The sequence below is a fragment of the Aricia agestis genome, chromosome 9 (genome assembly GCF_905147365.1).
Source record: "Aricia agestis chromosome 9, ilAriAges1.1, whole genome shotgun sequence".
In the NCBI taxonomy this organism is placed as follows: domain Eukaryota; kingdom Metazoa; phylum Arthropoda; class Insecta; order Lepidoptera; family Lycaenidae; genus Aricia; species Aricia agestis.
Window position 1 is genome coordinate 11866728 of NC_056414.1, and position 124582 is coordinate 11991309.

Sequence of the window (124582 nt, forward strand, 5' to 3'; positions counted from 1 at the left end):
CAAATTTTATTTGTACAATTATGTGCACAATTGTACAAATCACTTGTGACAGCTACGATATTCAAATGCAATGAATGAATAATGACAGTCACGACCGGTGTTAACGTGTTATCTCGTGTGCCAAAATATTCTACTCTCCTTAGAAATTCGCTGAGGTCAGTAGTGGCGACCCTTGACATTGTACATCCGCATGATGGCTAGAGCGAGACAGATATACCTACTCAAAAGAGAGTCAGATATAATGGAACTCTATTACTAAGACTTTGTTGTATGTCCGTCTGTCTGTCTGTCTCCAGGCTGTGACCCAGAACCGCTATAGCTAAACTCCTGAATTTTTCACCGATTGTGTGTGTTGCCGCGACAATAACGACAAATACTAAAAACAGAATAAAATTAAGTAATAATTTTTTGGCCTTTTTAATGAATAATGGCAACAGCTAGACATTTGAAATTTTCACACAATTCTCAATTATATGTGAACTTTTACAATTAATAAATAAAATAAATATTTGAGGGGTGCTCCCATACAAAACTTACAATTGTCCTATTTTTGCTCAATAATACCGTTATTGTAACCTTTCGTGCGCAAGTCCGACTCGCACTTGGCCGATTTAAATTTTCTTTTCTTATTTTTTGAAATGTTCGACGAATTTAAGCGTCTATGATAAAGTAAACAATAATAGAGTGAATTAAGAGGTACTCATATAGAACATCAACTTACTTCAAAGCAGGCTAAACGTACAATAGTAAAAATTACATTAATAATTTTCAGCACTCGTAAAATCTTACTGATGATTAGAAAATTCAATACATTATCCTTATCAGAGCAATATAGTCGGGAATGTGCAGATAAGCTTGAAATGTTATCGTTGCAACGGTCAGCTACAAACACACAATGCCTGAAAACATACATACCTATGAAATAACATGGTCCCAACACGTGCAAAAATGTTATGTATAATGTAGATTTAATTTGCAATAGGTAATATTCAAAAATATTATAAATTATTATTTTATTTGCTTTTAGATCGTCAAAACAAAAAGTGCGGGAAATCACATTAATATGATATTGCAAAAAGATTTAGGATTTGTATACGTGCAAGATCACACATTAAATTAATTAAAACTAAAAAAAAATTAAACTACACTGCATGTGCCTGATAAGCAAAAAATAAAATTATAAATGAATTTGACTTACATAGAAGTAGCTTTGTATCAATTGTATCAATCTACATAGACATCACGTAGATTGTTGGAAAATATACTTTTCACCTTGAATCATTTTTATATAGATGTTGACTATCCAACATAGTTTTATCCATACTAATAATATTATAAATGCGTAAGTGTGCCTGCCTGTCTGTCAGTCTGTCTGTCTGTCTGTTACCTCTTCACGCGCGAACCACTGAACCGATTTTGCTGAAATTTGGCATGGAGATACTTTGAGTCCCGAGAAAGGACATATTAGGATAGTTTTTATCCCGGAAAAATGTACGGTTCTTGCGCGATAAACGAATTTTGGCGCAACGGAGTTGCGGGTGTCATCTAGTATAATATACTTTTCTTCGACCTTGAATCATTTTTATATAGGTAGATGTTGACCATCCAACATAGTTTTATCCATACTAATATTATAAATGCGTAAGTGTGTCTGACTGTCTATCAGTCTGTCTGTCTGTTTGTTACTTCTTCACGCCCAAACCACTGAACCGATTTTGCTGAAATTTGGTATGGAGATACTTTGAGTCCCGGAAAAGGAAGGATACTTATTATCACGAAAAAATGTAATATACGAATTTTGACGTCATCTAGTATTTTATAATCGAACTTAATATCTTAATGGAGTCGTGAAAGGTTAACATAAATAAAGATGTTTTCACGGAGATTAAATGAAATTACATGTTTTGACATTCTAAATGATTCTGTGACGGCTGGGGGCTATAGGCCTCTTGGATATCTCTAGTGGCGCGGCGAGTGGCAGATTCAGGCAACACGTGGGTGTCAGAGTGCGATCAGCTGTGAAATACGGTTTACTAATTAAAAATGAAAACACGTAAACGAAAACGAAAATGAAAACGTTAAAAAGTGCTCTGAATAAGGAAAATATGGGCGGTACGAGGTACGAGGTACTGTTGTGTTGTAGGGTGCAAAAATTCCCAATCTCGGATTCGTGAATTAACGTTTTATTCGTTTCTGAGACGGAATTGGGAAACGTATCGAAATCAACATGCCGATTATTAATCATGCTTAAATCTAAATCTCGCATGAATATTAATAAAATATCACGTGCAAGTTATTTTTAATATCATTGTTTTGATGTATAATAATATATTGTAATTGAAAAAACGATATAAATAAAATTATTGTCGGTTCAATATTTATTACTAATTCCTTCAATATTCACCTTCGCATTTATAATATTATCATACTAATATACTAATTACTGATATTACTAATTTACTAATAATATTATAAGTGCGAAAGTGTATCTGTCTGTTACCTCTTAACGCCTAAACTGCTGAAGAGATTTTGCTGAAATTTGGCATGGATAACTCCATAATATATTCTTAAGAGTCCCGAAAAAGGATATAGACAGTGGCGTAACTATAAGATCCGGGGCCCGTGGCAAATTGATGGGGCTCTATCAGTAAAAATCGTCACGTTTATAATAAACAATATTATGTACTTAAAAATTTTTGCCCATTTGGGTCGGGGGCCCGTGGCATTTCGCCAGCCCTATATTTACGCCACTGGACATAGGATAGTTTTTGTCTCGGGAAAATGTACGGTTCCCGAATCCCGCGCGGTTACTCCGCTGTGCAAGAGTTATGGCACAACGGAGTTGCGGGCGTCATCTAGTAAATTTATTATATTACATATTAATCATAAAAATCAAAGAATAATTTCTTTGATAATGAAATACATCTGCATTTTCCATTTTTATTTTGCATGTATGGTTGAAAAGTTGCTGAAAATATATTTATTTAGATTATTCAATACATAGCTCCACTTTCACGTCGTACAGTCGATTACCTACTCTGGTCTGTGGTATTACTTTTACACGGATGATTCGTTCTCCATCATCATGGATTTCGAAGACTTCATGAACATGATTGCTTTGGAATTAGTTTGTGCTCTATAATTTTTAATTAGGTAAACAACCTGTTTTTAGTAATAAGTAATAACTAAGAAGATGATCTTACAAATAAATAAATACAAAGTAAAAAATCATATTCAATGAATTTGAAAGAATATTTCATGATCGTGTATATTTAAGTAAATATTATGAAGTCCACAATCAATAATCATTTGGCTCATAACTTTTTATTGTGCTAAAAATATAAACAATTACCAAAAAAGCGCAGTGACTTGTATGAGAATCATATGAGAAAAGCGCCCGTGAGTTTCCGCCGTCAACCGACCCGCGGCGTTGCAGTAGCTTAGCAACGATATCCAAGAACTGAACTGAACACATTAAGAGTCGATAATTAATGATCGAAAATTAATTTTAAAGATCTTTCTTATCGGTTTAGTCTATATTATGTACTAGAAGTTCCGCGCGGCTTCGCCCGCGTAATTTAGAAATGTCACGGAAACCGTACATTTTTCCGCAAAAAAAGAAACCTATGTCCTTTCACGTGGTCTATTCTTCATGTCCACACCTTACTCTATTTCTTCGCTCCGATTAGACTTAGCGTAATAAAGCCTTCCTCGATAAATGGGCTATCTAACACTGAAAGATTTTTTCAAATCGGACCAGTAGCGCGTTCAAACAAACAAACAAACTCTTCCGCTTTATAATATTATATAGAATAGATTATAATATTAGTATAGGGATGTATTATTATAAAACTATGAACCTTTTATAACATACTTGTCTTGTACAAAAATATTTTGTCTAACATAATATTTAATTAGTTTTCTTTATTGTTTATGCACACAACAATATTTTAGGTTTTATATATATTAAATTAAGATTCTTTACATCTATTATCAAAATTTATTTATAAATTCCGAAAAATTACACCACCCTTTTAACAATGCGCATGAATCTGACAAACCATCTGCGCGGCGGATGTCCTACATAAGCGCGGGCGCAACCCAAAACACGTCACAAGGAATTCGGATTATGAAATTAGTGACGTCACAGTTACAAAATCCAAATCCGAATCCGGGATTCGCAGGTGCGACTTTCCCGCGTATATAACGCGCGCGGCGCCGCCGACGCGACCAGTCCGTAGACATCCGCCGCCGAAACCGAGAGTGCTTGACATGAACAGTGTGTGTGAGTGTGTGTCCTGAAACTCCCGAAACTGTAACGCTGATCCCGACAAGGTACTGGATTGCTAGTGTTGTGCCTGTGAATGCGGTATGATTTTAGATAAAAATGTGACAGACATCTTTTGTGATTTCGGAGCTTTTAAGATGAACTGCAGAGTTTAATTGATTTTTTTTATAAAAAAAAAAAACAAATCATGTTCACAAAACGTTATCATGTTATAATCACAAATTGTAAATAAAAAATAATAAAAAAAAAGAATTGAGTCAGTGTTCTGAACTAACAGTTCCACACTTCACGTTTCACTTAAGCTCTGTTGTTTACAAAATTGTAACTTAAACTTACAATTTTATTAAAGCTTTCATAATAACAAAGCATTTAATAACAACACTAAATCAGATGAATATATTATGAATTGAATATAAAAAATATGAATAATATTTAATCTCATTTGTTCTAGAAAGTTGCGTAATTTCACTTTCACTTACTCCGTCCGAAATTACCGTCGCTCGTATCCGTACCGTTTGAAAACCGTATTTGCATGTTTTAACGCTTTTTGCCGGCGTGTTTTCAATTAGCATTCCGGTTACGGGAAAATGCACCTTGCGGTAAAGCAATAAGAGTTACGTGATGCTGAAGATTCTCGTAGATATGTGGAAGCCCCATGTGTGGAAAGTGGGTCAGGCGTCACACACGCCGCATTTTATAGGTGTCTGTGGGTTTCTTATTTACTCCGATATTAAATCACTATGTATTATATTTTATTAATAATTTATCGATTATTTTAGAATTTATATTTTTTTTTTAGATTTAGATTTTATATTTTTAGTATATTTCGTTTTAAGTTTGTGTTTGTGTACGATTTTCGTCATAATATTTATCTAAGTATTTAACATGTCGTGAAGATCTTTAAAATAAATAATATTGTGACTTATTGAAATCAAGTCTTAGATGTATAATTATTATGTTAGTATATTTAGATAAATTGATTTTAAGGACTTTTCTAACTTCTAATCGATATATTGACGCGGGAACATCCCATTATGAAAGTAGCTCATGGTGTTGCAATGCATACATATAATAGCTATTTATAATATAAGACGTAAAAACTAAAAATCTATGAAATAAATAGATGGGATACTGATATTTCAATTTAGTAATCCTAAACTTTGACACGTATCTTACCGCCGTACTCAGACACATTTAATTATGATTAACCTTCGATTTAATGAAGAGTTTGACGGATAATGTATGGGGCTTATGTCAAAATTTTGAATTAATTGCATTTAAGTAATTATTGTTCCACTCTGAGTGCGACTGTGCCCGTTTTCACCAACAACACCTAAAATTTAGGTGTCCCTTAAGCCAATATAAGGGGCACCTAACGTAAGTTTTGTTTTAATAATTTAGGGGATGAATTGACAACCCCGTAACTCTTAGGTGACATATATCACTACATAGAATAACACGAAGTCGCTTTTTCTGTCCACATGTCCCTTTGTTCCCTTTAATTGCGGTTTTATTTAAAAGATAGAGTGATTAAAGAGGAAGGCTTGTGATAAATATGAAGATATTTATGGGAGTTCGCTATTTTACAAGTAAAATATCAGACGGCTATTCGATAACAGATTCATTGTCAAGGCAACCGTCATCTAACGTCGTCGTCGTCGCCACATACGTCACCTAAGTGTTACGGGGTCGTCAATTCATCCCCTAAATTATAAGGGTCACCTAATGGTTTGACGGTTTTAATCAAAATATACGTCACCTAAGTTTTACGGGGTTGTCAATTCATCCCCTTAATTATAATGGTTTAGGTGTCACTTAAACGTCGGTGAAAACAAAACTTGCGTTAGGTGCCCCTTATATTCGCATAAGGGACACCTAAATTTTAGGTATCGTTGGTGAAAACGGCATAAGACAACCAGATGTATGTTTACAGAAATATATCTTCATTTCTAAATTTTGTACAAAAAATTACTATCTGGATTGCAATCATCTGATTACTTTATGTAATGTCCAGTTTTATTGTCCCCAACGAGTGTGACGTGTCGCAAGTAAATTAGTGCCGAAACAATAGAATGACGAGGGTTTCGCAACAGTTAAGTGCTTTTGCCCATCTGCTTCTGTTTCGCAACTCATATCCGTTTTACAAGACACTTTTACGTTTATTTAACCAAGTGTATATTTAAAGAGAACAAAAGAAAAGAAAATTTACTACGTTTTTAATAAAATTTTAAAATGATCGATAAATATTATCAAAAATAAAAGAATATTTATTCAGTTTCTGTTAACGATAGGAAGCTCTCATTATTTTTAAGAAAATAAAACAAAATCCAAATAGTAATACTGCTTAGTTTTTGTTAAAAAAACTCTACATCTAAAGTAGATTTTGCTATCTCTATATTTGAAATGGTGAATTTGGAAATCATTTGGCAAAATGTACGTTTCCTACGCTGTTAAATACTATTTATAAACAAATTATAAGTTAGCACTAATGTTACTTTAAAACTAGCTTTAAAAGCCGTTAAAACTTAGATAGTTCTGTATTTTAACTGCTTTTAAATAGGTATTAACTTCGTATTTATTTTAAATGATAATTAAATATTCAGTGCGCGTTTTATGTGAGACATAAATTTTACTTTGTGCTAAAGATATAAAGTAGGTTAAAAGATTAGGAGTCAGTTGAGTGCATTTTAAGTAAAATAACCATTTTTTTTATTTCGTAATATACTTAAACATAGGTATGTAAGACTGGCGTAAGCTTAATAAATTTTTATTATAACCGTTACTCCTCTTAAAATTTTTGAAAAAATGTTATCAATGCTAAAGCCTTGGATCGACTACACAAGTAATACATTGCAAGTTTTCTTTCAAAAGCTTTCTTCTTGGTATTTTTTACGTAATTCAACAAGTTTTTTGCAACAGTTTTTTATGGTATTTTTAAAATGCATTTTTTTGACTTGTAATATACCAAAATTAGTAAATTAATTTTGATATAGCAAGTAAAAGGGTCGTCTTCACAGCGGTTCACCCTTCGGAAGTGCTGACCTAAAAAACTTCGGGGTCCGAATTCACATAGAACTTATGTATGCGTACAGTTCCGGGAAATATATCGGAGGGAGACTTTTTACTGCGTGCATAAAATAAGTTAGGTTTTGCTTTAATTTTAAATCTATATATATAAAACTCAAAGGTGACTGACTGACATGGTGATCTATCAACGCACAGCCCAAACCACTGGACGGATCGGGCTGAAATTTGGCATGCAGGTAGATGTTATAACGTACGCATTCGCTAAGAAAGGATTTTGATAAATTCCAACCCCAAAGTTAAAATAGGGGATGAAAGTTTGTATATAATAATACTTCTTAACGCGAGCGAAGCTGCGGGCAAAAGCTTGTAAGTATATTATTTGTTAGTGTATCCAGAGCTTTATATTGAAAATAGCGATAAAAGATTATAAATGTGATAATTATCTCAAAAACACATACGAGCCATTGCAACGGTAACGCGGTTTTGTGAAGTTACTTGTTAATGTTTTGCATATTATGATGTAAATTTATTGTATCCATTATTTATTACAGTAACTTTAAAGGAAAGCGTAACAAAATGAACCAAAAGTCATCCCAATTTTCTAACCCTCAAGCTCATACAAAAGACTTCAACGAGTGACACGGTCGACTTCAACCGACTTCCAAAAAGGAGTAGGTTTCTCAATTCAACCGTATACAGGTTGTAACAAAACAAAGTGATAATACTTTAAGGTGTGTTATAAAGAGTTACCTGTTAAAAGAGCAAGTTTTTTGTGGTTTATTAGGGCAAACGCCCCAGTTCTGCGGCATAAAAATTTGCCCATACAAAAGTTACAAAAATGTTACTCTTTCAGCGCTGCTACTTTCACAGTGACCTCTATAAAGGGGACTCATACACACCCTAAAGTATTATCACTACCTTAAGGTATACCTGTAGGTGTAGGGTGTAGGTATATCTACTGTCGATTAGGTAACCTTTTTGGAAGTCGGTCAAAATGTTGGAATCACCTTGTGTTGTTATAATATCTTTTTTTTTATGAAATAAGGGGGCAAACGAGCAAACGGGTCACCTGATGGAAAGCAACTTCCGTCGCCCATGGACACTCGCAGCATCAGAAGAGCTGCAGGTGCGTTGCCGGCCATTTAAGAGGGAATAGGGTAATAGGGGAGGGTAGGGAAGGGAATAGGGTAGGGGATTGGGCCTCCGGTAAACTCACTCACCCGCATGCAAGCGCTGTTTCACGCCGGTTTTCTGTGAGAACGTGGTATTTCTCCGTTCGAGCCGGCCCATTCGTGCCGAAGCATGGCTCTCCCCCGTATAAATGTATAAATCTTATGTATTTTTGACAGCTTTTAATCTCAATATCTCGTAACACTTAGCCATTAGCTGTTCTCGTTAGTCAAGCGTGCCGTGTGGACTGTGGAAAGCGAGCCAGTGTGTCAGCCGTCAGGTGCCGCACCTCCCGCGTCTGACGGAATTAAACGCGACCTGTCAATCGCGGGATGTAAAACGTTGATGTGACAGTTCATATTTGGGGAACTCATTTGAGCTTGATTTTACATAGGTACCATAATTCGGCTGCCCCATTCCGAAACCTAGTCAGAGGCTAAAATCGAGGAGAGCGCATAAACGTAATATAATATAACGAGCTTTTGCCCGCGGCTTCGCTCGCGTTATATACAAACTTTCATCCCCTATTTTAACCCCTTGGGGTCGGAATTTATCAAAATCCTTTCTTAGCGGATGCCTTCGTCATAACATCTACCTGCATGCAAAATTTCAGCCCGATCGGTCCAGTGGTTTGGGCTGTGCGTTGATAGTTCACCATGTCAGTCAGTCACCTTTGAGTTATAGAGATATATATCTCATTTGATGGTTTCAAGGATAACGGTACTTATACTAACATCTTGTTTAAGAAGTTAGATAAGTTATACATTCTATGTAATATTAATTCATAGGAAGATGGTGGATCTACGTAATTTGATCGGATTCAAGTTCCTAGATAATTAACATTGACTTTTCACAATTTTCACAAGCCAACTTGCTCTGCCATCAGCCAATGAATAAATCTTTCATGATACATTACTCTATGTTATTTTAAAGAATTTTCTTTGGCATATTAATACAATAATAATTATATTATATTAGTACTAAAGGTAGCTCGTTATAAACAGAACAGCTATTGCTCTATTTTCCCCTTGTCTCGGATAACTTTAATCGAGAAAGTTTAATTACATCAAACCGAGAGAAAACTTGTTGTGACAAGTAAATGCACAGGTATTAGAAGGTGATAGGAAACTCTAGCTCTGTCTAAGCTAGTAGGATATACTCCCAATTTCACTGTTAGTGCTAATCATTCGTCAAAACATCAGGCTGTCTGTAATACTAGAAAAACGAGACACAACGTGGTTATAATAATTATAATAAAATTTAACAGCCTTTGGTGAAACTGGCACTAAATACCCTACAAAACTATTATTTATACTAATCATAGACATAGGTAGTTCAAATCATATTTTAGTATGTTAATAAAAGTTTATTATGATAGTGTAGTAAAACAGTTATTCTAGAGAATTAGATAAAATACTAATCAATAAAATATCATTACCGTATGGAAACGTTGTGATTAAAAGTTACTAATATCCATAAACCATTATTAACACATACGTGTAGCATCAGAGGAATAGGCTACTTGACCTATATTCAATTTCATTGAACAAATGCATATTTCTAGTAGAACTTGGCCTAGGAAATCGTATTTCACTCTTATCATCAAATTAAAGCTTATGATTGATAAACAAAGTCGATTTGAAAATATGATTTTATGAAAATAGGATTTGTACTGACGGAAACGCATTTGCGGTATTTCAGATTTGGATGTGACGTCATCATACTCGTCATTTAATATCTTTTATTTATCGCGCTCGTTATATGTAAGTTTATTTGTACATAAATAATAAGAATAAGTCTAGAAAGATTTGTAAAATATATTTTCTTGGATAATTCAAATAGAACATCAGCTTTATATATTATCTCCATTTATTGTAGACGGGAAATGAAATGGCCAACACTTTTCTCCAAAAGTTTTCGACATTAGAAATTATTTCAATTTTGTTATTTAATTCTTTTATAATTCTTATTTAATTCTTTTATTTGGGCACTTTTAGACTCGTACATTTAGCACATAAAAAAATTTAATCAATAAAGAGAGTCTAAAATACAAAACGTATGATACGTGAAATACACACTATGGCGGACAGTGTTTTCGGCGCCATTTTTAGGGCATATTTTTCAATCAACATTTTTATGGGTTTCTACTGTGTAAAATATAGAAATATTAGTTTTTTTGTGAAAATGAATGATTAAGAAGCGATTACCATGTAGAAAAAAATTAGGTCAAGTAGCCTATTGTTTCATAAACAAATGAAGGACCTACTTTTTCAGGGTGCCGTACCCAAAGGTTATAAACGGGACGGGTATAATATCTCAAGAACGGAGAGACTGAGAGAGACTTAAAATTTTCACAAATTATGTATTTCTGTTGCCGCTATAACAACAAATACTAAAATCTAAATTAAGTATTTTGATTTTAGTATTTAAATGGATAATAAAATATTTAAATGGATCAAAATTTTTTGCTCTCTAAGTATCAATAATATTTTATAATTATATAATATTATTATTATTATTATATTATTACTTATTTTATAATTATATATATTAATATTATTATTTATTGTATGTTGTTGTTGTAGAACTCGGTTTACATAATACATGTATTTATAACTTATTTATTTTGTCATTAATCATTATCCTTATTTTATTATTTTATTTTGGTGCAATATAAAATTCATGTTTGTGCACTTCCTATCTGCTATCCTAATCCAATCTCTCCGTAGGGCTGCTGGAAGAGATTCTTATTAGAATGTGTAAATGGGGTGGCGATTCGGCTTGGACAGGCGATTCGACTGGTGACTTACCGCGCGACTAAAATCGACCCGTTAGTCACCCGTGTAAATCGAGCATTACTGTTGTTATTTTGTGAACATTTCTTGTGTACAATAAATGATTAAATAAAAATAATGGAATTATGTAGGCACACGAAATATTTACGAAATATTTCATTGTTATTAAATATTGAATACACAAAAAACACAATTTTTGCCTATTTTTGCTTTATAAGGGCCTTTCCACACGACGTATTTTTGCGCACTGACGACGCGCGTTTCTGATGCACTCGTCTTCTGCGCGTTTTCATCGCGTTTTGGCAGATATAAAGTTTAAAACGTGTCGGCTTCCTTCCGTTTGCTGAGCGTTCAACTTGCTTTTGTATCGGTACGAACGAGCGTAAAAAAATGTCATGTAGAATGTTACGAAATCCTTCGTGCGTTAGTCCGACTCGCACTTGGACGAAGGAAACGTAACTCCCGTCTCCCATACTTCAACCGTTTTGAATTTGGTTCCTTTTCGAACACTATTTAATATAGCAAATAGCAACGAAACACTAACACTCAAATTTACGAATAAAAGCCGTTGATATAATTGTCACTTTTTTATTTACACAAAAATGTGTACTGATGCATGTATTCGGGTCACATTTGTAGACTCGTGGTCATTTTTTTTGACACAGTTCCTCTTCCTTAGTTTTATTATTCGTAGCCGACCAAATAATGTGGGTATATCATCTGTCTACGAATCAATGTGTCTGATTGTACCTATTATAATTTTCGCATTCATTTCATCAACAATCTAAGTGTTGAATGTGTATTTAGATCAACACTTTTCATCGTTTCTATTCATTCGCGAGTATCAATGACAATCGAGACAAAAGCATTTAATTTTTATTAAACAAAAGGTGTACAAGCGATGTTGATATCATCTTAATTGCGTCGATATAAATTACTGTGTGTGTGTGCTGTGCAGCTTTCCTTAACGTCACTAAAGAAGAGTGTACACTGACTCACTGCAACGATTTAACGGCTTATAAATATTAGTATAAAGTATTGGGTGCACATGTATAATTTCGGATTAAAAATAAGTTATAATATGTGTAAAAAATACAGGTACATAATATTATTATTCTTTTTTTTTTCAAAATAAAAGTCCAGATAATCTGTTGTCCCAAGTTTGATACTTACAAAAGTGCTAAGACGTGCGTATGAAAAAGCTGATTTATGTTTTAATTTTTTTAACTTTTTAAATACTTTTTAAGAATCTGAAGAATAAAGTATGCAACTAGGGAAGAAATCTTCTGCTGCTGCATATTATTTTATGTCTATATCGACATTTTTTGTTTAGAATAACAATATTTTAATATGTATCTATAAGATTTTTTCGTTTTATAAGTAAAAAAAAGTTAATATTGTTTTTTTTCTTTATAACAATAATATTTTCTTTTATAATTATTCATCTACACTTTTCGCATTTCGCCTGTAAAGAATCGCAACGTATCGCGGTAGACGTGGGTAGTGTGCACTCAACTTTAGATCGAAAAAAGTGGGATTGGTGTGCGTTAATATTAAGGTGCGATCTAATCAATGGGTGTAAGGCATTGTTCACAAGTGGGGCTGACGATGAGAAGTGCCGCGACCTCCGACCGTGAACCAGGCCCATTGTATCATGTATGTATTAGTTAATATAACATTTCTCCGGTCGAGCCATCCCATTCGTGCCGAAGAATGGCTCTCCCACATAAACAAGATGAATTTAGTGATAAAAAAATATCCGTACTGAGTCCCTAGCCAGCAAGTTTTCATTATCGCTTCTTTATAGAATCGCCGATCAAAGTGTATGACGTATGTAATGTCATGTCTATTGTCTTATGTCAATTCCATACATTTTTTATAAGCGGTTCTATAAAGAAACGATAAAGAAAATGTCTTGGCTAGAGGTTCTTATTTACATTCAAGTTACACTGTAAACGTTGTGTAAATATTTTTATTAGTAAGGTGGAAAATCGGTCTAGTTTAGGTTGCTATTTTACGCAATCAAACTTTTTCTTTTTATTATATTTTATACAATAGTGCAGATAATAGTACCATACAATAAAACAATAATAGACATTCGTGATAACTGATAGAGTGATAAGGCACCACTTTAGTTTTAGTGAGGTAAATTAGTTTTATATGTTTACGTAAGTGATAAGCTTAGTGCTAATGAATGTATGGATTGTGGATAAAAATTAATATTATGATTCTTAGAGGTTTTATGAAGTTTTTATATTATTCGCTGTGCTGATAAGTATCAGACATCGATCTTAATCGTAACCAATCTTCTCTATTAAATAAGTAAAATTCTCGAAAAACACCTCAGAAACTAGTCATAATCTGAACAGATTGTGTTATAATATCCACGCGGCATTGGAATGTAATTACTAATTACATAGTTAAACACACATAAAGGTTAATCTTAAGTTAGTGTTACGAAACGATATTTCAATTTCTTTCACCTCGGCACAGAATACGTTAATAACAACGTAGTTGCTAGATGAGTTACCGCCGTTAAACGGAGGAAAACGTATGATTAATACGTTAACTACGTGCTATGCCGTAAAACGCCCGTATAAAATATCACTACTAATAAGATAATAGGACCCGTATAAACGTTTGTATGGAGATTCGGTGGTGATTTCACTTTTAACTTTGTTGATGTTAGATAGTAGAAAGTTATGTTATGGATCTTTAACGATTTGCATTGATGTACATAAATTTAAAATGCGCAAGCATATAATTTCATGAATTAAATTGCTGATGGCAGTCAAAAGAGATCCAAAGTAATAAACATGATAATATGATAAAATCCATAAAGACCTAGATGAGGATCACCGGTCTTTCATTTTTTATCTTGAAATATTATAGGAGAACCTAGGATACTGCACTGATACGGTACTGATAGTATCAAAACTGCTGAATCGATTTTAATCATTTTTTCAGTTTTATACCCGATGCGAAGCCGGAGCGGGTCGCTAGTTATAAATAAAATGCAGATGGGGTGGATAATTTAAATCAATTCATATGTCTCCCTAACTCCTAAATCATGCTATATACATTATACAGATCTAAGCTTGGTGTTATTTACATTGATATAGTGTGGACCACCAGTGGATTTTGGCTGTTTGATTCAAGTCTAGCATAATATAAAATAAATGTTACAGTGCTTCAGCGTCAGAACCAATGATGCTGGCAACTGTATGAATGTCAAACAGCAAGTCTATCGTTCCAGTACGAGTACCTATAGGTACCAGCTCTATGTTAATAAGCACTAGGTCTGTCGCGATTGCACCTAGTGATCAAGAGAAACAACCAGTCGGGACCGAGCTCTTTATTAGTAGCTGTCGAAACTAGTCGGTCTAGATAGACTTGTACAAGCACTAGGGCTTGGAACTAGTGCATTATTTATGGCGGCGATTTCTCGCGAGCCGTTTAGGATTTCACTACTTTCTTTATATTTTATGTCTCCGTATGTGATTTTTTATTGAGTATTCTCACTTCTCAGCAAATATGTAATCGTTCATTCATTACTTGTACTGTCTAGGTATGCATCTACCTTATATTTTCACCACACTTATTCCCACAGTACTATCAGAGAAGTTGATTCCTAGGCAGAGTGCTTACCGAAGTAATTTGGTCGCGTTAAGTCATCAGACAGATCAAAATTCACAGGTAAATTGAATTGTCATAAGCCGACCAAATGACGTAGGTCAACAACTGCCTTGGAATCAATTTCCTCGATGGTACATATCAAGAGAAGTAGCTATCACGCAAGTCTTTATCTTTAGGAAACAATATACACGTAACTTCCACACGCTTTTGGCAATTTCTGTCATACAATACACTAGTAACAATGGTGGCTGATATTAGGAATGCTTTCACTTTCATTTCCGCGGCTTATCTCTCATTGTTTCCACTGTTGCAAGGACAAAGCCTGCTCGTTATAGATACAGCCCGATAACAAACATTCCGACTTTTAAATGTGAAATAGCTTTGCCCACGGTAACAGAACCTTTTTACGTAACGAAAAGTAACCCTAGTAATAATGTTGTGGCAAAATAAGATAAATAAAAAAAAGTTGGTTTTTAATTTATTTTTTAAACTAGCTTTTTTTATGAGATAAGGGGGCAAACGAGCAAACGGGTCACCTGATGGAAAGCAACTTCCGTCGCCCATGGACACTCGCAGCATCAGAAGAGCTACAGGTGCGTTGCCGGCCTTTTAAGAGGGAATAGGGTAATAGGGGAGGGTAGGGATGGAAAGGGAATAGGGGAGGGTAGGGAAGGGAATAGGGTAGGGGATTGGGCCTCCGGTAAACTCACTCACTCGGCGAAACACAGCGCAAGCGCTGTTTCACGCCGGTTTTCTGTGAGAACGTGGTATTTCTCCGGTCGAGCCGGCCCATTCGTGCCGAAGCATGGCTCTCCCATCAGCTTAAAGAGATATTAAAGAAAATTGTATTTCGTTTCAGATCCTCTAAACAACATTCGGCCAAAATTTATGACACCAAAAACTTCCATTGTAAGTACCTCATTTTTCAATAATTATTTACCTTTTTTAAGCTTCATTAAAATGACTGCAAAATAATTTAAATATTGTATGATTTTATAACGACGTCTACAATTATGTAATTTAGTAAAATATTCAAATGATATCGATATTTTACATAGAATGAGGAGTGGCCGCGAAATGTTTATACGTTGTAAACAAATTGCCGTCAAGTTTCTCTGCTCGTAATTGTATCGGGTTACGTAACCTGCCGATTTAATCCGAAATTAATGCAATAGTGAAAGTATTTGGGAGGCTCCGCTAAACGACATACATTTAATATGATCTAAAGCGTAGATTTAGCACTTGATGCTTGTAAAATATTTGGGAGATATTGTGATTTACATAACTTAAAAAAAATGGGGAAGCCATGCTTTGCGGCATGCATTCAATATATCACGGCCTCCCAGAAAACTAGCGTTAAAAATGTTTATGTAGTGTTTTGCTGAATTAGTGAATTATCAGAAAGTACTTGCAGAAGAAGGGTTAAGATTCTTAGGACGTAAAAAACAACTAGCAATACTAGTGTAAACTCCTTTGGTGTTGTAAATGTCCATGGGAAGCGAATGTCACCTAACATCAGATCCATCGACTCGTTTTCTGGCTTATCATTGTCTTTAAAAAGGATACCTGTATCCAATAATGGTGACAATGGCACAAAAGTGTAACGCACATGATGTGCATAAATTACTATTAAAAACCCGTATACTGTAAAACCATACAAAAAATGTTAAGGTTTGCCGAACGAAACTAGAGTTCGAACAGAGTAACCCAATTTTAAATTTAGAACTGTAAAAGTCTGAAAATGAAATAAACATGACTAATTTCAATTAGTAAAAAACGAAAGCACACACGCAATTATATTAATGTAGCAGCCATTATATAATTCGTCTATCCGACGTGAGAACACTCACTGGAGGGAGAGCGTCAAATTTTAGGCGTGTCGAAGACGTAGTCGAGTCATCGTTCTTAAATAGTATCTAGCTTTTTCCCGCGGCAGCCTGTTTAAAATAGTTTTTTTGGTAAACTATAATTCCGTATTTAACCTAGCTTTGATATATAATTTTTAAAATCTTTTCTTAGTGGAGCCTAAATCCTAGGAGGACCATGGACTACGTGTGCGATATTTCAAGTTTTATAGTGCCTAAAACAGTAATGTGCACATTCTCTTTTCCTTAGTAGAACAGATAATCCGACACGACTAACGACGACATCTGATGCAGCTTTTTTACACGTCCATAACGCATGCATCATTTTTTATGTCAAAAAAATATATCCACAGCCGAACATATAACCTCTTCGTTTTTTGGAAGTCAGTTAACAAAATCAAATCATCTGGGTTGTCAGTTACAAACTTGGAAACAACATCTTTGTTGACTGGTGGTTTCGGACCCACGACCCAGTCGACATCTGCCCTAAGCCATGGCGTCCTTAAATAGGTCGATTTCGACACAAGGGTCCATTCTCTCACGAGGTTACGCAACCGGCCGCAACCGCAGCCGTCCTTGAAGACTTTCTCCCGAGTCTTGACCATCAGCCCATTAGTCATGACCAAATTATATCCGCCTCACGGCTTTGTCATTTATCATCCCGGCGATCGTTACTATTGGAGCCAGAATCAAATTACGGCTTTCAAATAGAGTATGTTTGATTAGAGTGAACATAAATTCAAATATCGCCTTCAGCATTTTTCAAAAGACACCGAGGTAGGCCCATTGATATAATTTTCTTCGGCGCCATATAATTGAAAGCTATATTTTCTTAGGTCTCAGTTGGCCCGCTGTTATCATTACGGGTTTTTCCTATGTTCTTATCTTTTTGGGCTGGCACCTAAGTGGTAAAACATAATTATGTAAATACAAAGTAAAAAGTATTGTAACTGTTTCGGCTCTAATGTTTTGTATTATTTCGCAATGTAAAGCCTTCTCGTAGCGTACTGCGTAGCTGCATGTCACACGAGCCTAAAACCTTACGTTCGAATCGCAATAAGTACCCGGAAAGGTTTTGCGAGATTAAACAAAAATACTATTTGTTCAGTCCCTTGCAATCTAAATAACATATTATGTATTTTTGACAGGAGTATAGCTATTCAACAGTGTAGTTGATTATTTAGTTAATGTTTTATGGCAAGCCAAAAAAGCGTTAGGAAATAGATGTCCAAAAAAAACATCAGAAACAGGGTAAGGGACGTCCGTTCGAGGCTTTAAATAATCAAGTCTACCATCGCTGGCTTCTGAGAGTTTTTGACAGAAATATATCTATTGTTGATTTGTTAATGTTATAAGGTTAGCCCATCAAGAGCACTAGTAAATAAGCTGTCAAAAACCATACTGTGCAATTATATCTCGTCCGGTCGGGGCTTTATAATCAAGACTGATCGCTCGTCTGTTCAGAGCCTTACAATCGAGACTGATACCCGATAGCCGGGTGTCGAGTGTGCCAGCGCAAGTTTCTCCGCCGAGTTCCGAACGGACGGGAATGGAAATTGGGAGGAAACTGTTTCTATTTCACCTACATTTCTAATTTTAAATCCCGATTTATGGTGTACACCACTAATTGAAGGTATTTATGTTGTTGTTTCAAATGTTGTGATAGTTTAGGATTGACGATGTTCATTTGCAGTATTCATAGCTATTGACTTCGAAAGTAACAGTTAAGTAGAACATTTGAAATAATAGGTTTGTGTTCGGCATAGAAACCTAAAAAATGTAACTATAAAAAAGTGATTTTGCGCTAAAGTTCTCTAACCGGTAGTAGGAATCATATAGGCACTTAGAAAATATTTAGGATGAAATTCATTCTGAAAAATTTTGCTCTTTGCATAATGTATTAAAATAGACTTAATCTGACCTCCTTACATCACTCACTATAGTCCCAAAAATACTTAAGATGATATATTTATAAAGATTGTATAAAGCGTGTTATTTATTAAACTTTCCCAAAACAATTAAGTTTGACAGGTCGGCACGTCGATGGTGTGGGCCATAAGATAGATAGAAAATGTTTTCATGTTATGACGTTTTGTATACAATTAAAAAACTTGTATGCCCTCAGGCCTTTTCGTGCTTCAGTAAGTAATGTGAGTAGCATATTATTTTGTGATCGTAACGTTTAGAAAATATTTTGTGTAAAATTCTTTCTACATAAAAATATTATATAAGTAATTTCATTTTATTTGATACTAGCTGTTACCCGCGACTTCGTCCGCGTTAAAAAAATGTGGTAAGTTGATAACAAAGAATGAACATTATGAACATGGTATCCAATTTGGACCATATCTTATGCAACAACAAAAGGATTTTGAAAATCGGTCCACAAACGGCGGAGTAAAATACATAGGTAAAACATAAAAAAGTAAAAAATAACCTACTACTTTTTGGAAGTCGGTTAAAAAGTAGCCTAAGTTACTCCTTATTACATCAGCTATCTGCCAATAAAAGTCCCGTCAAAATCGGTCCAGCCATTTCGAAGATTAGCCGGAACAAACAGGCAGACATACAGACAGACAAAATTTCTAAAAATTGTTATTTTGGTGTATGTGCCGTCTAAATATTCATATGCATGTAGTAAAAAACGGTTATTTCAATATTACAAACAGACACTCTAATTTTATTTATATGTATAGATCATAATATTATATGATTGCATTAAAACAATTACTGTCACTATCTTTAAATATTAATTACTAAGCTTTCTCAACCACTAAATTGGGATTAATTTTTGTGACGTTGGAACATTTACGGTTTTTTATCTTTAATCACTATCATCAGCTAAAAATAATATATAAAAATTGAGAAAGTAATTATAAAAAATAGAAATGACAAAAAAGCAACAATACAAAAAACAAAAGGTGGAATTTCAACACCAACTTGGAATTTTGGAATTGAACTTGGCATTGATGACGGACATCGCACCGTGTCGTAAGTCGTAACAGCTTGGTCCATGACCAAGGTCTTGGTCTAACTACGGGTCATGTATTCGACATAATAAAATATATAGTTTGAGAACTTAAGAATTTCATAAAATTTTAGTTATAGATATTTTATAATATATTATAGTCATAAGTTTCGTTTTTTCTTAACTTTAAAAATATTTAAGTAACGTATAACATATTATTATAAACTAAATGACCCGGTGATCTTCGTATCACCCTCCACGAATATTTCAAGACTAAGATTAGCCAAATCGGTTCAGTCGTTCTCAAGACGTTATAAGCAAGACTAACGAAATTTAAAATTAATTTTATATAGACTTAGTAACATGCATTTAGAATCATATCAGGTGAAAATAGAAGCTCTAGTATCCGTATTCCATAAATTAAACAATCCTATATATAGCCGGCCGGTGCAAATTCCTCTGCTGGCAGTTCCTAGATAAAGCTCTCTACTCTTGTATCTACAGTCTACACTGACACACATAACTTAATGCTGATTCTCATTAATCTACTCAGGATCTACGACTTATTAGAGAACTCATCAACCTTAGTCTTTGGTATACAGTTTGAAATTCATGAGAAAGTAGCGATTGATATGGTCTAAAATATAAATAAGTAATAATAGCTGGTAATAATATTTTGATGAAAATACAAGTAGACATAAAAAATTAACTAACCTTTCAATGAGTAAATAAAGTTTTGTATGAAAAGGTTTGGGTGAAAAGTTAGGCAAAATCTGATACTATTGGAAATGGTGAAAACTGTTAAAAAGAGCTCAAGATTTAATAAAAAACCAAAACTTTCTTTTGACTGGTTGTAATATAATATTATATAACTATAAATAATAACCAGTTAAAGAAACATGACATGAAAAACTGCGATACTATTTCAGTTATTCGTGGTGACATAAACATATTATAACTATTAGGTAAACAGCTGAATACAAATTAAGTAATTCGGTTACGAGTTCGATATTAAGTGAAAGCACTAATTTAAAATTCAGCCTTATCTTAATGACAAATAAAGTGACGTAACGAAAGATCGTAATTTGACGATGGGGGCGCTGGCGTCACACGCGGTAACCCGCAGAATCCACTCTGTCATACCAACGAAAGTTACCGGACCCGGTGCACTTAATACCAGGTGCGGCGAAGAAAGCGAGCCCCGCAGCCTCGCAGCCGAAGCGGCAGCGCCACATGCAGTCATCTCGTTCTCCCATATACGGAGCGGCCGCGCGGGAGAAAGACGTCGTGCGCTTAAAAGAGAAAGTGGGCCACGTTATGTTTCTCGGTGCCATTATCGCGAGCATTGTACGTAAATTTACGGATGCAAACTTCGATCGCCGATATCGTTGTAATACGTACTCAGCACGCGTGTAATTAGAGTCGAGAATGCCGCGGCCCGTGCGGACGGATTTTGGTCGAAAATTTGGAGAGCAACGAACTGCGAGCGGAGAAAGTGTTGCGGAGTAACCTTGAGCGCCATTCATACCCCGCGCCCGCGCATGTGCGCTAACTAAACGTAATTTCGCACAGGTTGCCGCTATAAAAATAAACCAGCTCTGTTATTTTGAGGCTTTGAATTCGTAATGATGTATTCGAATCGTCTCTTTCTTTTCAAAATCGCCTCTTCAATTCAAAACATGGCACGGATTATTTAATACGAGCTTTTGCCCGCGGCTTCGCTCGCGTTAAGAAGTATTATTATATACAAACTTTCATCCCCTATTTGAACCCCTTGGGGTTGGAATTCATCAAAATCCTTTCTTAGAGGATGCCTACGTCATAACATCTACCTGCATGCCAAATTTCAGCCCGATCCGTCCAGTGGTTTGGGCTGTGCGTTGATAGATCACTATGTCAATCAGTCAGTCAGTCACCTTTGAGTTTTATATATACAGTATGTAACAAAAATAAGTGATAATACTTAAGGGTGTGTACGTGTTCCTTGTAGAGAGTTCACTGTGAAGTTCAGTGTGAGTAGCAGCGCTGAAAGACGAAAATTTTTTTTCACTTTTGTATGGGCAAGGTTTCCCCATACAAAAGTGAAATTTCATCCTAAAACACATCCTAAAGTATTATAACTTATTTTTGTTACACCCTGTATAGATTCATCAGTTGTCTACATAATTAATTACTGATACTTTCCGCTAAAACATGTCAATTAACTCCGAGATAATCGGTAGACGTAATCGATAGAGAGCAATAAATTTTAATGGGGAATCAAAAAACAAAACAATAGTAAGATTAAGCTCGTTATGTGAAACGAATACAGCAATTAGTCGATGACAATGAAAGTGACATTATGGTCGTTTTTCTAGAATCGAAAGCCGGCAAAACAAATTCAATGGCTCCATATCTGATGATGAGATTAATGAGATTCTGCGCTGAAACACGTCAGCTAAATTCTCTTAAACGCATCAATGGAGATCGACTATTTCTTTGTCTGACGACGAGTGAAATCTGCAGAAATCCGCGTGTATTGCGGTTGGTGTGAAGTTGTTTTCGTCAATCAGCAATCTACGTAATGGAAATGCATCGGTTACAGTTTCTACGACATCAGTATAATTCTGGAGCGATTTAACCATAATCATTTGCGGTGAACAACGACTCGTAATAGACATGCAAAGTACAGTTCTTGTATACTTTCGAAATTAAATTGCACCAATAGAAACATAGACGTATTCATGGGCGCCGGCAGGGGGTGCCAGATGATGCACTTGCACCCCTTGGGAATCTCGAGCCCAACAGGAATTATTGAAATAAAAAGCCGTCTGTAACTTTATTGCCATGCCGTATAGAAATAGTTGTAATGTTTCGGCACTAAATGTATTCTGTTGACGTAAATAGACAGCCACTGTTGTTCGTAAATAGTAATAAGAAAAGAAAGAAAACTAAAATCTACACCCCTTGGAAAGTATTTCTGCCGGCGCCCATGGACGTATTCGAAATTTAAACGTTTTAACTTGTAAGTTAGGATTATTACATTATTTTTTAATGTTTTATTTGTTTACTAAATCTATCCTCCATTTCATTTTATTCCACTTCTTTTTCATTTCATTGTTGTTTCAACACTTTGTAAAGTCTTTCAAACAGATCGTGACTAAAATAAGTTTAAAGATATTTTTCTAGTTTCTACGTTTTGGAACGTAGCAGAGCCATGCTTCGGCACGAATGGGCTGGCTAGACCGGAGAAATACCACGGGCTCACAGATAACCGGCGTGAAATAGCGCTTGCGCTGTGTTTCGCCGAGTGAGTGAGTTTACCGGAGGCCCAATTCTCTACCCTTCCCTTACCTATTCTCTACCTTACCTCCCCTACCTTGTAATCCTATTCTCTCTTAAAAGACCGGCAACGCACCTGTAGCTCTTCTGATGTTGCGTGTGTCGAAAGTAACAGTTTAGTAGAACATTTGAAATAATAGGTTTGTGTTCGGCATAGAAACCTAATAAATGTAACTATAAAAAAGTGATTTTGCGCTGAAGTTCTCTAACCGGTAGTAGCTTGCAGCTCTTCTGATGCTGCGAGTGTCCATGGGCGACGGAAGTTGCTTTCCATCAGGTGATCCGTTTGCTCGTTTGCCCCCTTATTTCATAAAAAAACAGGTTAGGTTAGGTTAGTTTTGCTTATTTTTTCTGGTTTGCATTAATTTCTATACGCTAGTGATCACGACTGTACAATTAAACCAGATGACGTCACAACTTACAACACATCGGTTTTCGAAAACTCACTTTCTAAGTCGGAACTGTCAATTAGAATAAAAATTTGGAGAATTGTTGTTCGCTAATTAAGAAAAACTTTCAGCTCGTTACAATGTAATTACAAGTCGCGGCTCGCAGCGGTAATCAGAGCCGAAAGTGACTCGCCAATCATTTACCATTACCTGCGCCCACGCATACGAACCTAAACGTATGCCCTTTTCCTCTTCAGAAAAAAAACAGCTAAAAAGCTGGAAATCTATGGTTGCTATGCAAAAGGGCATACTTTTGTCCTTAAAGATTAAAGGCTAGGATAGGTTTAATAAATCATAATATTACTTTTTCAGTTCTATTATTATTTTATAGGCATATCATAGGATATTAAGACGTGAGTAAGTGTCTAAACACATTATGTCTCGAACGCCGCTGAATTGGCGCCGAAAAAAAAAACATTACCGCCGAATCGCTGCCGAACTTACGCTCGACCGAAGTTCGGCTGTACGCTATAACACGACGGCATAATATAATTTCGGCATGGTGTGTCATCGGTAATTTAAAATACATTGCAGGTGTAATCTTGCCGAACTTCAGCGGCGTATCTTCGGCATGGCGTGTTTAGATACTAACTGCCGCACTCAGATTGGAACATTAATTACTTAAATGTAATTAATTCAAATTTTTGACATAAGCTCCATACATTATCTGTCAAACTCTTCATTAAATTGAAGGTTAATCATAACTTAATGTCTTTGAGTAGGTGCGGCGGTTAGACTACATAGAAATATACGCTGCAATTATGGTGTTACTTCTTTTGAATCGTTCTATAATATGAATGGAATATCGATTAGGAATTAAAACTAAAAAGTTTTGTTCAAAGCTTGGGAGTAACCTTGTGATAGTTTTGTATTTTTGTTTTGGGAAGCGACTATCCAAGGTAGGTAATATAAAGACTTTAAAACTTTGCACAGCCTTATCCATTGTATAAATATTTTAATTTGTAAGGGGCTTACAACGTCGACTTGTTTCACTAACGCTGCATTGGTCAGCACATTGCCGCTTATGCCGCAGTTATCATAAAAGAAACCATTCTCGTTTCTCCATGACTTAACATAATATTCGGATGTTGCACACGATACACTTTCAAAATAAATTAAGCACAATCGAATCGGAAACTTGTGAATAGCTTACCCTGTATAGTTAGTTAAGAGTTAAGAGGATACACCAGGGGCTAGAGAAATGAAAAAAAAGTACGTGTAATATCTATAGCTGTCTCCCTTACCTCAAGCCTGTAACGCAGAACGCGATAGAGACAACTGCAGAAAATAAACGATCCGTTGTCCCCTGATTCCTTCTCCAAAACTTAACCGATTTTAGTACTTTTTTCATTAAAGATTAAAGAAAGGCTTGAGCTGTTTTCCTATGTTTTATTTATTATAAAACATAGGAACACAGCTCAAGCTTACAGGTCTTTTTTGTATAATCTAGCCAAATCTGTTTTCTGGATGTTTGAACACAGCGGAAAATCTGGCCATTTTTTTTTTTGGGTTTTTGAACGTTCATATCTTATTTAATAATTAAATTATGAAAAAAAATTAAAACATAGGGACATTGTATTAGTGGCCGTAGATATTTAGGGAAAAAATTATAACTCTACTAGTATTATCCAGGGAGGAAACAGGGGACAACGTTTTTATGGAAAAAAGAGCGGTGTGGACTCCTCTTAAGACCTGTGACCCTAGTTAGAGCATACCCTTTAGAGATGAATTACATAATGTAATATTGATTGAAATTTAAATTACTTAAAAAATTTAAAAGCTATTTATACGGATGAGATTTGTATTCCTAAAATTTAATTTTCTTTTTGTCAATAAACTCAGTATTGATAGTAAGGTTTTAAATAAATAATAAATAAATAAATAAATAAATAAAATATCTTTTTATTCAAAATGGGTATCATGATACACTTTTTGAAAGTCGAACGAAGAAACTACGTTGCCTACCACCGGTTCGGGAACTACCCCGCCGAGAAGAACCGGCGTAAGAAACTCGCACGGGGCCATCTTTTGCAAAAAAAAATGGAAAATTACAATGTTATGGCTTACAGCTATGTAACAAAATTAAAAGAAAAGTAACCTGCATGGAGCCACCCTATTCCCAAGGTGTGCTGTCCTCGAAGAAATCATTGACTTTATAATACGCTTTAGCACACAAACGTTCTTTAACTGCTTTTTTAAATTTGTTTAAAGGTAGATTTTGAACATTTTCTGGGATTTTATTGTATAGGCGTATACATTACACGTATACATTTAAATTTCTAATATCCACTCTATATTATTTTTGTATTAGCTGACCCGATAGGCGTTGTCCTGTCTTAACGATGATTATTTAATTCGAATTGGTATAATTAAGAAAAATAGATTAGAATTAATCATCAGCCAAATTTCATCAAAATAGATTAAATAGTTTAGTCGAAAATCATAAAAGTTTATTGTGCCGGAACCGTACATTGTCCGGGACAAAAAATATTCCTTGTCTTTTCCCGAGACTCAAAGTATCTCCATACCAAACATTAAATAGATTAAATAGTTTAGGCGAAAATCATAAAAGTTTATTGTGCGGGAACCGTACATTTTCCGAGACAAAAAGTATCCCTTGTCCTTTCCCGAGACTCAAAGTATCTCCATACCAAAATTCATCAAAATCGATTGAATAGTTTACGCGTAAATCAAAAAAGTATATTGTGCAGTAACCGTACATTTTTCCGGGATAAAATGTATCCTATGTCCTTCCCCGGGACTCAAAGTATCTCGATACCAAATTTCAGCAAAATCGGTCCAGCCGTTTACGCGTGATGCCGTGAGCAAGGGATATTTGGATTCATTTTTATTTATATAGAATATAGATAGATTGCAATGCACTTGACAAACGCTTTACTTCAATTCGTCATCATATCTCTTTATAATTACTATTCTTTGTCTTTACATTTAATGAAAATATATAAGACAGTAATGAGCGAACGAATTTCCTCATAATTTACTTTTATTTTACATTTAATGAGATTAACTTTCCAATTACACAACATATGTACTTTCTATCGGTGCTAATATTTCGTTGCTTCTATAATAATTATGGTATAATATCTGTTTCATGCCATCTAGAATTTGTAAGTGATGATTCATTGGAATGTTTGAATGCGATAGTACACACAAAATAAGTTTTTCAGAGATCAAATTAATATTTTACAAAAAGTTTATGCATACGAATAGCGCTAAGGGCCTTAAAATATAATTACAGTACGACGATCTTTGAACTTAGTTTCTCCCACTTAAAACTGTCTTAATTAGGTCTAAATAAAAATATTAAAGCAAATTGTAACAGTTATTGCAGTGTCAATAAAATGTAAAACCGATCTACAAAATGAGTAGACGCAAAACTGCTTTCACTGATTGCCGGTTAATACGGGCTGTTAAATAATACGACTGGCCCACTTGCCGGCCACTAATCAGTATTTTGACAGAACAATAATAGACGTTTATTCAGAGAGACAGTCGAGCTTCGGGCTACAACCGGTTTGGTCAAAAACGACAGGCCGTTTCGGTCACCGGGACGTCACCGACATAATTCAAATAAGATGCCACTTTATGACCTAGGCTCTACGATTAATAAAAACTAAGGGTCTTATCACACTGGTGATTAGCGAGCGATTTGAAAGCGACGCGACTGCGCAGCGCCTTCGGCGTTTTGAACACTCAGCAGCAAAATGGATTCTGACGTCACTCCCTAGACCCGTGTAGACCAGTGTACAAAATGATGTCCACGTCACGCAATCACGGCGTGTGCGCTGCGCAGTCGCATCGCTTTCAAATCGCTCGCTAATCGCCAGTGTGATAAAACACTAAGGAAGAGTAACTGTGTCAAAAATTCGTTCCGCGAGTCTACAAAATGAGACCCGAATACAGTATACTTTATGCATGTATGTCACTTCTATAAATAAGTACACAAAATTGTGTTAATCGATGCACAATTTTGTGTATTTATAGAAGTGACAATTATTGTCAACGGCTTTATTTCGTAAAGAGTATTAGTGTTTCGTAGCTATTGTCTTATTGTAGTGTGCGAAAAGGAACCAAATTCAAAACGGTTGAGTATAGGAGTTAAGTTTTCTTAGTTTTGTTTATACGTAGGCTAAGCTATAGGTTTCATTTCGCCCTTCGCCACTACAAAGAAGCGGTATCATGGGTCGCTAGACCAATGTCGGTAGAAAATGAAACCTATATAAACCTAGGACATAAAGTGGCATTTTAATATTTGTCGGTGACGTCCAGTTGACGGCGGCGCGGCGGTGGACAAACGGCCCGAAACATCATTTAAACTAGAGCTTTTGTTTGCCAAATAAACGGCTTTTAAACGCTCGCCAACTTAGTTCGCAAAAAACTAACAATCGCCATTGAATTTAATAGAGACGTCCGAGAGGTGTACAATTCGCAATAGTTAGGTACAGTTTGCCAAATAGCCAATTATGTTTTTGTGTGTTGGCATGCGTTATTCTAATGACTACTTCTATATTTTAAAGTTTATAGAGCAGCAGGAAAGAGTGTAATCTGTGATGAGACATATTTGGAGTATGAGGTTAAGTTTTTGTGCAGGTTAAATTTAATGTTTCGGTAAAATCGTTTTCGTAGAGGCTTGCTACGCCGTAGCAGATAATTATACCTTTTCGTAAATATATCAATAACTAGCTTTTGCCCGCAGCTTCGCTCGCGTTAAGAAGTATTATTGTTAATTAGGTATCAAAGTCCGATCGGTTTAAAATTGACATAGTTTCATACAAACTTTCATCCCCTATTTTACCCCCTTGGGGGTAGAATTCATCAAAATTATTTCTTAGCGGATGCCTACGTCATAACATCTATCTGCATGACAAATTTCAGCCCGATCCGTCCAGTGGTATTTCCAGTGGTCTTTGGCATTATCCATTTTTTTTAAAAACGATAAAACTAAATCCGGAACAATTAATAAGACTGAACTCTGCTACTGTCAAGCTTAAAGGTAAAGTTACGTAAAGTTCGTTTTGCAGAGACGCATCCTTTTCGAATCCTTTTGCAAAATGTTCACAACCGATCAAATTTTCTTAAGTGTAATCACATCAAATTATTTATAATAAAAAACTTTCATAATCACTAACAAGCCCTATCCAGAGGAAACGAAGCGTGAACGAGTAAGCGGAAACCGCAACAGACCTGTAGTGAGAGCTGATCTATTTGAGATGGAAAATGTGTTCGGTTACATTTATCTGTAGGGCCCAATCATATTAGGACAAACAGTGAAAGCTGAACTTGCATCCATTGCAAGTTAAAACGTGTACGAAATTAGTACGATTTAAATTACAGTGACGTGCTTCAGCAGTAATTAAAGTTATATTTATGTGGGCAATGGGATGTTAAAATATGTAATTAACTGTTTTATAGGTATGTACACAATACTCAGCAGTTTGCATTATAAGCCTATTTAACATCGGCAATCATAAATTCAAATCATTTATTTCGGGCATCAGAGGCCCATATAACAAATACCTTAAAACTAATATACAAATTTTATATATATTCTTAAAAACTAAAATAAAATCCTTTGTGGTGAGAGTCCCGATGCATCATCTAGCGACCTTCGAGAAGGAGGAGTTCTGGCCGATTGGAATCGTCTACAGGAGGTTCCGAGGACGACTTCCGAACACGTCGCGCCCCACGTCGCAGACAATACGTGCTTAGTGTTAGTGTTAGATTTAGTATAATTGTATGTATGTTAGCCTATAAGGTATTTATAATATGGGCCAAGATGCCTGAGTTAAATAAAAAAATAAAATAAATATTTTTTTGATTGTCAATGACGTGGCATTGACAATCAAAAAAATATTTTTTTTATTTTTTTTTGACCGACATACATAGGATATAATAAATTCAATTTCAAATGCCAGCGTTTAAAGACCAAATAATTAGTTTAAGCTATTTTAGAATTTCTAAAATTAACTAAAATTATCCAATTTGTAATTTCTTGCTCCTAAAAATAAATTACTTTCTTCACTAATTATTATTGATAATGCCTAAAACCTAACATGATACCACCCAATCAAGTTTACTTATTTGGAATTTCGGAAAAGTATTTTGGGCGTGTTATAAATTAAGACAATTTTATAAAATTAGCCAAAATTATAAAAATAATACTTCGAGGAATGAGAGAAACTTGCTATTAGTTTTCACCGCGGAAAATTATAAACTAGTGAGTTGATGGCCGGAACTCCTATCCTATAAAAAGTATCCTGTCCTTAAAGTATCTCCATACAAAATTTTATCAAAATCGGTTCAGAGGTTTCAGACAGACGAACACGCATTCAGATATAATATTAGTATGGATATCAATATCGATTAGTACAATTTTATGGGAGTTACCTACTTGACGTAGCCGGAGGGCTCGTCAGATTGATGTAGAAATTAAAATATCGACGTGTAGCGATATCTAGCGACCGACGAGATGTGACTTTCTACCGCCTCTCGTCTGGGGTGAAATCTGCCATGCCACGAACATCGCGCGCGGGAATGTACGTGAAAAACTCCATATTCAAATGTAAACACTTCATTTGGAATTATCGAGATGAAGGTGCGAAATTGCTTATATTTTTTTTCTTTTTAAATCACATAATTATTATGACAAAGATAAATTATCTAAGAGTCGTTATACGTTACTTTATCTCGGTACTAGTAAAAAAAGTCGATCGTACGTAAAATGAAGTCGAGAATATATTCATATTATTTATCAATTCTCAATATTCATTTACTAAAACAAAACTACATATAAAGCTTTATTTCCCGATATTTTCTTAAGTACTACATGGACATAATGAAAATAAAGTGCCTCCACAATTTACTGTTCGCGTTTAAAGATTTATGTTTCGACGTAAACACTGAACAAATGGTCAATCCATTCACCCGTCGCGAGTTTAGAAATTTCACACTTTCTACGCTACCTTCTCGGTTACTCCTCTAATATACGATTACGAAGGACACTAGATATATAAATAAGAGCTAACGCGACCTTGCGAAGGCCGAGTTTCCTCTCGGCGCAACGGGAGCGCGTCAGCGGGAGCCGGTGCAGTTCCGGCGGGTGTCGGTCAGTGGGCCACGCGGAGAGGGGGGGCTGGCCCACGTGGGGGCAGCGAGTGGGGAGTGGGGACCGCCGCAGCCCCAGTGTGAGCGTGTCCCCGCAGCGATGCGTGCTGCGCTGACCGTGTAGCGCCGCGAGCGCTCGTACCCAGTGACTGACATGTGTCGCGTTGTTCGCAGGCCTGCTGACTGGACCGGTACTATGAGGAGGACCAGGCTGCTGCTGCTGCTCGTCACGCTCCTGATAAAGGTGAGGACCCTTCGATGGGCATATTTATAAATACATTACTTACATACATTGGTCATTTCGGTAACTTTCTCGGTTATAGATTATTTTAGTGAAAATAAAAATTTAAGTGATTTACATCGAATAGACAGTATTAGACACAACATCTATAGCAATTTAGCTATGGAACCGTAAATTTTAATAGACTTCATATTTAATAATTTAAATTTTCAAATATTTAAATTTAAAATTCTAACCCTAAAATTGTGTTCTTTTTTAATTACCTAAATAATATACTGTCAAAAGTCATAACTTAAAACTTAAATTGGTAGATAAAGCGAATACGAATAATTTTAATTAAACTTTAAATTTGTTGACTTACACTTGGAGCTTTTAAATTACATTCAATAAAATACGTGCGGATCTGAAACTATATCTCACTAACCACGGGACTACTAATTCCAATCAATAACCATTACCGGCCGCGGTCTCTCGGACTATCATATGGTATAGTATAGTATACCGTTGTGTACAGCTATGAGCTAGCCAGATAACCGTCAGTCTCCTTACCACACATCATTGTAGGATGAGAGCACACTGGACCACGAATCTCAGTAAATAATTATATTGTATTATCTATGACCACGAAAATTAAAAAAAATGTGTGTGAAGACAAGTGAAGAGTGATAAGACAAGTTTTATTACTCAGTTTTGGACGGAGAAAGCAATTTTATAAACAAGGAAAATCTTTTTTTAATTGAAAGATTTGCTTTTTAATTAAATTTGTATGGCGATATTTTTTTTATTTTTCTTAAGTTAAAATGTTACCTCACTTTGGTGATAAGACTTTGTCTTTTAACACATAATAAAATACTCTATTATCAGATACTAATAAAATAAAATACCCGTTTATAACACTTACACATATTTTAACGGTAAATTAATAAATATAATTAAAATAAAAGGAAAGCTTTCACAGATGTGATCTAGTGTGCACCAGCTTAACATTCATGCAGTTAATAATATCGGTTATTGGAGTGTGAACTGTTACGAGTATCTTATTAACAATACTGCGAAAAACATTACTACGAAAGATCGTAACGGAAAGCCCTAACAATAATAAAATATAATAATAAGGCTGTTATTGTTATGTATTATTATATTTTATTTAATTTTTATGATGATTTAACTTAAAAAGTTTATTAGTTACTTCAAGAAAACTTCTTGGACTTCGTTGAATATACTTTTTTTCGTTGCACGGTTCGTAGACGCCTACGTAATCGTAAAGATGTATTAGGCATTATTAAACATTTTTGAGAACTTTTTTTAGTAGTCTAAGCTATGTTCACACATTGTAGAGACATATTGAGGTAGGCTCCTTTAGGAGGAGGAATGATAATATTCGGTGTTAAATCTAAAGATTTAACACCCACCGAATATTATCATTTATAGTCCATATCATTTTAAAAGTTTTAGCTTAAGTTTTAATAGTGTAGTTAAAAATCTTAATAGCGATATCAATATGTTAAATTAACAAAAGAAGTCTGAATGAAAAAACCTATGAACTCTATGAAACTAATCACTTATTTAGTTATTACTAACAAATAAAATGATTAGTTTAACTTATTTATTAGTTTATTTATAGTTAAGGATATGCGCAAACTTTGAACATTATCAATACGTTTACCTGTATGTTATGTGGGCTAACGATGCGTTAACTATGCCGTTAGCGCGGCCTAACACTCTACATCACATCATCAAAGAATTGAAATTTAGCTCAATAAATTAATTGCTACTCCATAGATTTTCTATTTCGTGCAAATGTACAAAGATATTTATGGTATAAAATAAAATTTTGTAGTAGTTGTCAAGATTGTCAATATGTTTATTACATTTGTTTGTTTGTATATTGAAAATATCAACAAAGTCTGAAAAGACAGTTTCGTAAACTAAACAAGAAAACTTCAAAGTCGAAGTTATCGAGAGAAAATTATCAAAATATATTTAATCGACGGTTTACTGTAACCCAAAATGGTGCAAGTGGGCATAAACTTTACATAATATTTGAAATACATATATTTTGAAAATGAAAATGTTGAAATAGTTATTATAACAAAATAATAAATATATTCGTTTTAAACGTAAAACTTAGAAACAGCTGCTCACAATTATAAAGTAACACATACTTAACTTTAAGGTTAATACAACAACTATTAAATTAATACTTAATAGTGATTTTTAAGTTCCTCGAGATACCTAATATGACAAATTAAACTAAATAAAAATGCGTTTTAATGAATGACTAGACAACTTTCTTAATTAAGTACAAAATACGTAGCGTTTTCACTCGCATTTCAAACCGAATAGAAATCCAAAAATGCATGTCACATTTGCATAACGCTTGTAAAAGAAAATTACAGTTGTTACGTAAAGTCATTGAACTTACCCTAGCACTTTCACTGATACAATTCGCGTGCTGACGCAACTATTTGGTCGTTTCAGTTTCATTTGCGACCTTTCCGCCAGTCGTGACGCACAATGTTACGTTTGTGATTTCAATTGAATCATGAGAATTATATTTTTATAAAGTTGTAATATAATTTGTGAAATGTGCGAATTCGGATTTTAAGACTTTGAATAAAAAAGCTTTAAATTTTTGTAAAGTTAAATAAGTTATATTACAAACGTTTAAATGTGTCTTTGTAACCTTGTGAGTTGTGCATGAAGAATAAATAAAGTAGTAGCTATTTGACCGAGCTTTGCTAGGTACGAATACCTAGCAAAGCTCGGTCAAATGTCGTTTTATTCGTGTTTTATCGAAATAAAACACGAATAAAATGACATTTTCTAAAAATGATTCCTAGCTAGATCGATTTATCGCCCCCGAAAACCCCTATTTACTAAATTTCATGAAAATCGTTGGAGCCCATTCCGAGATTCCAATTATATATATACAAGAATTGCTCGTTTAAAGATATAAGATTACGCTTGCTCAAAGATTTATTTTTAAAATTCGGTCGTCTGAATTCTTGTTTAAAGGAAAGCTTTGAGTTTGACCATACATTAATATATTTATGACGAAAGTTTTATTACTACTTCAATGTTTTTTGGGTAGTTTCTTATAATTATATTTCTAAAATATATATTTTTTATGAGAATTAAGTACATTACTAACAGAATAACAAAGATAAAACACTTTTCTGTCTCCAAATAGCACGTGAAGTTATATTTATATGAACTATTCCTTATGCATTTCAAATGAAAAAAACAAAATGGCTGAAAAATCGAACATCATCGAAATACCCTGTAGTATATAACTTTCACTCTCAGGGAAAGTGCCGCGGCCCTTCGTGCGCGAAGTTCAAGTTCATGAGCCCGACGGCGATAACCTCCGTACGGAAAACGCGGGAAATACATGAATGAACGATCGGTTTGTTCATTCAAATGGCATTTGTGGCAATTATAGTTTAGAATTTGTTTATAGAAATTTATATTTTAAAGATATGAATATAGATTAGACATTCCGACATCCAAGGTAAAAGCATTTGTCGAGAAAATGGGGCCGGGATAGTTTGGGACTACTTTGAGGTTTCAAATCTATCTTCTATATATATATAAAACTCAAAGGTGACTGACTGACATGGTGATCTATCAACTTACCATTGGACCGATTGGGCTGAAATTTGGCATGCAGGTAGACGATAATATGACGTAGGCATCCGCTAAGAAAGGATTTTGATCAATCCTACCTCCAAGGGGTTAAAATAGGGTATGAAAGTTTCTATATAATAATACTTTTTAACGCGAGCGAAGCCGCGAGCAAAAGCTCGTATTATGATATAATTATTAAATACGTCGCTTTTTCTGGTACGCAGATTTTTTTCGCTTAAGGATTTTGATTTCATCAGTCAGATTATTTATAATTACGTCAGTGAAATTCTAAATAGGTACTCGCCAATCCTTGTTTTTCAATCATCTGTAATTTCCATAAAAAATCAGGCGACAAAATCACAGTAATTACTTAGATAGGTTACGTGATAGGGCCAAAAATAGGAGTTGCTGGAATTACACTTAACACTCATATCTTTTAGATACCTGTAGCACCTCCATCGTGGGTACCTATCGCAGACAATAGATTTTCAATTGTTATGCAGCAGCCGGCAGCCGGCTGCCGCTTGGGGATTGATGGGTTAAGTTAAGGCTGCCTTCCCAATTCACATTAAGTTGCGAGTGCTGCCGCGCGGCTCGCGACTTAATGTGAAGGCAGCCACAGGTCTAATTTCACCAACGACTGTTAAAGTTAACGCTCGAATCAGTATCATGTTACCTCTTTCGTTTTTCGTATGAATGAAAGAGAAGACATGACATTTTAACAAGCTGTTGACACTAGCAGACGTTGGTGAAAATTTTATTAATATACACTGTCAAAAACTTAGTGTATATTAATAAAATTATAAAATAAACATAAAATTCAGATTAACACGTATTATTAAAAATTGCATAATAGCTACATAAAACAGACATTTAAAGTTTTATAGTTAATCAATTATTCAAATGAAAGTGACGCATTTCATTTACAAAAGATAGTATTACATGCAATCTATTATGTAGATATAACTGTTCATTTAAGTTTTTATTTGCTTTTATAGAGTTACGTAAAACACAGTAAAACATGTAATAAAAGGAAATATGGCAATATTTATGCAAAAACTTTCTTCTCGGAATTTATTGCATATTTTTATGTTCTTTACGACTCATAAGGTCATTTCCTTAATTGATTAATATTAGTTGTATCGAGTAGCGCATATTATGGATGTTATAATATGATGTCGTATTATATACGGATTATGTATGCAGCTGTACAAGGCGAAATAGCTTTTACTGAAATATATAACTGCTTGTTAAATAATATCAATATGAGAACACCTTAGGCACACTAATTGCACTATTAATACAGTAAAGTTAATAGTGGAACAGTGCTATCTCTACAGGGTGTAACAAAAATAAGTGATAATACTTTAGGGTGTGTACGTGTTTCTTGTAGAGAGTTCACTGTGAAAGTGGCAGCGCTGAAAGACAAAAAAATTTTTCATATTTGTATGGGGAAACTCGTGACGCTCGGGCTGCTCCTACACACTGTTTATTCTCAACAAAAACCTTTATACAGAATAGTTTTTGTCTTCAATTTTAACAGTATTCATATTTCGTTTCCTAACAGCAATGCAATAGCATTTTTTATAAATTTGTGCAATTATAACACAATTTAAAAATCAGCCACGTGCGAGTCTGATTTGCGCACGATGGGTTCCGTACCATCATAGAGCCCCCCCTTAAATATTAATTTTATTTTGTTTTTAGTATTTGTTGCTATAGCGGCAACAGAAATACACAATCTGTGAAAATTTCAGAATTCTAGCTATAGCGCTTCTTGAGTTACAGCCTGGAGACAGACGGACAGACATCGAAGTCTCAGTAATAGGGTCCCGTTTTTACCCTTTAGGTACGGAACCCTAAAAACGATGCACGCCTTTGCACGCCGCCATCGCACCGCTGTGCTGGTTGGATTTTCTTAATTCGGTCACCGCGCTTAAAGCTCACGATAAAAGCTATGCAATAACTTAATTATAATATTAATCTTATGTCTCAGCTTTTTATAAATTTGTTACGTTTACTTAATAATAATCTTGTAAAGATAAATGTAAAATAAAGTAAATTATTGTACTGACTATGTTTACCTATATTGAATTGTGTTAATAATGTTGTGCATATCTGTAATTGACAAAAGCGCATAACCCTAGTCTGAATATTGTAACTGATTGTACTGATTGTGTTTATGTTGTTGATGTGCCTCTGAAATAAATAAATAAATAAATAATAAGGGTGGGTTACACCAAAGGCGTGGTTAAAGTTAAAGTTAAGGTTAAAGTTATGGTTATTGTTAAAGCTAAATTTAGCTTTAACTTTTACTTTAACCCTAACTTTGACCGGAGAAATTGACAGATGACCTCTGGTCCAACAAGGTTTTATATTAACGTGGGCGGGGGCGCTGCTGGTAAAGGAGAACTGTCAAAAATGGCGTTTTTGTATCATCTCAGCGTTAGTTCCATTTTTCGCCACGTGCATTTAAAACCTTGTTGAGCTCTATGGTTATGGTTAAATATGGCGCCTTGATGGCGTCCATTTTTAACTTTAACCAAAGATTTGACATTTTGCATTGTAGTTAGAGTTATAGTTAAAGTTACAGTTATAGTTAAAGTTAGTTGGTGCAACCCAACCTAAGTGATTCCCAAATAATTCATAAAATTTTTGTTTATTTCATAATCCAGTCTGGTGCAAAGGCGACCTTCACTTTAAATACCTTAGTTAGTTGGTGCAACCCAACCTAAGTGATTCCCAAATAATTCATAAAATTTTTGTTTATTTCATAATCCAGTCTGGTGCAAAGGCGACTTTAAATACCTTAGTTTTTTCTGTTATTATTAGCTTTAACCTTTTCTTTACAACATAACGTACATACTCACTAAATTTCAAATCACATTAGGTATCTACTTGAGATTAGCTTCACAAATACTCAAGCCTTTAAATGTTGTTAGCAAATTGCAATGTGCGTTAAGTTAAACAAATTGGATCATATTAAGGGAAACGGATGCGGGCACGCTTTCCCCGCTCACCGCCCGCCGCGCCCCCCTCGCCCCGCCGCACCTGTCACAACTTGTGTGCAATTAAATATTATTTACACATTACTCAGCCAACAGAGCCGCAGACGGCAGAGAACAAGATGGGAGGCCGCTACTGTATTTACTTTTGTATGTGTAGTCGTGACATAACATACAACAATTTAAATACATAACTTTTTCTAATTTCAAGCAGTAAACAGTAGTTGATTTATAGGCTGAGTTTTATGTAAGTCAGGTGGGGTTCAGTCACATTTTGGCATTCAGCTATCAAAATTATGCATTTTTTCGATATTAATTGAAACAAATCTTCGCTTATGAAATATACTTACATTTTTTTTGACACAGAACTAGATTGTACGTATAACGGCACAATTTAGCAACAAAGCTAGGTCATAAAAAAGTTCCTCTTTCCCGAGATTTGGGAGAGAAACACTCGATAATTTTAAGTAATTACTCATGTTTTTAAGTGTTTATATAGCATGTATTAATCATTTTCTTTGAGTTAAGGGAATGAAACCTTCCCTAGTTTAAAATAAGACCTTATTTAGGCTGAACGCATACAAAAACAACATTTGGGGTAACAGGAACATATAGGTAATGTAAGAGGTGCTAAACTTTTTCTGGTATTAAATCAATGTTTTAAAAAATAGCTTTTCGCCCGTGACTTCGTCCGCCTTTTGGTTATATCGCGCTTGGCACAATTTTTCAAAACATGAACCCCCTTTAGTGTCCCGGTTAGATCGGTTAAAACGGAGCCTATGTCCCTAGCCCGGGTATCAAGCTATCTTCCAAATTTCTTAAGATTGGTTCAGTGGTTTAGGCGTCAAAACGCAACGCAACGACAGACAGACAAAAAGACAGAATTTCGCATTTCTACTTAATATTAGTTGGTATAAACCTGTAGGATAAAACTTAACCTTTTGTATAGGACCAACTTTCGGACTCGAAAGAAAAAATCTACTATTTCATACATTTTGGTAACAGCTGATCGGTACTTTTGTATGGAACAGCTGACTTTTTATTTCGGGTACGAATGTTGGTCCCATAGAAAAGGTTGTTCATACACATAGGTAGGTTCATCTTACAAACCAGTACTTAAAAGTCAGCCGATATTTTAGCGGATTTAAAAAATGTTTGTTACCCCTTGAAACGAGGAAAGAGGAACATATGTTTCTCTTAACCTGATATAGCCGTTCCTCTTTTCCAGCTTGCCATTTTAAAGTTTATGTTTTTATTGACCTCGAAAAAGCACTAAAAACACACACTACAAACAATGCAATACGTAGAAAATAAAGATTAAACGTAATAATTACACTTTCCTTAGCAATCAACCGCAAAACTGATGTTTTTAATATTTTAATAACACAAACAAGGAACACCTATCTGACTTGACTTTTTTAGTTTGAAAACAGTTTTTTTTTCTCTCTCTTTTACTCGCTTAGTTGCCGTGTTGTAGCTTCATCTATCTAAGAATATATGAACTACGCCTAATACTGTTTTATTGACGTAGTCACCATGTAGCTCGGCGTTATAGTTTTTTTGTTATTAGTTACAGTCTCTCTTCCCCCGCGTCCCTCTTACCCCACCTGACTTAAGAAATCTTCAAACACATCCACTTTTAAACAAAATACGTATGCAAGTTTCATTATAGCTTGCACACGGATTTTGTTCCACGTTTTGGCTTTATTGTCACAGAAAAGCAGTATTCAGGATATACATTTTCAATTTTCATTTTAGTGGTAGTTTCATTACTTGCATCATTGGTATCGACTGAAATGCCATAAATAAAAACTCGATACACCTTAAGAACATGCAAGGACTTTTCTGGATTATCAAAGTAATGTAAAATGAAAAAGAAAGGCATAACTAAATAAGTAATAGAATCTCATAAATCAAAGAATTTAGGACAAATCAATTCACACATAAAACAACCTTTTTTTTTTGTTTAAACGTCATAACGCCATAGAGCTACCGAGAAATCGCTAATACTTCCAAATTACGATATAATTAGCCAGCTCAAGAAAGCTGTGTTTGAACAAGCTGTACATATATGTACACGTTTTCTTCGCGATCTCGAGCACTGTGTAATAATTTCTAACCGGTTTAGAAAATACGATCTTGCGCACTTGCCGCGTACTTGTCTGTGTGTTGTCACTGCGAATATAGGCCTTTCAAAGTTAATTTGTTAAATGTTTTGTCAACTATGTTCCCACGAGCTAAATTAATGTGCCTGCATGTTAAATAATACTAGCTATTTGACCGAGCTTTGCTCGGTATTCGATAAAACAAGAATAAAATGACATTTACAATGCTTAACGTGGGGGAGCCATGCTTCGGCACGAATGGGCCGGCACGACCGGAGAAATACCACGTTCTCACAGAAAACCGGCGTGAAACAGCGCTTGCGCTGTGTTTCGCCGAGTGAGTGAGTTTACCGGAGGCCCAATCCCCTACCCTATTTCCTTCCCTACCCTCCCCTATTCCCTCCCCTTCCCATCCCTACCCTCCCCTATTACCCTATTCCCTCTTAAAAGGGCGGCAACGCACCCGCAGCTCTTCTGATGCTGCGAGTGTTCATGGTCGACGGAAGTTGCTTTCCATCAGGTGACCCGTTTGCTCGTGTGCCCCCTTATTTCATAAAAAAAAATATCTAAAAATGATTCCTAGCTAGATCGATTTATCGCCCCGAAACCCCCTATATACAAAATTTGATGAAAATTGTTGGAGCCGATTCCGAGATATAATTATATATATACAAGAATTGCTCGTTTAAATATATAAGATAAGATATTGGATTTTTGTATTTAATGGAATCCTTATAATTTTTCATGTCCGTCCTCCTCTCTAAACACTAACTGGCTCGTAAAAATTGGAAGTGTGTGATTTAAATAAATTCTAAGAAAAAATATAACGGCTTAGATACTTAAATTAAAATTAATATAAAATAATACTAACATTAAAATATATTATATAAGTTTAGAAGTAATAAAGGCATTTGGTACGGCAACTCGTAAAATTCGCTTATTTAGAAATATCGACGCCGTTATATATTATGAGAACGGAACCCTATTCTATTATATGTTATGGCCCGGCACGCGGTTAGCCGGCCCCTAGACGAACAAAATAAAGGTTCAAGTTGGAAGCCGTCTACATGAAGCGGCAGCAGACGACGTGTCGTCGCGACACTACTGGTTTCTATGTATTTCTATGAAAAGTGTCGCTAGCTTCGTGTCACTAGCTGTGGAGGGCCGAGGGTATTTCATAGAAATACATGGAAACTAATAGTGTTGCGACGACAGGTCGTCTGCGGTTGCTTTATGTCGCCCGCTGCCAACCGGCACCTTTATTGTTAATATCACGCTTTAATTTTATTACACAGTTTATTTGACAATTAGATTGAAGGCGCGCGATGTTCAATATCAACCCTAGACGGTCAATAATATTACGCAATACGTGATATTGACCATAAAATTGTTCGTCTAGGGGCCGGCTTAGTCTTCTTTTAGTTCTTAAACAGCGGTAAATAGTAAAAATGTGTCTGGTTATATCATTATCTTTTATTCGTTGAAAAGTCCTTTGTAGAAATAGTTCGTCGTAGACACGCTACGCGCGACGTAGCCGCGTAGCCTGAAGGACACGTGACATATTTTACTCTACGATCTCGTAGACATAATATCGTAGACTTACCAATAAGATACTATTTTACCTGTTGATTGGTATTTTTAAATTACTGAATACATTATTCATAGTGGTAATGATTATTATTATACTTGTTGACGAATGGAAGTTAACTAGAGTGATAAAACACTTGTCCTCACAATGAAAAGTGAAATTTCCAAAAGTTACATTGCAATTATATTTCGTAAAACACCGAGAAAGCCGTCGGAAGCCATCTCTGTGTGCTGATTAATATTATAATTGATCTCGCGATCGAGTGTAGAAAGTCGGAAAGAATGGCTGAGACGCGTGCTGCGAAGTAGACTGCGACGCGCCCGCTCGACCGCCGCGCGCCGGAATGCGCCCGCGCAGACTCATACCATGTGTCGTACGAACTTTGTGGAAAATTATGAAAGAGCCCTTAAAATTTGACCATGACATGGGCATGGCCACAAAAAAAACTAAATATAAAATTTAAAAATTGTCAAATTGCAACACAAAAAGTAATAATTGGTTTAAAAGATAAACTCTTTAAAATAAAATATTATTATTTTTGTTATATTGTCAACGACTAATTTATTGTATTTCGTTAATTTCAGGACGCGACATGCGAGCCGCCTATAGACTCGGCGTCGCTGCCGCTAGAGCACCGCGGCGGCGGCTACGGCCCCCCGCTCCCTGCCGCCAACACCGACGACCCCTGGCCCCTCTCCTCCCCCGACAGCCCCAAGATCAAGCACCTCCAGGTCCAGTGTGAGAAGACCCACATGAGGGTCAACATCGAGTTCGACCGCCCCTTCTACGGCATGATCTTCTCCAAAGGCTTCTACAGCGACCCCCACTGCATGCACCTCAAGCCGGGCACCGGCCACCTCAGCGCCACCTTCGAGATCTTCCTCAACAGCTGCGGCATGTCGAGCTCCGCCAACCACAACGTGGCCGCGTACGGCAGCCCCACCCCCAGCGGCTCCTACGTCGAGAACACCATCATCGTCCAGTACGACCCCTACGTCCAGGAGGTCTGGGATCAGGCGAGGAAGCTGAGATGCACCTGGTACGACTTCTACGAGAAGGCGGTCACGTTCCGGCCGTTCCAGGTCGACATGCTGCACGCCGTCACGGCCAACTTTCTCGGCGACAACCTGCAGTGCTGGATGCAGATTCAAGTAGGGAAGGGCCCGTGGGCCTCCGAGGTCTCGGGAATCGTCAAAATCGGTCAGACGATGACGATGGTCCTCGCCATTAAGGACGACGAGAACAAATTCGACATGCTGGTGAGAAACTGCGTCGCGCACGACGGCAAGCGGGCCCCCATCCAGCTGGTCGATCAGTACGGTTGCGTCGTGCGACCCAAGATCATGAGCAAGTTCCAGAAGATAAAGAACTTCGGCCCCTCAGCGTCCGTCGTGTCCTTCGCGTACTTCCAGGCGTTCAAGTTCCCCGACTCCATGAACGTGCACTTCCAGTGCGTGATTCAAGTCTGCAGGTACAACTGTCCCGAGCCGAAGTGTGCCGGAGGACTGGGCGCCGAGTACGGCGTTCCACTTCTAGGTAACTCGTTAGGAGCGGAGTACGGTCTCGCCAACTCGCCACACGGCGAGTACGGCCCGCCCCCGCCCGCGCCGCACTCCGAATACGGCGTTCCTCCGGCGTTCCCCGACCCCCGACACCCAGCGGACTCCGCAGGAGCGTACTCGGAGAAGCGGGACGACGCCGTTCCGCCGCCCCAGGCTCAGGTGTCGTCGACACCCAACGCCCCCAGCCAGTCGTCGCCGGCGCCGACCCGCGAGGAGGACGACGTGAACCTGCCCCCTCCTCCCCCGCCGGGACGACGAGGAATCTACAACACGGTGAAGAGAAAAGACGAGGGCCACGGAAATCTCGCGACGTTAGGCGGCAGACCTAGGTCGGTCGAAGATTTGCCGGAGAACCTGGTCGGCATCAGGAGGCGACGGGAGACTTCCACCCCCGCCCGCATCTACAAGAGGGACGCGCAGGAGATGACCGACGTGAACACGAGTCGAACGATCCAGGTGGTTGCGCCGGGCGACGTCAACTTCGCCCTCAACAACGCCGCGCAGAACGAGACGGTCGTCATCCAGTCGCCGGCGACGGACCCCGAGACGATATGTATGTCGGTGCCGTCGTTCGTGGCGGGCCTGGTGATGCTACTGCTGGTGCTGGTAGTGGCGTCCCTGGTGGCAGCCTTCCTATTCGTGCGCGTCCGCGCGCTGGACCGGAAGGGCGCGCACGGCGCCGCCGCCTACTACGAGACGGACTACGTGAAGCATACGAATTAAGTATTAGGAACGGTGACGCGTGGACGTTCTAACTCTTCTCAGATCCAAAGAGCCGGCGAGGAGCGGTCGCGACCGTGCCGCCGCCGCCGCGCTGCGTCGCGCCCGCGCCGCGCCGCGCTGCGCTGCGCCGTCGGTCGCGACCGAGCCTCAGTGACGTGTGACTTATTTATTTAGTTATTTAATGAGTGTGATTTGTGCGACTGCTTTTTTGTAAATTATTTTATTCGTGTGGAAACACTCGCTGTACTGCCTTATATAGTCGATACGTCTGTTGTAATTTTGTAAAGAGTCGTTTTATAAGAGTAGCGTGTAAGTTGTATACCAATTAAATGTGTCGTGTGCGAGTTAGTATGTTTTTTAATTGTTGATTATTAAAACCCCTAATTAGTGTTTCTTCATAAAAATGGGCACTTCAGACTTAAAGTTTCTTACCGTAAACATCTTGAAATATATTAATAAGAACCCATATTGTATATAGTCTTTTTTTTTATGAAATAAGGGGGCAAACGAGCAAACGGGTCACCTGATGGAAAGCAACTTCCGTCGCCCATGGACACTCGCAGCATCAGAAGAGCTGCAAGTGCGTTGCTGGCCTTTTAAGAGGGAATAGGGTAATAGGGGAGGGTAGGGAAGGGAAGGGAAGGGAATAGTTGAGGGTAGGGAAGGGAATAGGGTAGGGGTTAGGGGATTGGGCCTCCGGTAAACTCACTCACTCGGCGAAACACAGCGCAAGCGCTGTTTCACGCCGGTTTTCTGTGAGAACGTGGTATTTATCCGGTCGAGCCGGCCCATTCGTGCCGAAGCATGGCTCTCCCACGTATAAATATGGGTAGTAGAAGTCCCTAAAAAAAGCAGCTAAGTCAGAAACCATGATGTTGTACATGTCCTAAAAAGACTCACGGATTAGAAAATGCTGTAAGTACATTATAATTTATCCACTAATTATAATTGTTCACATTTGTATCGAGAAAGTAATTCTACTGTGTGTTTAACAAAGAAATTACAAATGAGTTCCCACGTTTTAGTTAACAAATAGAGTACTCGGATGGGTAAGTAGACAACTATACAGGGCCATTGTGAAAATATAAGATAATACACAGTCAAGAATAAACCTTACGACCTAGGAATAAAAGCCATGTAAATAAAGTTAGTAATCAGTATATTTTATTCAAAATAAAAATATATCACAAAATAAAATAATGAGCTTCCCGTTTGATATCAAAAAGGATTCTACCAGTTGGTTATAATCTTGTCTACTTGTCAGTATTTCAAGCTGCATCTTGAAGACGACGCTATGTCTTGGAGTCTGCAATATGGACAAATTGCTATATTCACTCTCTTTTCGGAATCACAATATTGTTTTTGCAAATATGTGAAAACTCACACTAAGTTAGAAAGGAGATAATTAAGTTAGTACTACGAAATTGCTAGATACTTCTGAGCCTTGGGTTAAGTAAGTAGACCGTTCTAACGCAGACGGTAGAAACGTATTTATTGAATCCCTATTCTGAAACCTCTTTCGGTTTGCAAACTTTCTGTTTTAGTTGCTAAACTAAAACAGAAAGTTTGAAAATAACGCGACGTAATTTCGGCATGGTGTGTCATCGGACATTGCAGGCGTAAATCATGCGGAACTTCGGCCGCATTTTTTCGGCCTAGTGTGTTTAGACACTTCCTATCATTAATTTAAAGGCAATTTTAGTAAGATGCCAATTTTCTACCAATGCTGTATTGATCTCTTAAGTCATAATGGATATGACCAGAAATCGAAAACCTTTTTCACGTCCATTGCGAAATTGTCTGCATGACAACTTTAGAATTCACACCTTCCATCTAACGCAGTGTTTTTCAACCTTTTCTATGATGTGACATGATATGAATAAATATTTCGCGACCCCCTCGCGTCGCCCGTCCCTCTGCTAATTGCTATAGGTACTTATGTTTATGAATAAATACCTAGATACCTTAGATATTATTTATTCGATCGCGAAATCATCATTTTTTTAATCTTTATCGTTTTTTTTACTAAAATATTTCTCTCGAACTCTGGCTTCGACACAGATTCGCAACCCACAGGTTGAAAAACACTGATCTAGGGACATAATATTAAATAAAGTTAGCTTACTTGGAGATTACGCGGCAAAGTGGTGCGGCGAGTGATTGCTCGTCGCTTGACGCACGGCGCTGTCTATATTGTTGGCGGCACCGAGCAGCAGTGCGCACAGGCTGCATGATGATGCCGAGGATGCTGCAAAACCATCATCAATCATCACCATTATCATCATCAATTAAACCACTATCAACGACATCTTGGTAGGACTTAGTAAGACCGATGCCGCGGATGCTGCAAAATCATCATCATCATCATAAATTACCTAAGCCACTATCAACGCCGAAATCATAGTAGTCTTGATTTGGTAAGACTTGGTTCAATGAGTCAATAAAGCCTTCTGTTCCAGCCCACTTTTAAGGACTTAGGACGTAAATAAATGTTAGGTAGGTACTAGATTGAGAACTTTAACACCTCCATCGTGGGTTTCGCCGACACAATAGATTTTTCAATTATTGTTATGCGGCAGCCGGCTGGCGCTTGGGGATTGATGGGTTAACAACGGATTAATCAGCGACGTACCTTTGGGTAGGTAATTATGGTATCCCGTAGAGGTAGATACCAATAGACAGATACTCATCAAAAACAGATCATAGATGGCATAGGACAAGTAGGTACTGGTAAGTAGTTAGTTAGATATTAGGACGGAGTCTCAAATATAATGTTAGCTATTGCGTTGTAGCTTGCAATTAAGTAAAGGACAGAACTACCGTAATATAAAACTTTTTAGTACAGTTACCTGGATCGCAGTGCGAACATTCGACTGGGCGTGGTGTTTGCTTCTCGTGTTCTCTCGTCACATGCACCTTGACATTGTTCCGGACTAGGTATGGCTTCATTTCATCAAACCAGACATCGCATAGCTGAAATCATAAAAATTGTACTACCATAATATTAATAAGTTATAACCAACGCCAGTCGTAATTACGAAGTACCAAAATAAAAAGATACCAAAGTAATATAGTCGTAAGATCAAAAATAATATGAGTTTGTAGACACCTACCTAATTGATAAGACAGAGTCGAGAAAATCAAATCAGCTTGCATAATTTCAAGGTTTAAGAGTCACGCTAAGGATTATTAATATAGGGGCCGAATACCTAACAGACATGGACGTAGGAATAAACTAGGTCCATGGCTATTGCCATGGACCCAGTGCCGTAATTAGGGCGGTGCCACCGGTGCCCAGGCACAGGGCGTAGACTCTTGGGGCCGCAATAATGGCCTATACGTAGCATTGCTCGGGTACCTATAATATCTAAAAAAGAAACAGGGGCGCAGTTATAGAATCTCGCACACGGCACAGGGCGCAAAAAAGCCTATTTACGGCACTGCATGGACCTACTTTATTCCTACTACTTATTGATGCTAAGGAGTTGAAAGTCCTACTTACCGTAACTAATGCTTTGTCCAAGTCGTTTTGAACGTCTTTTGGTATGCTACTCATTTTGTGGCTGTTATTATTCTTAACTTTTCCATTTATACCATTGTAGGACGAGTTACTATGATGGCCATTGGTCTGTCCATTGCATGCTTTACTCCTTTTCGACGATTGAGGCATTTTGTGTACTTAAAATGTGCCAAAATAATCTAAAAGCTAGTGAATCTCAATTCTCGAATAAAAATATTTCAAACGCGTAACTCAAGTAGGTAAATACGTCAAATTTATTTTTTGTAAAATTTAATAGATAGCAAAAGTAAATATAGCTGCAGGATCAGTGAATTTATACTTGCAAATAATTTTTAATTTCAAGAGCATCTAATTTTTATACCCAGTGAAAATACAAACGCAGAGGCGACGTAAGGCCCCTTTTTGGAATTTACGAGTTCTGATACGGTACTCAATATGAGTAACAAAACTTTTGGTACTCATATTTTTATCCATCGATCGTGGAATAACGAGACACAATAGCTTATCTATTGTTATCGCGGCCGGATGCGGCCGCTTAGGGCTTCATGAATTAAGTAACTATTTCTCTCATTAAAATCCGTCGCCTTGTGTTATCAATCCTTCTGTTATCCTCGCATCAAATCCTTGTGTTATCCTCGCAAAACATAATATATCTTCCAGACATCAAATTTTGGTCTTGCCCCGCCACTGATTAAACATAAAGAAACACAGCAAAATGTTGGTAAGTGACTATATATAAGTAAAACTTCTAGGCAAACGTCGATGTTTAGGTACAATTTTTCAAAGTAGGTAGTTTTGAAAAACAAATCAAAAGCGCGATCCGTGAAGCAAAGACATGCAAAGAGGGCTACCGGTAGAAAAATAACGAAGCATTATCAATTTTAAATTAGGAACTGCAAAGAAAAGTACACAAGAAGCAATGATATTATCAAAGTGGAAAGATTTAGTGAACGAATGCGCTACACTTCTGAGTAAGATAACTTCCAATATCAGCGTCATGTTCGGCCAGTCGGGAGGCGTTAACGAGGTGCTGCTGTATGGAGCCGGAGACGAGGAACAAAGAAGGCAAGCGGGCTTGAACAACCTTCTGTGCATCTACTACACTATGATCCTCGCCAACAAATCCATAGATGTCTGCTTACCGATACTACGAAGCGAAACTATATTCAGGTGTCTCATAAATGCTCGCCAAAAAAGCGACGTAAAAATACGACTGATATTGTACGACGATTGCAAGAAGAAATATACGGATGTGCTGAAGAAACATGGAGTCGAAATTAAAGTTGTAAAGTCCACGGTGAAATTGGAACATCAGTTCATACTCATCGACGTCACAGACCGCGAAGCCGTAGCGATTATAGGATCTTTGGATTACGACGTCAACCACGTTAATCTCAACACAGACAATACGCTGCTAATCTCGGATACTAACGCAGTCGCTCCTCTAAAACGCGAATTCGAGAGAATCTGGAACAAATCTGACCTGGTAAACGTTAAAAATATATAAATGTGAATGTTCAAATAAAAGTATTGGTTTCTAATAAAAATAGTGTTTTATTCCGTTCCTCTTTTAAGACATAATAAAGCGAATTATACATATACAAAGATTTAAGGTACCCTACACGAGGTATTTTGTACTCCAGTGCCACCGAATCTTACAAATTCAAATCAGTGATATACTATCACAGATCCACTTATTGACAACAATTTAAAAATGATTTCACTCGTTAATACATATTTTACTAATTGGTGTACAGCTTGCTAATGCAAACGAAATAATCGGAAGTTTCAAATATTTAAATTATCTTTGGGAAATTCTAAATGACTGGAATACTAAAAAAAAAGATTTACATTCTAATTACAAATATTTACAAAAGGGCACAATGGCATATTTACAATTGGTTTACTTACAACTACCTAAATGGTTTTGTATGATTCGAGTACTGTTATTATGACAATAATAACAACATAATAATGTTATTGATAGTTGGAGACATATTATTACAACATATTTGGCTTGGCGAAGATTAGAAAATATGCTCTTTTTCTGTATACTTCATTTTTTTTTTAAAGCATTCAATGAACATTTAACACAAAACTCAGTAAAAAAGAAAAATGTGTAGTGGGAAGTCAATTAATAAAGTAATACATTTGCGATTTTCTCGCAATTATTAGAAAAATTTAAATTTATATTCAATGCATATTCCCTTACTTCAATCAATCTATTAATTTTACATAATTACAAACATTATATTTTGATCAAAATTCATAATTATTATAAATGAAATAGCTACTCACTGTAACTTTCAGACATAATATAATAAAATTATTATTGTCACAAAACTATTTACTATCAAATCCTGAAAGTATAGGTCCATGATTTCTTAATGCTATTCAAAAATACATAATTATAAGCATTGTTGAAATTGATAAAGAGTGATACTGAATTCATAGATCTAAGAATAGGTAAAACGTGCGATGTTTATATTTCACTTAATAAATTAAAGTAAAGGTACGCGCACACAACAAAATCGTCCCTATCGTCCAAATCAATGACGATTATTATTATCGTCCTAAGTGCTTGTAAATTTTGTGAAGCTGAATGCTAACGATGCAAGGATTAGACGGCAGAGACGATTTTGTCGCCCATACTCGCTGGCTCCAAGACTTTGACACATTAAAAAGGCTAGCAGTAAAGTTTGGCCTTAAACTTAGCATTATCATTGATTTCTTAGGGTGGGTTGCACCAACTTACTTTAACTATAACTGTAACTTTAACTATAACTTTAACTACAATGCAAAATGTCAAATCTTTGGTTATAGTCAAAAATGGACGCCATATTTAACCATAACCACAGAGCTCGACAAGGCTTTAAATGCACGTGGCGAAAAAAGGAACTAACGCTGTCATCATATAAAAACGCCATTTTTGACAGTTCTCCTTTACCAGCAGCGCCCCCGCCCACGTTCCTTGTCGAACCGGCAACGTCTTCTGTCAAATTCTGTGGTCAAAGTTAAAGTAACCATAACTTTAACCACACCTCTGGTGCAAGTTGCAACTTGCAACCCACCCTTAAATGACATTAATGATAAAACAGACATTAGCGAATTCAAATAATCATTTGACATGATTATGCATCTGAATTCTGAACATACTGTGACAATATTATGAAACATAGCTTACACTGAGCAAATCCTGTACATTATAATGATAGTAAAAAACTATTGATCAATTTATTTTTTATATTAGCTAAATTTATTTATCACTATGTATCACTTTATATTGTGGTATTTAAACATTTTATATGGAAATAATTGTGGCAAGTGTAGAACTAAAAGTGTTTTCACATTTTGTGATACAATATTGCTTATCAGGACTAGTAAAATTAATTTTACGTCATCAGCTTATTAATTGTTCTGCTATTTATTCTGCTACTGATATTGTGCAGATTATTATCAAAAGAGATATATTATATTACCATTGACATGCTTGTCATTTTTTATTCTTTTTTATCATATCACATAATGTGAAATCACACAATTCCAAAATATTGCATATCGTTCAGTCCAAGTCGGAGCACTAATCACTTCCGAGTGACAGTTGTTGTCATACATCTAACTCAATATCACTATTTACATCCTGTGTGCCACCCGATTGAGGAGATTCCAGGTCTGGATCCAGGTAATCTCTTGGAGAGCATGTGTAATCATCTTGAGGAGAACTGAGATCTTCATCCGGCGATACACCTAAATCCTCATCCATCATGATAGTTGCAGGTAGAGATGGTGATACATCTTGTAATTGACTTGTGTACACTGAAAAATACAAGTAAAATAATTATTACCAAAATTACTGTCACCATCCAAAATGATAAAAGCCAAACCATCTGATTATGACAAAGTCGATAGCAGATTTTAAGAAGAAAAAAAACTGTCAGTATCCCGAAGTCTTAAAGGAAAGCTGTGGAACAGAAATTTAACGCACCAGTAAGATTGACAAACCCCTTTACTTATAAAGATACCTACACAGCATATATAACTATTCGAGGTCCGCTGTTTCTGTCTGTCATGTGAGTTCTGCTCATATGCTCATAATATGCTCATAAAAGGCAGACCCTAAATTGCCACATAATAAAAGACAGACCCACTACAGTTTTTACAGTGTACATGTTTTCATATGTAATGGGGATAGAGTTTTATATATTAGCTTATCATTGAAAAATATTATACAAGACAAAAAGTTTAACATTACAACTAGCAACCAATTAATATTGTTTTTATTTTACCTTTTATATTCGATTTCAGATCAGATGAGAAACTAAGAGATTCTTCCATTGCTTCCATTGTGAGAGTGTCTGTATCCAGACTGTCCAACGACCCAGAGCATGAGGGAGACGTCTCCGGATTGGTATTTAACGTTAACTGTATTGAATCCAGCTGAGGTATGTGAGGTCTCACCTAAAATAAATAAATAAATTGAAAATATTCATTTTTTTTTTTATGAAATAAGGAGGCAAACGAGCAAACGGGTCACCTGATGGAAAGCAACTTCCGTCGCCCATGGACACTCACAGCATCAGAAGAGCTGCAGGTGCGTTGCCGGCCTTTTAAAAGGGAATAGGGTAAAGGGTAGGGATGGGATGGGAAGGGAAGGGAATAGGGGAGGGTAGGGTATAGGGTAGGATAGGATATTGGGCCTCCAGTTAACTCACTTACTCGGCGAAACACAGCGCAAGCGCTGTTTCACGCCGGTTTTCTGTGAGAACGTGGTATTTCTCCGGTCTAGCCGGCCCATTCGTGCCGAAGCATGGCTCTCCCATGTATGTTTTTCTACATTTAGCACTATTATTTCGTCATTTCATCTAAATAGTTTATTAAATTAACACAATAAAGTATCATTTATAAACATTCTCCCAAAAAATTATTCCAAAATTGATACCAATAATACATAGTGAGAATACTACTAATATGTTTATTGTAAATGTTTTATGAACTTGCAGTTCAAAACAATATTGAATACCAGGAAAATGAAGTCATAGTAATAATTAAATTTGATTAACACACATTTTTTTACTGTTAACAAAAAATATAAATTGAAGTTTTTCCGCTAGTAAAGAATATATTTAAACCCTACCTTCAAACCATCAGCTCTATGAGGATTCCTGCAGCCTTTACATTTACATTCCGTACAGGGTTTACTGTCGACATAGCATGGGCACCTCTGTCCACAACATGTCAGTTTCCCAGGAGTGGCTGTAGCGTTGCCACAGCGACAACCTTTTCTCTTACTGCTGGTCGAATTTCTTGAACGATTTGATGGCTTCTTAAACCCTAATTGATTACTCTAAAACCAGAATTTATGTTATAAAACAGTAAAAAAATAATAAGTTGACTAATGGAAACAAAACATACTTTTGCTTTGCTCTCTTTAGGTGTCTCTGTGTGTGATGAGTCAGTCTCATCCAAAGCTTTCCTTTTGATAGTTATTTTATTTCCAGATCCAGCATACATCACTGAATATAAAGGACAACCATTTGATACAGATCTCGAGTTTGGTGAATCTTTATTGGACTGTCTTGGTTCTGAACTTGTTGAGTTTGTTGCGACTTGGGTCTGCGTAGATGTTGTATTTGTATATACACAAGGTAAAATACTATAGGCGGACTTTGAGAGCCCAGCATTGCTCTTGTAGTCGTCACTGAATCCAGCTCCCTCTTGTATTAGATCTATTAGTCCTGAACTTGCCACTGTGCCACCATTTAAACCTGCTGCTATTTCGTCCTCCTCTAGAAGAGATTTGTATATGTCTGTTCCCATGAAGTATTCACAAAGCTTCTTGTAGCACTGTAGAAGTATTCGCAGCTGAAGATTCTCGTTATAGTTGTCATAATCCTTGCACCAGCTGCAAGATGGTTTTAATTTTTTTCGACCGCCTTTGCAATTTTTACACACGTGATGTTGGCATCCGGAGTTAGTAGGAGTATACGGCTCCTTCAATAAATTACCACACACAGTGCAAGACAAAGATTGTCGTAAATATGGAACTAAACGAAACAAATCAGTCCATGAACTTTTGTCAGTTGGATCAGCGAGCACGATTAGTCGACACGTAGACACATACAAACTCGTTGCATTCATTTTCATTTATAAAACGATTTTATCAACATTAATGTTATCAAAATATTTTACAACAAAAATATTACAAATACACAAAAAGCCGCAAACGCTCCGCACATTTGTCAAGCTGTCAATTCACAAAATGTCAAAAACGTCAGACTGACTTTGACACATTATTCTTTTAAATTTTGCTCCATTTATTTGGGCTAATGTACCTGAGTTTTGGACTCAGGTACATTTATGAAAGTCCAGAAAATTCGTATTTTTTGAAATCTGAACTGCACCGGGGCAGAGTAGACAGAATGATAGAGTATACCGACTTAGAACTGGTGTTGAAATTTTTAAATTTGACGTATTATGACGAAAATCGTCGCTAGGGTTGTTAACTTGTCACTATACGAATTTAAAACAATAACAATTCGCTGGACGTGTTCCTCTTTGGTCGTATTGCAAAGAGAATATAATCACTACGTTTGTCGTATTGTTGTTTTTGTTTTGGCACATGCGATTAAAATTGTCAGAATCCAATTTTGAAGTCTTTATTTTAAATATTTAAAAATAAATATTAAAATAAAGATTTCAAAATTAGATTTTGTCAATTTTAATCGCATGTGCCAAAACATAAACTACAATACGACCAAAGAGGAACACGTCCAGCGAATATGTCATAGTTTTGAATTCGTAGGTGACAAGTTAACAACCCTAGCAACGATTTTCGTCATAATACGTCAAATTTAAAAATTTCAACATCAGTTCTAAGTCGGCATACTCTATCATTCTGTCTACTCTGCTAGTACTATGCAATACGTAGTTTATGTTCTTAATTTAAACTTCAGCTGTTTCCGTATCCTGTCGGCCCACCCTGCCCCGGGGAAGTTCAGAATTCAGATGCCTAAAACTTAAGAGCATTTGCTGCGTTAAAGGCCTGATAGACGTACTCGGAACTTAAAGCACGCGGGTTTTAAGTTCGCAAACTTACTCGGCTCGCTTCGGTGCGGTGACACACGAGAATCGCTCACACTGGATTACCATGCCCCCAGACTCGTACTCGCGGCCCGCGGCTCGCGGCTCTTTGCTGACACACATGACACAGGCGATTACGATCGTCGAGCCATAAGTCCGCGTACTTACTCGCACGTCTGTCACCCTTTATTTAAACGGCCACCCGCGAGGAGTGCTTGTTTCATGTCATTCCATAGAGCAGCGCTACGTTGAGGCGGGTAAGCCGTCGTCGGCCGTCGCACGATTCTATCATGGCGAGCGCACAGTGCGACCGCGCGCGACGGGCAGCCGCGACGGACACATGCTCAACGCAGCGAACGACCTTTTAAACGCTTTAACTTTGATAGCGTTAAGCCCGGCCGCACATTGTCCGAATTCTGATCAGAAAGGCTGCGTCCCCATGGCGCCGCCACCGTGTTACGGCACGACGCCGCCACCGTGATACAGTACGGCGCCGCACCGTGACACGGTGCCGTGTACGGTGCACCGCGCGCTATTCTGGTGAAACTTCCGAACAAAATTTGTGTCCAAACTTAAACGAGGCATAATATGAAAATACATATCAAAGTCGCGTAATGCAAATATTGTCATGTATACCGCGGGGAATTTTATCTATAATAATTAATAGATAAAGTTTCTTTTTAACCGACTTCAAAAAATATTTAATGATTCTTTTTCAATCTTCGTCTTAGTAACAACAAGAGAATATTTTTTTTGCGATCCATATCCATTATCCAGACAAGCACTCTCGTTCGAGCGCAAATATCGACTGAATAGGGACGCACCGTACGCGGCACCGTGCCGTAACACGGTGCCGGCGCCGCGCCGTGTCTGATGGGGACAGAGCAGAGCCAAACAGTTGAATTTCGCCGGACCGCCACCCCGCACACTATCCCAAATATCCTTCCGGCGAGTTCGAGCTCACTCGGCTCAGTACAAAATGTAAGAGACAGCGCGGACGTTCATCCATGGGCGTATATAAGGGGGGGGGGGGGGTCCTGGGGGTCCGGACCCCCCCCCCCCCCCCATTACTACATCTTACTTGTCCAATCGACAATATACAGGGTGCATTTAAACCTTCCTGAAAAATTTTGATATATTGATCCTTGTTAAAAATAAAAATACACGTATTTTTTCTTGTATAATCTCTCAGTACTAAAATGTTGAGAAATACAGCCGCGGGTGACCGTTCTGCAACGATTTTAAATGGGATAAAATATTGTCATAAAAAAATAACACCAAATTTTTTTGATTAAATGGACTCTCCTAAAGATACCTAAGCTCTGGAAAAAATTTGGCAGGAAGGTTTAATTGCTCCCTGTATTATGTACCCACCGATTTTCATCAGCGAGGTACGTTTTTTTTTTCTATTTACAATATAATAATAATTATTATACTGTGGAGCGTGCCCATAGGCAGAGTAGGTATTTAGGCTGCTGCAGAACCCTTCATGAGCGAGACCAACTCGCACTTGGCCGCTTTTTTACGTTCGCGCGTTGGGGACTCCACTTTAAAACTTAATATTTCACAAATGGATCCCTAAATCGGAAAATGATCTATGAAATATGAATAGGTACTCATAATATAAAAAAAAAAACAGTCCAACGACAACCCACACTATGGGGTGGGCGCGAAAAAAACTTCATCCCCGCTTGATGTGTACTGTGTAGGGGAGGTACCATAAAAAAATTAAGATTTTATGTACCATTTTGTCGGCATCATAGGGAAGAAACTGTAAGGGATCCTTGTTTACTACGGAACCCCAAAAAAATTTTGGTTTTCCAAGAAAGGATAATCATGAAAATCCAGTAGGATAGATGAAAATCATCGATATTAGGTTTTCATACCAGTAGGCTCTATTACAATACCTATAACAACTATTATAATTTACATTCACTCCTATTCCTTATGTTTGAAACTAAAGCATGGAAATTGGTCAAGCAATATTATATTAGGTGGTCCACAAATTACGTGAGGTGTATTTTTGAATTTTTTTGACCTCCCCCTTCCCCCCTGCTGAGAATTCGTGAGATTTTATTCAACCCCCCCTCCCCCCGCCAAATCTCAGGTGAGATTTATCAAAATGTGGGTTTCTTACGTAAACGTTTGGTTTGACAGTCACTAGATTTTCTTTCGAACGAATTTGTGAACGATCTTATTCGTATCACGATATCTTAAGCATAGGTACGTACAATCTGGATGAAATGGACCAAAATAGTATTATTTTGTTGAGAAAAAAATTACGTCTCGGCAAATCTCACGTAATTTTTTTCTCTAACGTGAGATAAGATGAGATTTTACTGGACCCCCTCCCCTCCCCTAAACACCTCCTCACCAGTTGTGGACACCTCCTAACTCCTTAGTATTGGAGAGTAAATGTTCAAGAAATATTATAGCAAAGTATTACAAACTTCTTAGAAAATAACATCAAATGATTGTGTCTACTAATTATTTTTTAGATTGATTACTATCCCTTAATTAGTTACTGTTTACTGTATGTTAAAAATATTGTTTCAATGAGAAAATCCTGCGCTCTTTCCATTTATGTACTACCTATACGCTTACAAATAATAAAAAAAAAACATTAGTAAAAGTTTAATAGCTATTCAAATATCATCGGTCATTAGCAAATAGGCATTTTATTGTGTTTCCAAATCACTTTGTAATTTAGAATTGTAAAAACAAAGGCGTTTATCAAGAATAAATAATCGCACGGCCAATCGGAGTAAATAGATATGGAGTCAATTACAAAAGATATTCGGTATTGTTCATACGTCCGCGGGGGCTAGATGTGATAAAAGATACGACAGTGACTCCTCATCCTTCCACCGAACATCTCGTAGTGTAGTACATCTCCTAATTGAATCAATCTAGTTGTGCCAGTATGTGGTGCGTACGATGATACGAGTGATACCAGTGAACTCGTGTGTTTCATAGTGTTTTGTTACAAGATGTACAGGTAATTCTATTTTATGTAATTCTGCGTATTTGGTAGGGTAATAGATAATTGTCTTTTTGATTGTACTATGGCCCGAATCACGCGGCAGGTCACAAAGCTTCATAAATTTGTACGAACTTTTGCAATTTTTCTCGTGGTTCATACCTAACCCTACCATAAAATATTAAGTACGTCTACTCTCTTTTGTATAAACAATGCTTATTAAATAGTCACATAACTTTTGAATAACGGAAACAAACATTCAATTCCTTATTAAGTACCTAAGTAATTTTACGAACCTTGTAATTGTCACATCTACTTATTTACCGACCTTAATAGTATTACTTAACATCTCCATATAGTTGTTTAATATAATAAATATTTAATTCAATGCAAACTTAACACTTCCATGTAGAGTTTAAGGTAAACACCATGTAGAGTTGTCTGAAAACTCGACGAAAAGAAAAAAAATATACTCGCCACGAATTATAAGCCATGTCTTGAAACCGTAAGGGAATCCAAACTAACATTATAACCACGAAATCGTGTCTGTACATCTATCACCTCTATCGCTCAAATCGCTAAACCACAGGAACTTTAGAGACCCTGGATTCTAGAAGAAAATAGCAATTTTTATTGGCAATATCTAGTCACATTACACATGATATTAATATAAAGAAAGCTGACAAAAATCTTGTGCAACTTTACCTCATGATCGCCATTTATTTTCTTTAACGAAATAGATTTTCCTGCTCCTTGGCAAAGGCCATCATAACGTGTCTATTTTTTCTATATCCCCTCAGTCTTAGTTCTGAATTAAAAAATAAGAAACCAAACAAGTGCCTATTATGTAGAAGTATCATAAACCAATAGACCCTTTCCTTCGCTAGAATTTCTTTTGTAAGAGGCACCGCATGAACGAAATTTTCCTTGAATTTTTCGGTAAAGGAAAATAATACGCTTATTCACCCATCACATAACTATAGTAACATGCTACGCAAATGCTACGTAATTCTTAGACACTCCAAAATGAATCAACTTTATATCTGCGTACTGATAAGTTTTTTGATGATTAGGACTAAGCCGACAAAACGTTCATGGTTCACAGAATAACAAAATGTTAACAGGTGTGTTATGATCAAACTAAATAGAATAAAATCGGCCAAGTGCAAGTCGGACTCGCGCAAGAAGTTTTCCGTACAGAGCTAAAATAGGCTTATTTTACGGAAGCCCCTTTAAATATTTACTGTACTTTAATTTTATTATTCATTATTATGAAAGTACAAATAAAATTAAGGATTTTGCGAATATTTCAAGAGTCTACCTGTTGCGATAATTGATATCGGGCAAAAAATACCAAAAAAACCACGTTTGTTGTATGAGATACTAATTTTATTATATTTTTAGGGTTCCGGATGGCGAAAAACGGAACCCTTATAGATTCGTCATGTCTGTCTGTCTGTCTGTCCGTCTGTATTAGTATTTGTTGTTACATCGGCAACAAAAATACATACATAATTAATCCGTGAAAATTTCCGAAGTCTAGCTATAGTGGTTCTTCAGATACAGCCTGGAGACAGACAAGTGACAACGAAGTCATAGTAACTAGGGTCCCGTTTTTACCCTTTGGGTTCCGTAACCCTAAAAAATATGCTTCTATAACACCTATTTTCACCAACCGTGCTAACATACGCAAAGTGTCGCTGTCTTAATAAGGACTTTTTTCTTCTTATAGGACCAACACTTTTTTATTAAGAAGCAAATATTTTTTATTCCTCTACTTACTTTGTATATTTACTTGGCTTTGTATATTTAATTTGATAAACATCAACGAATATTTTGGATCCAATGCATCTTGGCTGCGATTATTTAAATACTTACTACGAATAACAGTGAAGTACTAACTGTTGATCTCTACAATCAATAATAAAAAATTTAAGTGGGTATTTAAAGAGGTAGATTTTTTAAATAATGAGTTGCATTTAATACAAATTAATATTATGATTAAGGGCCTGTTTCACGGTTTCACCACTTCCTGATAAGTGCCGGATAGGCTATCCACCACTTAACTTGTCAAATAGAGTGGAAAATCTGTGAAAAAAGTTGTGGATAGCCTATCCGGCACAGGCCCTTATAGTTACGTGCTTGCGTACTTTCTGCTTTGGACCTTACAAAATTTCAAGGCAATTTCAGCACAGCGATACTTACGAATCGATTCTTTGGTCGTTGGCATGGGCGGGGTCGTCATAAAGATCAATCAGACAATTGGGGCCGCCACGCACCGTGCGCAGGAGTGGCCCTCACAATGTCCCGCTTCCGCTCAATTGGACACTACCAGTCTAATGCACATAATAATAATATGAAAAACATTAATTTTGCTTTATCGTGGTCGGCCAAAACAAATTCTCATAGCCTTATTAGGTTAGTTCTAGTCTGCTTAATTTTTTTCTTCTTTATGTGAATTAATGGTCGTTTGTTTGTTCCTTTTTAACTCTCATTTGTTTTTTTATACGCAGGGGTTCCCAAGTATGGACAATACCTCCTTCGCTTCCGCTCAAATAGACACAAGTCCACTCGTGAAGTATTGAAAAAGCCCAATGATATCTATCGTGATCTGGCAATTATTCGACGTAGGCATTTATTTTCTTCAGAAGACGTACATTTTCTTCTGGTGTTATTTTTGTTTTTACCTTCTTAAGCCTTATCTATTTTTTATATCGAGAGATATGAGCCGCAGACGGCAGAAGTGCGCAAAAATGTTCCTCACAGACCACAGTCCAATTATTGGACACTACAATCCTTAAGTAGGTACTCATAAGTACCTATGAAAAAAGGTTTGATGTATCGTAAATCCTAATCTAGTAACATACCGTAGGTACCCGGCGTCTTCTACAAGTCTTGGAGGCAGTTCTTCTTTCCGTGTTAACCCTTCTAGGTATGTGTTTTACTAAACTGGTACCCAATTTTAGGACTTGCGAAGCGTTCGTATTTTTCTGACTTTCTGAGTCATTTTGTTCCGCGAAATTGTCCAAGTCGCAACTCGCAGGGAGTCCAAGACCAATTATTAAGAAATTAATTTGACCTCTATCAATTAAGATGTTGACTTTGCTGGAGTCTCGCTGCAGTATGATAACAGTTTCTAGACCATGTGATTCAGATACCTACTTTGGTGTTTATTTAAAGTAAAAAACACGTTATATTGTGTTGTTTAGTGCTTGACAAAGGGAACAAGAATACACTTTTAAATATATAAGCACAAATTACTTTCTGAGCGTATAAATAAAATCCAAATTACTTTTTCAAGACAATATCGATTTTAGCCTTTAAAAAAGCGCTGGCAACCGATACTTGTGGTTTTTGTGTGAAAAACATAGTAACAAAGACGACATATTATTTAGAAATCTACAAACATTCGAAGCACTTTTTCAATTCACTGTAACGTTTATATATATTTTGTTGTTACTTTTTAGATAATACTGTTCTTAACCTTGTAGAGTTATCGTTTAGCACGCTAAACTTCACTATAGATAGGGGGCAGTGTATCAACCATATTTGGGGCATGGTCAATTACCACAAAGATTATGAAACAGCACTATCATCATAGTCACAACATAGACCATAGAATGTAGGTGATAAGTGAACAACTTCTATAAATAGATATGATAAACCTTTACCAGAAATCTTAAATTCGTCTTGAAGAAGAGAATGATCCTAAGGATCTTTGGAGTTTTTGGTAAAATAAGTTTAAGTATACGATTGTATCCTATAAAAAAAGATGCTTCTTGTGAAAAGGAAAGCCTCTAATGGACTTATGCATAAATTAAAGTGACTAATTCTAAGTAGGATGCCAAATATGATTAAGCTGCGAAAAGTAGAGACTAGAGACATGGGAAAAGTTAGCATACACCGGGACTCGCGAGTAATCACTTTTCATTGAAATTACTGTAGTCACAAAGATACTGAATGACAAGTTCCTGTTAAGTACAGATTCAGAGTTACTGTGCCTCCAACACTGACCTTTATACCGACTACAAAAGGATCATAATAGAAACTCAGAAGCACAATATCTGTTAGGACTATAGGTATTGTAGTTTCCAGTGACAAAGACGGCCATCACATGATCCTCATTACGCTGCGCTGGATCTTCTAATTTGCCATTAATTTTACCACAATTATTCCCATTATAAACGCTGACAGTAACAAAGTTATATTACAATGTCGACAAATTATAGGTGCGGCGAATGTTTCAGGAAGCGTTTTCACGTGCTGTCATACGTTTTGTTATCTGAATAAACATATAATTTTAACCAATGTCGTATGTACAATTTGGATTGAACGACTGGGCGAGTAATTGTAGTGTTTAGGCGGCTGGATAGTTGAACTCTGACTGGCGGTCTGTTATCAGTATCTGGCTCTTGGAGCGTGAAGGAGTTTTATCTCGGCTAACAACACTTCTTTTGAAGTTTGCACCTGCGCATCAAAACCTCGAGACGAGCCACAAAACCCCATAATTTCTGTAAAGAGTTGTAGGTCCTCGCGGTGTTAAGGATCGCAGGATATTGCTTAAACTCAAATCTCAAAAAACGATGTAATTACATATTTAATTTCTACATAGTTATTGCACCCATAAAGATTTGTTAAACTCAAATAGTTATATAATATCTCATTAGCCATAACCTTCTGACTCTACACGTCCTAACTCTACAAGCCTAATTTTTCAAACTCTGGCCTTATTCAGAATTTAACTTGATCTTCATTTCACTACGTTAACATGAAAGTGGAGTTACGTGGCTTTCTGTTACAGAAATGATCTAGTGGCAAACAAATATTTTAGTGGTAAGCCACACAAGGAATAAATTTTGACAATGTTTTTGATGTTGCACGGTTAGTTTCTAGAATGCATGCGAGCTAAATAGGTATTACAAAACGCGTCTACTGAATCTCATCATAAACCTCATAATAAGGACAAATACATGAACTCATAAACCGATTCATGTAATCATATACCTACATGGATATACTCGTAATATTATGCTACATGACTCTATATTGTAGCTTTATGAGTGAGAGACAGTTGATAAGACTGTAGTGAGCTAAATTATACGCCTATTTGAATAATGATAACTTGAACAGAATGAAGAACTCCACATTCAAGAGGTTTTGAGGGTAAACTAACCGCGTTTTGGCCGTACTCAGACACATTAGGGTGAGTTCACATTGCAACGAGACGATGCGATAGGCATCCATTACACGCTCATGCAAGCGACAGTCAATTCCGTCAATCATGAATTATGTTTGACTGATGGTGACTGATGGACTGACGAATGGTATTAGAGGGTCACTCAATTCTCTTCAGTTTTATGTCAGTCCAAGTCAAAATTTTCAAAGGTATACGTTTCTAATTTTTTTCCTATTTGTGTCAGATGTGACAACACTCACTCAAAATTCGTGGCTGATGGTTGCATGAAGCAAAAATCAAGATATCCAGATTTTCGTCAATCAACTTCATGCAACCGTCTGTCACTCTCTTACACGGTAGGTTATCCATCAGTTACAACTTACAACTTACAGCCATGACTGTAGTAAAACTGACAGCAAAACCTACTGTGTAATGGATGCCAAACGATGCATTTTTAAATGAGCCAAACATAATTTTAACGGCAAGTTCTCAATTCTTGTGCAGTAAATAAAAGTTGAGTTTTAAAATTCACCGTTTCACGTCATGTTTCAATGTAAACTGACCCTTAATTAGTGATTATTTTCAGTTTATCTAGGATCTACTTAGTAAACGTTTAAACTTTGGTTTTAACATAAAGTCGTTTGTCTATTACCTCAATTATTCTCTAGCAATATATTTTGCTGCCACCTAATATTAAAATTGCTTACTGTGACTACTCGCCTAGCTCAAGACCCTCAATCTTCGTTATCTCGACGTCTAGTTTTCGAAATAGATTTCACATCTCACGAAAATCCGGTCATCTTAGTAATAATTATTTTCACCTGAACTCAGTACAGTTTACTTAATTCACACATACATTTCACGTGTAGATTGCAGTATACTTACCAAATATATTTTGCACTCTTTCGTAGACTAGAGGTTGCTCGCTTTTTCGTGCAGAAATTCGAAGCCGTAAAACCTTAAGTTTTTCGCGATAAATATACTTTCTTGGGACGTAAAGTATATCTATGCCAAACGTTTTAATGGAGATTGAATAGTCAGAAAGACACACTTTTGACACAGACGCAAAATCTAATAATCAGTCAACAGAAAAGATAAAAGTCAAAAGAAAAGAATGAACAAATCTCAACTTTATAGGCCAATCCAGAGTTCAAAAGTAAAGCTAGAATATAGCCAGTCATCATAATAATTTAAATAAGAAAGATAATAAACAGAATTCAGAAAGCTAAACACTTTAATCACCACAGTTTTAACTCCTGTTTTGTAAATTTAGGCCTTTACATACTGATAATATACTATGTAAATACTTTATATCATACTTTAATGGAGATGGTAAGAGATAGTCAGAATGACACACTTTTGATACAGACACGGTTGGGTTGCAACTTGCACCAGAGGCGTGGTTAAAGTTAAAGTTATGGTCAAAGTTATGGTTATAGTTAAGGCTAATTTAACTGTAACCTTAACTTTGACCACAGAATTTGACAGAACCAAAGATTTGACATTTTGCATTGTAGTTAAAGTTACAGTTATAGTTATAGTAAGTTGGTGCAACCCACCCTAAATCTTATAATCAGTCAATGAACGCAAATCTCAACTTTGTAGGCAACAAAGTACCCTATACAGCTTCAAAAGTACAGCCAGAATATACCCAGTCATCATATTAATTTAAAGAAGAAAGATAATAAACATATAGCTAAATACTTTAATCACCACAGTTTTAACGCCAGTTTTGTAAAAGGAATCATTTTTAGAAAATGATTCCTAGCTCGATCGATTTATCGCCCCCGAAACCCCCTATATAGGTACTAAATTTCATGAAAGTCGTTGGAGCCGATTCCGAGATTCCAATTATATATTTGTATACAAGAATTGCTCGTTTAAGGATAAGTATAAGATTTTAAAAGATTAAAAGTAGAATCAACCTACTCATAAAATGAAAGTCCCGCATTGTCACAGACAGGCAAACAAATTAGGTAGGAACCTGATATGAAACCTAAATATGCGTAGGTAGGCATATTATTTAGTTTTAATATTTGGTACCTATGGGCTATGGTGTATACCATAGACATAATATATACTGTCGTAGTGTATACCGTATATCGAATGGCGTAAACTAGGCAGTAGGCACCAAAGTATGGTTTACTAAAGAATTCCATTGAAATTGCAAGAGCCTTGGGCTTTGGCAGTTGACATCCTGCAACAAACAAATGGACTACTGACTACCGCGGCCGGTGCAATGGCCACTGCCATTTTCATACAACTAGAGATCGCCCAGTGGTCGAAATTCGACCTTACTTGACATTAAGACTACTACCTATATTTTGTAAAAAATATTGACTTCATCATAGTTTTTTTCAATTCTTGTCTCTGGGACTCAGCTGATCTCAGACTGACCGTTTAAGCATTGTCTAATTATTATCTAAAATGAAATTAAAAAAAACAATAATCCATTATCAATTTGTCAACTTGTTGTCAACAGACTTCAACCATAAATAAAAGAGTATAATTCGTATGCATAGGCTTGTCACTCAAAAATCTGTCATTTTTCCTAGTAGTAGTGTCGTAGTGTGTGTAACGTTTTATTTGTTAACCCTTTAACCGCCGAGCTTAAAATCAATTGTCGTGCCTCTAGCGCCGGCACCATAAATCGAAAAATGTATACCTACAACAAATAGTGATGTGCAATACTTATCTTTTTCGATGTCGATAATTTATTTCTTAATTTATAATTTAAATAAAGTATAAACTGATATCTAGTATTTGAATCCATAATGTTGTTAGTATATATACAACGCTGGCAAAAACATTAGATAAAAACAGCTTGAATAGTGAAGTGACATAATTCCCGATATTAGTTATTACCTACGAATAATAAAAACTAAGGAAAAGTAACTCCGTCAAAAAAATATGCTCCACAATACTTGTCAAAAAAGTGTACCTTAGGTACACATTTCAATACATTTGCAATATTTAGGTGACCTTGAGCGGTACTAGGCTGACGTTACATGACAGATCAAAAGGAACCAAATTTAAAACGGTAATAGTATGGAAGTTACGATTCCTTAGTTTTTATTATTCGTAGATTATTACATTTCAAATAATATTAATTTCATAGTTTCCACGGATTAAATAATTGAGTTGTTTAAATATGTAACCTACTACAAATATAGATTTTCAATAGTAGATCAATATCCCATCCCCTTAACACGCATACAATTCCATCTAAATGTCGTAGCAGACAGAGATAGGAAAGCGTTACTTTGTAATTTATTGTAAATTTATTTCTAATTTAAGTATCCACTACAATCACATTTATCGATAGCATCATCATAAGCACAACACTAGTGGAAAATTCTAGAAGGCGGCACTCGCTTATAACGTCAGAAGCGGTCGTCTTTTTCCGACCGTGGCGCAGGGTGTGCTGACAACATTAGTTTCTAAACATGCAGGCTAGGGATTGAATCGTCAATTCAATCACTGAAATTGTTATACTATATTTATTATAAATTAAGTAAAACAAACACGTTTATTTGTTCAGTAACCTTTGCTTTATTTGTTTTATAATAAATTAGTTAGTAAAAACATAAATGTTTTAATTTATGTGGATTTTTGTATCAGTAAATCATTGCCCGTCCCGTCCCTACTGTCGGATTTTTCCGACTCGGGCGTTGGACGTCAATACACTTTTCTAAGAATATTTTCGGTAATTTATTTAACTTTGGACATTATTTTTAGGTCTTCTAATTAATAAACTAAAGTGTAATCAATTGTAAATTATTACTTCGTTAACTATTTACCAAGTATAAACATTATTTTAATATAATACAGTGGTATCAAACAAACAAGGCAGATTAACCGAGTAGTGGTACTGGTCGTAAATATCCGACCTTGGCGGCTAAAGGGTTAAAAATATATATGATAAAAGCATAATTTTAAAATAATATTAGCTCGATGCACTCCTTCACCATATAAACTATAACCGTGCGAAATTTCATGCACCTACGTTTCCCCATTTTTCGTAAAAAGGGTTACAAAGTTTTTCTCTCACGTATTAATATATAGATATGTTGGTAAGTCCTCTTGTTACGACTTAACACCTTCGCTGCGGGACTAAAAGAGACAGTTTTTTATATGGTGCGTTAACGTGCCGATTAGCCTTATACTTAAACTCTCCACCGCTGCGGTATAAGGTTTATTGGCCTGTTACCTTAACAGGCCAATAAACCTTATACCGCAGCGGTCGACCAATATAAATGACTGTATCTATGCGAAAACTTAAAAATTTGGAAATCCACCAATCAATATCGATCGTAGAAGAGTTAGTGTTCATGGTGCTGGCTTCGCCCTGGATTCCTCGTATTTACTTGAGAGATACATGCAAAAATATATGTAAGGTCTTATAACCCGATACCACACTGAATTATAGGTTTATTTAAAGGAGATTTAGTGATGGGAAATATTGTTATCGACATATTATTTTTAATATCATTTATTGAAGAAACGATAAGATATATTTTATTTAAAAAAAATAACAGGATAGATTTGGCTGTGACTTAAATACTCATTATACAGCCTCCGCACCAGGGGACGTTCGCCGTTTCTCGCCTCCGCACAGAGCGCGAGTACATGCATCGGGCGTTTAAGCCTTATAACGCAGCGAACGTGTTAAAAGCGTACGGGGCCTAAGTAAGACTAAGTTAGTGACTTACGGCCGTTCCCAATATTTGATCTATCTCTGGTTTTGCCCTACTAGAGATAGGAATAGCTCACAATTGACATTAGAGACATATATTTTATGTCAATTGTGAGCTATTCCTATCTCTAGTAGGGCAAAACCAGAGATAGATCAAATATTGGGAACGGCCGTTAGACTTTTGGTTCGGACTCGAGACAGGTGCGATCCCAGGTAGAGACGAATATCAATGAGGCTTTATCAGATGTCAAGTATCCTTGAGGAAACCCACACATCGTTAGTCCCAGAGGTATTGATTTGTTTAATTCTCTGGACTAAACTACCACGTATGTGCTTGGGCTTTGAAGAATTAAGAGTGGTCTTACTTAGGTCGGAAAATATCTACTGTTAAAGGCCTAGCACAGCCCACAGTTTTTTTTTAATGAAATAAGGGGGCAAACGAGCAAACGGGTCACCTGATGGAAAGCAACTTCCGTCGCCCATGGACACTCGCAGCATCAGAAGAGTTGCAGGTGCGTTGCCGGCCTTTTAAGAGGGAATAGGGGAGGGTAGGGAAGACCGAAGGGAATAGGGTAGGGGATTGGGCCTCCGGTAAACTCACTCACTCGGCGAAACAAACAAACACAGCGCTTGCGCTAAGCTCTGTTTTACGCCGGTTTTCTGTGAGAACGTGGTATTTCTCCGGTCGAGCCGGCCCATTCGTGTCGAAGCATGGCTCTCCCACGTCAGGTGACATGTGTCTGGCCGTGGCTACTTTAAAATTAATAAATAGGTAGTGTAGACTATAGACTGTAGACTAGTGTAGACACTGTTGATATTTTTCGTCGCAATGGACCGTTATATAGTTTCAAGCTTATAAGCTGTAAGTGATGCTAACATACTGTTGTAAAAAATTAAAAGAAATGAACCTGTGAAACAACAAAATATGAACAAACGTTTGAAATGCAGTACATGCGATAGGTACTTACAAAAACCTGTTCAATAATAAAGTATGTTATTTTTAAGTAAAAACTCTTTTTGAATACCTAGTCCTACTTACTTACTTCTTAATACTTTGACGAGTCAGGATGAGTATGATAGGCTTTCTTGAATTTTTTATTAAACAAGAAAAGATAATTAATTAATTAGTATTTGTACTTGGAATTTCCGAAGAAATGCATAAACAGATGCATTATAGGAACAGTATTCATGATAACTGATAAGTTATATCTTGCCGACTGCGTTTAAAGTCAAAGGGCATAAGATAAGTCTCGAAGAGAATATGCCCGTTGTATTCTATAAGGACTGATAAGTCCTCGATATGTCCGTCTCTGAGATGCTTGTTACCGCAGAGTAGAGATAGAATGTAGTACACGCTTTAAAAGGGTAGAAAAACTTATTATTATTATGTTAGAAGTTTAAATTCTTAGATTTACTTATATTTTTTATGAGTATAGGCCAGTTTACCACTTTTCTTTCTTTCACCACTTTTATAGCAAATAAACGATTTGAAATTATTGATTTGATTTGATTTAATTTTGCCCCCCCTATGAAGAATGTACGAACTCTGCCGCAATCCCAAGACGCTGCCGCCCATAGGCCATGGCCTTTACTGCCTATCCTACATGCTATCGCAAAAAGCTCTACCAAAAAATATCCAATAATCCACTAGTCATCATCAGAGAAGAAACAGCCCAATCCCCTACCCTATCCCCTTCCCTACCCTCCCCTATTCCCTTCCCTTCCCTTCCTTACCCTCCCCTTTTAACCTATTCCCTCTTAAAAGGCCGGCAACGTACTTGCAGCTCTTCTGATGCTGCGAGTGTCCATGGGCGACGGAAGTTGCTTTCCATCAGGTGACCCGTTTGCTCGTTTGCCCCCTTATTTCATAAAAATAAAAAAACAGGGGTCTAAATTCTTTATACTAAGTATATGCGCAAGCTCCAAAGACTTAAGAGCTAAGGAGGTGGCTAAAAATATATTTCACCAATCACCACTCCTATTATTTTGAGAATTTATGATCAGAATACCTTAGTAATTTTATTATTAAGAAGTATTTTAAAATGCTTGCTATGTTTTTTCCAGAAGCCGGTGTTCTGTAACACTCACCCTGCTGCTCGCGCTATGGGTTCGAGCTAAGGACCTGACGGACATAGAGGCCCTGGCGTCCACCCCTACAAGATGTCATTACATGTACGCCTACGACATGTACGGGGCGCACTGCGCCGGGCTACGCCTCAGCAAGATCCCCTCATTGAGGGGAGGAATAGAGGTAAACATCCAAGGAAGCAAAATTAGTTAAACATACTTACCTATAATTGTGAAGTGAAAATCGACCAAAAGCCACTTTTTGAATGTGAAAAGTTTCTAAAGACGCTTATTTTTCCTGTGCCTGATCATTAAGTCACTGAATAGGGAGCAATTAAAAAAAAGTCGGACATAGAGACAAGTAGTTGTCTCTATCACTCGCACACAAAGCATTGCGCGATTTTGAGGTCCTGTAGAAACGAGATAGCGTTTTATTCGCACGCGAGAAGCATTCGGTATTTTTTTCTAGTTTTTCTCTTTCTTCCCCAGGTTGCTATAGCAGTAAGCACTAAGCTTTTATAAATTATATTTTGTACAGGAGGAAAGTTTAGCGGGCCATTAATATCATTTAAAAATAATTACCAAGCTATACCATCAATAGGATCAACATAATTAGCCTAAATAGTTACCCACAGAAATAAAGCCAACGACCAAAAAACTGCCCATGCAATGAAATATGCATTTACCACTCATATTATTATTTGTATCATTGTTGGTAATTATCTTATCAGCTCTTATCTAAGATTAATTGGCAGTTACGTTTACCAGCAGAAAGCTACAACAATTAAATGATAAACATTTTTTTAAATATTTGTACAACTTAGTAAAATTAAATATTAGCGATCCCTGACCTACTCCACATTAATTATACTACATTGAGACTTATGAGAGATATACATATGTATCTAAAGGCAGTAGGTAGGTATAGTAAAGGCAGTATAGGCCATGGGCCATGGCCTATGGGCGGCAGCGTCCTACGGCAGCCTAGGGGGCGGTAGCGTCCTAGGATGGCGGCAGTGTTCGTACATAATGGCGGCAAAATTAAAGTGGCATATACTAATATAAAATATAAATCCGGCCCTGGACAGTGGTACAAGCATTCTAAACCATATCCATTCTATTCTCAGATCCTGGACTTCAGCGACAATAGGCTACAGGAAATCCAAAGCGACACTCTCTCATCCTACACGAGCATAAAATTACTATACTTATCAGAGAACCAAATATATTCAATAGATAAAGACGCATTTGCGTATCTCACTAATCTCGAGACTTTAGATCTGTCCAAGAACGTTATTCTGGAACTCCCAGAGTCGATATTTCAAATGAGATCACTGAGGATACTTTACCTGGGTGGTAATCCTCTGCTGCATCTTAAACTAGACAACCTAGATATAAAGAAGCCCATCAAAGCGCCGTTGGAAATTCTAGATCTGTCCGATTGTAAGTTAAAATCGTTGCCAGATTTCGGAATACTTCCTCAGATGTCTTTCTACAATATCTCCTACAATCCGCTGACTTCCTTAGACGCGAGGACATTCAGCTCTATGTGCAAGTTGTCGAATGTGGACCTGACGGAATCCATAGACAAAATCAGCCTCTGCGACCTGAAAATGACGATATCATGGTTCCGAGAGCAACCAGTTCACTTCCAACTGAAGGACTACAGCAGACTAAATTCTAGAGGTAAGATCTATAGATACTATTTATTATTAATAGTCTTAAAAACTGATCGGCATCAAAAATCATTACGCCAGTCATCTCCAAAAAACCAATTAATTTACTGCTTCAAAAACTATTTTACATTAGACGTGGGAGAGCCATGCTTCGGCACGACTGGGCCGGCTCGACCGTAGAAATACCACGTTCTCACAGAAAACCGGCGTGAAACAGCGCTTGCGCTGTGTTTCGCCGAGTGAGTGAGTTTACCGGAGGCCCAATCCCCTACCCTATTCCCTTCCCTACCCTCCCCTATTAGCCTATTCCCTCTTAAAACGCCGGCAACGCACCTGCAGCTCTTCTGATGCTGCGAGTGTCCATGGGCAAAGGAAGTTGCTTTCCATCAGGTGACCCGTTTGCTCGTTTGGCCTCTTATTTCATAAAAAAATGAACATAGGTAATTTCATTTTCTTTCTAAATAACTTCAGCAATGACAGCAAATAAGCTTTGTAGTAAAAGTATTATTGCTAAGTATATCTTTTTTTGTTTTCAGAATTCGAAGCCTGTCCAGAGCCCGAAATACCACAATCCCTGAATATATCTTATCATCAGTGCCGTTCAGCTTACACTGAGGTTAGTAAATTTCAAGCGTTCCGTACCCAAGCTTATGGGTATCCTATCCTAAAAAGTCTGATGAAAAGAACATGCATGTATAAAAACATAGCAGAGTAAAGAGTAGACTTACATTATAAGCACATATTGTGTAATATTATAACTAATGAGTTACGTTAGTCTGTCTGTCTTATGAAATAAGTATACAGAGAGTACGGTATCCATTTTACCGAATTTTCATTGCCGCTAAAACAAATTAAAAAAAAAAACTTTTTTTTCAGATCCAGAAGGTGAAAACCTACAGACGCACCTGGTTCACGATAGCTGGAGGTCTGGCTGGGTTTCTCATCGGCTTCGTCCTACTGCTGTACATCATGCATCGACATAACGTCGCTCAGACTAAGAAACTCAAGAAAACCCCTCCAAAATCAACGTCTGGGGACACGAACGCGACCGCCATACTACTCAACGACTTATCCTAGCATTTCCTTAAGAGAGATGGATGTGAAGTGATGAGGTAGATATGCGAAGTCAGGGTGTGATAAAGCATTCTCCTACGCAAATATTGTAAAAAACAGGGATTGATAACAAGGCTCTGATTCGCAATATAAATAATTAAGTAGGTGTTATAATAGACTAAACTTTAACATAGGTAATAGGAATCGCACATTACCGTGTTAACCTGAACATTGAGCATAACACGCCAAATTTAACTAGGCACGTCGTTTAAACGAACTCTATGAAAGAAGGCGCCAAGTTTATTTCTACGTGTTGTAGATATACTAGAAACTATAAGTAGTGATAACGGATAAGATAGGTACGAGGTTCTAGATTCGAATAAAATGTAAATTATTATTATTTATGATCGATATGAGACACTATCGCTAAACTGTTTTCCTGTTACTGAGCGTTGACCAATGACATCGCGGTAAATTTCCAAATCCGAACCGAACGGAACTAAGTGTATTATAAAAATCTAAAATCAAAATTATTTCGATTCGATAAATAGTTAACAGATTTTACCACGCGTTTGGCTGAAGGTCAAATGGCCAAAATATATCAAAATAAGTATACAGGCTGTAACAAAAATAAGTGATAATACTTTAGGATGTGTACGTGTTCCTTGTAGAGAGTTCACTGTGAAAGTAGCAGCGCTGAAAGACCAAAATTTTTTTTCACTTTTGTATGGGGAAACTCGCACGGGCCCTTGCCCATACAAAAGTGAAAAAAAAAAACGTCTTTCAGCGCTGCTACTTTCACAGTGAACTCTCTACAAGGAACACGTACACACCCTAAAGTATTATCACTTATTTTTGTTACACACTGTATATATTTTGGCCATTTGACCTAAGGCTACCTAGGCAAGTATTTTTTGACGTTCTTTCAAGTACACGATTAACTATGGCAATATAGTCAAAAACTTATATTTAAAGTTTAATTTAAAACGTTTGACAGCTCGAGATGGTTGCTCTATCCCACTAGGTATATTAACTTTATGGTTAAGATACGAATTCATGTGGAAAGCACATGACTGGGCTATAGCTATAGTTGTAATGTTCTGAATGTCACAAGGCTGACTAGATTACATTTAAGTTTAAGATTTTTTACAAAAAATCGCATGATTAAGGTATTTTTTAAAGTTGCAGTCCAACCTCTTCAATAAAATGCATTAAGTAATTATTTTTGTAACATAATATTATGTAATTAAGTTAAGATTTGTATGCCAAATCTATTGCCAAAGAAGATATTATTATTATGTTTTTACGAGAACATATTTTATTATTGTATTTTGAATTTGTTGTGTTAAAGCTTACTAATTTGCACATAATATTCTTATGTAATTGGCTATTTTTCTGTGATATATAATAAATTTCATTTGTAAATCGTTGTTTTATTTAAACTAGATACGCTATTCTAAATTTATTTGCGATTAGGACGCATACTTACTCTTACGATTGGGCCTAAACTAAACTCGATAATATATTTTAAAAGCCGTTTACTGACTGAAAATATAGAATAATTTCCCAAGACACCGAATAAAACGACGTAATATAATAAATGAATTATATTCCATTGTAATAAAACAAAACTGTAAGTCGGTCACAAATTAAATATTATATGCCGCATTAATTATAAAAAACCAAACGTCAAGGCATTCACGTAAAAATAATGTTCAGTCGAGCGCGTCCCAGTGGCATCTCCCTTTACCGGCTAAGTTTGAATGCCATCTCTGGATGTCAGTTGAATGTCCAATACGCTGTGTCCGTCTCAAGTGTCTTTTTTCTCGCCATCGTTCACTTTTGTACCGGGTTCCTTCTCTTTTGCCAGACGTTGTTTACTGAACTTACCCATGCCCGGCTGATATATCGGCAGGCTGGGGCGATCCTGAAATATAACGCCGTTTAGGTAAAAAATATTTATATAAAAGGGCCGTTAAGAAATGTAAGATACTGGCTCGATATTTGAATCCAGTGTAGGTTCTGTGATAAAAATTGGTAAATCCGGGAGTTGACAGTATGTTAAAAATTTTAAAATAATTATTAAATTTTATAGATTTATTGATAAAAACTCTAAAACAATACAAATAACGAAAAAATAATTATTGATTTATTTTATTTTACATTGAAAAAAATTGGATTTATTAACTGTAAGTCACGTGATTGGAAACGCCAATCTGAAGCAGTGACATATGGTGACATCATCGTTCAGTGTCAAACAAAATTGACAGTTGTTAGGTTAAACACTTACAGCCATTCCCAATATTTAATCTATCTCTGGTTTTGCTCTACTAGAGATAGGAATAGCTCACAATTGACATAAAATATATGTCCCTAATGTCTAATGTGAGCTATTCCTATCTCTAGTAGGGCAAAACCAGAGATAGATCAAATATTGGGAACGGCCGTTACTCACTTTTGCTCTGTCTACGCTTGTTTTGTTTCATGAACGATGACGTCACACGTAATCACGTGACCATAATGCCGCGTTTTTGTGACATATATTGAATTCAGTATTTAAAATAATTTTTAACTCATTCTAGGGCATAATAATGAATAAAATATAAATTTACAGGTATTATTGTAAACAACTAAAGCTCTTAAAACTATTTTTAAAAAGTTGTCAACTCCCCTATTAATCTAATTGGAGCGTAAAAATAAGCAAGATTCGTATTTCGCACTTGTTTCTTCGAACTCCAAAATCATATGAGTTGCGATAGGTAGGTAGATTTCGATGGATCGAAAACGTCAGTAAAAATAGATGGCTGCCCCAAAGTTAGAAATAATTTAAGTACTTACTTTATTTCTTGTTCTCCTGAGGGAGCGACGATCTCCGCTTTCGCTTTTTTCTTTGTCATCATCCTCCCTGTCTGTAGATTTACTCCTGTCTTCGAGTGAAGCTTGCTTTTTGAATAGGGATGTATCTTTAACAGAAAATTCTCCAAAGTCTAAACTGTTTCTCCTCATTTTAGGGCCATTAGGTAAATCGTCACTATGATTTTCTTCATCATCATCATCATCATCCTCTTTCCCTTTGTCTTGTACTTCCTGCACCTTGGGCTTTCTATCTTTTGTGTCTAAGAATTTAGACAGGTTGTCTGTTTTAACTTGTGGTAGTTGTGTAAAAGGTTTTATATCATCATGATTCAATTTCGGTTTTACATCTGTAGATACTATTTTACTGACTGGTTTATTAGGCTCGATTTTTTGGAATCTTTCCTTTCTGGTGTCACTATACTTCTTACTTTTCGCCTCGCGGGGAATTTCTTTAGCTTTGTCTCTATCTCTTCTATCCTTCTTATCTTCGATCACTTCTTCATCTCTCTTTTTCTTATCGCCGATATAACCGAGATTATTTTTACGCTCTTTGTATGTTTTAGATTCAAAAATTAGTCCATCCTTACTGTCAGTGATTATTTCACTATCTTCATCAATTTTATCTTTTTCCCAGTCCCGAGGTTTGATTTTCTTGAAGTCAGTGTCTCCAAACTCTTCCTCCTGTAAGTTTTATTATTTCTCAAATAATTATAAAAATACTTGAATCTACTCAATCAGAAGATATTTTACACTGTTACTTGTTGACAAACAACAACTTTTTCAAGATTAAATACAAGGAAAAATAAACTTAAGTTTGATATTGACATTGTATTCATATCTACAACTAATTAGCTAGCTGTCACTAATTATTATTACATAAATTAACCAATTTCATATAATTTAACCTTCGCATCACCGCCACTGTTTTGATTCAACTCCATTAAATTATCATTACAGATTTGACTAAACATTAGTGTGAAAGTACTATGAGGTTTAGTACATAGAGCAGGAAAATTTGCTTCCCAGTCCAAAAGAGAACATTTGAAATCATGTATTCCTTTCGTATTTAATTTATTTTTTGGTTTAATTTTACATTTTCGATACTTTTCTTCTTTTAAATACCAGATAAGTGATTTGTTTTCTGTACAACAATTTTCACACATATCGTCCTCTGACAATTCACCTGACTTCTGCATTTAAAATTATACTTGTTAATATATTATTTAGGAATATAGTAGTGTCGTAAGATATGTACATACTATTAAAATGGTTTTAATAGTATGTACATTGTATATCTTATGAGATTTAACTTTTGGGTCGGTGGCTAGATACTATAGCATTTCAACTAGAAACAGTGACTGTCTTCCTAAATAGGCTTGTACTTGTACGAAAAGCTCCATTAACATTTAAGTAGACATGATTAAAAATGAAAAAAAAAATACCAAATGTTAAGTGTACCTTGATGTCCTTAGTTTTCCTCTCAATCCTCATCTTTCTTTTGTCATTTTCTCGTCTCCTACGCTCGTCCCGACCGCGTTTGTCAAGTTTACGAGAGGCGAGATATTCCAATAAAGGTGTTGTTTGAATTTTTTTGTCACTCGCTGGAAATATGAAATAAAAACATGTTCTTTAAATTGATAGTATAAAATATAATAGTGATATCTTAACACTAAGTGAACAAAATAAAAACCAAACAAACTTGGAAACATGTGGTAATACCTCGATCGTGGTAATCACAGACACAATAGATTTTCAATTGTTATGCGGCAGTGTGGGTGCTGCTTGGGGATTGATGAGTTAAATAGCTTGAAGACTATTTGCACTAAAGGTGTACTGCATCATTAATACAAAAGCGCAATAAATAAAAAAATATCAATATGGCCTATGCACTATTACATGATTTTGATGTCATATCAAATCAAAATTACCATGAACTCAACATTTGTTTAAATATTAGGGTTACAGCAGGTAGTTGTCTATAATTATATTATAATTTTTGATTTGAACTTACTATCATTAACAGGATATGAATACTCAAGTTTTGGCTGATTCTCAGGTTCTTGTTCTTTGTTTAAGTTCTCTATGAACTCTTGATATACTGGATCACTTTCAATAGTACCACATTTTGGGTCTTTCTTCTTCTTTTTCTTGATTATTCTTTGAAATGGAGCATATTCTACTATGCCCACATACTCAACACCTGAAATTATCAAAGAATAATGATGTATTAGCTACTCTTATTTTATCTTTTCATGATACATACATCTGTATTTTATGAGAAAGATATTTAATCCCTCCATCGCAGATTCTTGGAAATCTGTTGTTTACAGTTGAATTCAACAGCTTGGGAGTTGAAGCAACTACTAAAGACTTTAGACTAAAGATGTTTGGGTGGTAAAAACTATGTTATTATCATGAAAAAATGGATAAGCTTGCATTTGGCATAAACTCATTGGTTTAAAAAGATATTTTTATAATAATATAACCAAAAGCTTTTAAATAAAAAAAAAAACATAAATATTTCATGAGTGAACATAAGTAGTTCACTAACGGCCGTTCCCAATATTTGATCTATCTCTGGTTTTGCCCTACTAGAGTTAAGAATAGCTCACAATTGACATAAAATATATGTATCTAATGTCTAATGTGAGTTATTGCTATCTCTAGTAGGGCAAAACCAGAGATAGATCAAATATTAGGCCGTAAGAGTATAAAAAGAAATGTCCCTGGCAAAAAAGCTTTATATTGTGTACTTACCTTTTTCGTCCACGAAAACATATCCATCAAACTTGTCTCTGAATAGGTAAATATCATCAACGTTCACGAAGTTTATGTAAGCTCGAGCGTAAACATTATTGCCAAGGGATAGATCTGGTTTAGCAAAGTAAAAATGATCATGTTCAGGAATTGGCGACACTTGCTCAAGAAACGCCTCCTCTGTCATAGTAGGCGGCAAACGCCGAACTATTATCTGCAACATATTCTAAAATAGGACACGAACGCACCACAAATAACCGAAAAAACAATGCTGTTAGCAGCATGATAAAATTTACCTTAGTGAGTGGTCGAAGCGTTTTTCCCTTTTTGTCCTTATTTTTACTCGAAAACGTCTTACTACCAGAATCCGATTGAGAGTCTTTAGCATCTTGTTCTTCAGTCATATTTGTGGTTTATATTTATTAGATCCACATTATCAAAAAGCACTTTCTAGCGTAAATCTCTGGAAGGTACACAAAAGTCAAAAGTCGACTGTCGACTTGACAAATTTGACATTGATTACTATAAGTACTTTTTATAATTTTAGCATTATTTAGGCAAAAAGTTATAGGATGTTTTACGTTATATATTATAAATATATTATTTACAAGTTACAACTTAAATAATGCAACATTTACTACAACTTGTTGCAGCAACATGTTGTTGTAAATATTATAACGTAAAATATCCTATAACTTTTTGCCTAAATAGTGCTAAAATTATAAATAATATACTAATCAATGTCAACAAGTCTAGTACAACAACGATAACAGTCTAACAACTATTTTATAATTTATTTATTGAACTGAGTACTGACACTATTATTACTAACAAATAAGCTACGAATAATAAAAACTAAGGAAAAGTAACTCCGTCAAAAAACATGCTCCACAATACTTGTCAAAAAAGTGTACCTTAGGTACAACTCGGGCGAGTTAACTTGACACCTGGCTTAAATTTTACCCCTCCCTCGCTTCCCCGCGCAGCACCCCGCTCTCGTCGTACGCGTCCAGTAGCGTTAGCATATTATATCTGCTACCGTTACACGTGTGTTATTGAGTTTGCGTTTCGGAGTTATTTGTTAGTAGTTAATGGTTATTGTTTTTGGATTTTTGTTGAGTTTTGTTGTGTTATTTGTTAGTTGTTACGTTTGAACGTTAAATTTGTTAAGTTTTTGTTATTCTTATTAACGTTTGAACATTGCCGTGCGTCTGTGGTATGAATTAGCTACTCACGGAATATATTAATATGAAGCTAGATACAAATTATCGGACGCATCCATAAACCTCGTATTCCTGCTGGGGAACCCTTGGGCGAGTCCAACTCGTACTTGGTTAATACTGTGGTTAGTGTAGCCCTATAAAAATAACTAGTTCCGGTAACGTATTTTTTTTTTAAATAACTTAAAATTAAAAAACTTTTTTTGCACTCAGTACTTAAGAGAAACGTCAATTGAACCAGGTGTCATGTTAATTCGCCCGAGTTGTACACATTTCAATACATTTGCAATATTTAGGTGACCTTGAGCGGTACTGGGCTGACGTTACATGACAGATCAAAAGGAACCAAATTTAAAACGGTAATAGTATGGGACTTAGATAAATGATTGGTCTCGCGCGCGCGCTCGACTAGATACCGCGCTGTATAGAAAACACAGATTCCCGAATGCGGCACCTCAATATTGTAGTGTGTGTAAAACAATGCACAAATATTGTGTACGTAGATAATCGGGTTGCCAGATACGTGACTGGTACCCAATCAATGGGGAAAAATTAGTTGCTGTGGTCTTGTAATTTATTATTATTGTATAGTAAGTGCTGATTTTTCAATCACCAGATATACTTTACCATTGGAATAAAGTCCATTCGAAAAGAATGCGATAAAATAACAATGTTGTTTAGGTCAACGAAATATAATGGGTACAATATTGATGAGAAAACAATACAAAAACAATGGTAGGAAGTTTAACGAAAGTTAAGAATGAGTCATAAAAAAGCAGAATATGTTAAATTTGTTTTCTCATTTGTTACTGTATTGTGTACTTACATAAAATATAAACTGTATTTAAGATTTTTATTATAATATGATACTCATAATTCATTTTTATTAATACACATTCATGATCCAGGAACGTTGAAAACTTTTTGTTCCGTTGACGGGATTCGAACCAGCTACCCTAGCTAGAGATTTTAATGCGCTCATCCACTCAGCCACTATGTATATATAAAAAAATAAGATATAATAAATAAATAAATAAAAATCACAATCTCAGAAAAATTTGGGAATTTTTAGTTTATATGGTAATTGGCAACACTGAACATCAAGCGGTACTCCGATCCGAATTTTCAGGTTTATATTATTTTTCTGTGTTTATGACGATTTATATAATATCTACTGATGGTATGTGATGCCAGCACCTTTGTTGTTTTTTGTAGTGTTATTATTGCATAGTCTCACTACGCAAACTGGCATTTTGCTACGGACGTAACTTAAAATTTCGAAAATTATCGGCACATCTACCTCGCTTGCGGCGCGACTGGCGCGCTTACGCCTTATCAAGTTATCAGGCGTATGATTTGTTGCCGCATTTTTCAAGTACTCCGACGGTATCTAGTCGTAGCGCGAGCGCGAGCGACCCTTTGAAGGAAACAAAAAAAACTTTCTGTCAATCGGTAACAGCTGTCAATTGTCAAATGTCATATGTGTAAATGTGTTTTGAATTTTGACTTTCAAGTTTTGTGTATTTTGTTCATAAATTTATCACTTAAATTTAGATACATATTAGTTTAAAGTGGATCAATATATAAATAACTGTATCTCTACAAACTTATTCTTAACACGCTCTCCACATTTAACTTGTAACCAAAAGAAAAAAGTGGTGAAAGAGGTTATATAATTTAAAGGTTAAAATTAGGTTTCTTATTTATCAGACAAAATAAGAAATATGTTAAGAAGAATACAGATTGCAAAAATTATTCATAATGCTAAGTTTGAGACTAGCTCTAGGTGCATCAGCCTCACACCAAAAATCCTAACAACTACTGAAAATGCCGAAACCCCAAGTACGTCTACTCTTGGTGGTTTTGCTAAATCCTTTGAAAAGCAGACACAGATGCTACAAAGTAAGGATGATGAGAATTTAACGTTTGCAGCTCTTCTACGAAATTCAAAATTTGTGGATGTAAGTAATTATTGGATGTAAAAAAATATGCAAAATATGCAAAGTTTACATTATTAAAACAATTTAAACATCTTTGTCTTTTTTTTATGAAATAAGGGGAAAACGAGCAAACGGGTCACCTGATGGAAAGCAACTTCCGTCGCCCATGTGCGTCGACGACATTTGCAGCATCAGAAGAGCTGCAGGTGTGTTGCCAGGCTTTTTAAGAGGGAATAGGGGAGTTTAGGGAAGGGAAGGGAATAGGGGAGGGTAGGGAAGGGGATTGGGTCTTTTACAAAACCTAAATATTGTCTCTAAAAAGGCCAATGCCAATATGAAACTCATTTTTTTTTTGCAGCTTGGTGATCCTGTTGGAAAGATTGTTATTGGCAAAATCTTCCATATAGTTGAAGATGACTTGTACATAGATTTCGGGTGGAAATTCCACTGTGTATGCACCAGGCCAGCAAACAGAAGCGAAGAGTATGTAAGAGGAGCTCGAGTGAGAATACAAATTAATGATTTAGAATTATCATCAAGGTTTCTCGGATCAAGTACAGATCTGACATTACTAGAAGCTGATTGTAAGCTGCTAGGTGTTGTATCCTCCCCAGTAAGAGCATCAACAAGTGAAAAAAAGGAGGCATAAACTATTCATCATACTATTTTATAAGTGCATTTGTTGTGTTAATATTCTAAAATAAACCTAGTTTTAAATGTATCGTGTCTTAATTTATCTTTTATTGAAATATTTAGTGAAAACTTTAAGGTAGTGCTGTATTATGGTAAATAAAACAATTTATTGTGTAACAATATAATTGACTTCATATAATAGGACAAAAATATCGAAGATACACATAATATTGAAATATTTATTGTCATATTTGAAACAGCATATCTAATAAAAGCATTTTATATTTTCAACATCACTATATGAGTAGATAATTCCTTTAAGGCTGAAAATCTCTCTGAAGTAAGAATGTTAGCATATTAAATCAAGATTATCGCTATTATAAGATCAGATGGTATTTATTAAAATATGATAGGGCATAAGAAAAATGTCAGCTTTTTCCTCTATCTGTAAAATAATCTTGATAATATTACTAACATAATATTACAAAAATATTAACTAGCTGGACATTTTTGTAGAAGACCACGTACCTATGTTAAAATGGCAAGGCAAGACAGAATGCGCAGCACTGAATGTAAAAATTTGTATGAAATTTTGTGACTCGTCTCATGGTATGAACCACAGACATAGATCAAGATAGGTACCGCATGTCGCTCCAATTGTATGAAAACGAGCGTGTTACTTTTTTCCTACCTACTGTGACGTACCGATAATAAGAATCGCGTCCATTATCTTGGCCAACGTTTCTATTTTAATTTCTACAGCTCAATATGGCACTTTTAGGCATTTAGGCATTTTTAAAATTCCGATTGACGTCCGATTCTGATAGCAGACTAAAGAACAGACTTTCGAAAGACGAGCATTGCTCGTCATTTGGGAACGCGATATGGCACGCGAAGTACATACACATGCGGTATCTATCTTGATCTATGTCTGTGGTATGAACTATAATACGGAGTACAACTCGGGCGAGTTAACTTGACACCTGGCTTAAATTTTACCCCTCCCTCGCTTCCCCGCGCAGCACCCCGCTCTCGTCGTACGCGTCCAGTAGCGTTAGCATATTATATCTGTTACCGTTACACGTGTGTTATTGAGTTTGCGTTTCGGAGTTATTTGTTAGTAGTTAATGGTTATTGTTTTTGGATTTTTGTTGAGTTTTGTTGTGTTATTTGTTAGTTGTTACATTTGAACGTTAAATTTGTTAAGTTTTTGTTATTCGTATTAACGTTTGAACATTGCCGTGCGTCTGTGGTATGAATTAGCTACTCACGGAATATTAATATTATATGAAGCTAGATACAAATTATCGGACGCATCTATAAACCTCGTATTCCTGCTGGGGAACCCTTGGGCGAGTCCAACTCGTACTTGGTTAATACTGTGGTTAGTGTAGCCCTATAAAAATAACTTGTTCCGGTAACGTAATTTTTTTTTGAAATAACTTAAAATAAAAAAACTTTTTTTGCACTCAGTACTTAAGAGAAACGTCAATTGAACCAGGTGTCATGTTAATTCGCCCGAGTTGTACACATAATATTATAACGACTTATTATTCTTTGTAATGTTCGATTCAATAAGGTAACATTTACACTTGTGGAATGTTAAAAGTACACAAGACATGTTTCTTCGAATAACATACTTAAATTTTCACTACTCTATCTACTTTCAATTGTCTTAAAACATTGTTAATCTAATGAGTGAGTTAATGAGTTCCACTTGTGAAGTCAGAGCATAATAATAATTTGTATGTCATATAAAACTAAAATAAATATAGTAACGTAAATATAAAATTAATAAACATCACAGCATAAGGAAATGCATAATATTAAGCAACAATTTCCACAGTAATTACGATTTTTTTCATGTTACATACATAATGGTCTGCTTTATGCATATGTAACAATGTGTTATCATAATAATTACTGTGAATATCTTTTAGCTTATTGCACAGCATGTTATCATAATTACTGTGAATATCTTTTAGCTTGTTGCACAGCATTTCCCAAAAATTCAAATCTCACGCTCAACTTGAGCAAAAAAAAACCTTGAGCGGCTCAAGGTTTTTTTTTGTTTAAACTGATAACTTTAAATTAAACATAAGTAACAAGCACATAGCAAAAATTTACGCTTCTGTCCAGAACTACACAGCTTTGAATTCGATTTCACTACTACAAGCACAATAACACTTATCAACGCGATATACGCGATATGCAGATACTGCACGGTTAAATATGTGCAATGTGTATTCTTGCAGTAGTGACATCTATTAGACCGCTTACGTAGATTTTCTCTGTACGAAAGTATAATACATTTTGATGTGGCACAGGCTCAAATGCTACTTAGTAAGAGATACCCTCAAATTATTCTAAAACAATGAGACTCTATGAAAATGAACGATCCACTTAATTTATTTTGTCTCCGTTCCTAGAAACGATCTCCTGTATGCTAGGATCTTTGTTATCGTCTTCTGCTTTCGTTTTGCCGTGGAGTATTTCGTCGACGGCGGAGTTGGTTGGGGTTGGTTCTTTATTTGATGGGTGGGTTGCTTCCCACTCTTTAAGGTACTGGACTACGGCTGCGTGGCCGAAGGTCTCGGCTTCGTTAAGGGGTCTGCTGCCCCAGCGATCCTGTGGGTCGTAGGGCACGCAGCACTGGGCTAGTAGGAACTCGACGCAGGCCAGATGACCCTCGGCAGCAGCTAGGTGAAGGGCGGTGCGTCCGTCGTAGTCTGATAACGTCATGTCCATGCCGGATAGGTGGTGCCTAGAACATTATATCTTGTTAATAAACTTTAGAAAACATTTTGAATATAAAATATGGCGTGACGATAGTTATAGTTTGCGAATGTGGTATAACTTTGCCAAGGGTTAAAATTTTGATAAGAATCAATAAGAATATTTTTTTTCTGTTTAAACAAAATTGATCAGATTGAATAAAATATCCGTAATTGACGGTTGTAAGTAGAAGACAGGTATTTAAAGTGAGTCCGTTTTACAGTTTTCTATGTTCTTTAATTTTACACCTCCATGTCTGGGTCTCGCAGACACAATAGATTTTCAATTGTTATGCGGCAGCCGGCTGCCGCTTGGGGATTGATGGGTTAAATCTACATCGTCTTTACTAAAAGTTCAAGAAAAACAAAAGCAAACTATGTCTAAGGTTAGTGAAGCTGAATAGTTGCAAAGTAATAGTATGCCTACTATTACTTTGCAACTGCCGTGCACTGCCGTGGTACATGAAAAAAGTGTTCACGTGAGAGAATATTGCGTTTATAATGTGTGATAGATAACTAAAGACAGTATAATATTATGTACTCTCACATAAAACCTCTAGCATATAAAGCTAAAGTTTTGCACGACGATAATAAAAAATAAACAAAAACAAAATGTTTTTATCTTGTCTGAAACTAACTTTTACTTGTTCATTTATTTTGAAGGAGGCTCTTCTACTGGAGTTGGAGTTTCTGTGTTGGCAGATTCGTTAGCACCACTGACAAAACATTGTTAATTTAGTCTCTTGTGTACTTCTCGTCGAATAACCTATTAAGAAGTAGGTAACTATAACTAGGCTAACATGCTATTTCTAAGATTACCTATTACCTAAGTTGAGTGCTGTAAAACCAGTGAAATCTAAGCACTGATGCTTCGTTTCTCCAGTCATCTACCTATTTATTATACTACTAAAAATTTATAATATAATATAACTAACTGAAGTACCTTGCTAAGTAATATTATATAAAGGCCGCTCTACACGTTGGCCGTGTTTGCCGAACACGGCGCTATACCAGAAAGAAAGACGCAAATAATTCAATCTCTTTTTGTAGTATAGCACCGTCCTCTTCTGTTCGTTCGTTTTAAGTAAATGCATAACATCCACGATACTATTATACAGGAACTCTATCAAATATTAGTAGACTTTTAATACCATTCCGTGCTTGTAAAACCCTTCACATACCTTCGAAGGGCGCTAAGGTCTCCGCTAGCGGCTGAGAACAGCAGGTTGACGATGCTGAGGCCAGTGGACTCGAACTTGTACCGGCGGGGGTCCTTCTTGTGGCTCGCGTAACGAATGTTGTCGTATTTGTGGAAGTTGAACCTCTTTATTAGGTCCTGGAAAATAAAATGTAGGTGAAATTAGCCAGATTAAAAAAAATGAGTTGTTGCTTTCGAAATTTTCAAACATTTTTCTATTTCTACGTACTTAAAGCAGATCGTGAGAAAAGTCAAGCATAATACATAGGTTTTGTACTAATTACAAATTTCGCATAAGCTAATCGTAGCTAACGTCAAACAGAAATGTATGCGTGGGAGAGCCTTGCTTCGGCACGAATGGGCCGGCTCGACCGGAGAAATACCACGTTCTCACAGAAAACGGCGTGATACAGCACTTGCGCTGTGTTTTGCCGAGTGAGTGAGTTTACCGAAGGCCCAATCCCCTACCCTAATCCCTACCCTAATCCCTTCCCTATCCTCCCCTATTCCCTTCCCTTCCCATCCCTACCCTCCCCTATTACCCTATTCCCTCTCAAAAGGCCGGCAACGCAACTGCAGCTCTTCTGATGCTGCGAGTGTCCATGGGCGACGGAAGTTGCTTTCCATCAGGTGACCCGTTTGCTCGTTTGCCCCCTTATTTCATAAAAAAAAAACTAAGGGCCAGGCGACAACACTGCGTTGCGGCGTCGTATCGCAAAACAACCTTTGAAAAACAATGTAGTTTTTTGCGATGCGACACCGCTACGCAGTGTTGTGGCCTGGCCCTAACAGAGAGCATCTTACAGACTATGCGTTAAATATACTTTTTTGTTGTAAAAATAAAGCAGATTAACTTACATCACAAAACTGCAGTCCTCTACAACTGTTGCCGAGTGGATCCAGGGGCGGTGACCACGTGCAGATGCCCATAACATTTGGCACGACGATCAGCATGCCACCTGACACCCCTGACTTTGCTGGCAGACCCACCTTGATAATAATAATAACATCATTATCACCACAATCTTGTACTAGAGAAGTTGATTCATAACTCAAACTTTTTTATTCAGAATAAATTTTTGCAAATATTCTCTGAACGTCTACATACTACGGACTAACCCGGCGAGAGGAACCGGCGTAAGAAACTCGCTTGATTCATAGGCAGAAAAATCACGTTTTTTGTCATGGTCATAACCCCTTTAAATATTGTTATTTTGTTTTAGTATTTGTTGTTATAACGGCAACAGAAATACACAATCTGTGAAATTTTCAGAAGTCCACCTATAGCGGTTTTTGAGATACATCCTGAAGACTGACGGACAAACAGCGAAGTCTTAGTATCAGAGTCCCATTTTATACAGAACCCTAACTAAGAAAAGTTAACGAGAAAAAACCTTAAACAAAAGAAGAAACTAACCTTGAAGGCGAACTGTCCGGAGTAGTCGTACATGCCGCAACTGTGCATGAGCGACAGCACGTTGCGGACCGAGTCAGGCCGGAGCACCTTCTCGTCAGTGATGGGGCAGATGCCCCCGTTCGCCAGCGTCGCCGCCATTATTGACATTATGTCGCAGTTCGCCTCCATGGAACAGCACTGGAAAATATAAAAATGAATGAGTAAAGTGTTCACAAGTAGATAAGGCGTAAATTATAAAACATTACTTGTTACTTTGCTTTATTGACAAGGAATACAATATGCCTATTATTAAAATATATTATGGTACATAATATTATCGTATAAAAGTTTTATTCCTGCGTAGCCCGTCGTAGCCCGCTACGAAAGCGTAGCATGTGCGTAGCGATATCTAGTAAACGCTACGATAGCTCACAGGCTCAACTCAACCTAAGGGGGTCTAGGTCAAGAAACGGTCGATTTTCAAGATTGAAACGGGACACGAGACATAAAAATATAGTAATTTAAATTCTGAAAAAAATATATTTGAAGGTTAAGGATCTAACACATTGGAATTCATATTCCATTACACAATATCATGAACTTCACTCAATAGAAAAAAATCCCAAAGTTACCTACCTCTTCTTTTAACGAAATTGCCACACTATGACCAAACTATAGGCGCAAAAGGCTCGGCTGGTGCTTTCAGTCACACACATCATATAATAATAAATAAATAAATCTTTATTTCAACCCATCAGCAGGTCATATTTTTAAATTACAATTAAATTTAACTAAGTATTATATTTTCAAATTAAAATAATATTAAGATTGAATTAAATTAATATAGAATTATCAAAAGTAGACTTTGAGCATAAGAACCACCGCTCAACGATTCACATGCGCAAGGTAGTGACTTTACGCATATGAATCATCGAACAATGATTCATATACTCAAAGTCAAACCTATTTGCTAACACTTTTAGAATGGTGTTGTCGCTGCCCCTCACCCTGCGCGCCAGAGATGTGCACCGCTTCCGCATGGTCGTATAAAAACAGTTCACGCGGGCGTCAGCAAACATCCCCGACGCGCTGCAGTACCGCGGCAGCGCCAGCAGCACTCTAAAAGCGTTATTATACTGTATGCGAAGAGCGTTGTACTGTCGTTGCGTATAATCAACCCACAGGCTACACGTGTAGAAGCTGGTGCAGAAAGCCCTGAATAGAGTTAATTTAACTTCTGTTGTGCAGCACGCGAACCTGCGGGCGATCATATTTGCTCTCACAGACAACGCTCTTCGCTCTCGTTCTATGTCTACATTGTCTTTCAGGTCAAAGGTTAGCCAGTGTCCAAGATATTTAAATTGTTCCACTCTTTTAAGACATTTATTGTTACAATAAACGTTTGGAACTTTATCCGGACGTCTCCCCTTGGCCTTGTATACACTTTTATCTATGTTATATAAAAGTCCATGCTCATTGGCAAATTTTTCGCATATTTTTAACAGTTTGTTCAGTCCGCAGATCGAGGCGCTGAGCAGCACCATATCGTCTGCGTAACTTAAATTATTAACATGAACTCTATCAATATGGCAGCCGACATGGGTGCTACTCAGCTCCTCGATCAGGGAGTCCACATACAGGTTAAACATCCTAGGCGAAGTTAACCCCCCCTGCCTCAAGCCGCATTCCAGTTTATAGGGTTCAGAAAAAGAGTTTGACCATTTCACTACATTTACTTGATGTGCATACCAGTATTTAAACAGGCTACGAATTTCAGGAGGTACTTTACTGTATTCTAGCTTTTTCCACAGCTTTTCATAGCGAACAAGATCAAAAGCCTTGGAAAGATTCAGAAAACACCCAAAAACCGGGGTTTTGCGGCTTGTGTAGTACTTGATAGTTTGTTTAACTGATAGAACAGCAGCTTCCGTGGAAAGACCCGGACGAAAACCAAATTGGTTGTCGTGTACTTTTATATAGTTATCCAAACGTTTATTCAACAAACTATCGAGAACTTTTGCCAATATCGTCGCCTGTGAGATGGGTCTATAATTACACTTATCGCTTATATCTCCTGTTTTATTCTTAATAATAGGTACAACTACCGTTTTCATCATTTCAATCGGCAGGTAGGAGTGTCCCATACAAAGATTAAAAAATACAGCAAGTATCCTAGACAAATGAGGACCGGATGCTGCAGGTGCTCGATACTGAGGCCGTCATGACCAGGAGAATATAAATATGAATTCCAATGTGTTAGATCCTTAAATAACACATATATATTTTTCAGAATTTAAATTACTATATTTTTATGTCTCCTATCCCGTTTAAATTTGAAAATCGTCCGTTTCTTGACCTAGACCCTAGATAGTATGACTTGTTTTTAAAACTAAGAGGAGGTTAAGTCTTACTTCTTATACTTAAAGAAAAATATTTACTTCACACATTCGCAAATCTCATCAATCCGACTATAGTTTGGTACTACTAATATATATTCTGTGCTATAGTCAAATAGCTTTTCCAACGTATGAAACAAAGAGCGACATGGATAGCGTAAACGTATGAAAAATATTATTACTAACAAAAGGAACTAAGTAAGAACCACTGAAATAATTTTATACATACCTGGAAATAGAAATCCATACATTCTCTCAAGTTAGTTTTCTCCGGGTAGCATTTATGTTCTCGCATGTAGAAGCCCAATGCGTAGTTTCTATCAGCCGCCTCCCTTTCGGAGAGGAAGACAGCGTTGTTGAAGCCCAGAACCTCGTTGCCTGCTAGACGACTGAAGAAGGACATGACGTAGTCAAATTTCTCTGCCAGGGTCATTTCTGGCTTGTCCAAGGTCTTCAGGAGAGAACAAACGAGGATTGCGCCGGCGTTGATCATAGGGTTATGTGGTTTCACTGTAAAGGAACATTCATACTTAGAAATAACAGTCCTATCACCTATGTGGACTTCATTGTTTTTGGTTGCGATATTCTTGGACTGAATATTAAAAAAACATGTTTGAGTTAGTGCAAGCGTAGCGAAAACGATACTATGGCATCTTTTTAGAGATCTGGATTTTACAATAATACGCGTTTTTTATACTGAAATAAATAGTGTGTGACCCATAAAGTTAATATATTCCGCTAGTTATATTAACTTTATGGTGTGACCTTACTTTTTAACCCTAGACCAGAATATACGTATTAAAGAGTATCTTATCGTCGCATCGCGTATCAAACAAATGGATGGACTGATTTTGGTCTTGAAAGCTGATATATTATATTATGATGGGAGTATCTTTATTCATCATTAACAGCTCGCTCTGATCACTAGTCTCATTTCTGTTTCGACGAAAATGATGTCAGCTTTTTACCACCATCAGTTACCAAAGAAACTAGTGTACTTACTGTTATAATCCAGCACTAGCTCGTTAAAGTTCCGTCCACTGGGTTCCGTGCCGACGTAACTGTGTACGGTATCCGGGCCGAGCGTCTCCAGCGCCATGGCGTACGTCAGGGGCTTGCTGCACGACTGTAGAGTGAAGGGTACGTTCACGTCACCTGGAATGGACGGAGAATATTTAAAGTATTCTGAGTGTGGCAACTGCTAATTGGAAAAAATCTGGAGATGTCCCATCATCTGTATGGAATAACAGTTATATGGCGCACTTGCCAGGGTGGCGCACTTTGCTCACTATATTATAGTGTTTTTAATGTTAATAAATTGATTCTGTGGCCTTCGATAAAACTGCTGAAGAGGTTTTAAGGTCAGTTTAAAACTATGCTTTATGAACTTATGTTGTGTTTGATCAGCCTATGAACATTAGATAATGATCGGTAGAAATTGCATTTCCAAGGCAAAAGTATAACAGCAGGTACTTGTCATGGCGCTACATTACAGAGCATCATTTACAACACAAGATACGCATTTATTATCGCAATATATTACATTGATGTTTAAACTTTACCCGTACTGCAGCGTCAATAGGTATTGCCGTAAACGTATGATTTTTTTTATTTGTCTTGTTGAGCATAGACTCTTTTACGATCGAATTGCAAAACTAATAGTCTTGTTACTTTTATTTCCCAATACTTTCACTTCGAACTCAATTGCATCTAAAAGGGACTTACCAATAGAGAACCGCTGGCCATCAATAGTGCAAATACTGATGCCCCAGTTATCAGGACTCGCTCGGGACAGCTGGGGGATATAACTCGCGACCTTCCCGTCAGTATTGCTCTTCGCCGCCCAGTACATCTCCTCTATATCCTTGATAAAGTCCTGGAAGTCGGGGATCACGAACTGGCTGCGAAACGCTCTCGTGATCAGCACGATGTTGGGTGATATCACTTCTTTGAACGTCTTCTTGTCGAGTTTGAGAGTTTCCGGGGAGCCTCCTTCGAAGTTTGATTCTTTATGTGCTTTGTACAAGTTGTGCATGACCTCCTTGATTCGCGGGTCATTCTTCCTTATGCCTGTTGTCCTCAGTGCCTAGAAGGTATAGTCGAAGATTAATATTGATTATTTTGTCAAACAAATGTTATTTCGGGTATTTTTTAATTTAATCAAAATAAATGAAGTCCTTTTCGAGGAGTACAAGTAGTCGGCAAAAAACACCGCAACACGAAAATTCTACATAATATTATATTAGATTAAGATTTATAAATCAACGCGGGTCTCTACAGGGGCCTTTTATTATTCATAAAATGCCGAATTCCAAGATTCATTTGATTTTATCAAATGCTAATTAGGATTAATTGTACCTTGAGAAAGGAGTTTCTAATTCATTGACCTTTTGTTCGTAATCGATAGCATAATATCAGACCATAATTTAAAAAAAAAATTGTAATACGATTCTCTTACCGCCAAAAATTTTCCAACAGGAAGTAAACCCGTCTCCTCATTCTTAAACATGTCAAAAAGGACATCGTCGGCAAACTTGTGGGACCCCTCCCGGACTCTGCAAAGGGAAATACTCATATTATAACAATATAAAACCTGCAATAATAATTATTATTAACATTATACATGATCGCAACTAGGTATGCAATATATAAGGTTTCGATGAAAACATTACGTTCTCAAAAGTCTTAAAAAGACTCGAGAATTGTGAAGTATTCGTAAGAGAAAAATATGAATTGTTCAAAGTTTATCAGGCACAGAAAAGGTAGAGAGCTAAAAATAGATATCAAGCAGATAAACAAACTGTTATAAATTAACTAGCAAAATAAATTACGTGCACATGTTTCGCATCTCGTGACAGACATGCTAGAAAGTGTCCATTACATGACCAAGGTCTTGGCAAGGGCCAATTCACACCTATGATATTGGCAATAGTTTGTGTAAAAAGAACCATTACTTAGTTTAACTGTGATTCAGCTGAAAAACTGGGAGATGTCAGTCGATGCGGGCTCGCTCGCGCTACCGCTAGACTCCGAGAGGAAGGATAGAGCCTTATAACGAAGCCCCGATCCTTTTGAGTATGTGGAGACATTATTGACAAATCCATACTCATATACTCATATAATATTATATTATATATTATAATATTATAACTGCGACAGTATGCCTGTCTGTCTGTTAATTCTTCACGCCCAAACCGCTGAACCGATTTTGATAACTTTGGCATGGAGATACTTTGAGTCTCGAGAAAGGACATAGGATACTTTTTATTCCGGAAAAATGTACGGTTTCCGCGCGATAAACGCGTTAGGGCGCAACGGAGTTCCGGGCGTCATCTAGTTTGATAATAAAGCTCGTTACATCACAACCAAGTACCAACTTCCTCCCAACTTTTAAACCAAGATGTGCATTGGCTAGAACCAAGAGCAAGCCAAAGTGCATTGGAAAATATGCTATCAATATTCCTGACTGCAGATAAGGAAAGAAAGGTAGGTGGAAATCGGCCCCAAACTCCTGATAAGCAATTATTGTGCAGTGTGCACGGCCCCAAGTCGTTACAGTCTAATTATGAGATGTTGTTCGCACGTCAGGCGGGTGTGTCCGCGACGTGCGACGTAAAGTACACGACGCGACGGTGTAAATATACCGTCACCTGATGTGGGTATTTTCGGTGTGTGAACAGCCACGAAAATATTACGTAAAATTCTACGAACATTGCTTTGTAAAAGTAGACAGATAGCTATATGACTAAACTCGCACTTATCTGCTTTATTAAACCCTATTAAGCTTAAATGAGTAATGTATTAAAAAACGTTTTAAATGGCTACTACTAACACTAGTAAGTAACTGCGTAGTAATAATATTATGCTAGTGCTTATAGTATCTATGCAAAACCTTTTCAATGTAAGAGTAGTGCTCGAGCTTAAGCGTCACAAAAGATGCAAACGATCTTCTTGAAATCTAGTCCAAGAGTGGTGCAAAATGCCTTAGAAACTAAGTTAAACAAGGGAGCTGGCATGCAATGTATGGCAAAAGCCCTTTATTTAAATAAAGATATAAAAAAAGTTTAATAAAGACTTAAACGTTTTTGAATATTACCTATAACAAGTACGAAAAATAAGAAAGTAACCACGTTTTGTGAAACGTACTTTTAAATATTATACACTACTAGTTAGTAACTCTATAGTTACTATCTAGTAGTGTATAATATTTATCTCTATAGAACGAAATAAAAAGATATTCGATCAAGAAGAAGATAAAGAAATAAAAATATATGAGATCAAGAAGAAAAAAAATATTTTAAGCTATATCTGTAGCTACAGACTACATTCATGCAGCATGCCGTTTGTGCTGTTCCACGATACTCACGCTGGGTCAAGATTGTGGACGAATGAGTAGCTTCTGCACCATGAAAAGTTAACAATTTGTTTAATACGGTCTATTACCTAGTTACAAACTAATAAAATATGTCAGTTGTCCTACTGGAGTTACACATGATTGGCGTCTAGTGTTCTAAATTCTAGAAATGTACGCTAATTTCCGGTGTTGAAAGAATAAAACTATCGTCACAAAAACTGTGACCTACTTCGAGAAATATAATATATTAATATTTGTTAGAAACATATAATTATTCTTAAAATAATAAGAACTAGAAGCAAGTGTGTAACCAAAGTCTCAAAACTACTTAACTTAATATACTAACAATTTTTATGCTTTTCGCAAATATTTATTAAGCATACTACCACACTTCATAATAATAATATGAAGTTGACTCGTATTTTGTTTTTGACAATATTTTCAACTGTGATATTTACTTTCATATCAGTAAATCGATAATTGCCGAGGTCCTTTAGTTTATCAATTAATATAATTCAACATAACGTATATTGTAAACGTATTTAATGATTCACAAATCATAGTTTACAAAGTTTTACCTAATCTATTGGCAGTCCGCCACGAATGATCTTAGTTTATTTCAGTGTGGACCAAATAAATAAGCCTGGCTTACATCTTGGAGATAGAATTAACACTCGTCTCCATAATTTAGTGACAGACTTATATTATAATGACTACGTTTTAGAACAATGTCACAAAAAATCTGACATTTTATTATCCCATCTCAAACTGCAAATGAAATTGATTCGTATACTTTGTTGTATTATAAAGTATGAAAAATACTAAATTGCATTTTTCGAAATAGCTACGCAGTTTATTTCGGAACTCTACTTGTGCAAGCTTGTACCGTGTACGTATAATATATGACTTCAAAACTACGAATAAATATTATTTTTAGGCTCCACGCCGAACAATTACTGGAATTTGAATGTTACAGAATATAAGCTTCAATATAATACGTCTATAATGGGATTTATGAGGATTATTATAATACAGACTGTCTGCTAATAAATTAGAGCTTAATAGTAAAAACCTAGGACAATCCTATTAGCCTAAATACTAAATACCACAATCATCATCAGTCGAAACCATAGACGATTTTTTATTAATTATAACACATAGATTATCAAGTCTATCAGTCATTATTAAATAAGCCATAGCTCAGGCATTTGCTAATGCTTAAGGACTCTGGACTATGAACCTAATAGTCAAACAGCTAGTTTAAATTTATAAGGGGATTTAGTTAGGAAAATACTACGTACTAAGAAGTTAAAACTATCAACATTGTTCGATCTTCATTCCTCTGTTTGCGTTACATAAGAGCTAGACTGTGCATTCTAAATGTCAAGGGTGAGGAGGACCACGCATGGCGCCTGCAAGTATCGAGTCGGCCAGATTTTAATATAGATCAATAGGAGTCGATAAATGTCATTCACAATAATTATTTCCAATAGATATGGATCATTTATGTTCTTGAATTACGTACCTCGTATCAATAGATTGAACTGCATAGAACTGTGGGGCCGAATTGCGCCATTTCTGAAAAGAATACCAGAATCAGAGTCCTGAATTGAACAAAACTTTTCACCCAAGAAACATTTTATGGCACGGTTTTCGATGGCACGGTTTTTAATGGTACGGTTTTAAATGGCACGGTTGTAACGACTATAAGAATACGTAGAGCAGGTAAAATAATTTAGTAAAACTTTGTATACCTACCTTAATTAATACTGGCTGATAAGATCAAAAATTAACTATTTCAAGGTTGCTTCTATCTAATTTTGAAACTATATTCGCCTTAAAATGTCTCTTGGGTTGACACAGAGCTGTTACGAAAAGCGGACACTCACAGGGCGTTCTATAACATAGACGGGTCTCACTTGACTATATTGTCTGCTTGTCGGCGACTTTAGGCCGATGGCGGCGAGTTTCCGCAGCTGACGGCCACTCATGTCGGCGAATTTCTACCGAAAATGCCTGACCGAGATATACAGGTCGTCCGTAACGCGCAGGCGTGTACTAACGCCCCTGCCTTCGCCGGTCCCTCGCGTTTATCTAGCCGACATATTTACCCAGCTATGACGCTTTTTACGTGAAAGTCAAATATTATGAATTATTTCTGTCGTCCTGATCATTCTGATCAATACGAGTGTTACCGGTGCTAATTGCTAAATCAAATAGCACGTTTATTTCCTGCTAATAAGTTGATAATACACACTAATCATGGTAGAGAGTTAGAGACTATATAACCCTGCCTAGGCTAAAGATTTTTTCTTGATTATGAAATTATAGGATCGTCTTTTTGGTAGTCCAGTAACGTGTTCTACGTATTTAGAGCTTTTTATGAAAATACTTTAAACTTTTCTCCGCAAATAACAAAATATGCAGTCCCTAACAATTACCTAATTTCTTGCACTTAAACAAAGCACAAAATCTACAAAACCAACATTTTAGTCCCTGTTTGCACCTCAAAATAAGAAAAAGCTACGGTTAACTATTTCTCACTCATAAAGCGATTGTGAAAAATATTCCCTTACGGTATTAAAATATTATAACCTTTCATATCACTGTAAAGTGTAAACAAACATACGTTTGTTTACACTTTACAGTTTATACACACGAATTTTATAAAGCCCACTGTGAACATTGCTGCAGCCTGCAACACATTGAGTCAGCGCATTGGGCCAAAATCTTTAGAGTACGGAACGTCGCTCCCAAGTCCCAACTTATGTCCAAGTAGGCCTCTAGGCTCTACACTCTAAGTCTACAGTCTACACGTTGGCCCTTTGGGCTGGCTTAATGTGTTGGCCCGTCCGTGTACAGCAGGCTTATCAAGCATGAAGCTACTACGTCACTGTTTCAGCCTCAGAAATGTCATCGTTAATCGTTATCAGATAACAGATAAGTACATCAGTTAATTTCACTGTAAAATAAACAGCTGACACACATTTAACAGCGTTGTTACAGTTCGTTTGTTATTTTTTACGTCTGACAGAACCTCAGAACATTCTAAAATCTGTGGACAGAACATTAATAATTCCTTATTAAATAATTAGGTGTTGCCAATCCGAAACTTAATTATTAATATAATTATTGTACGAAAATTTACTGTGTGTGTGCAGTAAAAACATACAGCCTTTACTTGCGATTGCAGTAAAAACTTCGAAACATACATTTTATTTACTCTGGCAAGATAATACATAATAATATAATACTTTACCAGACACTGAAATAAAAAATTAAAATGGGAATGTTATAAAATATATTAATACCAATTTTCCACAGATATTTTTTCCTTCTTGTCTTCTGCTATACGGGGTGTCTTAAAAAGGAGGATCAGGCCAAGATCTAAAGCTACAGCATACCCTAACCAAAACCAGCACAGACGATATCTATGTGGCGATAAAAAATTATAAGGATATCCAGCTATAAACTCCGTTTCGTTTTTGCATTTGAATTAAAATTGAAATAGAGATTATCTTAGCTAATATGGAAAATTACGCAAAGGGCGGAGTAGGGGGCGCTATACTAGCACATAAGCTTTGTCCACACTAAGCCTTTTTCTGTTCGTCAAGGGCATGCGTTATAGCGCAGTCAACAGCGAACGTGAGGCATGCCCGCGACGCATGCCCTCTGAACGTATCTAAAACTTCAAAAATGACAATATTGGCGTTGCGTTCCTTGACGCATTCAATTATTGAATGCGCCAATATGAAAGTTGATGACGAAAATTGAAGATGAAAGTGCACAGTATGGACATAGCTATACAGTAAACAATTTGATGAAAATCCGACGTTGCACACGTCATATCAAAATATATAAACAGAAACGTTGTCAAATGTCGAACAAAACTTTTTGTTTATTGTGCTGATGCTGGTGCTGCCGTCTAGTGTGAAAACATTGCAGTAATATTATGTCCTATAGTACCATCGAGGAAATTGATTCCTATGCAGTTGACGGACCTACGTCATGTGGTCGGCTTATGTCAATTCGATGCTAGCTGTAATCGGTCGGATGGGTTTGACATAACGCGACCAAATTACTCAGGTCCGCCATCTGCCTAGGAATCAACTTCTCTGATAGTACAGTACAGTACATTCAATAGTTTCATATCTCAACTTCTCTAATAATAATTACACTGTATCAACCCTGTTCGTTTTCAATTGTCACTGCAAGGCCGTCTGAAATGGGTCGACATTATATTGTTTGGACCAGACAATACTTAATAGATAGACCTTGACTAAACTTCAGTCACGATGTGATTTTATATTCATTGGTCCCATTAATAAGTGGTCTAGGAAACGAAGACTTTATAAAGTAGATTTAAAAAGACTTCGACCCAAAGACCACAAACTAAAAGAATGGGTAAACAGTAAAAATGAAATTAACTAAGTATGTCTTTGTTGCGCCTAAACATTTCATTGTATTAATAGAGTCAAAATATTTATTGTAATGGTCTGGGAAAATATTATTATTGTTAATGTAGTACCCACATACCTATAGTTCGCACATTTGGGTAAAGGGTTTTTTGTTTGTAACTTTTACCAAATGTAGTCGTAATTTAGATAACAATTTTGTCACTTCTATTAATGAAGAATTGAAGACATGAGTGGAAGAAGCAGGTAAGTAATGGTTAAAAAGTTGCCTTTTTTGCATAAATGTAGGGTTTAGGGAAAATAACTTGAAATATATTATTGGCTAGATGATGAAGTAGGTAAATTACAAGGTTTGTATAAACCTTCGATCGTAGGTTCTTGGAAATCTATTGTTATTCTATTGTGTCTCGATTCTATTGTGTCTGTGAGCTTATGGGGCTTGATGGGTTAAATTATAAGGGAAAAACTAAGTAATTGTGCTTACGTTATATAAAATGTTAGTTAACTGGTTCTTCCACTCACGTCTTTAATTATCAAAATATTTCATTGCATTGCAATATGAAAAATTAACTGAATTCAGACGAATATTGACAGGATTCTTGAATTCTGTTCACACTAATATTATAAAACTCACCTCAAATTCATTTCCGCACTCCATAACGAAATCGTCGAAACTACAATTCGATACCAAACGCATGCAGAATTCGTTTAATGGACCGAAGGCACGCCGTGTCAGAGCCCGCATCGGCATACACTGTTCCATTTCAGTTTCAGCATACTGAGTATTAATACCGACTACTCCTAGCCAAGACGCCCGCTAAAAATAGACTACTAATAAGCGATTTGCAAAAAATCTCCACAATGCAAGAGTAACAATACAAATATGTTACAATCATAAAGTTAATATACCTAGCGGAATAGAGCAACAATCTCGAGCTGTCAAACGTAACCAAAATTGGTTTTCATCTTTGTGAAAAATATGTGCACGTATACACTTCCACAAGCATGATTGAACATGAATTCACAGATTACTAGTATATATTTGTAGACATGAATTCTATGAGATTAAATTGTCAACGTGCGGCACGTGCCGACTGGACGTCAAAAAAAGAGTGCTGCTGTCATGTATCACACGTCTCTTTTTACCACGCAGTGTTACTGATAGTGACATTTCTCTTGCTCGGGCCTTTGTTTCTCTATTCCGCTACGTATATTAACTTTATGGTTACAATGTAATGTTTGTTGGCGAGTGCAGTGGCCTATACGGATACATAATTTTTTAAGTGACGCCAAAAAAAAATATTGTGTCTTTCTGGGTGTGTTTGTGTGTAGCTCCTAAATATTAGGTTTTAGATTTTTAGCCAGTAAGTAAAACAGTCTTAATATGTCAACGAAAATTAGTACGCTATTCCAAAACCACTCTGATATAATAGCTTATTTATAGTAGAAGCAAAGAGATATTTAAAAGTGCAGACCACGGGGATCGGGGATAGACTGGACAACTTTTTATCGTAGTGCTTAAAGAACTTAAGGTTTTTTTACGGGCTAACGACCCACCACACTTTCCTACCACTGCAACTCCTGTGTCGCCAGGATCAATTACAGTGGTATAACCACGAAAACCCTTTGATGCCATCTCAGGGACAAGCTACATCTGTCTTGTGAGTTTGGGACCCGCAACGAAAGAAAGGTAGGAGGAGTAGGAGAAATCCAATTTCCCTCCCCAAGCAAAGCGGGAGACAGCCAAATTTTCGTGACATTAAGTACCTAATGTCCGAACAAAGTTGGAAGCACCACGGGAAAATAATTTAAGTTGTCTGTGGGACACACTAATCAATGAAAATTTACGTAGCATTATGTAGTTACTACACACTTTTTTTCAAAATTAATATTTAAAACCCAATTTTTTTAAATATCGCGTATTTGAATAAAAACATTTAAAACATAATTCATTTATTTATTTATTTAATTTAATGTACAGCCGCACTTAGAGATATTTAATGATTACTTAATTTTAATGTACTGAAAGTTCAATAGAAAATGTTGACATTTTCTATGGAACACTAATGTCAAAGCTGTCATCAAATAATTAAATTGAATATTTCTGAATTCTGAGTATGGCCGATAGAATCGTATAAAAATGTAATAATAATTAAATTCCTAATTCCTATCTACTTTCAAACTTAACATAAATAGGATCTTGAGGTCGTAATATGAGGTCTAGAATAAACACTATGTCATCTGGTTTTGTCACTGGCCGCAGACGATACTTGCGAAGAACTGAAGCCACTGCTAGTTTCATTTCCATCATCGCAAACTTTTGACCTGAAACAGAAATCGTATTAAGCCTCCCCTTTTTTTAAAGTTGGTTTAAAAGGTTCTTATTGTTCATAGTAATAATATGGAACACATAAACAAAGTTAATATTATACCGTATACTTGGTATAATACGTGTACATACTTGGTAAAGCATAATATTATACCTAAAACATAGACTAGAGATACGTTAATGAGATATAGACCTACACTCTACAGTATATTCTAAATGGAGCTATCTACATAACATCTAGTAAATACTTAATTTGCTAATCACACCATTTATTACAGCCATATCGGTCACTTAGAATTGAACGTTTTTAACGTTAAAAGAATTCGTTCTTAAATTAGGTCATTTCTGTGGAGAATGCCGTAACGGAATCGTTAAAATTTGTATATCCATTTACGTTTTACTAAGGTATTCTTTTCGATTAGCTACATTGCCAATGCGCGATATTGCTAGTAGGTAATATAATGGATTGTTAGACATTTAACTCCTTAAAGAGAAGAATACAACCTGCAAACCTTCAATTATAAGAGAGCGTATACAATCTTAAAATGTTGGCAACATATACCTGCAGGTTGCAGCTCTTCTAATGTTGCGAGTGTCTATGGGCGACGGTAGTTGCTTTCCATCAGGTGACTCGTTTGCTTTTTTTCCCCCTTATTTTATAAAAAAAATATACCTATACAGTTCCGTGGGCCCGCACTGAACGGGATATAGGCGTAGCGGTGCCACGTGGGTTCCGTCATGAACCGCTCAGGTACGAACTTGAGCGGCTCCACAAACTGGTCCGCGCGCCGCTGTATGTCGAATATGGATACCACCATCTCCGTGTTGTTGACCAGCATGCCGTCCTCTGAAAAAAAAATAAAGCGCCATTTTGAAGTGGGTTAGTATAGGCATTCGGGGTAAAACGCCGCACTGGGTAGAAGTACGCAGTACCAATATCTCGGTAAGGGGAGAGCGGGTGGGGAGGGTGGGGGGGGCTTTCTTGACAAAAACAACGGCGCTTGAGCCGACATATTGAGCTCTCATTTATTGCGCAGTGCGTGTTGCGGTTCGAAAAATATATAAAAAAGTTCGTTTGTTTTTGATCATTATTTATTAGGCAATTTGCAACAATGCTGTTTTATAACTTAACATTATTGAGTACCAGGCATTTTGAGGGTTGGAGAAAAAAGGACTACGTACCCACAAGTTGAGGTAAAAGTACGCAGAAGTAAAACAAAATAGAAATACTAATTATTATGGATTAAGGGGAACCAAAATGGTCCCAAACTCTACATTTACATACGGTGAAATACGTGTGCTTAATCATGGAATAGAAGGCGTATGCAGTATTACACCTCTATCAATTTTATAAGCTTTAGAAAAACAAAATGAGTGCGTTTACCCTGAATACCTCTACCTGCAGTCCTCAAAATTGCGAAATATTTTCTTAACGTAAAAGTAACGATATCTTAGCACTTAGCATTTAGCAGCTTCAAAAGTATGAAGATTGTAGAATGTAGGGGGTACAGAAATGGTTGAGGTTTAGGCGAACTTTGAAAAATCCCTATAAGTATACTGTAACAAAACTTAGCGATAATACTTTAGGGTTTGTGAGTGTCCCCTGTATTTAGTTCACTGTGAAAGTAGCAGTTCACTGTAAAAGTTACTCTTTCAGTGATTTTTTTACTTTTGTATGGGAAACTTGCTGGTGCTCGGGCGCTTGCCCATACAAATTACAAAAAAATGTTGGCCTTTAAGGGCTGCCACTTTCACAGCGAACTCTATATACGGGACTCATACACACCCTAAAGTAGTATCACTTAGTTTTGCTACACCCTTGACCCTGTATATGAGAGTATTAAGAATTTTTAGGGTTCCGTATAAGGAAAGATAGAAACGGGATCTTATTAAGTACTAAGAATCGGCCTTTTTTAGAATTTTGTATCGTATCATATTTTACGTAATAAATCACTATTGTTTTGCGAACAATGTAAAAATAGAAGAAAATATTTAAAAATGTTAAGCGCAGTATGCAATCTTATCAATGTTACAAAAAAAATTAAGAGTTCTACGGTCGTAGAACTGTGACCTCTGCATAACTTTTTACCTACAGCTGTTTAGGGATTCTTTTTGTATTCTTTATGATAAATCAATGAGAATAATATTTATCATGTTTTATCTGAAGGCCAAGGTCTACAACCTCGTTTTTTTTACGTCGAAAAATACGATATTAGATGTCAAAAAGGCAAGGCCTTGCCCTTGCAGTAGCAGCAGATAATATTGGTCAATACTCCTTATATTTATTCATACTTATACATTAAAAACAATCCGGTTAAGTGCGTGTCGGACTCGCGCACCAAGGGTTCCGTACAGTTATACAATATACATAAACCGTATAAATTATAATATACCGTAGACCGAAAGTTGGCAAAAAATTGTGTTTTTTGTATTACTTAATTATAAATATTATTAAAGTACAAATATAACTAAGTAATGATTTTGTAAGCATTTTAAGTGCCTACCTGTTATCATTACTACTTACGAGCAAAAAAGGCAAAAAAATCACGTTTGTAGTATGGGAGCCACACTTAAATATCATTCTTATTTTTTAGGGTTCCGTACCCAAATGGTAAAAACGGTACCCTATTACTTCGATGTCTGTCTCCAGGCTATAACTCGATAGCGGTAATAGCTAGAGAGTGGAAATTTTCACAGATTATGTACTTCTGTTGCCGCTATGACAACAGATACTAAAAACAAAATAAATTAAATATTTAAGGGGGGCTCTAATACAACAAACGTGATTTTTTAGCCATTTTTGCTCAATATCAATGATGGCAACTGGTAGGCACCTGGAATGTGCCTACAAAATACTTAAAAAATTTATTAGTCTAGCTATAGCAGTTTTTGGGATACAGCTTGGACACAGACAGACGGACAGATAATCTAGACTTAAAAACATCGAAGTCTCAGTACGACGGAACCCTAAAAATATTTTAATTTATGGATTTGAAATTGTATTAGTGATTAGTGAAGCATATAAAGTGTTTAATTATTATTTTACTCTTAATTAACTATGTATTGATTTAATTGCGAATTTAAATTATTGTTAACTGATTTATCAAGCTGTATTTCGCAAGGGTGAAGGGTTTCCCATTTTCACAGCAAACCCTTGTTTGTTTAGCACTTTCTACTAATGGGCCGGTTTTGATTTTTTTTTTTTCAGTTTTAGGCCCCGCGGTAGGCATGGACCAGCTAGTAGAAGATTCAAGATTCAAAGACTTTAATACATACTAGCTATTTGATCGAGCTCTGCTCGGTATTCGATAAAACACGAATAAAATGACATTTTCTAAAAATGATTCCTAGCTAGATCGATTTATCGCCCCCGAAACCCCCTATATACCAAATTTCATGAAAATCGTTGGAGCCGATTCCGAGATTCCAATTATATATAATATACAAGAATTGCTCGTTTAAAGATATAAGGTAACAATAAGTTACATATAACAATTATTCCAAGTAAAGACTTGTGCAGGCGTTTGCTTAAAAATTGTTAACAATTACTACTTATACATTCTTGCATAATAAACTTACTCAGTTCGAATGGTGTGTCAACGTTTCTGGTGATGAAGAACACCGGTGGGTACAGGCGCAGGGCCTCCTTGATGCAGCACTCCAAATACTTCATCTCGGTGAGGTCGGCCAGCTCCAGTGCCCGGTCCGACCCGCCGCATATCCGGTCGATCTCCTCTACTATTTGCTCCTGAATAAAAGAAGGTTTGGCCATGATGCACGTAGACTATACGCAACCTGCTACCTGCAGTCCGTCCGCGCTGGTTCTTTTTTAATCCATTGGAAGTTTTAAACCATTTTGAAATAAAAAAAAAATGGGTTGAGTACTTTTTACTGACGTTACACTGTAGAGTATATTTATATAAGTGTATTTGCAACTATTAATTTCGACCCCGATTGTTGTGGCGCCATCAAACAAATCGAAGATGCTCAGTGAGGAACTTTTACACGGTTTTTTGATATCAAATAGCGCACAGCGCTTAGTCTATATCAAAGTGACATAAAAAACTCTAACATTACTTTTTAATTATTAAGTTAAACAAAATATAAAATAATCAAATCATTATAAATATATAAATTATGTAGAGCGCTTGTTGTAATTGCGGTTTCCCCTGCCCCTGAACATTCGCAATGTCAAATAAAATAATAAAAAATATGTAATATTCGAATAAAAAGAAACACTTTGTTATTTTTGGAATAATTAGAATCGTCAATTGGAATATAAAAACTGAACAGACCTTTAATTGGCAAGTAAAATGTAATTTTTTTACAAAACATACATAAATCGTGTTATTTCTAATTTTACAATTAATCTGGAACAAATTTACTTAGGTAGAGGTACCTGTTCTTTCTCATGGTTTGCCAGCAACATAAAGATGTACTGCAGTGCTGCGGCCGTTGTGTCGTGACCCTAATATTAATAATTATTAGTTAAAAAATAATCAAAACAAATAACTTATAATCGGACGAGTTATGGTAAATAATAATAAGTACATTTAAATATTTACTGCGCAGCTTGAATTAATTACACTGGCTGTTTGACCGAGCTTTGCTTGGTATTCGATAAAATACGAATATCTATATATATAAAACTCAAAGGTGACTGACTGATTGACATAGTGATCTATCAACGCACAGCCCAAACCGCTGGACGGATCGGGCTGAAATTTGGCATGCAGGTAGATGTTATGACGTAGCTAAGAAAGGATTTTGATAAATTCCAACCCCAAGGGGTTCAAATAGGGGATGAAAGTTTGTATATAATAATACTTCTTAACGCGTGCGGAGCCGCGGGCAAAAGCTCGTATATGCATATATATAAGAATTGCTCGTTTAGATATAACATAATAAGCAGTCAACCGAAAACATTACATAATGTAATATAATGTAAGTACCACACGCAAAAATGATAAAACTCTCATTTTTTTATCTGCAAGATTAAATAAATAACAAAGTATACATTACTACCCATCATAGACATAATATATTGCTAAAGACCAACAAAGAGTGCGAGAGAGAAGAAAATCCTTTATGGAATTATAACAAGATGAAAAGAGAGAGGCAGTCTAATGAAAATTGTAACAACTTTTATTTGACAGGTCGTCAAAAGTCGTCAATCGTTTTTATGCCCTTTCGGTATTTGCAATTTATTATTTAAATCGTATGTTATTTTTAACAAATACTATTATATATAACAATAATAACTTGTGCTGTGAGTGATTGCAGTGTAAATCATAGGAATAATCCTGAAAAATATACATTTCACCCGTAATTAATCTTCATGTCCTAATTGCTACGATGTGTTTATTTTTGCTATATTCTGGTCTTTAGTTCTCTATTTCAAATAAAATATTGTGAATCCTCCCTTTTACTTTCATATTTTGCGTAACTAAAGGTACTATTGTTCCTATATTACACAAATTTTGAAGAAAAATTTTTCATCAAAATTTCTTACATATACGCTAGTGCTTGAATCAAATTTATCGATATGCTTATCGATATTTTACAATAACTTAAATCTAAAATAAAAATCATTTACCTTTATATTTATCACCTTAAGCCCGGCCGCACATTATCCGAAATTTCTGATCAGAAAAATTCGAACGCCCGGCGGAACGCACTCTGTTCATACATTTTGTTGTAGACCCATCATACTAAAAGAATTTCTGACGTGTCAACATGTATGAGCGGGGCGGGGCGTCCGAATTTTTGTGATCAGAAATTCGGAAAATGTGCGGCCGGACAAAAAAGGACATATTATCTTATTTTAACTAATATAATATAGTATAGTATAATATAGCTAATATAATATAACTACTATAATATAGAGTGACTCTAAAACTAGAGGAAGGTTTATATTTATATATAATAATCATTTGTTTTACAGATTCCCTCAAGATCCTCTAATAAGAGGAAAATGGCTAAAATTAATTGGGCGTGTTGGTTGGAATCCCAAGAAAAATTCAACAATATGTAGGCAAACATTTCATTGAAAATTTTTAAAGAAAAATTAGAATAAATACTATTTTGGTTAAAGGAGCTATCCCAACTTTATTTGTGCCAGTAAGTTTGACATACTGTTGCACTTGTTACTGAAGCAATTATTAAAAATAAGCAATTATAAGCAATTAATGCTTTTTAGTTCATTTAAGTATAATATTACTATTGTCATTGCCTTGGAAGTCGGTTTTAATTTTTTGTTTAAAAATAATAATTTTACTCATTTTAGCTGTCCTTAACGTTTTCTATACTTATAGTTGGTGTTTTAAAAAATCTAAAATAAAATATATTTTCAGAATACATGGTGCCTACCACCGGTTCGGTAACTAAGCCGACGAGAAGAACCGGCGTAAGAAACTCGCACGCCCACTTTTTACCAAAAAAAGTGAGAAATTTTTTTATCTTTTAAAACAAAATTTACAATGCTGTAACTAAAAATTATACAATGTAAACATAGATAGATACATAATAATTGTAAGTCATGTAGAAGTAGCCTTGCAAGCAGTCATTCAGCATTCTACTCCCAAGATGTGCCATCAATTATGAAATCATTTTGGCTTTGGCACAAAACGTTCTTTGACTACTTTTTTAAATTTATTAATCGAAAAATTTGGAACGTTTTCTGGGACCATATGTTCCCATTTGAATATCAAGGAGTCACTTCGATTTCTCATTGTTTCCATCACCAGACCACCACTTTTGTGAACATGATACCTACTCGGAACAATACAATGTACAGCAAAAGAAAAAATTTGAAAATCGGTTCATAAACGGCGGAGTAATCGTTGAACATACATAAAAATATATCCACAGGCGAACTTCTAGACTCTTCCTGTTTGGAAGTCGGTTCAAAATAATTGTAATAAAATATTATGATATTTTATAATATGTATTTAATTTAAGAATAAAATATAATATATTATGTGTGTTGTTTACTTTCAATGTAAGGACTGATTTACCAGATAGATTTTACCTGAGTAATAAATAAGTAACTTTATAATGTGTTAAGTGTAAATTATTTACCCCTATAAGAACCTCATGTCATAACATATCCGACGATTGAAAAATCATTCCAAAAGAAAATGTGTATCTACTTTTCAATCGTCACCTTTTTTGCCAATTAAAATTTATGATATCTAATTTGAAATACAAATCTATCAAAGTTGCATATTATTTATTTCTTATAGAAACTCAGGTAAAATAACTCGAACGGACTAAACTATCGATAGCAAAATACTATACTATCGATAGTAAAATATACATCACTAGCACACGCACACATTGACAGATCAAAAATGGTCACGCATTTTCGAGTTGTCAGGTGGTCTTTACGACAGTATATATTATGTCTATGCTACCCATGATACATCTTGACCTCCAATATAAAATAAAATATAACCAATCTACGTAGCCAATCTATATATTAGGCCAAACACTTTGTATCCCTTTTGGCGAAAAATGGGGAAACGTAGGTGAATGAAATTTTGCACAGTTATAGTTTATATGCTAAAGGAGTGCATCAAGCAAATATTATTTTGAAATTATGCTTTTATCATACATTTTTTTAACAAATAAAACATTGCACACACTAGGAAAAATGACAGATTATTGAGTGACAAGCCTATACATACGAATTATACTCTTTTATTTATGGTTGAAGTCTGTTGACAACAAGGTGACAAATTGAAAATGGATTATAGTTTTTTTTATTGAATCTTAGATACTATTAGACAATGCTTACACGGCCAGTCTGAGATCAGCTGAGTCCCAGAGAAAAGAGTTGAATTTTTTTTTTTTACAAAATATAGGTAGTAGTCCAATGTCGTTGAAACTAAGATCGAATTTCGACCATTGGGCGATCTCAAGTAGAATTAAATGTCTATGCTTACTTAATTTCGAAACCATATATTATAAGTACTTAATAGATAATAATTAATTAAGTAGCCTGAACCTACTAATTAAAAAGTAATAGTATTTAAAAAAATTACGTACTTAATTAAGAATTTAAATTCCCTATCTCAAAAACTATCGAACCGATTCTGATGAAACTTGCAGCAATCCCTAAGTTGAACAATACCTAATACAACAGAAAAAGTACCACGTCCATGTGGTCGATATTACATTATCTCAATCTGAATTTACGTTTACGTCCTGCAAAACTTACGTCATCACACAACGTAAGTTTTGCAGGACGTAAACGTAATTTCAGGTTGAGATAATTTCTTGTAAATGTTAAGAATTGTTAAAAGTTCTAATGGAATATCATTGTAATGGCATAAAGCTACGTAAAATTTATAAATGGCATTTTTAGACGGCTCTAATATGATCCTAATTTAATGGTGACGCCATTACAATGCTATTAACTGTCAGTGTCATAGGGATCAAGGTTCGCCGCGCCGAGTATAGTTTTGTTTCACCCTGCATAAAAGGCATCTCTTTCTGTCACAAAACATACAATTATTACCTCAAAAGTAAAAGTATCCACTTCCTCGCTGATGCCTTCCTCATCAATTTTCTTCTCGTCCTCAGCTTTCAACAGAATATCCAGCATCGCCAACTTCTTCTGGCCGCATTCAGCAATATCACTGTCACTATTAGCCATCGCCGAGTCCACGTCTATCTTGCAACGATTCCGTCGTCTGTTGTTGACAACTTTATTTCTAAAGGAGGCAACAGTCGCTATATGCTCGTTCTGCTTGCGAGCCAAGTACGAGAACTTGAATATGAAATTGCTGTGGTAGAGCACTCGTACCGTTCTCTCGTATATGAACATCCCAAGTTCGTGGACTGCGTGTCTATATTTCCTTCCGAAAACATTCGAGTCCTCCACCGATGTTCCCATGGCCGTTTCTGTAAGATGAAAGAGATGTAAGGGCGTTTGTGCACTACACGGAATTTTACCATCCGGCGCGGCGCGGCATCTCGATTTCCTACCTTATATGTGGCAAACGTGAAAGTTATGAACGCCGGACGGTAAAATTCCGTGTAGAGCACAAACGCCCTTAGTTGTCTTTTTGTTAGGGTTTTGTAGTCAACAAGGAACCCTTATAGTTTCGGTCTGTCTGTCTGTCTGTCCGTCTGTCTGTCTGCGTTTTTGCTCATATACTATAGAACCTACAAAGCTATAATTTGGCATGAATACACATAATTATGCCGACAAAATGGTACATAAAATCTTAAGAAAATATTTTTTTTATGGTACCTCCCCTACACATTAAGCGCGGATGATTTTTTTTCGCGCCCACCCCATCGTGTGGGGTGTCGTTGGATAGTTTTTTTAAAAATATTATGAGTATTCATAGATCATTTTTCGATTTAGTGATCCATTTGTGAAAGAACCGGTGGTAGGCATCATGTAGGACTTTCTGAAAACATTTATTTTAAATTTATTCAGAAATAAAACAATTTTGATTTGATTTTGATTTGATTTAAAGTGGAAAAAAATCATTTGAGTTCAGTGTCCCCCCCTTCTACCAGCTAAATGGTTGTTTCTGGAAATGTGAAAAAAATTACGGGAGTGTGAAATATGCTGAATTTAAAAGAGAAACTATCACGGCTAAGAAGACTTCATAAGTTATTGAGTAATAGTCGATCAACTAAAAAAAATGTATTCGGCGAAGTATAGAGGAACTTTTCGTTCAAATTCCTTTGAAAGTAACTGAGATGATGTTGTTAGTAGTGTAAACACGTTATAAATGTGAATTTATTGACCATACAAAAAATTTCAAGAACTACGAGTAGCAGTACTACGGAACCCTATATTGCGCGTGGCCCGACACGCACTTGGTCGGTTTTTTTTAAACTACACGTTACCAAAGATGGAATCTGGAAAAACTTTTTAAGTTTCTCCACCATAGGCTTTTTGGGCTGAAAGCCGAGGGTCCCGCGAATGCGTGGAGCCAGCTATGTGAAATCCAAAAAACTATAATTTGAGAGAATCCATAATTTTATTAAATTAAACAGGTCGTGTGGTTTGCAATTCTACAATCAATGAAACCTACTCAATAAATTTTAATAATTTCAGTTCAGGTTTAGGTGTCGGTACATCAAACTGACTGTACCTAAATGGTGTTAGCCCAGGGTCCCCTAAACTCTTGGTCCGGCCCTGGTTTCAGCTTTACTGTATCCGGAAAAGCCATATATTTTGTTACAAACTTTATAATTTGTCGAAAAGATAGTCGCTATACGGTATTACTTAAACATCAGCTTCTTACTGCGGGGCTAAAATGGTCACATTTGGCAATTCCTCTCAATCAATTCAGCAAATGAATTGTCAAAACTGTCAAACTGACAAATGTCAAATCAGTACAAAAATACAGGACAGAATTGCAAGCAGAGTTGCATTTTGCGATTTTAGAAAAATGAATCATATTATGATTCATTCAAAGCGACCATTTTAGCCCCGCTGATCAAAACTATTGAAAAGAACTGAATGCAAACCTCAGAAACGGGGCAATGGCCAATGCACATTATCAATTTACGTATTTTGCCACTGCACAGTCAATATAGTTTATTTAAAGCTATATTATGATACAAACAAGTGACTACCAAAGCAAAGAACATAACATAATTTATCTTTCTCATCAATACAATACTAAATATGGTAGAAACCATATTATTACTAATAATTACAAAAATAACAGTCGATAGTTCCGCTTACTAATGTTTGTGTAATAGGTACCATAATACCTTTTGTAAACCATTAAACATGTTTCTTTGTGAAGGATTCGAACTTGAATCATAGTGTACAATTTTCCACCGCGCGGCGCCATTAAATATTAAACTCTCGAAGTCTCGATTAAAATGAACAGAACTATCATAAAAAAAGTTCTTAATATTATATCTAGGCGGCAATGACAATGCTATTTAGTAAATTAAGTAATAAAATCGATGTTAAAGTTTTTATAATCTATACAGTGTGTAACAAAAATAAGTGATAATACTTTAGGGTGTGTATGTGTTCCTTGTAGAGAGTTCACTGTGAAAGTAGCAGCGCTGAAAGACGAAATTTTTTTTTCACTTTTGTATGGGCAAGGGCCCGAGCGTCACGAATTTCCTCATACAAAAGTGAAAAAAAAAATTGGTCTTTTAGCGCTGCTACTTTCACAGTGAACTCTCTACAAGGAACACGTACACACCCTAAAGTATTATCACTTATTTTTTGTTACACCCTGTATAACGCTAAGAAATGCCTTTCTGGTTTCTGCGTGGATTAGGAACTGCCAAACGAAGATATGTAGGAATTGGGCCCTAGACATACTGCGTAGACAAGAATAATAATAATATAGATAAGAATACTTAGCGAAAATAATTGAGCATAGACTTAAATCTTACCACAGATGGTGTTTAGCGTAAAGTCAGCAACAAACGCTAGCACATCAGTCTTCTCCTTCTGAACTTCCGGTTCCAATTGCGCCACAAGCATGTCGCATTTTTTCAATATGGTCGTGTAGAAATGACGCAGTATATTGAAATGGAATGCTGGAGTCAGAATTTTCCTTCTGTGCTGCCATTTTAGACCTAAAAATATGAGTATATGCTTAAAGTACTCACATACGGTTTTGCTCGATCGAGCAATAACGTCGAGCAAAACTCGCGGCTCGGGCTTCCGTCCACAGAATCAGCATTGCTCTATAGTTTTATTCTAAATCAATATATTTTATTCCATTAAGCCGGCTCGATCCGGTTCCATCAATCCTTCGAGCGACTCGATGCGAGCCTTCAAGCTGTCAGTTTTGCGGTCCACACAGTTTACTGGTAATTATTACTTGATTTGAAGAAAAACTATCAAGCAAAACCGTATGTGAGTTCTTACTTTATGACATGCATCTCTACAGAGTTTCCTACCGATTTGGCTAAGGGTCAGGTCAAACCGCAACGTCACGAGGCTTTACGATGCATTTTTAAAGCATTTTGAGATATTTAAATTTTGAACTGGCGCCCCGACGCCTCAAACGGCAAGTTCGTCCATTTAATGTGCATAATCTTTTGTAGTATATCAATAAAGTTTAGTTATTATTTGAAATAGCCTTAAATCGTATCGCGCCGCTTATTTCAACGACCCTAAGCGGGCAGTAATTATAGGTACTTTCTCCCGGATGTAAAAATAGTGATAACTTGACAAAACAACATTTTATAATTAAGGAGGTCAGTTAACTTACACGTACTGATAACCTCTTATCACTATAGAGTTCAAAATATAATATTATTAAACATTATTAGAATGTTTACTTTTTAAATTATAATGATAGCAATATTAACTTTTGCTAAAATATAAACTATAAAGCTATAAAGTAATTAAATGTATAAACTGAAGGTCCTTCAAAATAACATACTTAAAAAAATATTTATGCAGAATAATTAAAAAAGTTTCGTGTAGTGTGCACGTACCTTTACTTATGAGTAAGCCATCTTTCAACCACGGCTTCAGAAAGTCGTATACCCTTCCCTTTTTGTGGTACTGGATACCACTTAGAAGTGTCTAAAACATAGATTAGTAATTTATTAATCAAGGTTGCCAAATCTTTCAAATAATCGGCCAAGTGCGAGTCGGACTCGAGCTCGAAGCTTGTAACGTTATGGAGCAAAATTAGGCCAAAAATTGTGTTTTTGTATCCCCTTAAATTTTTATTCAACACGGCGAACAAAATGTTCGCCGTGTGCCTCCGATATGCCTCAGTGGCACTCCCCTGGAGCTGGTCAACAGGTTTAGGTACCTGGGTCATATTGTCACGAGTGACCAAGTAGAGATGATGAGGACATTGAGAGGGAACGCAGGGCGCTGGCGGTGAGGGGCAATATTATGATAGCCCGCAGGTTCTCTTGATGTACTACGTGTAGTGTACATTAAGACCTTCTTCAGCACCTCTCGAATTGTCTATTAATGTCAACAACTATTATTGTCATACCTTTTCATACTGACAAATATGTACAATAATTTATTTGGAATAAAACCAAATATTCCTTGGTTTTGTCTTTAATTTCATAACAATTTATTCCAAATAAAAAATATCATCTGCGATGTCTACAATTGCGCAACTACTAAAGCCAGATAAGTTCGAAGTCGAACCCGGCACTCCGGATGCTGAATTAAAGTATGAACACTGGAAAACGACATTCTCAAACTATCTTAGCGAAGGCATGGGAAAAGAAACTTTTTCGGAAGAAACCAAGCTAAGGTTACTATTAAACAATTTATCTTACAATGTTTATATTCACGTTCGTGAAGCGAAAGATTATGTTTCGGCCATTGAACTATTAGACAAACTTTATATTAAAGAAAAGAATAAGGTTCATGCCAGATATATACTGTTAAGATCTGTACAAAAACCAGATGAGAGCATTTCAGATTTCTTGCGCACGCTCCAGCAACGCGCCCAAAGTTGCTGTTTTAAAGCTGTAGATGCTCAAACTCACAAAAGTGAATACATACGTGACGCATTTATTGCTGGGATTAATTCAAATGAGATCAGACAACAATTATTGCAAAGTTTAGATATAAATTTAGATCAGGCCGTTAATAAAGCCCTTTCCATTGAACTGGCAAACAATAACTCTAAAGACTACAAAATTACTAGTATGGATTTCAATAATATTGAGAGAACGACGACTACCTTTCACCAAAAGAAATGTTTTTTTTGCGGTGGCCATGTCCACCAACGCATAAAATGCCCTGCATTAAATGTCACATGCACCAATTGCAACAAGAAGGGCCATTATGCCAAAGTATGCAAGGGTGAAAGAGTCGGGACTTCGTCTAATGCCGTATCGGAAAATGAACTACTAGGAGCTATATCTGCCGCCTCTCCTATGAGCTTGAAAAAGACTACTATAGTTGTTTCTATCAATAATCACAGAGCCGATGCTCTCATAGATAGCGGAAGCTCTACTAGCTTTATAGACGAGAATCTCGTTCAAGAACTGAAATTAAAACGCATTCCCTGGAACGAAAATGTAACTTTAGCCTCCAAAAATAACACTTCGTGTGTAAAGGGGATGTGCTTCGTAGATCTTAAAATGAATGAACATTTCTACAAACGCTGCAGTCTTTAGTGATGTATGCAAATGGAAATCTTATTAAGGCTACTGCACCTTTCGAAAGACTCAATGTTGATTTTAAAGGCCCTTTACCTACTCATAGTAAAAATCGTTTTATTTTGACTATTATTGATGAGTACTCAAGATTTCCTTTTGCATACATCACTAAAGACGTATCCGCTACGACTGTAATAGGATGTTTTAAGGATTTATTTCAGATGTATGGGACACCACATTATATCCATTCGGGTAGAGGTGCAGCGTTTATGTCGAAAGAACTGAGAGATTTCTTAGTGATGAATGGTGTAGCGTGTAGTCGTTCTACTCCATACAATCCTCAAGGGAATGGACAAGTCGAGCGGTTAAATGGAACATTATGGAAGACGATAAGACTGATCCTGAAGTCGAAACAAATGGATATTGGCCATTGGGAACACGTTCTTCCTAACGCTTTACATTCCATTCGATCACTACTGTGTACGTCCACAAACATGACCCCCCACGAGAGGTTCTTTAAACACCCTCGGCGGAGTGCTAACGGTGAATCTCTTCCAACGTGGCTCCTAAACCCTGGCCCTGTTTTAAAGAAGAATTATACAAAACACTCTAAATATGACCCAGACGTAGAAGAAGTGGAATTGATCGAAGCTAATCCTCAGTATTCTTACGTAAGACTAGCAGACGGGCGGGAGGCTACTATATCTAACAAACATTTAGCACCACTTCCTCAAACTCCAATAACCGTCCTGGAATCACAACTAGAAACGGAGACGAGACCATTGAGTTCAAATGGTAATGCCGAAGTTGACGAAGTACGGATGGAAGCAGATTCATCACACCAGAACACGGAGGATTTTGATTCTGATTCACCACGCCAAGATGAAGAAGTACTTCAAGAAGCTCCTTCTTCACACCCGGGAATTAGCTCAGAGGAAACTATAACTGGCAATGAGGAGAGAGATCGGACAAGAAGATCTGGAAGACAAAGAAAAACTCCAGATTATCTCAAGCACTATGTTCCTCGTTAATTCTAAAGGCCGGATGAATGTAGTGTACATTAAGACCTTCTTCAGCACCTCTCGAATTGTCTATTAATGTCAACAACTATTATTGTCATACCTTTTCATACTGACAAATATGTACAATAATTTATTTGGAATAAAACCAAATATTCCTTGGTTTTGTCTTTAATTTCATAACACTACGGACGTTAAAACGACTCTGATCAAAGCGTTCTGTCAGTCGTTTTATTCGGGTGGCCTGTGGCCTGCAGTGGTTGACATATTTGCGCCGAACCTACAGTGTCCTGCGCGTCCAATACAACAATATCTTCAGAATGCTGCTTGGGCTGCCATGGCGCTGCAGTGCGTCAAAATTATTTGCCGAGTCTCGCGTTGACGGCTTTCACGCAGTGATGCGCAAAAAGGTAGCATCGTTATTGCAGAGATATATATTATACTAATAAAAACGAAATAAAATATTTTATTTCGTTTTTATTAGTAGGTACTTATTTGTTGTTAAAGCGGCAACAGAAATACACAATCTGTGAAAATTTCAGAAGTCTAACTATAGCGGTTTTTGAGATACAGCCTGGAGACAGACAGACGGATAGACGGACAGACATCGAAGTCTCAGTAATAGGATCCCGTTTTTACCCTTTGGGTACAGAACCCTAAAAGTCATTCAGTCTATTACTACGAAATGTAATATTAGTATGTGGTGATGGGAGAACTTTTATGAATATTTTAGGTAATAGTGTAAACTGTAAGCTTTGAAGAAACAATTCATCTTTTATTTATAACTATAGTCATCGCAAAATGTTACAGACAAAAATATAACAGAATAAAAAGAAAAAAAATATCCACAGCCGAACATATTATAACCTCCTCGTTTTTTGGAAGTCGGTTAAAAATGAAGCGTCCCGGTGGGTAGACCCAATATGTGAAGTATTGGGTTTTTATGTTTCATATTATACAGTGTGTAACAAAAATAAGTGATAATACTTTAGGGTGTGTACGTGTTCCTTGTAGATAGTTCACTGTGAAAGTGGCAGCTCTGAAAGACGAAAAATTTTTTTCACTTTTGTATGGGCATGGGCCCGAGCGTTACGAGTTTCCCCATACAGAAGTGAAAAAAATTTTTGGTCTTTCATCGCTGCTACTTTCACAGTGAACTCTCTACAAGGAACACGTACACACCCTAAAGTATTATCACTTATTTTTGTTACACCCTGTATATTTGAAACATAATATATAGGGTGGGTTGCACCAACTAACTTTAACTATAACTATTGTGTGAAATGTCAAATCTCTGGTTAAGGACGCCATATTTAACTTTAACCATAACCGCTCATACCTACTTAAATCGACATTTTTTCGTGAAAATTTACTGTGTTTGTAAGAAATATTTTTCCTGTCGCTTTTTACGGATACTGAAATTTTTATACTTACTCTCAATCCCGTTACCTGTAGCTCGAATAAAATTATAAACGCAACAGACATCTGTCAATTTCTCCGGTCAAAGTTAAAGTTAAAGCTAAAAGCCTTAACTATAACCATAACTTTAACTTTAACCACGCCTCTGGTGCAACCCACCCTTATTATTTTTCTAACTAAGTATATATAATAATTATTATCTTACCTCGACATATTCCGGGGAGTAGACTATCATACACTTGAAGCTTCCCACTGATATTTTGTAAAGCTCTTTAAACCTTTGAGCATGATACCGGAAATAAGCAAAAGTGTCCACTGAAAATTATAACAAAAATAAATAATCGGCCAAGTGAGAGTCGAACTCGCGCGTGAAGGGTTCCGTACCGTTATAAAGCAATAGAAAGCGAAAAATATACCATCCTCATCAGTCATCACTAGACATCGGATTATATGCACGATCAAAGTGCCGAAATATGCGTGCAAGTATGCACGATAAATGGCCGAAGTATGCACAAAATATGCACAATCAAAAGTCACATATTATTAAAATTTATTATTTTTTTGAAGAGCTTTTCGGTGGTGCAGTTAATAAAAGCGTCAATATTTTTTTAATTTTATCAAATCCAGGATTTTTCGTTTTTTATACAGCACCAATAATAATTTTCTACCAACAATTTTCAATTGCAATCTTAATATTAGTCCATGGAAATTTAATAAATCGGGAACTATTTTATTCTTTTTTACAAATGTTTCCAACTACAAAGAAAAATGTTGTTTCTAGAAAGATATTGTATCTATCGGGTATATTGAATTCTTTAAATGGCGATGGAGCCACATATTTTAAGTGTTTTGATCTATCGTACCTCTGTTTTGTGGCCTTAGTGTATGTCATGATAGCTAGTTTGGAGACTACGAGGGCATAAAACTACCGAAATATGCACTATCAACGAAAAATTGCCAAAATATGCACTATCGCCTAAAAAGTGCCATTATATGCATTTGCATATGCAAGTATGCAAATGCATATTATAATCCGATGTCTAGTCATCACTATAGATGCTGGCGGGAAAGATTCCGAATTATTCCCGTCGAATACTTCGGAAGTATTCCGAAATATTCCGAAACTTTGGGAATATTTCAATTGTCAAAAATAACGAGGAAAATTGCGCTTGGAAGTTGTAAACTATTTATCTTTAGTTGTGTATCTAAGAATATGTGATGCCGGTTACTAACATTATTAGCCAAGCGGCGAGAAACGGCTTTTTTGGCTTATTATAAATAGCGGCTGGTAACGGCTTGTTACTTTTCTTTGATAATACCTTATCATATAAGTTCGTTTATTTTTTATGGTTTTTATTCTGATTTACTTACAATAGGATATATTAGTATGGATAGTATGGATATAAGTAATCAGTAGGTAAGTATAGATTAATCAATCCCATTGGCCATTACTAATTTATGATAAAACTAGATGACGCCCGCAACTCCGTTACGCCAAAATTCGTTAATCGCGCCGGAACCGTACATTTTTCCGGGATATTATTCTATGTCCTTTCTCGGAACTCAAAGTATTTCCATGTCAATTTTCAGCCAAATCGGTTCAGCGGTTCGAGCGTGAAGAGGTAACAGACAGACAGGCAAACAGACGCACTTTCGCATTTATAATATTAAACCTAGAAGTAGGTATAGATAAACAATTTATATTTTACTTAAGTACGTAATGTGCCACTGAACAAATAATTCACTCAACCACCACAAACCACAAACAAACACGTATATTTCCATTGAATTATTCCGGCGAAATATTCGATGGAAACATTCAAATGCGGGGTACGAATCTTTCCGCGGGGTGAGGGAAAACTTCTCCGGGGAGCATCTCCCTTCCGCGCCGCCGTCGCCCGTTCGTACGGGCGAGCGAGTCGTGCGAGCGGGCGACGGCGGTGCGGAAGGGAGATGCTCCCCGGAGAAGTTTGATAGTGCGAAGCGGTGATAGCGGCCGGCGGGCGACGCTCTATGCGCGGCGGCGATCGATGATTGATGCAAAATACGATTTTTCAGTATAAATAAAAATTCATATTTTTTTTTATTAAATTCATTTTGAATAATTCAAATTTAAAGAAACTTTCCCAGAAGTATTCCGGAATTATTCGGAATTTTTCAGAAGTTTTGCAACTATAGTCATCACCTTGTTGAGTTTTTCGCGTAACTTTCTGCCGCGCACTGTAAAACTCTGGAATGAACTGTCAGCAGCAGTATTTCCGGACCAATACGACTTGCAAACCTTCAGAAAGAGAGCGTATTCCCTTTTAAAAGGCTGGCAACGCTCTTCTGATGCTGCGAGTGTCCATGGGCGACGGAAGTTGCTTTCCACCAGGTGACCCGTTTGCTCGTTTGCCCCCTTCTTTCATAAAAAAAAAAAGACAGAGAGACGGCCAAACAACGAAGTCTTAGAGTAATAGGGTTCCGTTTTTACTTTTTACCCTTTGGGTACGGAACCCTAAAAAGATTTCTAAAAATTTTTGTGGTGAGGTTTTTAAATTAATTTATTGAGCGAATTGTTAATAATAAAAGTGTGTCAAAAAATATTATTTAGAATGAGATGAGGGCTTTTACGATAAGTACAAATAATATTACACATCACAAAAATACTTATTTTAGGTCAGACAAAATAACTAAAAATTAAGTTTTTGAGACACTAATTTGACGAAGAATTAAGTTAGTTAAATTTAATGCCTCCTTCGTTATTCGTTTTAACTTTTAATGAAGGGTTAAAGGAATGATATTTTGACAAACATTCATACAGGCGCTAGAATAGGACTTTTTTTATTTAACTTATAATAATTACGACGAAATATATCTCAATGTATACTGACCTCTGTTTTTCAGAAAATCCAAGGAGTTCCCGATCAGAAATAATCCTTTGGGACCTTGGACCTTGAAGAAATCGTCGTCTCGTATCAGCAACTTGTAACTGAGCACAAAAACCAGAAGCGCACACAAAATCAACCAAACTGAAAATAACATTTTACAGCCGAACGAATTAACATCAAACGTTGTTGTGATCCTGAAGATGTATAGCGGTGTGAGTCGGTCGCGGTTAAAGCGCGGATTTTATCAGCTTTTTTGTAGACTAGAACTTATCACACAGTCGGAGTATCAGACTGTCGTTAATCGTTTCAGAGTTCAGAGTATAATCGTGGTGTCATTATCGATGGCGTGAACCCGTCCTACCACTGGACCTACACACTCGTGTCTACCTATATAATTACATTATTTTAAATCCAATTATCTAACGAAAAAACTGACCGTGTGCAAGTTGGATTCGCGCTCGAATGGTTCCGTAAAAATCCGCTAAACACGTTTGTTGTGTGGATAGGTAATAATTGTTTCGCATAAGTTCTTGTGGCATAAGGACAACCCACAACACACGTACCACAACCACAAACCATTACACATCGCAACCTGTCGCACGAATTTTCGGAATTTTTCACCCTCAAATCCGGATTATCCGGATAATTCGCATTTTTTGTAATTTTTTAAATATTTTTGATAAACAACTTAAAATGTGAGTTATTTTCTTAAAGTATAAAATACTTAAATGATAATTTATTTTAATAATGTTACCATTCATTTTAAAAGTGTAAAATTAAACGTCTTAAAATTAACATTTTTCTTAAGTTAACGATTTTCACATGGATGTAAAAAAGGGAGAGATTAAATATAAATTTGAATATTACCTTGATTTTTTTTAACTATTTAAAAATGTAAAATTTTAGTTTTACAAGGTTTTAACAAGAAATTCCAAAGCAATCTTAGTTTTATCGACGACTTCATCATTTTTACGCCTACAGCCGTCAGCCGCACATCATCAAATTATGCTCCAAGATCTACAAGCCTATAGAGATGGAACTTCCAAAAATAGGTCAAAGACACAAACAATGGTCGAACACACAAACAAAGACACAAACAGTACGAGACGTATGGTCGAGGTAGACGAGCAAGCAATTCACTATGTCAACGAGTACCTGTACTTCGGCCAATTAGTTTCTTATGACAACAAAAGGCAGAAAAACTGGTCCATGAAGAATGGTGACTTACAAATCTCATTGAAGCGCAGACTAGTTGATATACAGTGTATTTCGCTCGTCATAACTAACGATGCGCAAACTCGATTATGATTTTTAGAAACAAATTTTTTTGTTAATAACAATATTTAATTGTTTATAATCGTTTTTTTAATATTTCTATTTTTAAATTTAATATTGATAGTGAAATAGGCTGAAGGCTGGAAGGTTTCTGAAGATAAAAGACTTTTTGCGAGCCTAGCCTTCGTTCAAAACTATGCACCGTTTTGTGACGGGAATGAATCGGTAGACAAAAGAGAAAGAAAGAGCCCAGAGATGCCTAAAATAATCCCTGACCTGATCCTGGATGGTGATGATGATGAGGGGGTGATGACCAGAAGTGCGTAACAAATCATACAAATGAGGAAAATATGTTTGTCAGTATTAGCTCAGGACCTACTTCCTTCGGTGTTTCAAAAAAAATCTGGTCATCAAATTGAATACTTAATTGTTTTTTTTTTTATCTCGATCATAACCATAGTGATATTTAAGAGATTTCGAGACAGAGCAGTAGTTGATTGATTTTTTTAGTTATATAAAGGCAAATGAAGGTTATTGCTTATTGTGATTAATTATCATAAAGCATTCTAACAATTCGCATAATTAATACTTCGTTTTATTCATTTCTTCAACTTAATTTTCATTTTTAATTTGGGGTCAGCAGAGACCCCATGCGACTACTTGTGTGAGTTTTTTGATGCGCCCAATTAAGGGTTAAACAATAGAAATATAAAAAAAAACGATTATAAACAATTAAATATTGTTATTAAGAAAAAAAGTTACTTCTAAACATCATAATATTTTCTAGAGCATAAGGTTAAGCAAAATAAATTTTTAAAAGCATCGAAAAAGTCCATTTGTTTATAATTTTTTTGTAAACAAATGGTGGAAAAAATTTTTTTTAGTTAATACATGTCTTTCATTAATATAAAACAATTATGTGATGATAAATGAAACAATTTTTTTTTGACAATATTACTTGGATTTCTATTTTTTTGTATAAGTACTTAAGTTATCAAATTATTATTTAAACAAAGTATTGATTTTTTTTTACTTTTATGTCGTGATCTGTATGTGTATAAAAAGGGCTCCACAAACTGAAAATTTTTTACGAAAATTATTTAAACATTTTTTTTTATGTACAATGAGGACAGAAGTTCGAGAAAATTTTGTTATATACCATTTGTCCTATTTGTTGAAAAATTAACTTTAAGTTAAATTCCCAACGGGAGCGAATTCTTTGAAGTGTTCGGAATACACCATAAGTTTTTTAAATATTTAAATTAATATTTAATACCTTGAAAAATAATCAGTGTGACGTGCGCGGTTTTGAAGCCGCGCGCGCTACCTAAAAATGCCGCGTGGAGGCCTATTACGGCCGTTAAATTACGGTGTACGGCGAGCACACGGTGCGGGCGTACGCTTTTCGCAGTAAATTAGTAACTAATCCATGGTAATCTACTCGACACAACTGTACACGCTCGAGATAAAAATTATACTAGCAGCGCTAAATGAGGTGGAGAGAGTAATGAGGAGGATCGTAAAATCTAACATTTCTTTTTAAATTAAAAATTAAAATAAAATATTCTAAAATTAAAAAAAGATACGTGAAAATAATTGCGAAATTATCTTATCCCAAGCGGCCCAAGCGGGCCGCGATAAGTGATGAAAATAGATTTCCAAGAAGCGCGATCGAAGAATTAACCGGTTAATTTGGGTTTTCAAAATCGTTTGTGTGTTAGTAACAGGTAACCTTTACCATTTGGGTTACGTAAAAACCGTTCGCTTGTTTAACCGGTAAATAAAAGAACGATATATTTACCGGTTTTTAACCGAAATAAACCGGTATTTTCAAACTTTAACAGGCTAGTCGGTAATCCGTACGCTGCCGATTCAGTGGACGTACTGTGAAAAAAATATCCGTTTGATGCGAGACGTCCGTTGCGTACGATACCGCCCTGTGGACGCTTACCTTTAGGCGGTACGTCACAAGCGTCATAAACTGTCAACGGCTGCTGTCGACTGCCGCTGACATATGCCGTCGACTGCCGATGACATGTGCCTTCGACTGCCGCTGACACGTGCCGTCGACTGCCGATAATAATTAATTCTTAGAGTTCCGTAGACAACAAGAAACTAATTATTCCTATTTATAAGTCTTATATTATAACTCTACTTATATACTTATTATTATTCTTATATAACTCTACTTATATAAGTCTATCTTTGGACTATTTTTTCTAATGGAAATAACTATTCAACTCTAGATGACCCTAGATGTCTAGATGAAACTTGAAAGTGTTATCATTTTGTTTTGTTAAACCCTGTATAGAAGAGAAGATTTTTCAAGTAGGTAAGTTGTTTATTTTTATGAATTTAAAAATTCTTTAAAGCGGAAGCCAATATACAATATGCATATAATATTTTGCTCAGAAGTCAGAAGATCGTTAATAAATAATATTATTATATTTATCATAAATACTAAATATACATACATTGTTTTTTCGGCTCTGTTTTTTCTAAAGAATCAATAAAAATATTTTACCCTGGATTTAGTCTACAGGGGGGACTTATTATGTTTTTTCTTTATCATAACAGGAAGAATTTTACCCAACTGTTGAGCGTATTTTGGAGGGCGATTTTATAAAACTTAAAAGAGGCCGTTTTAGTATATTTTATTGTTAAAGTTTTAGGTAAATGTTAGGTATACTTGAAAAGTAATAACATCTCAGTAGCTGTTATTCTGACTATTCAAGTAAAATTGTTAACTCTATAATAATTTACAATTTGCATATAAGAATTATTTCAGTTTTCTTAAGGATGTGCAATTAATAAGTATTGATATAAAGGAAAACGGAATAAAATAATTAACCTAGACATAGCAGCAGACTCATCCAATAAAAAATATCATTATTTTTTCTGCCGTTTTTTTTTTAAAGGAAGCATTACCGTGAATACAATAATTATGGAAGTCATCTTTTACGTACGTAGATACGTAGATACTTACCTCAAATTATATTTTTGGCAATTAGTGAAGATCCTTAAGAGGATACACCAAGGGCGAGAAATTGAAAATAGGTATTTGAAAATGTATTGCTGTCTCACCAATCTCAAGTCTCCCACCGTAGAAGGCGATAGAGACAACACGACAAAAGTTCTAATAAAAGAACATAAAATCTTCGATTGTTGTCCGCTGATTCCTTCTCTAAAACTTAACCGATTAAAGTACTTTTTTCATTAAGAATTAAAGCAAGGCTTGAGCTGTGTTTCTATGTTTTACTTTTTTGTATATTTTAGCCAGTTTTGTTTTCTGGGTGTTTGAACAAAGAGGAAAATCTGGCCATTTTTTTGGGTTTTTGGACGTTCTTATCTTTTTTAATAATAAAATTATGAAAAAAAAAAGAAAACATAGGGACATGCTAATAGTGTCCATAGATATTCAGGAAAAAAAATCATAACTCTACCGGCATTATCCAGGGAGGAAACAGGGGACAACGTTTGTATGGAAAAACGGCGGATGTCCTCTTAACTATCCGATATTATTTTACTCTATGACCAATAGGCAATAACTAAAAGCTATTTTATGATAGTTATTTTGTACGTGCTTTTAGTGGGATTATTGAAATAATTTAATATATGTAATAATTATTATTGTAAGTGTATTTAGTGTATAGTCCATACACTACGTTTGTGCTAGGCCACTGTAGCTCACAATAATTAATAACTAATAAGTAAAGGTCTACCAGAATCTGATGGCAAAAAGAGAGAAAATAAATTTACTCTAGCAATACCAGGATAATTGAAATAAAACATGTTGATCCTTGAACATGTTTATCCAATGATCAGGGTATTTTTTTGAAAATCTGCTGTCAAAAATTGCCGTCAGATTCTGGTAGAATAAACATATGATCACCC

The 124582-nt window shown here is 36.1% G+C and overlaps 9 protein-coding genes across 17 annotated transcripts; 4 read left to right on the forward strand and 5 right to left on the reverse strand.

The window, feature by feature from the left end:
• Positions 1–4242: 4242 nt before the first annotated feature.
• On the forward strand, positions 4243–43846 carry LOC121730369. 5 transcript variants are annotated; one of them, XM_042119385.1, is made up of 4 exons: positions 4243–4369; positions 15776–15825; positions 30819–30888; positions 41798–43846. In XM_042119385.1, exons 3-4 carry the CDS (start codon positions 30841–30843, stop codon positions 43496–43498), a joined length of 1749 nt encoding a protein of 582 aa, XP_041975319.1. In that variant the 5' UTR covers positions 4243–4369; positions 15776–15825; positions 30819–30840; the 3' UTR covers positions 43499–43846. The 5 variants fall into 5 exon arrangements, with proteins under 5 accessions (XP_041975319.1, XP_041975318.1, XP_041975317.1 ...); XM_042119384.1 differs by having other exon boundaries at positions 4243–4335; XM_042119383.1 differs by lacking the exon at positions 15776–15825.
• Positions 43847–44688: 842 nt separating this feature from the next.
• On the reverse strand, positions 44689–47218 carry LOC121730376. The gene is made up of 4 exons (XM_042119395.1): positions 47001–47218; positions 46348–46471; positions 45624–45746; positions 44689–44804 (listed from the first exon to the last, which is right to left on the reverse strand). The coding sequence occupies exons 1-3, from the start codon at positions 47166–47168 to the stop codon at positions 45631–45633; spliced, it is 408 nt and encodes a 135-aa protein (XP_041975329.1). The 5' UTR covers positions 47169–47218; the 3' UTR covers positions 44689–44804; positions 45624–45630.
• Positions 47219–47810: 592 nt separating this feature from the next.
• LOC121730587 lies at positions 47811–48557 on the forward strand. The gene has a single exon (XM_042119695.1). The coding sequence runs from the start codon at positions 47938–47940 to the stop codon at positions 48523–48525; it is 588 nt and encodes a 195-aa protein (XP_041975629.1). The 5' UTR covers positions 47811–47937; the 3' UTR covers positions 48526–48557.
• A 1501-nt stretch (positions 48558–50058) lies between these two features.
• On the reverse strand, positions 50059–53240 carry LOC121730586 (E3 ubiquitin-protein ligase MSL2). Its single transcript, XM_042119694.1, has 4 exons — positions 52431–53240; positions 52153–52362; positions 51305–51476; positions 50059–50834 (listed from the first exon to the last, which is right to left on the reverse strand). The coding sequence occupies exons 1-4, from the start codon at positions 53160–53162 to the stop codon at positions 50626–50628; spliced, it is 1323 nt and encodes a 440-aa protein (XP_041975628.1). The 5' UTR covers positions 53163–53240; the 3' UTR covers positions 50059–50625.
• A 3636-nt stretch (positions 53241–56876) lies between these two features.
• On the forward strand, positions 56877–72387 carry LOC121730048 (toll-like receptor 2). Its single transcript, XM_042118834.1, has 5 exons — positions 56877–57096; positions 69015–69201; positions 70145–70703; positions 71230–71309; positions 71570–72387. The coding sequence occupies exons 1-5, from the start codon at positions 57089–57091 to the stop codon at positions 71768–71770; spliced, it is 1035 nt and encodes a 344-aa protein (XP_041974768.1). The 5' UTR covers positions 56877–57088; the 3' UTR covers positions 71771–72387.
• A 982-nt stretch (positions 72388–73369) lies between these two features.
• Positions 73370–77844, reverse strand: LOC121730047 (regulator of nonsense transcripts 3B). Its single transcript, XM_042118833.1, has 6 exons — positions 77656–77844; positions 77360–77573; positions 76614–76802; positions 76061–76203; positions 74585–75283; positions 73370–73673 (listed from the first exon to the last, which is right to left on the reverse strand). The coding sequence occupies exons 1-6, from the start codon at positions 77761–77763 to the stop codon at positions 73557–73559; spliced, it is 1470 nt and encodes a 489-aa protein (XP_041974767.1). The 5' UTR covers positions 77764–77844; the 3' UTR covers positions 73370–73556.
• A 2262-nt stretch (positions 77845–80106) lies between these two features.
• On the forward strand, positions 80107–81240 carry LOC121730049 (28S ribosomal protein S28, mitochondrial). Its single transcript, XM_042118836.1, has 2 exons — positions 80107–80540; positions 80878–81240. Exons 1-2 carry the CDS (start codon positions 80304–80306, stop codon positions 81166–81168), a joined length of 528 nt encoding a protein of 175 aa, XP_041974770.1. The 5' UTR covers positions 80107–80303; the 3' UTR covers positions 81169–81240.
• A 2228-nt stretch (positions 81241–83468) lies between these two features.
• Positions 83469–98463, reverse strand: LOC121730046 (glutaminase kidney isoform, mitochondrial). Of its 5 annotated transcripts, none has more exons than XM_042118828.1 (11): positions 98320–98448; positions 94796–94848; positions 93283–93315; positions 91375–91471; positions 90642–91002; positions 89919–90071; positions 89146–89426; positions 86542–86718; positions 85983–86114; positions 85108–85262; positions 83469–83916 (listed from the first exon to the last, which is right to left on the reverse strand). In XM_042118828.1, the coding sequence occupies exons 1-11, from the start codon at positions 98446–98448 to the stop codon at positions 83556–83558; spliced, it is 1932 nt and encodes a 643-aa protein (XP_041974762.1). In that variant the 3' UTR covers positions 83469–83555. The 5 variants fall into 5 exon arrangements, with proteins under 5 accessions (XP_041974762.1, XP_041974763.1, XP_041974764.1 ...); XM_042118829.1 differs by lacking the exon at positions 98320–98448 and adding an exon at positions 95160–95351; XM_042118830.1 differs by lacking the exon at positions 93283–93315 and having other exon boundaries at positions 98320–98463.
• A 1337-nt stretch (positions 98464–99800) lies between these two features.
• LOC121730133 (cytochrome P450 4C1-like) lies at positions 99801–119736 on the reverse strand. Its single transcript, XM_042119019.1, has 9 exons — positions 119417–119736; positions 116749–116858; positions 112462–112552; positions 111406–111591; positions 108536–108921; positions 104414–104482; positions 103594–103762; positions 100688–100861; positions 99801–100010 (listed from the first exon to the last, which is right to left on the reverse strand). Exons 1-9 carry the CDS (start codon positions 119565–119567, stop codon positions 99853–99855), a joined length of 1494 nt encoding a protein of 497 aa, XP_041974953.1. The 5' UTR covers positions 119568–119736; the 3' UTR covers positions 99801–99852.
• Between the last annotated feature and the right edge of the window lie 4846 nt (positions 119737–124582).

Coding starts and splice junctions, on each gene's coding strand:
- LOC121730048 (XM_042118834.1), top strand. Junction 69,202..70,144: donor CATTGAGGGGAGGAATAGAG/GTAAACATCCAA, acceptor TTCTATTCTCAG/ATCCTGGACTTCAGCGACAA. Junction 71,310..71,569: donor GCCGTTCAGCTTACACTGAG/GTTAGTAAATTT, acceptor CTTTTTTTTCAG/ATCCAGAAGGTGAAAACCTA.
- LOC121730369 (XM_042119382.1), top strand. CDS start 30,799: ATGTGTCGCGTTGTTCGCAGGCCTGCTGACTGGACCGGTACTATGAGG. Junction 30,889..41,797: donor TCGTCACGCTCCTGATAAAG/GTGAGGACCCTT, acceptor CGTTAATTTCAG/GACGCGACATGCGAGCCGCC.
- LOC121730047 (XM_042118833.1), bottom strand. CDS start 77,763: ATGACTGAAGAACAAGATGCTAAAGACTCTCAATCGGATTCTGGTAGT. Junction 76,803..77,359: donor TGTTTTCGTGGACGAAAAAG/GTAAGTACACAA, acceptor TGATAATTTCAG/GTGTTGAGTATGTGGGCATA. Junction 76,204..76,613: donor TTCATATCCTGTTAATGATA/GTAAGTTCAAAT, acceptor TCATATTTCCAG/CGAGTGACAAAAAAATTCAA.
- LOC121730587 (XM_042119695.1), top strand. CDS start 47,938: ATGATATTATCAAAGTGGAAAGATTTAGTGAACGAATGCGCTACACTT.
- LOC121730049 (XM_042118836.1), top strand. CDS start 80,304: ATGTTAAGAAGAATACAGATTGCAAAAATTATTCATAATGCTAAGTTT. Junction 80,541..80,877: donor GAAATTCAAAATTTGTGGAT/GTAAGTAATTAT, acceptor TTTTTTTTGCAG/CTTGGTGATCCTGTTGGAAA.
- LOC121730376 (XM_042119395.1), bottom strand. CDS start 47,168: ATGCCTCAATCGTCGAAAAGGAGTAAAGCATGCAATGGACAGACCAAT. Junction 46,472..47,000: donor TGGACAAAGCATTAGTTACG/GTAAGTAGGACT, acceptor TTATGATTTCAG/CTATGCGATGTCTGGTTTGA. Junction 45,747..46,347: donor ATGTTCGCACTGCGATCCAG/GTAACTGTACTA, acceptor ATGGTTTTGCAG/CATCCTCGGCATCATCATGC.
- LOC121730586 (XM_042119694.1), bottom strand. CDS start 53,162: ATGAAAATGAATGCAACGAGTTTGTATGTGTCTACGTGTCGACTAATC. Junction 52,363..52,430: donor CTAAAGAGAGCAAAGCAAAA/GTATGTTTTGTT, acceptor TTCTGGTTTTAG/AGTAATCAATTAGGGTTTAA. Junction 50,835..51,304: donor TCTGAAATCGAATATAAAAG/GTAAAATAAAAA, acceptor TGTATTTTTCAG/TGTACACAAGTCAATTACAA.
- LOC121730133 (XM_042119019.1), bottom strand. CDS start 119,567: ATGTTATTTTCAGTTTGGTTGATTTTGTGTGCGCTTCTGGTTTTTGTG. Junction 112,553..116,748: donor ACTCCCCGGAATATGTCGAG/GTAAGATAATAA, acceptor TCTATGTTTTAG/ACACTTCTAAGTGGTATCCA. Junction 108,922..111,405: donor TACGCTAAACACCATCTGTG/GTAAGATTTAAG, acceptor TTCATCTTACAG/AAACGGCCATGGGAACATCG.
- LOC121730046 (XM_042118828.1), bottom strand. CDS start 98,448: ATGGAACAGTGTATGCCGATGCGGGCTCTGACACGGCGTGCCTTCGGT. Junction 85,263..85,982: donor GAGGACTGCAGTTTTGTGAT/GTAAGTTAATCT, acceptor TTTATTTTCCAG/GACCTAATAAAGAGGTTCAA. Junction 83,917..85,107: donor GACCTTAGCGCCCTTCGAAG/GTATGTGAAGGG, acceptor ATAATGTTCTAG/GCACCACCTATCCGGCATGG.